The sequence below is a fragment of the Xiphophorus hellerii genome, chromosome 18 (genome assembly GCF_003331165.1).
Source record: "Xiphophorus hellerii strain 12219 chromosome 18, Xiphophorus_hellerii-4.1, whole genome shotgun sequence".
Taxonomy (NCBI): domain Eukaryota; kingdom Metazoa; phylum Chordata; class Actinopteri; order Cyprinodontiformes; family Poeciliidae; genus Xiphophorus; species Xiphophorus hellerii.
The window spans coordinates 24,885,451-25,010,133 of NC_045689.1; the positions used below are offsets into that span (position 1 = coordinate 24,885,451).

At 41.4% G+C, this 124,683-nt stretch overlaps 10 protein-coding genes across 16 annotated transcripts; 4 read left to right on the plus strand and 6 right to left on the minus strand.

Annotated features, from left to right (window-relative positions):
* Positions 1–2,006: 2,006 nt before the first annotated feature.
* snrpa (small nuclear ribonucleoprotein polypeptide A) lies at positions 2,007–5,353 on the minus strand. The gene is made up of 7 exons (XM_032546195.1): positions 5,225–5,353; positions 4,921–5,015; positions 4,652–4,824; positions 3,599–3,760; positions 3,355–3,519; positions 3,184–3,272; positions 2,007–2,513 (listed from the first exon to the last, which is right to left on the minus strand). The coding sequence occupies exons 2-7, from the start codon at positions 4,991–4,993 to the stop codon at positions 2,354–2,356; spliced, it is 822 nt and encodes a 273-aa protein (XP_032402086.1). The 5' UTR covers positions 4,994–5,015; positions 5,225–5,353; the 3' UTR covers positions 2,007–2,353.
* Positions 5,354–6,829: 1,476 nt separating this feature from the next.
* On the plus strand, positions 6,830–12,148 carry actmap (actin maturation protease). Of its 2 annotated transcripts, XM_032590764.1 has the most exons (7): positions 6,830–7,052; positions 7,128–7,303; positions 8,911–8,979; positions 9,154–9,278; positions 9,992–10,121; positions 10,190–10,260; positions 11,210–12,148. In XM_032590764.1, the coding sequence occupies exons 2-7, from the start codon at positions 7,143–7,145 to the stop codon at positions 11,551–11,553; spliced, it is 900 nt and encodes a 299-aa protein (XP_032446655.1). In that variant the 5' UTR covers positions 6,830–7,052; positions 7,128–7,142; the 3' UTR covers positions 11,554–12,148. The 2 variants fall into 2 exon arrangements, with proteins under 2 accessions (XP_032446655.1, XP_032446656.1); XM_032590765.1 differs by lacking the exon at positions 8,911–8,979.
* A 61-nt stretch (positions 12,149–12,209) lies between these two features.
* Positions 12,210–34,980, minus strand: itpkcb (inositol-trisphosphate 3-kinase Cb). Of its 2 annotated transcripts, XM_032590763.1 has the most exons (9): positions 34,834–34,980; positions 34,200–34,280; positions 29,036–30,280; positions 17,663–17,762; positions 17,080–17,293; positions 16,743–16,947; positions 14,789–14,890; positions 14,117–14,188; positions 12,210–14,006 (listed from the first exon to the last, which is right to left on the minus strand). In XM_032590763.1, the coding sequence occupies exons 3-9, from the start codon at positions 30,113–30,115 to the stop codon at positions 13,767–13,769; spliced, it is 2,013 nt and encodes a 670-aa protein (XP_032446654.1). In that variant the 5' UTR covers positions 30,116–30,280; positions 34,200–34,280; positions 34,834–34,980; the 3' UTR covers positions 12,210–13,766. The 2 variants fall into 2 exon arrangements, with proteins under 2 accessions (XP_032446654.1, XP_032446653.1); XM_032590762.1 differs by lacking the exon at positions 34,200–34,280.
* A 1,108-nt stretch (positions 34,981–36,088) lies between these two features.
* gfm1 (G elongation factor, mitochondrial 1) lies at positions 36,089–50,723 on the plus strand. Its single transcript, XM_032590618.1, has 18 exons — positions 36,089–36,272; positions 36,349–36,501; positions 36,584–36,716; positions 38,036–38,240; positions 39,331–39,447; positions 39,590–39,740; positions 40,338–40,492; positions 41,106–41,190; positions 41,306–41,443; positions 41,740–41,841; positions 41,927–41,983; positions 42,070–42,207; positions 43,068–43,150; positions 48,215–48,377; positions 48,804–48,948; positions 49,106–49,266; positions 49,364–49,417; positions 50,278–50,723. The coding sequence occupies exons 1-18, from the start codon at positions 36,198–36,200 to the stop codon at positions 50,407–50,409; spliced, it is 2,247 nt and encodes a 748-aa protein (XP_032446509.1). The 5' UTR covers positions 36,089–36,197; the 3' UTR covers positions 50,410–50,723.
* lxn (latexin) lies at positions 43,197–51,057 on the minus strand. Of its 2 annotated transcripts, none has more exons than XM_032590623.1 (7): positions 50,725–51,057; positions 46,889–47,056; positions 46,743–46,805; positions 45,398–45,575; positions 45,163–45,299; positions 43,684–43,746; positions 43,197–43,490 (listed from the first exon to the last, which is right to left on the minus strand). In XM_032590623.1, exons 1-7 carry the CDS (start codon positions 50,860–50,862, stop codon positions 43,374–43,376), a joined length of 864 nt encoding a protein of 287 aa, XP_032446514.1. In that variant the 5' UTR covers positions 50,863–51,057; the 3' UTR covers positions 43,197–43,373. The 2 variants fall into 2 exon arrangements, with proteins under 2 accessions (XP_032446514.1, XP_032446515.1); XM_032590624.1 differs by lacking the exon at positions 50,725–51,057 and adding an exon at positions 47,219–47,327.
* A 2,533-nt stretch (positions 51,058–53,590) lies between these two features.
* On the minus strand, positions 53,591–56,904 carry neu4 (sialidase 4). Its single transcript, XM_032590619.1, has 2 exons — positions 55,825–56,904; positions 53,591–54,573 (listed from the first exon to the last, which is right to left on the minus strand). Exons 1-2 carry the CDS (start codon positions 56,069–56,071, stop codon positions 53,606–53,608), a joined length of 1,215 nt encoding a protein of 404 aa, XP_032446510.1. The 5' UTR covers positions 56,072–56,904; the 3' UTR covers positions 53,591–53,605.
* Positions 56,905–59,026: 2,122 nt separating this feature from the next.
* On the plus strand, positions 59,027–62,753 carry wdr53 (WD repeat domain 53). Of its 2 annotated transcripts, none has more exons than XM_032590620.1 (3): positions 59,027–59,104; positions 60,499–60,988; positions 61,875–62,753. In XM_032590620.1, exons 2-3 carry the CDS (start codon positions 60,500–60,502, stop codon positions 62,526–62,528), a joined length of 1,143 nt encoding a protein of 380 aa, XP_032446511.1. In that variant the 5' UTR covers positions 59,027–59,104; position 60,499; the 3' UTR covers positions 62,529–62,753. The 2 variants fall into 2 exon arrangements, with proteins under 2 accessions (XP_032446511.1, XP_032446512.1); XM_032590621.1 differs by having other exon boundaries at positions 59,049–59,154.
* A 1,123-nt stretch (positions 62,754–63,876) lies between these two features.
* On the minus strand, positions 63,877–67,166 carry srprb (SRP receptor subunit beta). The gene is made up of 7 exons (XM_032590625.1): positions 66,952–67,166; positions 66,590–66,684; positions 66,415–66,492; positions 65,986–66,068; positions 65,651–65,787; positions 65,468–65,522; positions 63,877–64,654 (listed from the first exon to the last, which is right to left on the minus strand). Exons 1-7 carry the CDS (start codon positions 67,067–67,069, stop codon positions 64,444–64,446), a joined length of 777 nt encoding a protein of 258 aa, XP_032446516.1. The 5' UTR covers positions 67,070–67,166; the 3' UTR covers positions 63,877–64,443.
* A 1,752-nt stretch (positions 67,167–68,918) lies between these two features.
* col26a1 (collagen, type XXVI, alpha 1) lies at positions 68,919–101,990 on the plus strand. Of its 3 annotated transcripts, XM_032545485.1 has the most exons (14): positions 68,923–69,452; positions 69,572–69,694; positions 71,305–71,408; positions 88,318–88,379; positions 88,455–88,566; positions 90,133–90,231; positions 90,314–90,442; positions 97,145–97,228; positions 98,182–98,234; positions 98,315–98,377; positions 98,717–98,752; positions 98,835–98,879; positions 98,962–99,046; positions 100,376–101,990. In XM_032545485.1, the coding sequence occupies exons 1-14, from the start codon at positions 69,286–69,288 to the stop codon at positions 100,513–100,515; spliced, it is 1,302 nt and encodes a 433-aa protein (XP_032401376.1). In that variant the 5' UTR covers positions 68,923–69,285; the 3' UTR covers positions 100,516–101,990. The 3 variants fall into 3 exon arrangements, with proteins under 3 accessions (XP_032401378.1, XP_032401376.1, XP_032401379.1); XM_032545487.1 differs by lacking the exon at positions 97,145–97,228 and having other exon boundaries at positions 68,919–69,452; XM_032545488.1 differs by lacking the exons at positions 68,923–69,452; positions 69,572–69,694; positions 71,305–71,408 and adding an exon at positions 84,399–84,802.
* Positions 101,991–108,346: 6,356 nt separating this feature from the next.
* LOC116707839 (alpha-(1,3)-fucosyltransferase 4-like) lies at positions 108,347–110,384 on the minus strand. Its single transcript, XM_032545489.1, has one exon. It carries the CDS (start codon positions 109,902–109,904, stop codon positions 108,768–108,770), a length of 1,137 nt encoding a protein of 378 aa, XP_032401380.1. The 5' UTR covers positions 109,905–110,384; the 3' UTR covers positions 108,347–108,767.
* Between the last annotated feature and the right edge of the window lie 14,299 nt (positions 110,385–124,683).

Consider the following 124,683-nt stretch of genomic DNA (forward strand, 5'->3'; position numbering starts at 1 on the left):
TGTTTGCGTCCTGTTGGATTCAAGACCTCCACACAATGTTCCTTCTTCATCGGAGGGCCATCTAATGAGATTCTGGCTCCCTCGTCCCCCCTCCTCCTCCTCCTCCATCTTAAGGTCTATCACGGGGCTGTTGCCTCGAGAAGCTTCCCTGACAACCGCTGGCGTTTCCGCAGCTTGGCGCTCTGCGGTGACCCCGGGAGCACAACAGAGGCCTCTTGAGCAGAGCCTTGATTTGCATACGAGAAGCAGTGACATGCAGGCATGAGCTGAATAAGTAAAACACATTCCTGATTTTAGTTGTTGTTTTTTACAGGTTCTAGTTAATGTGCGTGTCTCACCTGAGCGAAAATGATCACCAAAATATGTAGACTTTGTGATATAAATTTGAACGTTTTAAGTATGCAACTGGCGCCATCTTGTGGCCACTGGAAGATTTCAAGGGATGAACGGTTTGGACTTCTTGATGGCAAGAAGGATGACTGGTCTGTTTTCAGTAAATACTCACAGTTCTCAATTATCTACATTGTTTATGTTTAGTTTAAGGAATTCAAAAACTAATTCCAGTTCACCACAGGTGAACTGGTTACATAAATTAACTCCCTTAAGAAAATAACTAAGACAATTTCTGATACGTTTTCTTGAAGTGAAGTTTGACCTTTGACATCTACACACTTCAGTCTTATCAATAGAGCACGTAACTCTAACATCTCCTTGCCCAACATGCATTTCTCTCTGTATGAGAAAATCCAGAGGGAAAATATCCGCATATCAGAATGTCTGAGAGGCACAAATTGAAGTTTTTGGGGTGGTCTAGTTAAAGTCCTGCCCAGTTAAGACGTTGTGGTGTCACCTCGAACAGGATGTTGATTCTCTTAAAGTCCTCCTATGTGGTTGAAAGAGCTGATGTAAATGACTCGTTACTTGATTTTTGCAAACTGCTACCAAATGTGGCACAACCAAGTTTAGGGGGGGCAATTACTGTTGCCCCCGAAACTGCCTCCCTTCACAGAGGCCCAGTTTAGTTTTGATTGAGTTATGTCCTTGATAATTGAAATAATCTTTTAATAGCACTTTCTGGATCAAAACTCATCTGACGATCCAGAAAGTGTGACCAGAAAACGCGAAATCAGAAGAAACCAATAAAGAGGCGGAGTTTGTTTCGCTCTTTACTGAACAAAACTCACCGTTCCACAGTGACCAGTGGGAACCTCTAATGTTCTGACTTTTGCTAAGCTAACCTGAAAACCGACTGCGTTTCAGCGTCACGCAACAAGCAGCTTTAACTCCCTCAGAAAGATTTTTCTTCTGCTGAGTGGGCAGCCATGTTTCCAGGACCAAACCACACACACACACACAGCTCCCTGGTGGCTAAGGTCAGCGGTTTCTCAAGGCAAAATAAGAGAGTGTGGAAAGACTTGGGGAAACAGCAGAAGAATGTGAATTTTTGTGTGTGCTTTGTCGGTCTGACCTGCAGACAATTACCCAGGGCACAGCTTCCACAACAGGGAGGCCCTGTGTGTGTGCAGAGCAAAGAGCGAATTTATGCTTTTCAGGCCCAATTCACACGTCACTCCTGCCTGAAGCTCATGAATCCGGCTTTTGAGAGGAAGAGAAGGTCTTTACTGGTTTGTAATTACACTGCAAGGCTGAGAGGATGGCCTCTAAATCAGGGAAATGAACTAAAGGCGTTCTGTAATCATTATCTTTTTACGCGATCATCGATGTTTCCCTCAATGTAATAACTTTTTTAAAAATGCACTCTGAAGCTGAAGGTAGGTCTTTCATGAGTTTTCCTCAAGAAATACCATAAATGACTTTCGTTTTTACTGAGATTTCACAGCTCATTTTCCTAAAAAGTTGAATATGAATTAGATCTTAGGAAAGCGACTCGATAAAGGTCACAGCGAATCAGAAATACATAAACATCAATGAATGAGGGGCGAGCGCTGAAGCAGAAATCAGTCAAAAACAAACTTGTTCTGAAAGATTCACACAGACAATAAGCGTTACATAAAGTCACCTCTTTTAATAAAAAAAGAAAAAGCTCCAGGTACAATGTCTGGTCGCCCAGACTCTGGGTGCAATGCTTTAACAGTTTATAAAAACAAATGTCAAGTTGTGGATTTAACAGCAGAGTAAATCTGTAATCAAAATTCACAGCTTTGATTGTGTCGTCTATCAACGAGTGTTTTCTGCCTAGGAAGTGTTAAAACCCAGCAGCTTGACATTTTAATGTATACTTACATGGCAATCCTCGAAGAGGGGAAAGTACCACTGCCCGCAAATCAGCAACATTCTTATAAAAAGATAAAAAGAGCTGAGAGCATTTGAACCCAGGGCCTGCAGGGAGGGGTCACTTCTTAGCAAAGGAGATCTTCATGGCGTTCGTCTGTGTGATCTTGAAGCCCTGCAGGGCATCTCGCGCCGCGCCGGCCTGGACTTCGTTTTCAAACTCCACGAAGGCGATGTCGTGGCGACCGGGAACCAATCGCACCTCTTTGAAGCCGGGGAACCTGAAGAAACACAAGCAGTCAGGTTCTGCTTTCGTGGAGACAAACTTTTAAACATGAATAAATACCAGAGAGGCAGCAATGTAAAAAAAAAAAAAAAAAAAAAGTGTAGATGGGTTATCAGTGACAATGTGTCTGCTAGATAAGTGCAGATCTATTCAGTCTAATTCTACGCTGAATGCTGAGCGACTTCATTCTTTATTATTTACTTGACATTAAACACAGAATTCCTAATTGCTCTTTCTGAACCATTTGAAAGGTTTGTTGCAGTTTATTTTCACATGTTTGACCAAGTTAGTAAACCTTTTGTATTTATCAGTTTATTATTTATTGTACATTGGCTGTTATACTCCTAACTACACTGGCTGAACAAAATTAAAGTTGTTTTTACACACTGGACCAAGCTTCTGAAGCTATTGGTGTAATTCTGTACTGGTGCAGATTTATCAAATAAATGTGTAATTCAGGGCATTTATGACTTTGTCTCATAAAAGAAACTATTTAAGTCAATTCTGCTGTTTTTCTGTATGAGAATAAGCTGAAAGTAGTGAAGCCGATTCTCATACAGCTCTGATTTATTTTGGGAAAATACCAAATCCATTTAGAAATTGCACAACACAAAAAACAAAATACAAACTAAATAACTAAATAAATAAACAGAGCTGGTACTCACTGGTTGAACAGCATGGAGAGCATGAGCTCGTTCGTCTCCTCTGGCAGGTTTGTGAGGAAGAGGATGTGATTGGGGGGATTTTCTGAAACCTGCGAGAAAAGATCATCATTTCAACTCTACCCGTCAATGAGAGTAAGACGGCTTTAACTGAGGAACACTCGGAAACACTACCTGCTGGGGCATCTGTCCAGGCATCATCTGACCAGGAGCAAGGGCCCCTGGGGGCATCTGGCCGGGGGCCATTCCAGGTGGGGGCATCATGCCGGGAGGGGGCATGTACGGCGGCTGACCTGGAATGTGCATCATCCGTGGAGCCTGGCTCATAGGAGGCATTCCCTACAGACGGCAATCAGTTTAAAATGCATCCTCTCTGTTTCTGCATCGGCAGATGCGTATAAATCAGAGCTCCACTCACCGGCATGGCTGCAGGGACTCCAGCCACCATGGCTGCTGCTGCTTTCTTACTTACGCCCGGTTCAGGCTTGGGCTTCTTCTTCTCCTTTTTACGGTCTCGTTCCACATAGGTCCCCTTCATCTTCGCTATGATGTCGGAGTCTGTCTTGGAGTACTGGATGCGCTGCAAAAGATATGAACATTAGTTGCTTAAAACAGACGACAGACACAGCACAAAGTTTTTTTAGTTCGACTAATTCGGGGTTTCAGGCTCTTCGGTTGAAGTTATGGTGCTCACACAATTGGGGCCGGAGAAGTCTCATGTCACGCTCCTCCCAACAAACAAAAACTGAAGAAGTGAACAAAGTCTTTACATCTGAATAAACTTTTAATCATCAGATCAGGCCTAAAGTAGTCTGATCAATGAAAAAACTGATAGGAAGCAAAGTGTGTTTTTTTTTTTTGTGTCAATTATTTGAAAACATGAACCAACAGGCTTTTGTTCGGTGTTATAGAAATTCAGTAGTCTTATCTCTGATTCGCATTCTCAAGCAACATTTAGTCCAAAAGGTTCTTTAGACTAATATCGGTTTAATATCAGGAACATTTAGCTTTTATTTTTACTTGTACTTATCCAGCAATCCAAAACAGGGATTAGAACAAACTTAGAATCCAGAAAAAAAACTACCTTAGCAACTACTTACTAAGGTATCCTACTACTAGAGGATATTTACTTATACTTATCCAGCCTGAACAGGAGTATCTAGTTCATATACTCTGGATCAACTGTGTTAGATTCTTTTTCTTCTTCTTTTGCTCTTTCCTTTGGTTTGTTATTTTGTGTGAATTTCCTTTAAATTCATGTAAAGCGCTTTGAATTGCCTTGTTGCTGAAAATGTGCTACATAAATAAAATGACCTTACCTACCTAACCTCACCTTCTCTTTACATCCCATCAGCTCACAACTAACCTGAGCAGTATTTGGTGAAAGCAATACTAAGAACTAATCTGGGTTTAAAACTCAAATAAATTAAAACAAAGATTGTTGCAGTTGTTCAGTGTCTAGTTAACCTACCATGGGTTTGTCGTAGAAGGGAAAGCCCTGCATGGACCTCAGGGCGTTGGAGGCGCTGTTGATCTCTTTAAATATAACAAAGGCCTGGCCCTTCATCTTCAAGTTCCGTGCTACCAAAATGTCCAGAATTTGGCCAAACTGCGAGAAGATGGCATAAAGCGACTTTTTCAGCTCTGCGTAGACGGGAGAAAACGAAATAGGATGTGAGTTTACATCGAATGAAATCGAGTTGTGGTATACGAGATGCATAGGTTGTATAGAAAACTCACCATCTTTCTTGATTTTCTCATTCAGGTTGTTGATGTAGATGGTGTGATTGGGACGAACCTCCGGAGTGGTCATCTTAAAGTCTATTTAAGATCACCTGGAACAAAACACAACAGCTTTAAGCAATCTGAAGCGCGACAAAGAACTGAGGCTAACGACGGTTAGCAAACAGCCATTCAGCGCGTACAGCCTGTTAGCTGTACATGCTAGGTCAACAGTTTCAGCAGAATAAATCAAACTAAATGAAGCAGTTACTTTCTGAGGTTTTTTTAAACGCATACCGAAGAAACATAAGTCTATAAATACCTTGGATGGAGACTTAACAATCCCCTAAATGTGGTGAAGCCGTTAATCTAAATGTAGCCGAACTACTCCCCTCGATATGATGAATGAAAGCCCCGGTTTTCTCAAATCACGTTTGTCTTCTCGCGGGAACAATGAAAAATAATTCTTCTTCTGTGTCATTTTTCAGAGGTTGGAAAACAAAAATGTGGGGCGCTACCGCCATCAACTGGCTTGGAGTGTGAACCAGAATGTCGCTCATACCAAATAAGCGAAATAAAATAAAATAAAATAAAATAAAATAAAATAAAATAAAATAAAATAAAATAAAATAAAATAAAATAAAATAAAATAAAATAAAATAAAATAAAATAAAATACTCATGTCCTAATATAAATGTGTTAGTTTTTAAAACCGAAATAAAATAATAGAACTTACACATCTGGAATTTCTTTGCAATAAACTCTTTATGTGAAGCTCCATGTTGTTTAATTTTTTTCCCAGGTTTTGAATCAGTTATCTTCCCTATTTCTGATCATTTAGACAATGCAACGGAACATCTTCCATGGTTCCCCCTGCGTACACTGAAAGTCCATTATTGAGCCCTATCTCCTTCATGTGAAATTCTGGAAGAATTAAAGCCACACCAAATTGATTGCCTGTATTTCTTATGCATCTGTATACATTTTTACATAACCATAAAACTGATTAATACTGTACAATATGATCATTTAAATTAAATTCCTTACCTTCTCCTGTGTAAGAAAGTGAAAGCTTGTTTTACATTTGGAATAATCTACTACAGGTAATGGTACTGTCGGTCTAATATTAACTATTTGGATTTCTGTTGCTGTTTAACAAGATTTAATAATGTCATGTTTGGGAAGAAAAAAAATGTGACATTATTTTCTGACAAAGGTATCAATGGCATTTTTGAAGAGTATTCTTAGTTGATATATTTTTTAAAGGCTTGATTTTTGTATTAGGATTGGACTACAAAGCATGGACACGCCTGCATTTCCACCTGAAACTGTTTCATTGTTGTACTCCACAGACTGAAACCAGCCACCTCAGCGGTAGTTTCTTTCCCCAGGCAGTTTCTCCGAGGAACACAATGAACACATGAAGTCATCAGCAACTCTAACGTGAAGTAAATTAATACTGCACTGTCACGCAACAATCATTTCTTTCTGTTTGCAAGCACATATCAATTTTGTATAGATTCTTATTTGATTTCCACATTAAGCTTAATATTTATACTTTATATCTTGGCCAATAAATCTGATTCTGAAATGCTTAATGTTTTTGTTGTTCAAGCTCACAATGAATCTAAAATTGTAGGCGCAATCTGACATTCAAACAACAAAAAAGCATAATTCAATCTAACTTTGTAACTCATATTCTTCTCTGATTTTTTTTCTCTATTTTTAGTTGACCTTTTTCATAGACTGTTGTGATATGTCCGTAATAAACGCGACAATGTAAATACAGTCCTTAAAAATATTTTCTGGACCACAAAATGCAGATAGACATGATACACCTTTTGGAGAACATTTTCGGTCCAGTTGGTGGCGGTAATGCACCAAAACGTTGCTTGTTTACCGCATTTAAGCAAGTAGAAGAAGAAAAAAGAGCAATTTCTGCTAAATATGGGCATGAAACCGGTGAGCGTCAGCTCAAGTTGACAGTCTGTGAAGTTAGTGTCAAACCAGCTTATATATCGTTGTAGAATAACATTTCCGGTGTTATTTTTGCGCACATTAATTTTAGAGTCGATATTAAAATTTCTGTGCTGCCATGAACGCAGCAAAACAGCGAGTCAGACACCAGTGAGCAGGAGCAGAGGCGGCAGGTTTGTGTTATCATTGCTCTCTCTGAAATTATGCAAAATATGCTAACAGAGCCTTTTTTCTCTCTCTCTGTTAAGGCGGAGGAGCTGAAGATGTCTCCCCCTCCAGCTCCGGGTCCTCCACCTCCTGCTCCGTGTCCTCCACCTCCTGCAGCGGAGAAGAAGAAGCTGTACCAGACCATAGCCAGCAGCAGGCGTCCTGTGGAGGGGGATCACACTGAGGCTTGCCTGCTCCTCAGACAGAGGGAGAGCTGGTGAGATTTGGCATAAGAATAAATAAATCCCTTCTGATGTCCTAATCTGAAAAAGTGAAAAACGATCATAATAAATGGACTTGTGTCATGAAATCAAGATAGCTGGTTTCATGTCGCCAAACATCTTGTGATAATTTCACTCACTGACAAAAATAGTGACGAACACAAAGTCTTGAGTTTTACTTGGGTCACATATTGTGTATGTGTGTGTGAGAACAGGCCACCACATTGCCTGGCCAGGGCAATCAGATTTGCAATCAGGGCAAATCTGATTGCCCTGTAAATCTGCGTCCAACATGTGACAGATTATTAAACTCTGTCGAGTGATAACAAGGACATCTGCTTCGCCTGGTGTCCTTTAATCTCTGTTTCTGCCTGACTGTTGGATGCTCCTGCAACACTAAAATCTCACCTGAAATACACTTTGTCAAAGTATTCATACCCTTTCCCTCTTTCTGTCAAATGGCAACTACAGTGTTTCAGTATTTTGTCTGGAGTTTGTGGTAATTTAGTACAAACTGAATTTGTTTGGCAATAGCACAGAGGAGAACAGCATTAATATAGTCAGGATAAAAACAAAAGTCTTTTTCACAATATTCTAATTTTTTGAGTTACAGAATTTTGGGTTTCCATTATCTGTTAGCCATAAAGATAAACATTACAAGAAACAAAGTCTTGGGATATGTCACTCTGTGTTTTCTATTCTATATAAGTTTAACTTTCTGAAATGACTGGCAGGAAATATTTGAATTTTATGCAATATTTCTTTTATTGTTTTTATTTTTGTAATATACCTGTAAATTTCAATCTAACAAGAGACATGGCAACAAAACAAAAATAAATGAGAACAAGTACAAGGTACAACAAATAAGAAAGAAGAAATGCAATAGACAGAAAAAAGAATTGCATAAATGTGAAGTGGAAGGAAAACATTTTATGGTTTGCAACATTTTTATAAATGAAAATCTGAAATGTGTGACATGCATTTATGTTTAGCCCTCTTTAGTCTGATACTTCTGCATGAAATCCAACCAAGTTGTAGCCCTCCAGCCAAGCTAACACGGCTAACACTGACCGTGTTTATCAGAGAAGCAGTCAGTAGGACAGTACCAACTTTGCAGGAGCTCCAGAGATCCAAAGCTCAGGAAGGGAGAACCTGGTGACGTGAAAACAAGTAGTTGTGTACTGTACTAATCTGGCTTTTCAAAGATGATGATTGTTATTTTTACTGAAGAACATGCAGTCTCTGGCGTTTACAGAATCCATTGGAGCTTTCTACTTTGATCCAGTCACTGAGCTTGAAAATCAGTACCTGATCTGCTTAATTAAAGGGGAAAGAAATGTTGCGTCACTGACTATAATATGATCACGAAGCAACACTAATCTAATCTGTAGCTGTTAAAGGAGTTTATTTACGGCGCGTTTGCACAAAGCCAAGTTTTAGACTGTTTATGCACAAAAATGCAAGTTTAGCTCTTGTACATTTGAACTGACCTTTAAATATTTTGGAACAAAAAGTCATTTTGAACTAGACTGTAAAAAAATAACGTCAAAGTTGTTCTCAGGAAGTCATTTTCTTTTATTTGATGCAATGTTTCATTGGTTAGTTTCAGGCAGGACCTGCAGTGGTTACTAGTAAACAAGTACGTGCCTTCCCTCATCCAAGACGGCCCACAGTAAGTCCCTGAACCGAACGCTCTGAAACCTTCGTCTTAACGAGAAACCAGTGATGGAGCGTGTGTAGATCTGTCACTAAACACAAACGGAGTATTTTTTGTTTCCCTACAATGAGTGGTTTTAGATGCGAGTCCTAAAACGTGACCCGTTCACAGCAAATATTGATACTTCAGGTGTGGCTTGGTGGCCCTGTGGATGGCTGCCCACCTGCGACAGCCGCAGCTGAGCGTCGCCATGGAGACGGTGGTTCAGACAGCAGTGAGGAGGGGCTGCACCGCCCAGGGGGAAATGTTTTCAGGTAACCTCAGTGTGTAAGACCACTTGTTGCTGGAGCATTTTAAAGTTATTTTATTTGATAAAGTTTTGTATTCATTCATATTTAGCTGTGCCTTTATAACCACTGCTGCTTTGATCAAATTCACATTGATGCTGTTGTATGTAGTTATTCCCATTTCAAATAATATCCCTGCTGCACTCTGTTGCTGCTTTCTATGCACTAAAATACATACAGTATATTGTACCTTTTCTTTGTTTTGTTTTTTTCAAAATACCCCTGCCCCTTTCTTTGGATCCGAGTAAGCTATTTTGAATACAGCATTATGTCGTCTTTGTTGGAAATTTGCACTTCTTGTATAGTTTCTTATTTTCTTATTTTTTCTGTTTATCTGTAACTGGCATCTGGTTTAACTGAGTTCCCCCACGGTGGGACAGTAAAGGATATTTCTATTCTATTCCAGCTGTAGAAGCAGCAAAAATATCAACAAATAAATGTAATAAGCTCCAGATTAGTAGAAAATAAACCTTAGATTGTGTTCCACTTAACTTGGAAATAAGATGCAACAAGGAGATTGAATACTTTTTCATTGCCCGGAATAGAGAGAATATACTTTGCTCCAAGAAATCAGTTATAATGTAAAATGTTGCCGTTTTGTTTCCGTTTTACAAGATTCTGAACCCGGTGTTGTGATGTGTTGTTGCCGTTTGTTCTTGCTGAGCTTTCTGTATTTCCAGCGTGTAACATGGCCCTGCTGGCAGAGGAGCTCTGTGTCTGTAAGGCTGAACTGCTGTCGGGAGGTCTGAGTGGCAGAAACTCGGCAGCCATCGTCGAACACCTGTGGAGCGGACAACCTGTTCTCATCCCGTATCCTGCTGCCAAATGACGGCAAATATTTTTACCTGCAACGTGCAGCTCCTTGACGGTATGCGCAGGTATGATGAGGACTTCAACCATGAGCCATGCCAGCGTCAGGGTTACAGGGCGCACTGGGCCGTTGCTTCAGGTAAGACCTTGTTGTTGGGCAGATGATTTAAAAAAAAAAAAAAAAAAAGCAAATGTCACTGAAAAGTTTGTCTCCATTTTTCATTAAGTGGATTTGGTTTAATTCCTGACTCACATCAGATCTTAACTTTAGGAGCGTTTATTGCAGGGCGTGAAGATATGTGGCCCATTTTAGCTTTTGTACAGTTTAATAAACACATAATTCAAAATAAAAATGACTTTCTGCATTAAATATTGTATTTGTTGACATCTTATAGAAAAAAACAAACAACTAAACTAGATACAAGCAATTTCACACAGTTTTATGACAAGATGCTTTTACATCCCTGGAGGTTCGTCATATTAAAACTGAAAACTTCAGTATTTTTTTTATTTCTTTACTGGGATTTTCTTTGTTAGGCTGTTTCTATTCTAAATCAGACTAAAGTTAAATGCATATGTGACAAAAAACAACAAAAAACTAATTTGACAATAAAAAGAAATTCCTACAGTAAAATGTGACAGTGACAGCATCATACTGAGAAGTTGCTTTTCTTCGGTAGCATAGGCAAGCTGGTCGGTGCTGATAGGAAGATGGATGGAGCTAATGCTGCATTCCAGTTGCACTCCAAACTGGGAAATTTTGACTTCCCAGTCGGAAAAATCAACTTGGAACACCACCTAAAGTCGGATTTGACACTGGGAGCAACTCAGCAAGATGTGGTGGAAACATGTTTGAGTGCGTCTAAAATCAGTGTTACAATCAGTATTGCACGTGCATCAATAAACTGAACAAATAAAAAGTGTTTTTCAAACTTACGGAAGTTTGAAATGATTGTAAGAGATGCTGTGAACAATGTGTGAGCGTCGCCATGTTGGAATTAAGTTTCATTTCGGTCTTTAAACTACCCTTTACCTTAATGAATCTTTGCTCTCCTGAACCATAAACGTAAATTACCCATTGATCGCAGGTGTGCTCCTCGGTTTGAACCAGGGGAGCGTAAACAACGAGTACGCTCAACCAGATCCCTCTCTGCCCTGGCTCTACGTCGCCAAAGGCGGCCATCTTCCTTGTCCCATCACCAGCACGAGCGCCACTGAGGTTTACATCCTCGCCAAGCAGGGCAAGAGCCTGCGCTACCAGCTGTGGAGTCTGGACAGCGTTGCCCAGAGCAACGGGCAGCTGAGGATGATGGACCCTCTTCGAGCCAACGATGGGAGCCAGTATGTGGTTCCGGAAGGAGGAGTGGAGGCCGGGCTCGCGGGACAGGCAGTTTTACTCCACACGAGGACTCGGCAGCAGGAACCACAGTGACGTTGCTCAAAAACTACGGTTTCATCTGTTGCCACATCCTCCTGACGGTCGCTACGCAACGTTAGTATGTCTACCAGAAGATTTTGTCTAATCGAGAGCGAAAAGTGTCACAATCATTTTATAAATGTTTAGACAAGTGATAATGAAAATTGTAGACATGATATATCTAAAAATATTTTGATGGTCTGAATAGCTTAATATTTCAGTTTGTACGACTGCAGTCCATTGTGAAACATTTTGAACTGACTTTCCCATCAAACAAACCTTAAAGTGATTGGTTAACCTTCACAGCAGCTTTAGCGTCGACCAATCACCTTGTCTGTAACAGTGTTAGACCCACCCACTGAATAATCAATTAAGCATATACAACTTTAATCAATACTTCTACATTTAAAATATGTTTGTTATTGACTTGCATATTGCATTCACAATTTTATTTAAATCATTTTATTTTGCTAATGAACTGTGGCACTTTTGGTCCTTGATTTTGTCTTTCATTTTTCTAACCTGGTTCAGTTTCTCCACTAACTGAACAAAACGATGAGATTTTACAGTATTTATATTTGAGCAATTTAAAATAAAATGCCTTCTCGTATTTTTCCACCTTGTTTTGATCTTCAGCTGCCCTGATGAAGAAAAAAAAAGTTTCTTGTAGATCTTATTTTCAGTTTATTGCAATCCGTAATGTGGACAAAGCAGGGATTAACAATTTCATTAGTCTTTGTTTAAGACCTTTAAGAAAACAAAACAAAAAAAAACATGGTTTATATCCAGTTTTCTTTCTTGGAAAGTAGCACCCAGTTTGAGAACCTGATTATTTCCCCACATCACAGAGAATTTGTGGGCTGGTAATACTTTGTAAACATTAATACTACATTTCCACCTGGTGTGATTACTATTTAGAGATGAAAGTGTTTATTTTATTTTCATTACGTCAGATTTATGCAGTGCCAAAGTAAATTTTTGTACCAAGTTAAAGAATTGCACGCAGACCCTCTAGAAGAGCGGCCGGACACCGATCGATTTCCAAAACATTATTATTATTATTATTATTAGCACTGCTATGGTATATTACAGCATTGTTTCTACGTAAACATGCTGAGTACTAGCATCAGACGCTACACCATCCAGTTTAGTGTACCAAAACATCCTCGTCAAAGGTCATGTCATCTCAATAATTCTTTAAACTTAGACAAAGATTTTCCAGTCGGTTGTTCTAACGAAGCCTCTTAAAAGCTCTAACACATTAATCTTACCTCTAGTTAAATTTCACCCTTTATACCACCAGTTTGTTGTAAAATCCCCAAAGCAAAGCTGATTAGAGGAAATCTAATTCATGTTCAGCTGTAAACCAAGCACCCACACACACACACACCCACACACACACACACACACACACACACAGAGGCACTGCTTGTTTTGTTCGATGGCTTTTTGAGGATCCACAGTGCAACAATTTCCAAAGAGGAGCAGCTTGGCCAAGCTGCTTACCGTACATTAAGAATAAAAGAAAAAAAAATAATAAGTCACTGCATTGTGTCATACAAAAACTACTGGATAAAACCGTTTCTAAAAAAGGCAAAACTTTTAAGATTAGATACAAGTCAGTTTATACTTGGGTAAACTCTGTGGAGGGAGTCCTTTGCACTGGAATGATCAATTATATAAAAAAAAAGGTGTTAGGTACAGGAACTTTACAAATATTAAGAAGGTTATCCCAAGGCCCAAAAACAAAAAGATTAAATTAAGCTATTTACATACTGAGTTAGTTAACACTTGGTCTCACCAGTGTTTTAGTGTTGCTGTGTGCTTAAACATAAAAAGTGGTCCATCAATAAAAAAAAACAAAGATCTTGCCAACAGAGATTCTGCAGAGTCAAGTTCATGGATGCAAGACAATTTGCTGTGTGCAACAACATCCAGCAGAGGGGGCTGCTGAGGAGGGGATGAGCACTAGTGTGTCTTGGGGAGTGGGTTGGGTGAAAGTTTTAATTAGTTTGTAGCATTGAATTCTCAGATAATAAGTCAACGTGAGAATATTTAGATATTTAGTCTTGTACGTTTCACAACCTTCTGCTCAGAAGCTCTTAATAATGCATATCAACAGTCTTTTAGGCATGTATCACTTTGTCCTCCTGACGTTTCCTCTTATCCCGAGTGGATTAAGACACTTTGATGACGGCGTACAAAGATTTCAACGGCGCCCAGTCGCGTCACGCCTCCTCCGAGTTTTGATCTCGATCGCAATGCGTCCGAGGCAGCATGCTGCCGAAGATGTCGATGAGGTTGTCCATCCCCCACAGGTAGCCGTCCTCCCTGTTGCCCTCCACCCAGGGCGTCCTGTGGTCCAACGTCATGGGGGGCGGCAGGGGAACCGTCTTGCCGAAGTCGATCATCCAGACGCTCGCCTTTCCGGATGCGTCGTGCACGAACAGAAGAGAGCTGCCCACGACCTGCGACAGAGAGAGAGAGGGGGGGGTTGAGGCGTTGCGGAAGGTGATGAGAAGACGCAGCGGGCAGACAGGAAGGGGAAACGGGCTCAGGGAGGCAAGCGTATCCTCACCTCATGGGTCCTGAAGAACTCCGACTTCTCAAGAACGGAGCGCAGCTCTTCCAGACGCTTCAGGTAACTTTTCTACAAAAACAGTGGAGGGATGTGAGAATGTGAGAACAAAAACAGGAAATGACACCTTTTTCTTTTTCCTGTTAGACGACGTCTGGGGCGTCATTTACTTCTAATAAACGCGTGTGAGTTGGGTTGTTGTTTGGACAGTAAACATACAAACAGCAGTGTGTTTAAACTTCGCATAAACACTGGAGCTATGGGCAACTCGTTTGATTGGCCAACACCTGCAGCGACTCACCTTCAGACCAAACAGATTTTCTAGAGTAGCTGTAGCTACAGACTGGGGGTAAGATTTACTGATTTAATTCATCACATGTTGCCCTACCAGTAATAAATAAAGTTATTTTAGTTTATTTAGAATATGAATTAAAAGTATTATCTCTTAATAGATCTTTTTTTTTTGTAATTGTAATTAAGAGGTGACATACTGAAGTAATCACTGATCAATTTATTATTAAGTCATTCTTGGTAGAAACTCATTCACCTTTTTTTGTGTGAAAAAAGTCACTTTCTATTAAAAACTATTTTGAAATGGGGTTTTTTCTCTTTTTTGTGGTCATTCAGTTTGTTTTCATTTCTCCTGAATAATCAATTTATGGGGTTTCATACCAGGATCTGAACGTCGCCGTCAACAAAGTCCTCGAAGGCCTTCACCACCTGCTCTTTGTGCTTCGTCTTCTTGAAGCTGGTGTTGCACGAGCCGTCACCTTTCTGTCGGAAGAGAGGGGAAAAAAAAAACAAACTTACTTTTTGTTCCTGAGATTTGTTTTACAAAGCCACAAAGCCACCGTGATTATTTAAAATGTAAAACCTAGACTGTTACCAATAAAGCTAGATTAAAATATTTTTTTACCTTTCACTCATGAAATAATTGTGACGTTGGGTTTTATTCTAGGTGGATCAAGTGAATATATTATTGATCAAGTTCATTAAAACAGCTGTTTAAATTTCCAAAGTAATATTTAAACACGACAGAAAGAGGAATATGTCTGAAGACCAAATTACTTTATGGGTAATAGTTAGCCCTTTTTTCATGCCCAATATCATGAAATATATAGTTTATATTGAGCTAGCAGTAGATACAACAAGTAGGCTTTAGAATAAGAAATAAAACTTGTTTAGAGCAGCAAATTTTGCATAACCTTTTGGAAAAACTTCTTAATATTTTTGATATGTACTGGAAGAACTAGGTTTTCAAAATAAAAAACAAAAAAGGGTGCACATAATTACTCTATTGGATGTTAATATTTGTGGAAAAAAAGAATTAACAAACATTCATAGAAAAATTAAGTAAAAATTACTGGTACTTCTATTGAAATTCTGTTGTAGGAAATAAGTACAATTATTCAACTTAAGAACTAATAAACTGCATTATATTTATATCTAAAAACATCAGTTGGTTCAAAATTAAATCAAGCAAAAGTTACGAAAAGAGCCACTTTGCAGACCCCTGTCTTAAGAAAATGATCATTGTATGAAATATGTAAAGTATATTTGTATTCAGATTATACATCAGACTTCTCCAGGTGTACAAGTGTGCTGTATACCATCTCAAGCATTTCAAAAAGTTATAATAGATTTTTATGACTAGGGTGCATTTGGCGTCGCAAAAGAATACGCAGGCATTTTGTTTAGTGGTATTAATAACCATTTGCATAACACAAAAGAGTACATTCAAAGTCATCCAGGTTTACGTAATGCAAATTATTCAGCCACATTCTTCTTAAAGGAGTGACCCATTTCTCTGTGGAATATGTTAAGCTCCTCCTGAATACAGACGGAGGGAGTGGAGGGGATGCTAGCTTGGGATAACCATAAGAAATGGGCGATAAAGACGGGAAAGCCCAGTTTGGTTGGTTTGAAGTGTTTCACATGAAAAGAAAAAAACGCTGAAGGATGGCCTGAGGCCCAGGATGCTGTCCTGGCAAGTTTCGTCCAGCATAGTTCCTGTTATCAGCTATCAGTACAGACTTCATGTTGCCTCGTTTGACACTACTCTATCAATCTAGATTCTGCTGAATTCACCAGAAAAAAATCAATGCAGAAAGGTTGCAAAATAAAAAGTCACTAAAGTCATTAAAGAGTGTCATTTTATCCTTTGTTTCTCTATTTTCCACTCTGACTCCACAGTCCGGCCTGTCCGGGCGTTTGGTTTATTACCAGATGATTTGCTGAAGCAGCAGCTGAATGCGATTAAACGCTACAACTTTGACCTTTATGTTGGCTGTAAATACCTGTCTGACAAGAAAAAAGAAAAATAGCTCCACTGCCAGCGTTTTCATTTGTCTTTGAGGTATGCAAATAAAGCATTTTTGCCTTTGATGAGCAGGATCGGATTTATTTTTTTATTCAAGAGAACAAACAGTCCTCTGTACAGCTGCGTGTCTAAACACCATTTGCCATTCCCACTGCAGTTCGTCTTGTCAAGAAGAGATCCACTCCCACTCTTTGTTTACTTCTTGTAAAAACATGCCGCACTATTTATTGCTCAGCACCCCCGAGTAGCTCTGACGCCAGCAGTCAGACACGTTAATGCCGACGGACGTTCGGAGACGAAGCTGACCTTAATGCCCTCGATGCGGAAGCCGAGCGTGGCGGTGGAGCTCAGCGTCTCCCTCCACCTCATGTAGCGAGGCTTCAGGACGCCCTGCTGAGCGCGCTCCTCCTCGGTGGGGGCCGCCGGGTCCACGGAGATCATCTTCTCGTACATGTCTCTTCGCAGACGTTGGCACTCCTTCGCTTTTATCAGCTCCTCCTCCAAGCAGGTCCTGAAATCGGAAGGTTTACTTGGTTAAATTGGCTCACTGTGTTGGTTTCTTTCATATTGCCCTTATTCTTCTAAATCTGGCCCCGTCTGTGGTCAATGTAGAAATATTTCACTGCCGGCTCTAAATGCTCACCTGCTGCCCATCTTACAGTCCATGATGGAAGGCATGTCGAAGTCAGTCAGCAGGTCGTCCATGATGTTGAAGTCCTGCTCGTCCTTGTGCAGCACACCGTAATACCCGGGGACGTAGGGACGCAGAACGTCCTTCATGAGCTTCTCCAGACACCGCTGCTCACACTCGCAGTAGCGCTTCAGCAGACGGCCGCCGTCTCCGGCCGTGAAGCTGCCTTCAGAAGATAAAAATGCTGATTAAAAGGAGCAGTTTGACATTTTGTGTTATGAACATGTATGTTTTGTTTTTTAAAGAAAAAAAGCAGATTGAGACCGCTTAGTTTTACTTCTTAATAGTGTTAACTATTGTTAAAAGAAAGTTTGTGTGTCGATTAAACAGAGAAATCAGCTGCAGAGAGGTTGCTTGGTTGGTTTTTGCCACCTTTGGACACAGACACACGAGCTGCTTGCCCTGTTTCAAGTTTTTCCTGTTTTTCCATGTTGGGCTGAACTGACCGGCTGTAGATTTATTTACCAAACAGATACAATGGAGGTTTCAATCTTATCTTCCAGTTCTAGGCAATAAGCGTGATAAAAGTGCATACCTGTGTGGCCAGCTAGCTGCACCCACGAGTGACGGGGCTTTAGCGTAAAGGCTAAAGGGGAAAAGTGAACCATGCTCTTCAACTTGCTCCAGGATTTACTCTGCAGACAGAAAAAGAAACATTTCCATCCTCGTTAAAAAAAAGAAGCAGAAAAAGAGGAAGAAAAACAACAAATCTGAGACCCTGATTGATCCGCGGATCCGTTTTAGTGGTCTCACAAAGCACCGAGGGAAGTCCAGGCCACAACAGTGATTACTGATTAAAGGAAAACACACCCTGTTCTCCACACACACATATCAGCAGACATTGGACAAGCTCTCCCCTTTAAACCAAGGCCGGGTGCACAACATACTTGACAAAGCCCATTCATAAAACATTTACCAAAGCCACTGTGTCGTAAAACAGAACCTCGCTGTCTGAAAGCGTGTGACAGTGTGTGTGTGTGTGTGTGCGTGTGTGTGTGTGTGTGTGTGGGTGTGTGTGTGTGTGTGTGAATGCAGCGGTTATCTATGTTGGGAAAGCTGAAATCGAGGACAGTGTGCAACAGGAGCGTTGACGCAAGTCGTTTGAGGAGAACCAGACGTGCATTGATTAGAGCAAGAGCGTGTGTATGTGTGGGAAAGCACAACAAGTAAGACGGTTTCTGACAGGAACATGCTAGTCGGTGTTTTACACAACTGCACACAAACACAAACTGAGCAAATATTTCACCGGCTAACGACGAGCGCAAGAGTGTGAATAAGCATAAACTGAATCGCTGTCCTGATTTTGGAGGACATAAAACTACTGAGTCAGCTCAGGTGAGCAGTAAACTGCAGGTACAGTGAGCTGTAATCATAAAATAGATTTTATTATTATTATTACAGGTTGGTTGGTGTGAATAGTTGTTCCTGTCTGGGTCTGCATTCTTCCACCAGCTGCTTCACTGAAACTGTCACAATTGAGTTATTTGAGTTTATGCAATGGTATTTTGTGTATAATAGTTTGACAGCTCCAATAAACATTCATTTCAAACCAGTTGGTATCAATCAGGGGGGGGAAAGATTAATCACAGCACTACTAAACGCTAAACTCCTTCCTTCTAATTTTTTGTGATGTGCCTGATTCAGTTTTGTCTGCAGTATTAAAAAAAAGAAATAAATACATTTGGAGGAGCTTTAAGGATTTTAATCTCTATTTTATTTTGGGGACAAAAATATATTGCTATTTTTAATTTTCTTTTTAAAACATAAAAGGGCAAAACAAAAGGTTTTGTGTCAGATGAAAACATGAGGTGAACAAAGGCTAAGAGTGGGAAAAAATACATTTTTAAGATCTACAAAAAAAGATTTCAGTAAAAAAAGAATTTAAAAAAATTGAAAACAACAAAACAAAAATCTACTATTAATTAAAACAAGCAAAAATGTTTGTTAATCAGGAAGTAAATACATATAACTATAAAACTACACATACTGTATAATTAACTAGCCAACACATAAAAGTCCATATTTTTCAAGGCTTTCCTCCGATTTTTAAAACGTTCTGGATATTTTTGAATGACCAACGTGTTAAAAATAAACAGGTTGAATAATAATTGGGGCTCATCACCTGTAGGTTTAACAAACAAAAAAAGAAAATAAGAAGTGCATGAAACATTGTTAAATTAGCTTCATGAGTGAGGTACAGAGACGCTTCAATGCTTTTTGGCACCTGGACTTAAATACTTCGGCACTTAGACTTGTAAAATAAGGGGTTAAGGATCCTACAGTAAATGCAAATTCTTCAAAGCAATGTTTGTGTATGTTAGTAGTTTTATTTAGAAGGAGGGAAACACAGGTTTATTACATTGCTTTGCCTAGAGTTAAAGTTGTAAAATGTGATTTCTTAATTAGCATTCATTCAGCCATACACAAATAAAAATTTTAAAAAATCGGGTAAAATGTTAAAATTACAATGTTATTAGGTAAATTAAAGATGAGGCCAGAAATTTCTATTTAAAAAAAAACACTTTACTCAAATTTACCAGATTTTTGTCACTTAGAAATATGGAAGAAGGAACAACGTCTGGAAAAGTGAAACACTCGGGTCAGACGGTTCGTCTGGTGTTAAGCGCCATCAAGATTTTCATCAGGACTGCGGATTAAGGTGAGAATGACTCAAATGGCAGCACAGTTGCAGCACACCATTACTGCAACCTGCGTCAACTTTAGAGTCAAAAACAGTGATGAAACTATCCATGTCCTGAATTTAACATGACCAAAATTCCTGTATCTTGTGAAAACCCGTTTCACTAATCCAACCACAAACTGTACGTCTGGCCGGCACATGAGCACAGAGAGAGAAACAACTAAGAAGGAGACGATGTCTTGTACTGTAAAAGGGGCTGAGTAGTTTCTGTAAATATACTTTACAATACCCGACCTGAAAATACCCGATTATTGCTCAATATTTGCTTCCTTCTGATCTACACTCTGCTTTGTTTTTAGCTGCTGGCATCTCAAAAATATAATAATTTTACTTTTCAGGAAATGGAAAACAACTCCTGCTTCTGAATGTAAAATTAATTTGGTGAAAGTTACATGCTCGTTTTAAAACTTTGTACAGGAAATGTATCAATGAACAGAGGTTTGACTTTCACAAGAAAACCAAAATGACCGATGGAGGGAGAAGAAGAAGTTTGTAAGCAAAGGTTTGTTTTAGTCGCAAACAACATTTTATTCAAACTTATTAGAAATCTTAACGTAACTTCCCCACATCTGAGCATGCAAAGATGAGGCATAACATTATGACCTCCCAGGTCTGCAGCTAAGTCGCTCTCTGCACATCAATAAACCCGGCCATGACCCTGAGACCGGTTCTGCTCCTACCTTGAACTATCTGATAAATACAGAAAACCGCAGACAGGGAACACAACAGGAGCTGCACTTCTCGACACGGTTTCACACAGTCGTAAAACAGGATTCAGAACTTTTATCAACGTCAAGGTTTTTTATTTTAAGGCTTCAGTCATAAGATACAAAAACAAAACAGTAAGTAAACAAACTCCAGAGAAACCGAGTCTCCTTAGATAGTCACCTTTAATTAGACACGTCCAACTTGTCAGGTGAGATTTCCTGAATACCAAACGTCTTAAAGAACAGTAAGATGGATAGGCAGATATCATGCCGTTCTGCTGAAGTTTTGTTTGTCCTTTCCATTTAGTTTCAATCTTCTTTGCTATTTACATATATAAATGTATTATGACATTTTGCAGTGTGTGTGTACATTTAAAACTGGGATAGGTTTTAAAGCTGCAGTGTGAAACCTTTACGTAAATATGCATCAGTTCAACCTGTCACCATGTCGTGTCAGTGTAAGATAAGACAGACAATCTGCGGAAAGATCGAGTTCCTCCATTTCCTCCCTGAGCTGCGATTGCTGTCTAAAAAGAAACAAAAAACACAAATGCACTGCTCCCGTTTAAAAATTGAAAAAGAACCAGAGCCAAACGAGGAGAAGCAGCATTTAGCATCCATGCACCACAAATTTGGAACAAACTTCCAGAAAACTGCAAAACAGCTGAAACACTGACTTCGTTTAAATCTCGACTAAAAACCCACCTGTTTAGGATTGTATTTGAAACGTAATCAATTACAAATTTAATGATGGAACCTGACTTAATGTCATGTTTTGATTGTTGATTCTATGTTGAAATTGCACAAAAATCCATGAGGGACGACGGAGTCCCAGAGCGAAATTCCGTGAGAGGTGTACGGAGCCCAGTGCCGGAAGAAAAACGGCGAGTGACTGAGGGTCACTGCGCGTAACACAAACCCTGTAAATTCTAGACACTAACAGGTACCATAGAATTGCACAAAAATCCGTGAGGGACGGCAGAGACCCTGCTCGAAATTCTGTGAAAGACGTGATCAGAGCCTTGTGCCAGAAGCCCATTAAAATGCCATCTACATTGTTTTAAACTGTGTGATTGTGAGCGTGAGTGGGAATAAAAATAGCAATAGGTATTTTGTTCCATATAACACAGTAGGAGTGTAACAGGTAAACCTTCTATGGATGCAAACTCGACTAAAAACCCACCTGTTTAGGATTGTATTTGAAACGTAATCAATTACAAATTTATTGATGGAGCCTGACTTAATGTCGTGTTTTGATTGTTGATTCTATGTTGCATTGTGTTTCTGTGTTTGATATGATGTAAAGCACTTTGAAATGCCTTGCTGCTGAAATGTGCTATACAAATACAATTTGATTTGATTTGAACATAGTGATAGTTTTAAGAAATATGTGAAAAACAAACTTTTTATTTTTGCAAAGGTTACAAAAAAGAACTGTTATTCTACACAAATATTTGTCTCAGTAAACAAGCTAAATTTAACCTGCGGAGGTGGCATCTATAAATACAAACTGTGTTTACACATCAGATCTGCACCCTCAGTCCAGTTTTGTTGCCTTTGGCTTCTATTATCAGAACATGGATTGACCTGAGAAAGGCCTCCGAGGCGGATGAAAGCCGGGGTGACAGGAAGGTGAAGCTGCGGCCTCTCCTCTTACATTTCAGAGTCTCTAATTGCTTCACAGTAGAGCTCGATGTGCTCTGCTGTAAGGTCGGATGTACTTTGGTAAATCAACCAGTGCTGACGAAAACGCTGCTCTGACGGACGACAGGCAACAGCGTCTAAAGGAGGTCGCAATAAATGTTTGCAGTCATGCTCTCTCGGAGGTACTAAGCTCAGCTGCATCTCCATCCCACACGCACTTTAAACGCTGAGTTCACATTTCGCTCCACTCAGTCAGCCCTCCGCTGTCTCGGCTTTCCCTTTTATGTAACTTGTGACGCCTAACGCACAGCTCCGTTTCCTGATTCTTTGTCCTCAGCACCTCCAGCTGACTTCCAAGAGCTCTGACGTCGACAAAATGTTCGCTTCCCGCAAACTTCCCCTTTCTTTCTAAAGGTTATTTTTATTTAACATTAATCTAACTCAAATAAAGTCCCCACTTGCCTACTTTTTTTCTATGTTTTGATTCATTTATCTCAACTGATGTTGAAAGGTTCATTTGCTTCAGCAATTTAACTGACTTGCTGAAATAAGCTTTAATTTACTGAGAATTCTGTGGGCAAAGAGTCCCATGGACAACAACAGCCTTCTTAAACATTTCTTAATAAAAAAAAATATAGGCACCTTAACGTCACATTTAATGTACCTTAGCAAACAGCTATAATATCGCCTGACTTTGGCAATTTGCCCAGGGAAATTCTCAAAGTCAATCACTTCTTTTGCATAATTACTGATTGTATCTCTAACCAAAAGTATGATGAGTATGCTCTTCCTGTTGGCTAGCTGCAGGCTTGTGACACCTACAATTTACAAATAGCTAAACAATCTGTTCAATGACACACAGATATTTATCTACAGGATAGTTATCTACCAATCAAACTCGTCACCTGTGATGTAATTTACTCTCACAAACATGGCAACATGATCCCAGAAGCAACGCTGGATCTTATCTGCGTTTTTTTTTTTTTTGTCTTCTAGATCCATTTCCTACCTGGTGGACGGAGCACAGGTTCAGGACGAGGCAGACGCTGGCGAAGATGCAAGCCACTCCGGAGGCGAAGCGAGAACGCAGCAGACACGCCCAGCTCTGCGCCATCGCTACACCATCAAGCGGCACCATTAACTTCCCTGTCTTCCTGACGCTCTGAGAGCCCCGCCGGTCATTGAAAACCCACTTTCACCAAATGGGCTCTCGGTTTCACGCTAATGTGCTGCCTCAGTCGGGATGTTAAATGTTGCATGGCGATCAGACTTGGCTCACTCTGATGACTCCTCGTTTCCTGCAGCCACTTTAGGACATCCCAATTCACAATCTGTCCGGTTTCAACACTTTTATCTTTTTTAAGACACCCTTCCTTTGCTTTCTTAACACTTGAATCTCTATTGCGTCTGACCTGCAGCTAAAACCTCACACTCTCTCAGCCACCGGTTTTCTTGAACTGATCATTTTTGTTTTGCCTTCTTCAAATCTTTCATCCTGTCCAACTGAAGGCACAGCGCTCCACACAATGTGCCGTCTTCTTCTGTCCTCTTATCCTCTAATCCCCCATGGCTGAGCCAATCTCCTGACAGATACATGACAGACATGACAGCGTGGGGGCAGGGCTGGCAGGGCCCTCTCCAGGCGATCCCTGAGCTTCTCTTTTGTCTACATGACGAGTTCTTCACCAAAGCATGGAGGTGCGTGTGTGTACAGAGACAAAGAAGAACCTGTCAGGCAACTATCATGAGCTGCAGGAGGGACAGGTACTGTTAGCGCTCCCTTCTTGAAGCGTTTCAAAACCACATCCCCCTTCCCTCGACTTCAAATCTTCAGACTTAGAGCAGCACGGCCGGGTTTTAGTTGCTGCACAAACATGATCGCAGTTTGACATTAAATGAGATATTAAGAAGTGTTCAAATTTGCTTAATTTTGGAAATACAACACCACCAGCTGGCCAATGTGCTGCTCTCAGGAACAAAGGAAAACTAGAGATGACCAGTCCGAAGTAAAGGAAGAGAAAAGGCAAAGAAAACCACCTAAGGTTAAGATGAAGGCGTTTTCAGTTCAAGCCTCTGAAAACAACCCTAATAATAACCTATGTTGCATTTTGAACAGTAACGTAGCTAATTAATGTAGTTTGGCTTTCATGCGTAATGTTTCAGATACATTTTTGATGATTGTAGTATGTAATCAGCAGCGTCGTGTCATCCCTTCACCACCACGGTTTAAAAACGATCCAGAGGAAACCCTGTAAATGAAGCAGCAGCAACATAGAGTCGTCTTTACCGTTGTCCCTTTACTTTGATCCATGTGATATTCCCTGAACTTGTTGCTACAAAATCCTCTAAAAATGTATCATCATCGATGCTTATGATTCAGTTTTAAAGGCCGCTGATTCATCAGCTTTCCCACCAAATGTCTGTGCGTTTTAGATGTGACACAATCTTTCTTGGAACCTGGAAACTTTGTGATTGGGGGCGAGAAGTCCCACAGAAAGTGACAAACTAATCATAGTTTTCTCTGGATGTCTGGAACATATAGTGATGCACTGATCATATAGTGAGAATTTTAGACCGATCCCTTGAGGTGTGGGATTAAGGAGCAGATTATTAACCGTGTGCAATATCAGTACTAACGCTTTGAGCAACATACTAGAAATAATATACAAGCACAAAGTCGCCGAAATGAGAGACTTGTACAGCAACTGAAGGACAAACCTTAAGACTATGTGCAATAGCTAATTAATTATAATTTTTTCACCCTGGTTATGGCTTTTTTACATCAAGGAATAAGCAGATTTTGTTTGTTTTTAACCACTTTACAGACTAGCCACAATATCTCTTTGAATTGTGCCACCATTATACTCCAGTAAGATATCGCATTTAAATAGTCAAACCAGTTTAGATAAGAAGTCCTAAAGACGAGCAATGACTGATCCAAAACTGAAACAACCTGCTGCCAAACATCAGATCTGTCCAGGTCATTGAGACTTTAACTTATACATATTTAAATATGTTAAATATTCCTTTGAAATTAGATTCAGGATGGACTCCTGCGATGTTCATTTAATGCATTTTGAAGTTTTTTTCTGGAAGATGTCACAACCTGTCATTTTATAGAGCGTCTCCATTGTTTTCTGAACAACCATTGAACTGGTTCTGTACAGACATTTAACTTTTCCACCATCTCAAACCCAGTCTGCCCATTCTTCTCTGATTAGAATAATGTCCATATTTAATTGGTTGCCAAAGGAGTGTGCATCGAGTTGCTTTTTATGACTTCGCAACATGGATTTTGTGTATAACAGCTGTGGGAGTGCTGCGTGGGACAGACAAAGTCTGCAGCGTGGCTCATGACTTGAGCAGCATAAATACAGTAGGAACAATCAGCGTGTGTAGGCTACACGTTCCAGGCTTCACCGCGTCATTTTTTTTGTCCTATGTGAACGTTGATTTTCCTCTTATTTTTTCTACGGCTCGATGCGCCTCATGTTGAACCAGTGGAAAATACTAAAACTTTTGTTAAGAGCCACTTTAAAGGGAGAGCAAACTACTGTACCATACCGGAGTAATCTGAAAACAATATACAATGGCACACTTATTGTTGGGATGATTATACATAAGAATTTGCATCTCATTGCATTCAAATGTCATGGACAGAGTAGATACTGTCATGGACAGATACTGTCTGTGAAGGAAAAAAAAAACACAACAAGTCAAGGAGGGGGAAAAAAAGAGAAAAGAGCCATATATGGTAAAGACGTTGCCTAGCAACCGGCTCAGCCTTCAGCCCAATTTTCCATGACACACACGCAACTCTGAACGCAAGACGGCATAGCTGCAAGTGAGAGTGAGCCGTTATCCCTGTACGTCACAGGGAGAGCGACATGCAAGACGTAAGGTTTGGCTGGGAGTCTGAAGGCCGGCCATTAAAGCAGCACACACACACACGCACACACACACACACACCCTGTGTGGAGTCACTCCAGAGAACAACGGTGCTTTAACGTAGCTGTAGCAGAAAAAAAAAAAAAAAAAAAAAACGGGGCCCGTCTGCAGCCGCACTTATCACAAACCACAAGCCAGAATCATCCTGTTTGTTTCGACAGCGAGACTGCAGCTCCTTCGGTCGCTCTCTTCCTGGTTTTAAACTATTTAAACCTCTGGAAATTACGCTGTTGTTTGACCCGTAGCTAAAATGACAGAAACATGTAGAAATTTGAATTCCACATGATGTTCCTGTTACTTTACTCCAAGTAGCTGACTCAAAGAGACTCATTGCAACAGGTGATTTCAGACTAATCACTGTGTACTTTCAGAGTTCAGTAAATGCTGAAGGTTTTACAATACAGAAATAACAAGTTTAGTCATTTTAATAATGTTTATGTGTAAAAACTATTATTAGAACTAGTCAGAATGGTCTCCAGATCTTCAGTAAAAACTCCACACTTTATTGGTTTTGACGTAGAACTAGTAAAGCACATAAAAATAATGCTAATTTATTACTTCAGCTCTCTGTTTTTGTTTGAAACACAGAGAAATAAAAAAATACATGTGTAAAAAATCATCAGCTAAAAGATGTAGTAGGAGAATTAGTTTTTTCTTTTAAGCGAGAAAAAAAAATGCCACCAGCTGACAGACGGTGTGCAGCAACAGGTGGGGGAAGGGCCAGAGAAAACTCTGGAGCTTTTTCTCATTGTATGTCAATAAATAGACTTCAGATTTCACGTCCATTTTAAACACATCATGGTAAGCGAGCTAAGCACTTCTTGTTGCAAATATGTGAGACATTTTAGTTTGCAACTTTGTCGTCTCTTTTGTTGAAATTTTCTAAGAAAATAAACAAGTAAAAATAACTATTACAGACAAAACCCCTGACTTAATTTAGATTTTTTTTATGTAGACCTGGTGTTTCCCATCAAGTCTTGTTTTTAATTGTGAATCTGTTTTACAGTGTAGCAGCAACCAGAAACTTAAGACTCACAAAGTATTTTGAGTTATCCTCATTCATCTCTTCTCAAGGAAAAGAATACCCGGATGACTGTCAGCCACTCATTGTGTGACAATGATTGCAGGTTATAGAAATGAAGCAAGTCTACCACAACGCAACACGAACAGCACCTTTCAACCACATGAAAATGCCTGGATAGTCAAGATTCCTGTGGCTATAGGAAAAGGAGCGAAGAGATGCCATTGCTAACAGAGACATCCTGTCTTCATAGCATTCCGAACATGTCTAATCAGCGGAGCATCAAAGCTTCCAGGCATCAGGGGACAAAACAAAACAAAACAAAAAACTCTTCCTCAATGGAAACTTTAATCTTTGAAGGAGAGCCAACAATAAGTCACTGTTCTTTTATTCTGTCCTTGACAGATTGAGCAAAGTCATTTTAAAATGTGCCGCCTGTGAGAATGAACGGCCTCAGAGCTGAGCTTATCGAAGCCAAGTGACCCTGAGGCGTGTCGCTGTTGAAGAATACAAGAGGTGGGGGGTTGGAAACGGGAGCCGACTTCCTCCCAGTTGAGTCAAATGTTTTACAGTCATCTGCTGTCGTCTCAGCATCATGAGTCAAGCAGTTTAACTACTGAAAAACAGAGACGAACGACGTTAACCCACCTTTGTTTATTGCGCCGTTTAATCTTTAACCGAATGCCAACACAGAGGCGACGCAAAGGCAAGCTGCTGAGTAACGAGTGCATTGCTTTTATCAGCACTTAAAAAAATTTAACCCTACACTATATAAAAAAAATCTCTTTGTAAGGTAGTAAAATTATTCATATTCCAAAGTGGTGTGTTAGTTTGTAAATATAAAGTTTAACAGGAGGTCAAATTAAGACCTAGCCTACACATCTTGAAGTAGAAATTAACGTTTATGTAGCTAATCGTTATCATTTGTTAAAAGTACAGTCTGGGTAAGAACAGTAAAGTAGGTATACTTTAATGTTTTGTGTTATCAATAAATACTTCAGCTAATTAAAAGTTAAGACCTGTCAAGTCTTGTTGGGGAAGTTTGAGTCAATCAAAGCAAGAGTTTCTCATTGCTAACGCTAACAGCAAACCAGCTATGAAGTTGAACTTATTAAACCTCAAGCTGTTTTTGTGCACGAGCGACACCATTTCTACATCTCACTTTAACAAAAACAAAAGTCTTATTCATATTTTCTTATTCATTAACTAACATTAATATGTTAATGTGTAAAGCATTAACATATTAATCAGGAATACATCCTTTTTGCTTTGTTATTTTTCCAGCAGAGGTTAAAACAGGTGAGCAAAATCATCTTCATGATTAGTTAGCATCAAACTAATTTAGTCAAATATGTACATTATAAAAACTTAAACCAACATCTACTTAAATGGAGCTTAAGCAGGATAATTGTACTGGTTGGACTCCACCAGTGTCCTTTATCCTTCATCAGGGCAGGATCTAGACCTTGACATGAACTGTTTGTACATCCCTGACTAAGAAAGGTGTGTCCTATGGTGAGTTGTTTCTTTACGCATTGAGTAAATACTAGGAAAGTTTGGAAATCTGGGGTATCGGATGTTTTACACCAGTGCACACACGCATCCTGTTGCACCATGTACAGGATTTCTATTTGGTTTCTTTAATGGGAGAGTTGCATGGTGTAAATAAAAACTGTCATGCTTAGATGGAAAGTTGTGCAATATTTGCCTTGGTGTTTTTGACAGTGGGAACCGTAAGACCTGTTTCTAACTTGTTTCATGCGATTAAAAGGGGAGAAAGTAATAAAAGGCCAACAGTAATTCGCTCCAACAACCTGATTGCCAACCAGTGGTTTGCAGAGTGTGGTAAAAAACAAAAAACAAAAAAAAAAACAAAAGGACACTTACCCCTGAGCCGTCCCCTGCGCTGCACAGAGACCGGGTCGGGGACAGGCTGGACTCGATGTCGCTGCCGGTGTAGTCGTCCTCGGACTCCTCAAAGGAGGAGGCTGAGGACAGGCCTATGGAGGAGGAGGTGGACAGCTTCCTGGGGGTCCGCATCAGGGCAGGAGAGCCGCCGCAGCCGCTGTCCGAGCAGGGGGACTCGTCTTCCGCCTGGAGATCAAAACAGGAGGGCTGGTCGGTCTGCAGGGCCGTGGTGCCCTGGCAGCGGATGGGGCTGGTGTCTCTGGTTATGATCAGTTTCGGTATCGTTCCAGGAAAACTTTGCCTCGGGGGGCTTCGGTTCGTCTGCTCCGGGTGTTTTACGCTCTCGGGTCCGTCCAGGCAGCCATTGTTCTGATCCCCGGCGCAGGATTCGGTTTGAGTCATGTCTCCTTTCATGCCATCGTCCAGTATCGAGAGCCCCCCGCACAAATGCTGATCCGGGGGCGAGCAGGTCGAAGTCCGTTCAGCGTCCGGGTCAGAGGTGAGGAGGGGGTTCAAACTCAGATCAGTCCCGAACCCAGACACAAAGCGGTTCTTGTAGCTTCCCCCCACTGGCTGATGCTCCATGTCCCCGGCTGGGGGATCCGAGGCATGGTCTTCTCGCACGCCGCTCCGCGTTTCCAAGCCTGGCGCATCAGCTGAAGTAGCCTCTCGGTTCACGGCGAGCTGGACCGCTTCGACATGGCCACCGAGGCCGGACGATGCCTCGAAACAACCCGTGGCTGCTCGATACTCCCCACTCGCCGATGCAGCCTCGTCTCGGGGCAACTTCCCTGCTTTGTGTCCGCGGCGCGCCGCTGGATCGGCGGCCTCCGTTCCGGGGCCCGAATCCTCCTCGGTCTGACTGGGGTATCGCTTCCTCCTTCCCAGACAGGACAACACTTTGTTTCTCATTGGATTCCTGCTCAGCTGCTCGCTCCGCGGCTTCCTTTTGCTCCTGAATCTGGAGATACTGAGTCGATGAGGCGTGTCGCTTGATTTCCACTTCGCCCCGCCTGTGGTGGCGGTGCAGTGCGAGAGATCAGAGCGCGTTTGGCCCATCCCGCATGCCGTAGTGATACACACGCACACCCTCAATGTGTAATCAAAAACATGCAACTCTGCCCACAGTACTTTAGTAAGCCCTTAATCACCAATTCCATATAATAAGATTGGAAAATCCCGAATTAGTCCACGCCTTCTCATCCACTCGGGGTCTGGTCAAATCTGTAAAGAGAAAATACATAAATATCGTTGAATAGACAAAAATCTGGTATTTTCATCACTACAATCAAATAATTTCACCTGAAAGGGCAAAACATAACAATGAAATCATAGGTAAGCGATAAGAAGTCCTATTGCTCCAGAGGTTGACTTCTCATAGACTGCTGTATCCTAGCATATCAGGAAAATGTGAAAACCAACTATGTTAATCACAGCCTTGACAGGATTGCTAAGAACAGCAGATTCTAGAGATAAGTGGAGTCTTAAAGGCATAAACTGTGACTGTAGTCGGTGCTTAAAGAGCCAAGGCAGACGGACATTTCCGGGACATGGGCTACAAATGTCACACTCCTTACATTAAGCCATTTCTGAACCGGTGCCAGTATCAAAGCCATTTAAGATGAGGTGAGGAGAAGAATGACTGGATTGTTGCTTAGTGGTCTAAAGTTTACGTTAATAATGATAGTACATTTTGTATTCTATTTGGAAATCAAGGTCCACAGGCTCAGTAGAGACGCGCTTTCATCGCCGTGCCACACTGCATTGATGCAGTAATTCAAGCAAAAAGACCCATAACAAGTATTGAGTGCATGTACAGCACAGAATATGGATATAATCTTCATCAGGGTAACATTTATGTTCTGGAAATCCTTAAAATTGGTATTGTGCAATGTTCTAATTTTCTAAGAAACTGAACCACAATCATCTAAACGGATCAAAAATAAACTATTGAAATATATCCCTTTATATGTAATAAACACATACAAACTGCACCTTCTGAACTGAATTTATTTTTTTTATTTGATTATACTGAACTTGACTCAATAATACAGTTTATATTCTTCTTCACTGCAAACCTAGAGGTCTGCAACAACTGCTAGGATAGCAGATAAATACAGCATGTTCACAGCAACATATCATGTTTGATCAAAAAAAAAGAACATGAAACATCTTCCACCTTCTGAGCTAAATCTGTTTACTACTGCCCTCCTGTGTCTGGATACAATTCACAGCCTTTTATTGACATCTACAGTGTTTTGTTTTTTTTTAATCCGTCAAAGAGTGCTTCGTGTGAAACAAAAAAAAAATTTGAGGCAATCCTTTATTTAGATAGCAAGAGTTCAATCATCACTATTTTAGTTTTTCTCCATTTTACAAGATATACAACTGTAATGAAAACCCTTTCAAAGTACAGGCACACCAATTAGATTGTCAAGCTAATGAATCCGTCTGGCGTTAAAGACCATTTGCCTTTTTGCTCCGTCTGTGACTCACCGCAGAGGAATCGCCAGGCCAATAAAGTCAGCCAATATTTGCCGGTAATTAAATCAATATTTGTCATTCATTAAGCATCCGCCTGAATCAAGCCTAGCCAATACGGAAACTTCCTGAGCAGCACTGTGTTGGGCTTTGTAGATGGTAAGAAGTGTCAAGCAGCAGACTCTACACACCTGGGTTAATCAAACAGCTGCAGGCAGACCCCAGTGGACAGTCAGACTGTCTCTCTGCACAAGACTGCATCCGTTCATGAGCAATGAGTTACGACCAGCATGATTCTGAGCAACCAGCTCTAACTTCACCGTCTGTACCGACAGACCCTAGCAAACCCATGCTTCACAGCAAATGAAGGTGTGAAGGTACTTATCCCAGGTGCAAATGAACAAAACAAGACAAATGGCTCCTCAGACATTTAAATATGAGCAGAAAATCATTCCGCTCTTGGCTGGAATGATTTTCACAGATCCTTCCTTGTTCGTGGGAACAGGAAGGACCAGCCAACAGTTCTGACTGAGTCACACTTGCCAGATTAAATAAAGTTTTAAATGTCTGAATTTTGGACAATTTGATCTGAGAATAAATGGCACACTGTTGCATCATGGGAATCTGTGTGTTAACTGGAACTTCCACCTGATACAGATTTACCTTGGTTTAGGCATTTTGATGCGAGCCAGCATTTCTGATTTGATTATTGGATCTTTAGTAATCCTAAATCATTTTTTCTCCGGTGTTTTAGTCAAGCCTTTCTGTGTCAATGGTTGTGTCGTTTGTAGCCACCTTTCTCCATTGTTTTCCTTGTACTGCATTGTTGAGAAAAGTCAAGATGCACATTAGTCTTTGAATTTTGTTTTGGCGTTTCAATGTTAAGATGTAAAACAAAAGTCAACTGATCTGACTTTCGTTAATTAATGTAAAATACCTAAGGTTTAATTGTCCTCACTTAAAATTAAGAACATTTCTACTTAAAAGGTCAGTTGCTTTGGTTAGTGAACATAATGGGATGTTATTTTGCGGAACTACCACCAAACTTATAAATGCCTTCACATAGCACCTCTTGTAATACTCAATTTTTAAAATCTTTGCAGACTCACATCTAAAGACAACTTAGAGAGCAATTAACCTAACAGTCATGTTTTTGAAGTGTGAGAGGAAGCCGGAGTACCTGGAGTGAACCCACGCACGCACAGGGAGAACATGCAAACTCCATGCAGAAAGACCCCCCTTTTTGCTTTGATACGGGCAAACAGAATTCAGTACAACAGATTGCTTCCAGAGGTAATCTAATTTGTAGTTTACTTGTGTGTAATTTATTCTCATCATGAAGACAAATGTAGTGTGGAGGCCTCAGATGTTTTCTAGAGAACATCGGTCAACAAACTTCCTCAAGACGACCAAGTTTGACCAGGGACAAAGTGTGGAGAAGTTTAAATCAGGGCTAAGTTTTTAAACACAATCCCAAACTTTGGATTTCATTCAACAGTGGCAAGAAGAAAGTCATTGTTAAAAATAAATCCTGAAAAATGAAAACGTTGGTATTACTGCTATCACTATTGTTCTTATTATTAGCGCTGTGAGCCACAGCAAAGGGAAAAATAACACTGAAAAACCGTCAGAGACTAACTCAAAACCACTCAGATTCTTCTTGTTCTTGCTCTCCGTTAGCTGTGCTACACGAAGACGGGTTGCCATAGCAACTGATAGCAACGCCACTAATGTGTCAGGATTCAACACCAACAAAACAAAAACACACATACAAAGAGCAGTTTTTTTGCCACCGAGCAGGGAGCTGGGGGCGTGATCTTAGACGAGTGATGTCACCCTGCAACATGTCTATAGAAAGTATTAAAATAAATTGCATGCCACACTTTTCAGATGTTTATTTGTGAAATCTTTGGAACCCATCTATTGTTTTCCTGTTCTTCCAAGATGTACCAGTTTTTGTAGGTCAGCCACATGAAATATCTTAACGTTTATGTTTGTAATGTGTCAAAAAAGTAAACAAGTACACCAGGTATGAATACTTTTGCTAGCGCCAACATATATGTACAGTTTATTGTACATTACTCTAAGTCTACTTATTTTCTCATATTAGCAAGAAATAATGTGACTTACACCTGCATAAAAACAGTAAATGTATAAACTGTTTGAGGTTCACTCTGAATTGCCATTTAAAACATGGAATATATTAATATTCTACACAAAATTAATTTGATTAGTTTTTTTTTTACAAGACGAGAAGCGTGAATTTACAAAACAGCTGCTCCAATAAAAAGACAAATATCCCACGAAAAGGAACCATCCTGTGAATTAGACTGACTGAAGTTAGCAGCATGTGAATGTCATTCTACTGTCATTTACTGTGACAGCAGTTCTGTCACCGTGCTGTCAGCAGGAAAGCTCACAGAAAGGAAATGGAACAGGAAGCGTAACAATGGAAATACCGACTCACTGTGAAGCATGCACAACTACACTTAACTGCGATATTGTGTAATATTATTTAATTATTAATAAGCTTACAAAATGACTCGCACGTCTAAAGGAAATGTCTTTGTTTAGGTGGGGAAGGAGAACTAAGACAATTAAACACATGAGTTTCTCTTGTCTAAATCTACAATAAAATAGAATAAAATAAAAATACTATTACCTTCCCCACTCTTCTTACAGCCGATGGTTTTTCAGGTACAGTGAGCACTCCTTGGAAAAGAACATCAGTCATCTTGTCGATCTGGTTTCATTAATGCAAGATGATTAATGCCTGGGAGTCTTTTGTCTTACTGACATGGACTGAATGTACTCATGGAACCATCAACACCCACTACAACAGCGACATACCCTTAATGGGAAGTTGGTTATTTTAACACAAACATAAAACACACAAAAAAATAATCGCAGAACTATAGGGAAGTTCACCAGCCATCACCTTATACTGACACTCTTCTATTTGCTTGTGATACATTTACTCAGTCAGCCACTCCTCTTAAGTAAAGGCCTACAGAGTGAATTGTTTGTTCAAACAGTGTTTGCAATGACTGATGAATTTATTATCGTGCGCTTAAGCAAAACGTCAGTGTCGTTTCACAAAGCGTTCATTAGGACTTTCAGATCTACATTTTTAAATGCCACTTTTGTTGTTTTACCTATAAAAATAACTGGTTATTGACTGTAGATATTCACTTATCAGATAATAGACATTACGAACCTAAAACACAAAGTAAAAGGGAATAGATACACATATATATATACACACACAGATATATATATATATATATAAAACTTACCCCACAGACGCCGTGAAGCAGCTGTTAAAAAGCTGGCACTGGAAATGGAGGTTTAACTCATGTAGGCAATGGTGTCAAGATGAGTTTGCGGCTTCTCTGTTCTGCGAATCACAGAGAAATACCGATGAGTGCACGGCAGCAGCATCAGCATGTGGTTATAACGCGGAGAAAAGGCGCAGAGGAAGTGCTTAAGTAAACGGGGGAGGTCTTGCTGACACTCTGGCTCTTTAAACTCGTGTCGGGAACTAACGTGCTGTTAACTTCACGCACAGCTCCTTTTAAAATACAAATGTTGGTAATAATTTAAAAAAAGTAATACCTACGAAACTACCGGAACAGAAGTTAACCAAGAAAATATATTAAAACCTAAATGACAGAACTACAGTCTCAACTCCTCAAGAGAAATAATATTGGAGCCTTAGTTAGTCACTAAGTATTGAACGGTGCTGCCTTTAGGTGTTAACCGTTATTGGGGTTTTCTTTTTAAAGCTAAGATGTAAACGTAAACAATGGTTCTTAAAATATTTTCTTAAACTCACAGTTGGTGGCGAAATAGCAAAAAAAATTCCAAATACATATTTCTGCACAATAAAACATTCAAAGCTAACAGGAATGTTTGCTTCGTTGGCACGTAGTACTTTACAACAGAGCTTCCTCCATCCTGAGTGGCAACTTCAATTTTCTAGTTTTCAGAATAAAAGAACAACTCAAATTTACTTGCAACTAAGTTTAATGGCATAGTTTTTCTACACTTATATTGATCCATGCGTGTCTTTTAAAAATTAATCATATTTTGTGTAGCATCATAACTGGTCATAGAGAAAAAATATTTGCAATTAAACAAAACATAGAGAATAAAAATTTAAAGAGTAGCCTAATGAAAGCAGCATCATTATATGGTCTATTGTTGAAAAGTTAATTAAACCAATTCAATAGATAATGTTTAGAATGAGATTGGTCTAAACATTTCTTTGCGAAATGAAAGCAAAATGTATTATGCAAAATAGCACACAAATAAACTCGTCTGCTAGCCCTTGAACGCATCAGATTGTGTTTATAATCTGATGCGTTCAGGTTATAACTGTGCTGATAATTCAGATGTTTGTGCTTCAATATTGTTTCAGCCTTTAAAAAGGAACACATGTAGGCTTAAAATCTATCTCAAATTAAAAAAAATTGCTAGTGTAATTAATTTTTAATGCTAAAACCAAAAAGGCGCATGTTGAGCTTCTGGGCTTCCGTAGATGCGGAAGTTGTGTTTCACAACCCAGCAGTAGGATCCCGGCGTGACATTCACCGGGCGGCTAGCAGGTTTGGGGCCGAGCACAACCACCCGGCCTGAACTCCACCGAGCTCTCTTCAAGATGAAGCTCCTGAAAGCGGGTCTGTGTTTGACCCGGAATCATCTGTTAGCACCGGGGAGCGTCACGCTGAAAAAGGTAACCTGACTCTGACCGCCGGTTCAGCTCCAGTTCTCTTAAAAACAGTTCCTAACTTTGAGCCCCTGTCCTGCAGGTGCTTATGAACAGCTGTCGGACCTGCTCCTCCGGGGTCGTCCCCAACGAGAGAATCCGCAATATCGGCATCTCGGCTCACATCGACTCGGGGAAGACCACCCTGACCGAGAGGGTCCTCTACTACACGGGCAGGATAGCAGAGATTCATGAGGTGAGGGCCAGGAAGGGCGAAGTTTCTGGAGGTAGGAGATGAGGCAGCGTTAATGAGCTGTGCTTTCCTCTGTGATGTGAAGGTGAAAGGGAAGGATGGTGTTGGAGCCACTATGGACTCCATGGAGCTGGAGAGGCAGAGAGGCATCACCATCCAGTCAGCAGCTACATACACCATGTGGAAGAACCACAACATCAACATCATTGACACACCCGGTACCCGCCATGGTTTTTAACACTTGTATATCTGAAAAGTGTGGATCTTTCACTCCATGTACAGCTGCAAGAATTTTGAGGTCAGTCTTTACCATCATTGGTCATATCAAGAGATTAAACTCTTGATCATCTTTCTTTGCTTAACAACTCAATCATTGGGAGCATCTACGAACATTAATTCATAGATTCTAAGTCTTGCAACTGCAGAGACAAAAAAAACCTGGAAGCCTTTTAGTGACAAGTCTGCCTTAATAGGGGAAAACAAAATAGATGCACCTAATGGAGGTGAAACATTATCAAAGCACTAGAGCACTCATTTCACAGATGTCAAACAGAAGGTCACAGGATAGATTGAAGACAATAGTCTTACAACACTCTGATGTCATGCTAATGAAATTTGATTCAAAAGAGTTGGATATTAAATCTCAGAAAATGTTTTGTCCAAGGCAGAATATGAGGATAAATACATTTCAACTTCCATTCCCACCACAGATACTCAATTGGATTTAGGTCTGGACTTGGACTAGGTCATTCTAACACATGAACATGCTTTGTTCTAATCCAGGGGTGTCAAACTCCAGTCCTCCAGGGTCGCAGTCCTGCAACTTTTAGATGTGCCTCTGCTGCACCACACCTGAACAGAATAATTAGGTCATTAAGGCTCTGGAAAACTGATCTACACAAGGAGGAGGTCATTAAGCCATTTCATTCCAGTGTTTTGTGCCTGTGGCACATCTAAAAACTGCAGGACTGCGGCCCTCGAGGCCTGGAGTTTGAGGCCCCTGTTCTAATCCGTTCCACTGCGGGCCTACCTGTATGTTTAGGGTCATTGTCCTGAAGGAAAGTCAATCACAGTTTCTAAAAGGTTTTCTTCCAGGACTGCCATGTGTGTGTTTCCTGCATAGTTTGTAGATAACTGCAAATGAGACTCTCTCAATTTAAACATTTGAAAACCACCTGTGTTTTTAAATATATATATATTTAACAATATAGCTATACTTTGTGTTGATCCAAGCAGAATAAATACTTTTGCAAGGATGTCTAAATCCATATATCATGTTTTCCACAGAAAATAAATTTTATAAGGCCTTTGCTAATCAAAACAAAGGGTTTAATAAAGCTCCAAAGTTTTAGTTTAGTTGTCACGTATTAAAATCTCTTTTTTTAACTTTACCAAAGTAATTTCAGTATTATTTTTTTTTCACTTTTTGGCAAAAGAAAATGCCTGTCCTTCCTCAGAAAGCTCCTGAACCAATATTTACTTTGACATCACAGTGTTCCTAAGCCGACCTGTGTGTGTGCGTGGGTGTGTGTTTCAGGTCACGTGGATTTCACCATCGAGGTGGAGCGAGCTTTGCGGGTGCTGGACGGAGCGGTGCTGGTTCTGTGTGCAGTGGGAGGCGTCCAGTGTCAGACCATGACCGTCAACAGACAGATGAAGCGCTACAACGTCCCCTTCCTCACCTTCATCAACAAGCTGGACCGAATGGGAGCCAACCCGAGCCGGGCGCTGCAGCAGATGAGGTACGGGTCCAGCTAAAGTCCTCACACTGAGCCGAGTGATGAAAGTAAGGCAACTCTCTGATTTTCTGAGTGCCATTGTCAACTTGGGGAGATAACTAGAAATCTGGGAATCAAATGAATAAATATTGACTGACTTGTCAGACTAGGTTTATTGGCAAAAATAAGAATTATTCACCTTTTAGAGAAACTGTTGCAGTAAAAAAAATGCATAAAAACAATTGTGATTGTTAAATAAAGATGTTAAAACTACTGTGGGAAACTTTTGTAAAAACGTTTTTTACATATTTGTTAAAACTCTCTCTATGTTATGCCAGTACAACATGAGAGAAATCATGTGAAAAGATTGAGCCTTGTGGTTGTACTGCCATCTGCAGAAATGCACCATTCTTGGTCTGAAACAACCAATCAGAGCAAGGAGGAGTGTCAGCGCTGTCAATCAGTGTCGTGTACATGCTGCTGAGTGTGCTAATGGCGGAGAAACAACTTCCTGTTACAAGAAAACTGTTTATCTGCCATCATCGGTGGCTGTGCTAACTAGCCTGTGTGTTTACCGGCAAGATCCGCTGTGGGGAAGGAGCTGTAGGATAGCAGAGAGCAGGGGGGAGGATGTGAGCAGCACATGAACAAGGATGATTGACAGCGCCAAAACCCTCCTTCAGGATTTGATTGTTGTTTTTTGGTGTATTTCTGCAGATGGCAGTCGGGCCACAGGGAGGATGCAGAGGAGCTCAGTCTTTCACTAATTATCTAATATATACTTTACTAGAAGTATGTACTTATTACACTTCTAATAACTATATAAAAAGCATATTTTTTTAAGAAAAATTACCAACTGCAGCTTGAATAAAAATCTCAGACTTTTTAACTCTTGTCATTTAATCAGCGCCATCATCTGGGGTGTTACTGTTCTACAGACTTTCCCTATAAATCAAAATCAACTCAATTTGCAAAATTCAATGTTTTTTTAATGGCATTGTGATTAGCGATGAAAAAACTCTGACCTGTGGACACCAACTTCTCTCTAAGAGCAGCGTTTACGTTGTTATGGCGGTGCCTCTCAACTCTGACATGAGCTTTGTTTTTCTTTTAGATCTAAACTGAGCCACAACGCAGCCTTCGTGAACATCCCCATGGGCCTGGAGGGGAACATGCGCGGCATCATCGACCTGATAGAAGAGCGGAGCATGTACTTTGAAGGACCGTTTGGGTAACAATAGTTTGTTTTACTTATTTCATGAAACTTTCCTGTATGTTACATTGTTCAAAAGACATTCCGATCCATGTTCGTCTCACTGTCGCTTCCAGATACGAAACGCGAGAATTTCTCAAGTGTTTCTTCTTCCCTGCAGTCAAAGCATTCGCTACGACGAGATCCCAGCAGATTTCCGGGCAGAAGCTGCAGACCGCAGGCAGGAGCTGGTGGAGTGTGTCGCCAACGCTGACGAAACGTTGGGAGAAATGTTCCTGGAGGAGAAAGTTCCTACCAAAGAGGACCTCAAGGTTAGCATCTTAAGAGAGTTTTGACATTTAGAGTTTGGGTCTTGTGACCAGCTTGTCACCACATTTATGGATTAAGGTTTTATTTATTTATTTTTTGCTTGACAGACGCAACATAGGAAGTTGAAAAGTGTTAATATTTAGATCTGTTAATTAAACAGATTGACTTACAGTTTCAAAAGTATTCATACCCCTTGAAGTTGTTTACAATTTGCCTTGTTAAAATTACAAACTATAGTGTATTTTAATTATGTGAAATAACAATAGACAATAGAGCATAGTTGTAAAAAAAAAAAAAAAGAGGAAAAATGATACATGTTTTTGTTTTTCAATATTTTAGAGAAGCACTTTATGCTGTAATTTCAGCTGCAAGTCCTGTGCGGTATGTCTCTTCAGGAGTTGCACAACTGCTGACTGAAATGCTTTTCCATTACGTGTTGGATTCAGGCCTGAACTTTGACCCGGCCATTCTGACGCACAAATATTCTTCCATCTGAACCAGGGATGGTCCTCAAGAGCATCCTGCAACGTTTAGATGCATCTTGCATGTATTAATGAAAGCCAGTCGCTTCATAACCGTTTCACCTTCTCGTTTGCCAGGCTGCGGTCCGCAGAGCCACAGTGCAGCGCCTGTTCAGCCCCGTGTTGGTCGGCACGGCGCTGAAGAACAAAGGCGTCCAGCCTCTCCTGGACGCCGTCCTGGATTACCTGCCGAACCCCAGCGAAGTCAAGAACTACGCCATCCTCAATGAAGAGTGAGCGCTTCAAAGCTTGTCTCGTCAAACATTTGGCCAAAAATGTTTTAAGCTAATTTCAAGAGACCTGCTTCATTTTTGATGCTGACAATATTTTGATTTACACAAACAGTAATTTCTCTAAAAACAAAAGCTGCCAGAGTGAAACTTACCAGCCCCCTTAAAGCTAAATGTCATCTGATAACAGTCTGCTGAAGTTAAGTGACTATTTATTTTAATTGCATTTTTATGTATTTCTAATATTATGTAAAATAAGCGTAAGTTGTTAAATAAAACATCTGCAGAATGTTTTAATCTTTTTTTATCCAATTAATCAATGAATCGTCAGAATAATCGGCGACTGAAATAGTATTTAGCAGCTTTAGTTTTAACTTAATATTGCAGGTTTTGGTGAAATCGGTGCCCAACAGAGATGAACAAAAAGCTTGGTTTTTAAGAGGACTAATAATGCTGAAGATGGTCATTTCTGTGCAGTGATTGTGTGTAGATAAATATGAATCATGCTTTCTAAAAAAAAAAGCATGTTTTGCTAAAAAAAAAAAAAATCCTCTTAAGAGGGTGTTTGGGCAATTTAAAAAAAACCTTCGTATTGACTTTCTTCTCTTCGTTTTAGGGATTCAACAGAGAAGTCAAAGATTGAAATGGACCCAACCAGAGATTCCTCAAACCCTTACGTTGGCCTTGCCTTTAAACTGGAGGTATGTACTTGTCTCTTTTTTTGGTTTTATTTTCTTTTTTTCAAAGTGATTATTTCCGCCTCTGTTTGTCTCAGAAGGGCGAGGTCCGTCACGCTTTGCTATCTCTTGTCGACAGGCCGGGAGGTTCGGTCAGCTGACCTACGTCCGCGTTTACCAGGGCTGCCTGAAGAAAGGAGAGTACATCTACAACACGCGCACGGGCAAGAAAGTCAGAGTTCAGAGGCTGGTGCGCCTCCACGCCGATCAGATGGAGGTGAGGGCGAGTCGCCGGCGGGCCGTCACGGGTCACCGTTTATCTCCATCTGCGGTGTGCAGATTAAAAACTAGAGAAGTGCATGACTGGCCAGAGGAGTGAAGTTCCTCTTCTGGCTTTAGTCAAGTGTGCAGATAAGAACCACATCCTCCTTGACAACAGAGCAACATGTTTCCATCCGCCTCACACACGAAGCAAAACACAAAAAGCTACGAAAGGGTATTTATTAATAAGTAATAAATGTAGTGGAGGGAATTTAACCAGATTGCTTCCTCTGTCTGGTTGTGGTGTTTGAGGACGTGGATGAGGTTTACGCAGGAGATATCTGCGCTCTGTTTGGGATCGACTGTGCCAGCGGAGACACTTTCACATCCAAGACCAGCTCCAACCTCTCCATGGTGAGCCGCATGAACGCCCTGGGCCATCAAACTGCAGGGAACTGATGGGGTTTTTTTCTAATTTGTTGTCCTGATGCTCACACAGGAGTCCATTCACATCCCAGAGCCCGTCATTTCCATGGCAATTAGGCCATCAAATAAGGTAAAAGGGTTTCTTTTTTTTAAACCTGAAATAAGTGCTAATGAAGGATTGTCTCTAAATGTCTTCTTTTTTTTTCTCTTTACCAGAACGACTTGGACAAATTCTCTAAAGGCATCAACCGTTTCACCAGAGAGGACCCCACTTTCAGAGTAACTTTTGACACCGAGAGCAAAGAAACCATCATCTCAGGCATGGGCGAGCTGCATCTGGAGATCTACTCCCAGGTACACCATCATCCTCATTCAGGTTTACAGCTGTTTTTACTCTCGTTTTGTTCTCCAGTTGTTGCTAATTGGATGTAAATTCAACAGCCAAGAATTCAGGACTAATGTCACTAAGGCTACGTTCACACACCAGGCAAATGTGACCCAAATCTACTTGTTTTTTTTGCCCATAAGCGACTTATATCTGACTTTTTCACCGTAGACAGCTTTTCCCAGTTCCAATCATTTTACTCATAAAAAAAAAAAAATCCAATCTGTCCCACTTCAATATGTGGTACTAATTCAGATTCACATCAGAGTCTGCAGATGTTGCATTCTGTCCAGCTTTTATGTCGTTGATGTGAGACTTGCATTGTAATTCTGCACCAGAAAAAGCTGGACGCTGTAAATCAGGATGCAAATGATGGCTGGAAATTATGATTCTGAACTTATGAAGAAGTCGGTGTCAGTGAAACGCATCACATCACAATCAGACCAGGCACGGTTCTGACTACTCATCCAAACAGACTTCTTTACAGATGTTGGTGTCAGTTCTCCATAATCCAAAAATCAGTCTTCTGATATGGTCTTGAATTTTGTTTTAGTTTCACTCAAATTATTATTATTTTTTTTTAAACTAAAGTATGAAATTATTCAGCTGCAATAAAATAACTTTATTTTTGATCTTTAGCAGGCCAGCAAAAAAAAAAAAAAAAATGTCTCCACCTTCTTTCCTTGGAATCATTCACTGGTTTAATTTACCTTGTTAATCCTGCATTAGGCACAGGATTAACAAGGCACAGCAATTGTTAAATGCACTTTAAAGTTGTTTTCAACCCTAGCGTGCTGATTCTTTTTCCCCTCCAACGCTTTCCTTCCAGAGGATGGAGCGAGAATACAGCTGTCCCTGTGTGATGGGGAAACCAAAAGTGGCTTTCAGAGAGACGATCACCAGTCCTGTACCGTAAGTCTGCCTCCTAATCCACGCGAGCAGTTCAAAGCACGAGACAAACCGTTAAACGCTTTATTGAGTATAAACTCCAGCTTCTTGTGTGTTTTAAACGGCTTAAGATGCAAAGGGGGGAAAAAAGAGAAACAGCTAATCTTGCTTCAGATATTGCAGCACGTCTACAAAGAAATAACTGATTACAAAGTGTTGCAACCTCAGTTTAGAGAACAGCAGCAGATCAGTTTGGTTTTGCTCGTTTTTCAAATTCGTGAACGTGGGGCAGCTGCTCCGTGTGCAGCACCTTCACGCCCTCTGCTGGAGACCAGGTGAACAGCAGCTTCCACTGAGGAATTTCCTGCAACAAATACACACACTGATAAAAACATCTTTATTATAAAACACACAGCTTAGCACAATATTGGGAGATCATTGACCTAATACTTATTTTGAATGTAAATTTATCAGTTTTTATGTAATGGCTTAATGAATTCTGTTTGGGTTTAACATGAAAAAAGATCTAGTTTTCAGCTTTTACTGCATGTGTTTACCTGAGACACCATTTCATGCAGCAGGACGTGGCAGTCAAACTTCAGCTGGTCATTCTCTGTTGCCTGTAGCAGAGAAAGTAACAGCAAACATGTTTGGTTCAAAGGTTGAAGACTTAATCTGGTGCCGACTTTCAGTTTTTGTGAACATTGGGCGTGAAGAATCATTTATTGGACAGCAAGGGATGGAAGCTGCATTTCTTTGACAGTTCAGACTCAGACGTTGCATTTTCACTCCAGGAATCCTTTTAAAGAATCGTGTTGTTCTCCTGGAGATTAACACGTTTTCGTGTCACAACTTAGCCAGATTTGAGCACACAAATAAGAAATTTGACTTTGGTTCCACTTTTCTCACTTTTCTTTTTAGTTATTAATAAATAAAAATGGAGATTAGACACATTGTAAAATGCATATGTGCAGTGTTTTTACACAAGAGAAAAGCAGGGATAAATTAGTACAAATATGCATGATATGTGGTTCGAGAAAAGAACCACATATGGACAAGTTGTAGCACTACCTAAAGACCTCCGTCAGGAAGCTGAAGTTTGGACAAAAACTGGTCTTTTAAATGGAAAATGAGACCACCAATTTAGTTCGAAAGTGACTCAAGGGCAACAAACACAAAGCTCTGATCTCAGTCCCGTAGACAATTTATTGGCAGAGTTGATATGGTGTGTTGGAGCAGAAGAATTTTGTACTAATCATAAAGAGAAAGCTTTCGAAAGAATCAGAAATTATAGCTTTACTTCCAACAAAAATAGCCAATTTAATCTTGGTTTTCACCCCAAGTGTTTTATAAGCCTGGCGGGCCACCAGGCTTTGCTTGCTCCCCCACCAGACTAAGAGTCATTTGTTATTTTAAATAGGGTTTTTAATGTACCACTAACAGTGACAGTAGAGACAGATTAAGCTAGGTTTATAGTCGACGTGGGCGTGCCGTGGTGGCGTAGGGGTTAGCGTGACCCATATTTGGAGGCCTTGAGTCCTCGACGCGGCCGTCGCGGGTTCGACTCCTGGACCTGGTGACATTTGCCGCATGTCTCCCCCCTCTTCTTTCCCCTTCCTGTCAGCCTACTGTACTTTCGTATAAGGGACACTAGAGCCCACAAAAGACCCCCTGGAGAGGTAAAAAAAAAAAACGTGTAGTCGACGTGTTGAACTGCCCTAATTGCGTCATTTTGCACCTGCCTGTTGACCTCACACGTTATTATTTCCAAATTATGATGACCGCTTCTGCACCTCCAAATTTTTGTAACTTAACCTTTTTTAAACCCAATGGGCCGCTGGTGGACTGCCCTAGCATCCCTACCACCGGACTTAGCATATTTTCAGGAGGAAACCCTGAAGACCCAATCGGTTTCAGCAGATGTCTATACGTAACTTTCCCAGTAAAGTCCTTGTTTGCAGCACGCAGCTTAAACTGCACATTTGGGCTAGAGCTCCTGCTATTTTCTACCGTCAAAATGAAATCTAGCAGCTTACCAGTTGAGTGATGTTGGCCACCTGTGCCACGTTGTACAGAGTGTTTTCTGTTGATTCCTTCAGCATAATGAAGCTAGAGGCCACGATGCTCAGGTGCCAGAAAGGAGTCATCTCTGGGTCGATGTGACCGTAGCTGTCTGAAAGACATTTGAGGAGGAGAATCTCATTGAGTGAACCAAACCCTTTTTGGTAATCATCAGCAGTAATCTGCAGCGTCTCTGCTATTGAACATTACCCGGTAGGCGCTCTTCAGTGCGAACGGTTTTGTTGGTCTTGTACTGCTGGTACAAGGCCTCTTCTTCAGATTTGGCATCAAGCTTCAAGATCTCCTCACATCCGGAGACCTGGACTTGAGGTGAGAGCTGCTTTGCTCCGCTCGGAAAGAAAACCTCGGCGGAGCATTTCTCTTTAGTCTGGTTGTAATAGAAATGAATGGGAGTAGACAGAAAAAAGGCGTCACCTTAGTGTAAACAGTGAGTCAGGTTAAACCACGCAGTTATTCATCCAAGTCTTCCTTTATCAGGCAGTCGGTTCTGATCAGGCCCGGTTAGACCTGCTGACTGTAACACCAGAGATTACCCGACTGTTCAAACTTCAGTCTTTCCTAAGACTTGCCTAATATTTCTTTCAATAAACACATTGGGAAGAGAAAACTGCCAAATTTCAAAAAAGGGGAAGATGGGCAAAACGAGGAAGATGGCGACAATAATCCAATTCAAAAGGGCAAAAGTCTATTTAAAGGTTTTATTTCAGTATCTATGAGAGAAACAAGTACTGAAGAGGAAAAGCTGTTTCTAAAAATATCCACACATTCAAAACAGACGGTAAATTTAGAATGAGACACAGATCTAGAGATGCACAGAGAAATCGATTGATGACAGGAATTGTCCAGTCGATTCTTACTCTTAACTTGCTGGTGAGAAACTCCAAAAAAATCCTACTATTTTCCAATAATTGAATGTACCATATAAGTGCCTCCAAGTAGCAGTAACAACGCTACTCTTTGATCTGGAGGATTTTCCTCAGGACAGACTCCAGGTTTGACTGTTTAGGTATCAGTAAAATAAAGTTAGAGGTGCACAGAAATGTTAAAGTAATGCAAGCTGTATTTTTTTAATGACATGCCTTTTTTTAATTCATTCAGGCTGCAGGAGAGCGAGAGAAAGCAAGACTTAGAATATAACAGGCAGACTAAACATAGAACAAAGTCGCACTGTTTTATTCTTTTAAATTGTTATTAAACATGTCTGCTTTGGAAATACTGGCAGCCTTTAGGAAATCTCTGAACAAAAAATAGTTTTTTAAATAAAACAGAACAATGCTTCCAGTAATGCTAGCTACACTATCAATGTAAGACTTCTGTTGATTTTTTCGTCCTTAATGTAAAATATCACTAAAGCAGCTTAATCAACTATCACTCTTTGCTAGAAAACATTTGAAATGTGTTTGTATCTTATATTACTATCATTAAAGATAAAGCAGCGTCAGCCATAAACCACAAAACTGTTGATTCGTGCAACTCTAGTTAAAACCCTTTGATGCAAACAGCAGCTTTAACAACAAAGTGAAGTTTCTCCTACGTTGCTGATGATCTCGTGCACCGATATCTCCAGCTGATACTTTCTCCCGGAGTCTGCCACTTCCTGTTGGGAACATCCAGAGTTGAGCTGATCAAAACATGCAGATTGTGAAACGTTTGCTGCTCGGCAGCAAAGATGAACCTGACCTCCGCGTTCCCACTGTGGACCTCCTTCAGTCCAAACAGTTTGTAAGGGGAGCCGTAGCGCGCGTTGAGGTAGTGCTGGACCAACTTGGCGGCCCTCTGGGCGGGGTAGTGGTTGGGGTTCAGCTCACCTGTCGCCATCACATCCTCCTCCTCTGCCGCCGCTTCTTTCTGTGCACAGAGAGAGAGGAAATGTAAACTCCTTATGGACTTTGACCCCCTGGGTGCTCGCTGGGTGGGGCTGCTGTCTTCAGCTTGGACACGTTTACAGAGGAGAGTAGGAAGTAGAACGAACATGCGAGAGCAAAAAGGGTGAATCAAAGAGCTTCTTGCCTGGGCTGCAGTGCTGAAGGTTTGACTGGGTGAATGTTTTCTCCGTTCAGTCCTCCAAATCAGCTGCTCCTCCCGCAAATGAAAGCATTACTTCCTCCTTTGACAGCCGAGCTCCTCTAGCTCTACCCCTTTTTAAAGAGACAGGATGCTTCTCCTGCTCAGCAGTTTTACAGCATTTGCAGTTAAAGCAATGGACATTAAAGCCCAGAATTATTCACACGTCCGTTTCTCTGTTTTGTTTGCAATTAGAAATTTGGAAAGCATTTCTAAAAAGACTATTATTATGACTGGAGAGCATGTTATGAATGAAAAATAAATTAATAAAAATCGGAAGGGCTCATTTCCATCACCCTAATCTTTAACTTCCTCCGCATATTCTCTATTGGGTTACTTTCAGGACTCTGGTAAAGGTTCGTATTATTTCCATCTGAAGAAACATGTCAGTAAAACTAAGGTTATTTTTCAATTTTCAATCTGCCAGGGATTAATTTTGTGCTCAAGTGTAAACATTGTCACCTGCATAGAAGCACAACATGGCATAAAATGTTTTACTCCAGAAACTTTCAACAAGTAATTCGTTTTAATGAAGTTTCTGTGCAAAATCAATGAAACCTTGCAAATTACAATCCAGTGCAACCAAAAACAAACACAATTCATTTGATTAAAAATCCCAAAATAACAAATTAAATTAAAATCCATTCAAAATAGACCTTTGTATGATGACGAGTCTCCCGCTTCGTTTTCACTTTTTGTTGTCATCATGCTGGCAGGTTCTTAAAATATTTTGTGCTCAAAGAGATCCAGCCAAACGTTGTTCCTTCCCAAATGTATTCACTCCAATATATATCAAAACTATCATAATCATCTGGCTCACTTTAATTTATCGTACCATTAATCGAACAGTCGTTTACTGCGACAAGATTAGCCACGACAAACTTTGGGTTCAGTCCATCATGCTGGTTCAAACCGCGACTCCTTCGTCTCTTGTGTTTTCAGATTTGACTTCACCCATAAGAAGCAGAGCGGCGGCTCCGGGCAGTACGGTAAAGTCACCGGGGTCCTGGAGCCACTGGAGCCCGAACACTACACCAAGCTGGAGTTCGAAGATCAGACCATCGGAACCAACGTCCCCAAGCAGTTTGTGCCGGCTGTGGAGAAGGTGTGCGCTTTTATTGCTCGGCAGCGGCACATACTGTATGCCTAAAGTTGAGAAATATTTTTAAAAAGTGTGAAAGAAATAAAAAATAAGCAATAACTTGAAGACCAAAAAGATCGGCAACACATCCAGGGATTTATAAGTGCTCTGTGGCAACCCCATTCTGCTTATGATTCATCACTGTGGGGATTTACCACTTGTGACAAAAATTTTATATAAAGAAAGAAAAGAATAATTCAACTTGAAATAGTCAATTTTGTTTGAAATCCAGCAGCGGTGAGTAGAAGTAGCTGAAAGTGCAATTTTACTCTTATTTTTATTGTTGAAGGTTTAAGTGCTCTACAGTACCGTAACTGTCAAAATAACGTCAAGCTCTCCAGTTTTTTTTGTTTTTTTTTAACAATTTCTTCCATGTTTCTCGTGCTGCAGGGCTTCAGGGAGGCCTGTGAGAAGGGACCCCTCAGCGGACACAAGATCTCAGGAGTCAGATTCCTTCTGGAGGACGGAGCCAATCACATGGTCGACTCCAATGAAATCTCCTTCATTCGTGCAGGAGAGGGCGCTCTGAAACAAGGTCTGCCTTAACGTTGTGTTTCGCTCAGGGCAAACAAATGAAAGTGGTGTGTGCAACCAAAACAAAAATCGAGCAGAAGCATTCATTTCCACCGCTGTTTCTTTACGTTGTCATCGTTGTGTGTTTGTTAAATTTGGTGGCGCTCTCTCCTCCACAGCAATGGAAAAGGCCAACGCTGTGATTCTGGAGCCAATCATGTCGGTGGAGATCGTTGCGCCGCAGGAGTTTCAAGGAGTTGTCATTGCCGGGGTGAACCGTCGCCACGGTGTGATCACAGGCCAGGACGCCGCCGAGGGATACTTCACTCTGTACGCTGATGTGAGTCTGGCTTCAAATTACAGCATTTATATGTGATCTACAGTACATATTCATGTTCCTCCATTCCTTTCTAAATTCGCCTGGATTCCTCCAACAGATTCCTCTGAACGACATGTTTGGCTACTCCACAGAGCTGCGCTCCTTCACCGAGGTACGTCTAGAGTTCAGAATCTAGATTGTTGTTGGTAGATGTTCTATCCAAGATTTGAGAAATGCTTTTAATATTCAGGTTGAATGCATGTGAAAAGCAGTTGTTGCCTCTTTTAAAATGAGCCACTAGGGGCTTGTCAAGATGGCGGCGTAGCAAGCGGTCGACTTCACTGAGCTGCACACCAGATAATCTACATTTGAGCAGAATATTACCCTCTTATTGACACTTTGACTAAATGTGGTAACATGAACATTAGTGAACGTTCTTCTGAACTCGCAAGGTGTCACTTAGTACGTGCTGTAAAGTGTTAAAATGTCATTATAAATATAAATCACCAATTCTGACCCAGACCTGGAGAGGAGAGCTGAACATCGAGATCACTGAAGAAATGTGGAGCAGCATTTGGAACTCTGCTTCCAAATCAAGATTGTGATTTGCATTCGTTCCTGGGCTTTGCAACTTAAATTACTACATAGAGATCACTTCGCTCTAAACCAGGTGTTAATGTTAAATCAGTATTTGGCCAACACAGACCGAAAAGCTTCATTCACTTTCTCCGTTATAATTCCTAAAACTACCAGCAGACTACAAGCCTAAAATGGTGCAGAAAATCGATGTCGTCATTCAAAATGTCTTCTTCTGCTCGCTGATTGACCTGGACAAAAGTCGACCAGGAGACAATCCGAGTTGAGGGGAGTGATTTTTTTTTTTCCAAGCCGAGTTGCACAGGAAAGCAGTGGCCAGACTTCTAGTAAAAGCAGGGACACCTCAATTTGTTTTGATTCAAATTAGCAGTCAAACAGAAGCTAATTTTCAGATTTTACTCAGGAAAAAAAAAAGTTCTCCCAATGTTTCTGCAGGGAAAAGGAGAGTACACCATGGACTACAGCAGATATCAGCCCTGCCTGCCAGGAACACAAGAAGACCTTGTCAACAAATACTTGGAGGCCACAGGACAGCTGCCTGCAAAAAAGAACAAATGGAAGAACTGAGCTGCTCCCTCGCTTGTTTATTGTTGGACTCCACAATCGCCCAGGACAGTGTTGGAGTTCATGAGCCAAAAGAAAAAAAAGTTCATATTTTGATGTTCTTTATCATTTTAACCCCCCTCTCATCCTCCACTCTGTCTAAATCTCATGTGAAACATATTTATGTTGTTTTGAGCACCATCTGATCTCAACAGGCTGCATCTGGTACTCAAACCTGAGTAGTTACTGAAACCTGTTTTCACTCACGCTGGTTTTTGTACTGTGTACAGAATGATATTGATTTGATAATGACTGCAATATAGTTTTGATCTTCCTCACCTGCTCTGTGTTCTCCTCGGCCGGCTCCGGATGAGCTGAGGCGTCCGTGGAAACGGTTTCAGGTCCGATTGTCGTCACGTTGAGGCTCCATGTCACCTCCATCAACGCAACCAGAACAATCGCTCTCCTCAGTCCCATTCCTGTCGGCTGTGAAGCTCAGACGTGTGTGTGTGTGTGTGTATGTGAGCAAGGTCAAAGCGACTAGTACGGAGGAGTGCAGCAGGAGGAATGACGCTCCTGTCGGGGCCGAGTTGTGCAACCAGAAGAAAGAAGAGGAGGGGAAGCAAGAGATGAGATTTTCCAGATTCTGCCTGCTTCCAAAGAAAAATCTGTTTTCTTGTTCTCCTAAGCTAAACAAAGCCGCTGCACTTTAGCTGCTGGCGTTTCTCATTTTGTCTCTGTTGAGGCTCTCGGCTCATGAGCCTCCAAACGTCTGAGGAGGAAAGCAGCTGTCTGGCGGGATTCATCTGAGAGTTGATTGGTTGCAGCCGCGCCTCCTTCTCAGTGTTTGACTAAAGGAATAACAAAACTTGAACTAAGTAAGCTTCTTTTAGGAAGGTGCCATTTTTTAAGGATAAAGTTAAAAATGGTACGGGGGAGGGAAAGACAGACGGAGAGTCAGGAGGTCACTTCTTTTGTTTTTTAACCGGTCAAACTTGAGGGTTTTGTTCTGCTACAATCCAATTCTTGACCGTCTTTCTTTATCAATTACCGAAAACAGGCTAAACAAGAGCCTCTGCCTGGAGGCTGCAGTCTATAATCTATCAGTTAAAGCTGTGTGTGTGTCTATGTGTGTAAACTTTACGACCCAAAGAGCCGTTTTCCCCCTCGGACCAGCTGAATAAAACTCATTTAGAACCACTAATGTTACCTGACCTTTTGACTCCTGTTGGCCCACCGGAGTGAGCAAACAAGCACATATCAGGACCTGCTGCAGCTTTCTTATCGCCGTGGAGATGGAGGTGAAGACTCCGTCATACACCTGCTTCAACAAACCCACTGTTATCCGGACAAGTCGGGCAGGACCCAACCAAGTTTTGAGTGAAGAGAACCTAAAGTGATATCTATTTCCATAGGGATACATTTTTCAGGAATATAAATGGAAATGGAGACTTTATATACAGCTCTGAAAAAAATTAAGAGAGCACTTCAAATGATCAGTTTATCTGATTTTACTCTTTATAGGTCTATGTTTGAGTAAAATGAACATTGTTCTTTTATTCTATGAACTAGTGACAACATGTCTCTGAAGTTAAAGCAAAAATTTCGTATTTATTTGCAGAACATGAGAAACGGTCAAAATAATGAAAAACATGCAGCGCTCTCAGATCTCAAATAATGCAAAGAAAACAAATTCATATTCATTTAGAAACAACAATACCAATATTTTAACTCAGGAAAAGTTCAGAAATCAACATTTGGTGGAATAACCAGGACGTTTTCAGTGGGATTCAGTGCAGTGGGTTCTTTGTTTTTTCCAGCGCTGTTTATCACTTTATGTCTAATATATATCTTATAATTTTCACTTTTTTATTGTATAATTAAAATAAACTAATTTAAATTATATTTTTTGTTATGGTGCAGATGTTAAGGGTGAACAGAAAATGGATGGATGGATGGATGGAAGTCAGTTTTCTCCATAGAAGAGCGTGTTGGACATCATTTTCTGGCCTGCGTGTCAGAAGGTCACTTGTACTGAAATGATCGAAAACCGGGGTTTTGTTTCTGCATTAATGTAGACGTTTTGAAAGCTTAGTAGCTAAAATTTCTCTTTTCTCAATCTAAGTACCTTTGTCAGCTATCAACCTCTCTGAAAATCTTCAGACAAAAGGGTATTAATAGGAGAAACGAGGAGATTTTATTTATTACAGAAGAGTCAGCCGTAATTTATTTGTTCTTTTTTTATCAAAGATTATGATGTTTACTGGAACTCAATCTTTATAATTGTTTTTGCTTTTGCTGCATCACATTTGACACTGTTAGAACTGGAGTATATGGTTTTTTTTATAAATCATTAAAGGAACATTTAACTTGTCTAATTTTCAAGAATTTGAAGCATTAACACGGGAATAAAAAAAAAAAACATTTTTTAAAGCTCACTGCCTAAAGCAACATTTTTGACAAAACTGGACAAACAGCTCTGGAACAAACACATAAAGTTTAGTTTTTAAAAAAAACCTAAACTTTAGGAAAGTTTATCTTAGAGAGTTTATTTGCAACTTTAAGTTCAGTACTCTGTTAAGAAGCATCACATTTTAACTGATTAATTTATCAGTTAAAATAAATTAACTGATAAATTAATAGATTTCATTATTAAATTAACGAAATAATGAATACTTATTTCATTGAATAAACATTTAAAAAGTGAACAAAATTCACACTTTTTAAAAGTTTTATTTAAAAGAGCTTCTTCTGTCATTAAAATAGCATCTTTCCTAAACTCCTCCTTGAGAAATGTGACTTCATCGTCCTAGAAATTACGCAGGTAGGGGGCGTGGCCAAATGACCTCTGCACCTAAGCAGGTGCTTTGTGGAAAACATTTGCTTGGTTTGGTAAAGATTGTAAGATACGTATCCCTATCTTCAGTATTTTTAAATACTCTTGAGTTTATTCCCATGAATTCCTAATAATTCCTTATAAAGTGTCATTAGTTCTAATGCAAAATTTCTAACTTTTCAAATTCCTGTAATTTTTCAACCCTATAAAGTTTCCACCCCACCCCCTGTGTTTGTCCCACGAAAACAACACGCTGCTGAAATCCAATTTAATAATAACGATAGAACTAAATTATTCGATTTTTTTTCTTTGGATTCATGATTTTTTTTTTTTTAAATCACAAACAGAAAGCAAATAAAATGTAGTTTTTCTGTTTTTAAATATTTAAGAAACAAAGCACATCTTCATCAGCTTCCTCCTCTTCTTCTTCTTCTTCACATGAGCCATCTGATGGACGACCGGAGCATTTCGTGGCTCGTGTTCTCCACCCATCTCACAGTCGGCCTGCTGAGTTTCGTTTTCCCTGCGGTTAGTTCGCGGCTCTGCCGCGGCTCCGGGCAGATTGTTGATCAGCTCGTAGAGGCTGAAGACGCTGAAGCAGATTTCATCGTAGGCCGTCTTGGTGCCGCACTCAAACAAGCAGGCGAAGGCCACAGCTGGAGGCTCTCCCGGTGACGGCGACAGCTCCAGGTAGGCCAGATCCGAGTAGGCGCTGGGGCCCTCGTAGATCACCCAGGGGCCACGCCAGCTGTCCGGATCGCGTGGGAACAGGCTGAGGAACACACCCAGATCTCTGCGCGCGGTGCTCCACGTTGGGTGGGAGTACACCACCCAGGTGGGGGTCAGGAAGTCTGGTCGGGGAGCAGAGTGGGAGCGATCAGTGGGGCCCGTTAAGGACGTCCAGTGTCTGCAGGGGGACCTGCGTCCACCATGAGCTTCACAGGGACGTAACGGAGCGGGAAACCCAACAACGCTTCCATGGCAACCGTTTCTAGGCTCCACCAGGCTCTGCACCAGCTGCCCCTCCTGAAACACGGCTCCGTCATCCAGGCTGAGGGCCTGCACCCTGTAGCCCAGAGGGCTGCGGGCGTTACAGTACAGCACGTTGGAGCCGTCTTCTTCGTCCACGGACACCATCTGACACTCCACGCTCTCCGGCGCCGGGATGGGCTCGCCGAAGCGCCAGCTCCTCCCGTGGGTGTCGCTGTGGAAGCAGAAGGCGCGCGGGGTGGTCAGGCAGAGCTGGCCGAAGCACTCTCTGCAGTCGATGTGGTAGGCGTAGGCGGGGATCAGCAGGCGGCCCGACTTCAGCTGGATGCCGTGACCCGGGCCCAGAGCGAAGGTGGCCCAGTCTGTCGGGTTATCAAGTTCAATCAGTCAGTCGATCAAGTTTATTTCAGCAACAACAAGTTGCTGTTCAAAGTTCAAAGTGCTTTACGCCATGAAAACATTAAAACATAAACACATCGTACAGTCACCGATCGTGACACCAACACTGCATTGTGTCGAGTGGCATCATCAAAATCACAGATACAGATGTTTGTTCCAGATTCGTGGTGCATCTCCAAGTTTCTGCTTTTGGGGTTGCAGAACAGACCAGAAAACCTGAGAGGTCTGGAAGGTCGATACAACAACAGCAGATTTTTTTTGGCTCGTATTTCAGTAGGCAGACAGGAAAGAGGGCGAGGAGGGGGGGGGACATGCAGCAAAAATTGCCGGGACCGGGAGTCGCGAGTTCGACTCCCGGTCCCGAGCTAACCCCCTGCGCCACCACAGCACGCCCCTACAGCAGATCTTTAATGCATTGTGGTGCTGAGCCGTTCAGTGATTTATAAACTAACAACAGTATTTTAAAATCTATTCTTTGAGCTCCAGGGAGCCAGTGGAAGGATTTTAGAACTGCTCTATCTTCCTGGTTTTAGTGAGAACTCGAGCAGCAGCGTTCTGAACCTGACTGATTTTTTTTGGCACAACTATAAAGAAGCTGTTGCAATAATCAATGCGACTAAAGATAAACGGATGGATGCGTTTCTCTAGATCTTGCTGAGACATTGATCCTTCAATCCTTGAGACGTTCTTCAGGTGATAGAAGGCCGACTTTATAAGTGTCTTTATGTGGCTCTGAAGGTTCAGGTCAGAGTCCACCACCACACCCACATTTCAGACCTGATCTCTGGTTTCTAGCTGTAATATCTGAAGCTGTGTGCTGATTTTAGGTCATGCCTCTTTAGGTCCAAAGATATAATATAAAACATGATACAATCACTATTAGAATTTCAGAGGCACTTTTTTTATCCAGAGGAAAAAGGGAAGGTGCTCTAGCACCACCTGGTGTCTACCTGTGCATGTCCCTGCATATGAATGAAGTCTGATCAGTGAGCAAAGCATAACCCAACAAGCAGAGTTGTGTTTTTGTGACAGAGGTCTCAGCCACTGCAGAAGCTGCTGCAACAATAATAGACAGGATAGAAGAAGAAGCAATCTCCCACAAACCCAGGGAGAAACCCTAACCCTCTTCTAGTGCCACCCTGGGCTATCGCCCTTATCAACAACCACCACTGGTAATGAGGTTAAAGTCTGTTTTTAGGTGGCTGTCCCATTACCTTTGATAGTGCCTCCTATGACGGCCTCGGTGAGGTCTGTGGCTGGGCTCCAGGTGTCTCCTCCATCAGTGCTGGATATGTAGCAGAGTCTGGTCACGTTGTCCCCGGTGACCAGCTGGTAGGACTCCGAGGTGTGGCCAAGGACGGCGATGAAGAACAGGAAGAGGATGCCGGTGAACTCGTCGTACACCGGACAGGGGTTCATGGACCTGTGACCGGGCAGTAAGGCCGTGCCCAGAACACGCATGTCCTTCCACTGCAGCAAAATGACGGAAAGTCAGAGAAAATTAGCATAATTTGAGGAAATATATATACATCTACACAGTATATTTGCTTCAAAATGTCGTGTGGATCCACCAACTTTTGTTTTCAATTTGGAGTACTTTAAGAAAGTAATTCAAAATCATAATTCTGACTCGTTCCTCTTAGAGGGATCTTGTGAAGCATTGTATCAACTAGCACTGCACCACAGATCACTGACCTCCACATAGTTCCTGTAGAAGGTGCCTTTCCTCATCACGAGCAGGTGAGCCTGAGAGTCCGACGGGGTCAGCCTCTCCTCACAGAAAGCCAGAAATGACCTGAAGCGGCTGAGGTACAGCAGAGCCGGGACTCTGTACGTCACTCCGCTGGGCTCCTTGTGGAAGAGCACCGACCTCGCCGGGAAGTACGGTGATCTCATGCTCACTTTCAGGTGAATTTCTCCGACTGATCAGAAATCTGCAGAGTAAAAGGCCAATTTCAGTGAAGATTGCTGAATTACATATTTATGGATAAAAACTAAGCAAAAGACACACAGATTTATGCATACGGAGTGTAAAGTCACAGTACTTTGATCATTTTAAAGACTGGTCACAATTTGTTCCAACTGCTGCCATCTGGCTACAGATACAGGAGCATTAAAGCAAGGACAAACTGACTGAGAACAGTTTATATCCAATAGCCATGAGGTCATTAAATGAAACGTACTTCTACATTTCACCCAATGTCGTTTTTTCTATGTATTTTACTGCATGTTTTCTCTAATAACAATAAAGATTGTTATTATTTTTAAAGTGTCTTCCAAAAACATTAATATTCTAACGTTTTTTTCACATTGCGACCATAGATTTTTAATGCATTTTACTGTGTAGTGCAGGGGTGTCAAACTCCAGTCCTCAAGGGCCGCTGTCCTGCAGTTTTTAGATGTGCCACAGGTACAAAAACGCTGGAATGAAATGGCTTAATTACCTCCTCCTTGTGTAGATCAGTTCTCCAGAACCTTGCTAACGACCTAATTATTCTATTCAGGTGTGGTGCAGCAGAGGCACATCTAAAAGTTGCAGGACACCGGCCCTCGAGGACTGGAGTTTGACACCTGTGGTGTAGTGGGAGAAAAAAGGGTGAATGATTAAAAGCACATTTGTACTCATTCCCCTATAGTCAACATTTAAAAAAATAAAATAAAATTCCTACAATAACAGCTTCAAATCTCTTTGGGTTATGTCTACACCGGCTTTCCCACTCATTTCTTCTTCTCTCTTGTAAAATAGCTGGACCCCAAACAGATTAAATTTAGCTCAGGAAAAATCTGAACTGGATTTATTTATGGACTTTGACTGGTCCAATCCAACATCTTAACATCTAACCTATTTCACAGCGGATTCACATACTCTGTCTTGGGCTATGTCTGTGCAATAAATATTTTTATTTTAAGGCCTGTGAGAGAGAACAAAAGTCACAGCTTAGTGAACCAAAACAGACACAAATGCATATTAACAGCCCTAAGATTAATTCATTTGAACTTAGCATCTGCTAAGGCTACATTTTGTGCACTAGTGCAAAAATGTTGGGGAATATTAATGTGGATATCTAAAAAAAACACATTAAAAAATCAAAAGATATGTCTGATTCAAAGCTCTGTACAATTAAAACATTTAGGTGGAAACCATGTCGTCATCATCCAGGACACAGGAACTCACCTGTTATTACTTTACCCCTCTCTAAATCTTAAGGATAGACTTCTTTCTGCATGTTTACTATTTTAGGCTTCAAACATCATAGTTTTTTGTTTTTTTTAAGTCCAAGGGTTTAAAGAAAGGCCAGACTTGCAAAACTGGTTTGTGTTCGATGTTAGACAATGAAAAAATACTGATAAAGCCCACCAGAACTTAATTCACAGATCCATCATTGCATGTTACTCTATCTCTAAGCAGAACCCCGCTCTGCTAAGGCTAAACTAGGCTCTGTACGTCTTAAAACAGAGATACTCACAATCCCAACGCTGTGCGAGAACTGCTGCAGCTCTGCGAGGGTACCCAGACCGTCTGAGAGACCCGAGGGCTCCACAGCCTCATAAGGGAATGGTTGTTGGGTTTGTGTGTAGTTAGTTTGTGTCTGAAAGCAATGTTTGCTCCTCTCTGTTCACTGTTCAGAGAGGCAGCATTGCATGCTGCTCACTGACCCAGAAATGAACACTCATCAGATCTGCAGCTTTGGATGAATCAGCGAGAGAGCAGCCATTGTGGAGAAGAAGGCCAGGTTGGGGTGGACGGGTGTCGCCGAACAATAATGAGATAGTTTGCCTCCATTGCATCCTTTTTTAGTTCTGTTTTTATTCAATGCAGTAATTATGGAAATTAACAAGCTTTTTTCTTTCTGTGTTAATCTCTTTTATAGCAGTGTGTGTTGTTTAGCTGAACCATGCAAATATTTTAAAATACTTCCAAACCTTTGCACAGTGATGTACATTTTCCAAGCTCACCTCACTTTGTCTCTTAACATTTTAGGCAAAGCTTAAAAGTTTATTCATGTATTCTCTTAGATTTATTGCTATTTAGGATGGGATTACTTCTGAGTGATGCTTTTTAAGTAAACGTAATTTATTTGTGTTCTTTTTCATACAGATACAGATCAATCTATCTGTATTGAGTAAAGCATAAACTCTTGCAACCCTAACCCTTAATCACTAGAATGCATTCATTCTCTCGCCTCACAAAAAAAAAATCTTGCAATATTTGGAAAGGCACAACATCGGCTAAACGTCAATAAAGCTGAAGAAAAACATAATAGCCTTGTTGAGTTACATATTGCCAAGTATTTTCTTCTTGGATATTTTTATTGACGGTTGTTGAGTATTTAGTGTCTAAAATGCTATTATTTAGTAAATTCGCGTTTCCGCTTTAACGCCTGGCAGTCCAAACTCAGGGATTCAAGTTTGACGCTATCTGTGACGTCACCAACGAGCGACTATACCCTTTCACATGGTAGCATGCTAAAGTTGTGACTTCTCCTCGCCAAGGTAGTAAAATTCTTACATACTGAAGCTCAAACTAATGCCACGTCGCTTGCGTGAGCTACTGCTAACTTTAAACTTTACGTGCGTACGTTTTTAACGGCTGTCATGACGTCAACTGGGGCAAAAAGCAGCATATTAGCGTCGAGGCTAACCAGTTAGCCACATAGCTAAGGCAGTTTGTTTTGACTGAAGGCATGGCCGTCTGTGGTGCGATATGGAGCATTGGTGGGCAGTCAAACATGTCGGCACTACTATTGTAACAATTCAACAAATATCAAGCCAAGTTTGTTTGCATAGTGCATTTAAGCAACCAGACAGTTCAAAGTGCTCCACTTTATAAAACATAACACCAAGACCAACCAAAAAAGAAAAACATAACAATACAGTGAAAAAATAAACACACTTATAATAAGTTATAGGGATAATAATAAAGCAAATTCAGTTCCATTAAAAAAAATACTCGTATCCGAGTACCTCTGTCGGGATCTCTGGTAGCAGTCAGCTTTGCAACGAATCTGAAGAGGCCTCTGACTGAAGACTGCCAGTGTCTATGCAGCAGAGACAGTACTCCACAGTAGCACGTCCTGGACGGCAGCATCAGTTGTTGACAAGCACTTATAATCCATTTACTTTTGCTGCTTCTCTTTAAATCTGTCTGGCAGTACGGATAGAAAGCCTGGCAGAGAGACGTTGGGTTTGGGGATTTGATCCTTATCTGTTATGATTCTTGCTCTTGTGAACAAATTGTCAACGGGAAGGCTGGTCTGTTCTATAGTTGGGTTAATAAATCCATTAAGGTGTAACATAATGGTATGATGTTCCATTTAATTAAGTAACAACCTAAAAATGGCAAATAAATAGCTTCTGTTTGCTCTTTATAGTGAAAAAACCTCTTCATGGTGTTTCCCCATTGATTTATGTTGCGTTTTATTTCATCAGAATGCATCCCTATACATTTTTCTGTGTGTGAAAATATATTTATGCAAATTATTACTACAAACAGGAATATTTAATGAGCATTCAAATTTTTAGAGCTGTATTGCAGACGCTACATGAGAGCGACATTCCCATTTTCAGTTATTTTACATGTTGAAGTATTAAAATAATAATTACAAAAGAAAAGGAAAGAAAATTTAATTAATCACCCAGGTTAGGTTTTACTCTCACATTTAATTTGAAAAGCAGAATTCAGAGCTGAACTGTCTTGAAACTAATATTTATTTTGTCTGCACTGAGCTTTCAATTTTAATGACATCATACGCCTATTTTATTACTGCCTGATATATTTAAAATGTTTACTATGTAGTTACCAGTCTAACTACTTAGTCTAAATGTAGCATGCGATGTTAAAACAAATGACTACGATTTCGTGTTTTTACCTTCCCGAATGTGGTCAGTATGGGCAGCCTGTGGTCTGAGGGCCACTCCTCCTCCATCCTCTGTGTCGGTGCGTCTCCGGGCCCAGAGGGCCTGATCGCTTCTGGTGCCGAGGGCGGAGAGGTGACGGTGTGGACTCAAGAGGGCGCCGTGGTCGGGCGTCTGGCTCTCCCCGGACAGGAGGACGTTACCAGCGCAGCGTTCTCACCCGCAGCCTCCGCCCACCTGTACGTGTCGCACGGAGATGGGGTGAGCGTGTTCGACCCCCGGAACCTGAAGGGCCCTGTGGAGGATTTCCGCGGTGCAGGGGAGGAGGAGATTAATGCCGTAGCTCTGAATGAGACTGGCTCAAACGTGGCCGTGGCCGACGACTCTGGGGCGGTGAGGATACTTGAGATTCCAGGTGGGAAAGTGTGCCGGAGTCTCCGCAGACACACAAACATCTGCTCCTCCGTGGCTTTCCGACCTCACAGACCCAATAACCTCGTCTCTGTGGGACTGGACATGCAGGTGAGCGAACGAGATTTAAGAGTGTGAATGTCACCTAGTTTATACCGTTTGACTTTTTCACATTTTATTGCGCTACAACCACCTGCTTTAATGTGTTTTATCGAGCACGTGATTGCAAGGTGGAAGGAAAACAGTATGTGGTGTTCAAGACTTTTTTGGAAAACAACTTTTTCAAAACTGTGACTTTCTCTGACAAACCTCAGGGCTTCAGAGAACAGCTGGATTTATATTGAGATTTAATTACACACAGGTGACTACTAGGGAAATTAGATTCACTGGGTTTTACTTAAGGGCATCAAAGTAAAAGGGAGTTTGATGCAAATACATGTATAGATTTCAGATTTGTCTCTCCAAACCTTGTGTACATAAAATGATGATCATTTTATATCATCATTACTTCATTAATAAAGCTCTACTTTCTGTTGGTTAGTGCTGGGCAATATTGCTTAAAAATGAAATTTCAGATTTGTTTATACCAAATTTGATTTTTGATTTAAACTTTTTTTTCCTCACTTTTTTCCCTTAAAAAAATAAAAAAATGTTAGAAAATATATTTTTTAAAAACTGGCTTTTATTTTGATAATTCCTTCTGTGACTTGATCTGAATTCAAAGTTGAAATAAATAGAAGCTGTAAAAGACGCTCGTTAAAACCCACACTCTGGATTTTCCAAAAGTTAAATCTTCAAAAGCAGAGAATGTGATTAATCTGTAAAAATCGATTTAGCGCCCAGACCTAGTGTTGGTTTACAGTGTGAGATAATTTACAATATATGGAAGTTTGTTATAATGTGGCATAATAAAAAAATGTTTAGGAGTAATAGACACTTTGATAACGCTCTGCTGATCAGCCTTTCATTGCGATATCTGTCTACTTTGCTGTTCCAGGTGATTCTGTGGGGTCTGCAGAAGACCCGCCCACTGTGGACTCTCAACCTGCAGGACGCAGCAGAAGAAGCGGGCGACCAGCAGCGGCCGGGCCAGCTCTTCAACCCCCCTCTGGCTCACTGCGTTTCAGTGTCGGGCTGCGGCAACGTTTTGGGCTGCGCCGCCGAGGACGGCCGGGTCCACTTGATGCGGATCGGCGGCGGCTCCAAACTGGAGCAGCACGGAGCCGTCAAGGCTCACACTCAGGGAGCCTCCCAGGCCCATTTCATCAGCTTCCTCTCCCACCCTCACTGGATGGTCACCGGGGGAAACGACGGCCTCGTGGCCCTCTGGGACCTCAGCAAGCACCCGGTGGTAAATCCAGAGGGAAAAACACAAACGACGGCTCCTCAGCGCCGCAAAGGTAAGAGCAGCAGCAGGAGAAGAGAGCAGGCTCAGGAGAAGTCGAAGCAGAAGGCGGACGAGGAGGACGAAGCAGCTGCGAAGGACCAGGAGTCGCCGATGGAGGAGGAGACGACGTCTGGACCCAAACTGAGCATCAGTCACGGGGACAAGGTGAACTGGCTGTGCCCCGCTGTGCTGAAAGGAGAACCAAGCGTGATAGTTGCAGATCAGAGCACCAATCTGACCGTCTACCCTCTGTCTCAGCTTTAGGTTCAAGCACGCTACTTTTTCTTCTGTTGATAAAAGAAATTAACATTTTATTTAGTGAATTTTTTTTTTTTTCCTCTCCAAATTTTATTTGACTTTCGGGTTGCTCTTCATTTATTTGTTTCTGTGTCTTTAAAACTAGATGCAAACATTTATATATGGCTTCAATATGCGTTATGCTTTTTTGCATGTGTGTGGGCTCCTTTGAAATAAACTCATTGAAATAAATGTCTTAAAAATGGTTTTATTGACTGTAAAACGACCACATCTGACTTGAGAAATTTGCATTAAACGTTGTCTGCAGCTCCTTTTTACAGAGTGAAATAAAAAATAACACCAGATGTTAAAATGAAGGCAGGAAAAAAACAATGTTCCAGATAATATTTGATTCAAAGCAGCACGTTTTTATGTTAATATATGTATATATACTGTACGTACATATATTCCTCTTCACATATTGCACTCCCTGGTGAGAAGGCTGTAAAAATAAATTTAGCTTTGCTTACTTTTAACCCTTCTGCGGTCTCAGAAGATGTCACGGACAGACAGCGGAGAAGCGGGGGGCTTGTCCCGTGAGACCGTCAGTTCCCGAAACCACACACAGAAGAAAAACCTCAAAGGTGCGGACCGCGTACAGGGTAAAAAAAAACTTGTAGAGTCCAGATGACGTTTCTTAAGACTGCAGGCAGGTTTCAGAGTAAGAGAAATTTAACCCTTAATTTATTTTGAAAGGAGGAGGAAACCTCAAAATGAGGTTTTAGAGCTGCTGATGACTTTTTTCTCTTTGTTTTCAGGCCACTTGACTTCATGGCTTTTAACAATGAGAAACGGTCACACCATCACAGGCCCTCCGCCATGTTTAACAGTGAATATGAGGTCCTTTGTTTTAGGCCTGACCCAACTCTACCTCCGCCACCCTCCTTCCTGCTCTGTGTGCTGGCAAGAGAAAGGTGGGTTCTTTTCCTTTTGTCAATTACTGCTCTAACTGTAGATGTAAAAAAAAAAAGGTATTTTAATATTTAATTGCTCTTATTGTCAATAATAGGTAGATATTTTGTGTTGCTATTTCCAAACAAAACTATTTGAATAACATGCTCTCTTTCCTTTCCCATCTTGAAAAGAGTAGTTAAGACATGTCACTAATTGATAGTTTGAGACGCTCTGAACTTTCAGAAGTATAAAGTATATAAAGTGTGAGACAGTATCAGTGATTCCAGGCTGGATTTTTCTCAATTTTCAGTGTGAGATTATGATGCTTCAGTTTTAACACTTCCAACATTTGAATCTTGTATAGACTATCACTCCATTCAATACTTACCCTTTCTTTACCAATTTACAAAACCACACAGAATGGTTTTCACACGTTTAATTCAAACAAAGGTTTTTTTTACTAAGGCAAAACGACAGTAAACGCATACATTCATTTTAAACGTTCAAACAACCGAGCCATTTCTTCTGCAAAACATGTCAGATTGAAAATAAGGACGAGGAGGAAAGGAAAAGGGCAAACAGTCCAAGTTAAAGAAGAAACGCAATGCACACCCGTCTATTTTTCACAAGGCAGTTTACAGCTTTTCTCTTTAATAACGCCAGCCACACAACAGCAAAGTCTGTTCTTACAGATTTCACAAAGAAGCAAAGCAAAACTTTGCGCTGAACAAGCCGGATCAGAGGAACCATAATGTCCGCAATTATCCAATTGTCTGTTAAACTCATAAGTCTGGATGATTTCCCACGTTTAAAAATCTTTCTTGTGGTGCGCGGATGTTTAAATGGAGTTAAGAGGTTGAGGTTGCACAGAGCCAGAGAAGCGTCTCGTCTCCCCTCCTCTGATTATTGAGGAGGACGGCAGACGCTCCCCGTCTGAGGTTTGTGCCTGTTGAGGCAGAAGTGCGTCCAGTGAGTTGAGCTGCGGCGTTTACAGTTTAGCCAGGCTCTTCTCCAGGCTCTCGATGTCAGCGTCGCCGTCTTTACCCTTGCTGCCGCGGGCGCTGCACTCCAGGAACTCCACCTTCATGGGCAGCTGGCTGAACTCGAAATCCTTGCCTTTTTTCCCCAGATAAACGCTGCCGCCTACGGAGCCATCCTGGGCGCTCAGAGCTGCCGAGCGGGTCACTCTCAACGTGTTCCTGCGGGGGAAAACGGCAGTATTTATTAATAAAATGCCTCTTTGGTTTTTTGCTTAAAGTGGAACATTTGCGCTTCATTCACAGGTTGTCAAATTCAAGCAGTTCTTTGGTCTCTAATAGACCTGAACATTGACCCATTTCATGTTGCAAAACGTATCTTCCTTCATCTGCCTTCATCCCATTCCTAATCCATAGGGTTTAATATAAAGCTGCCCCACCCTTTGCAGCTGTGACAACATCTGGGAAGGCTTTCCACGAGGGTTAGGTGCGTTTGTGTGAATATTTTGCCGTTCTTTCATTCTTGAGGTCAGACACTGACGTTGGACGAGAAGTTCTGATTAGACGCCTCTGCTGTAATTCATGAGGCCAGGACTCTGTGTTTAGTTCCTCATTGTCAAACTTGATCATCCGTGTCTTTATGGACTTTGATCTGAGCAACTGGTGCAAAGTCAGGTTGGATCAAGGAGAAAGTATCAACAAAATGGTACCGCAGAGTAGGAAACAGGGAATTGTCCAAAAGGTCTTGGTAAATGGAAGCATAAGGAGTTCCTTTCACTGAGCCTCGACTCCTCAAGTTTTTTTTTTGCAAAAGCCTGTTTCAGTGATTGAGATATTTGAACTAATACTTGTGGCTTTACCTTACTTAGGTCTTATTTATATACAGAAATTAGGATGAAGCGAGGTGAATACTAGCTGGCGTCAATGCAGACATTGTGAATTTGTAAAAGCAGGTTAATACGTCATCAGCAAGACCTAGTAGATTCAAAATTAACATTAAAGGTGGAAGTTTTTAATTTTAAAATAGACACTTACAGTTCCTTCTCCAGCTGCTGCTGAATCAGTTTGGCAGATTTTGCCATCGCAACATCTACGCAGAAGACGAGATAATTAAATGAGGTCACTGTGTTACAGGTAGATAGTGTAGGATAAAAGATCACACAAAGAGTAGGTAAGTGGTTGAGTTTAATGGTAAAAAAAAAAAAAGTGTTGAGTCACCTTGTTTGTTGCATATCACCAGCAGAGTTGGAGCGATTCTGCAGACCACCGGGTCCGTCAACAACATGTAGAGGAACTCGGCCACATCTCTGACCTCCTTCTGGAAGATGGCGCTGTCCACCACAAACACAATAGCTCTGGAAAGACGACAGGCAAGTTAATCCAGTGATGATCACAACAGGATTTTAAATTAAAAATTCTATTTAAAAAATTTTTATATTTTAGAAATTACAATGTTTTAAAAGGTAAGCTTTGGACAGGTTTAACTTATTTTTCATGATCCGAACAACATAAGGAGAAAAGTGAAAAGACGTAGCCACACAGGAGGCTCTCACCTGGCTGCAGACTTGAACTTCTCCAGGTACTGAGACCGCAGACTGTCATGTCCCGGGAGGTCTATCAGAGTCCAGGTGCAGCTCTGAAAGGAAGGAGGAAAACTGTGGATCACTGTCAACATACAACGACAACAAAGCAGTGAATTAAGAAAAAAACAAATCACACCACTTTAATGTTTTCACAACTGGTGATGTTATAACCACCAACTCCCAAGTTGGCCAACACAGAGTACTACGCAACTATAAATTAAGGGCAGAGGGCATATGTGGTTTTCTAAATGTTTGAAGAGACGAAAATCTCAAAAGTGTGGTGTGCATTGTTGCCCCTTTTCCTCTCATACCCTGAATAACATCCAGTAAAAAAGGCTTTCAGTACTTTAATGATATTAACGTTTATGGAAGGCATTGTTGCAGCAGTCTGTGACTCACTCTGTCGTTTTTAGCTTTGTATGGAGCGCTGCTGTCTGTGATGGAGGTCTGTGTGCGCTTGAACTTCCCTGACAGCAGCTGGAGAGACATAAAGACAACACAGTTTAAAAATAAAGGAACCCCCCCCCCCCAGCACTCTTGTAGTCCTGCTGAGAGCAACGTGGCCAGGGCTCACCCGGATAAACAGGAGGGTTTTCCCAGAGTCACACAGTCCCACCAGCAGCACGGCGCTCCGGACGGTTTTACTGGTTAAAAAGTACTTCAAGAAGACTGAAATAAATGTGAAAATTAATTCAGTTTGGCAGGCAGGCAGTGAGCAAAAGCAGCCGCTTGAATGACTTCCTTGTTCGTGTTTGTTTAAACAATAAACTTGCGGTTTTAAACAGTGTTTAAAATGCTGAAGATATAGTATAAGTTGTTGCTGAGAGCACAGCTTTTTATTTGCTTTTTATTTGCCTGACAGTTTTTCACTCGCTAAGCTACATGCTAAAGCTAGCCTGCTAAGCTAACAAGCTAACGTGGGCTGCAAGTTCCTACCGCAGGTGATGACAACCACCGCCAGAGCCACGATCACTCCGACCAGAACCACGGGGTCCTGCTCCTCCAGCTGCCGCCGAAGGGACTCGATGTAAGGCTCCAACGGGTTCTCTGTCATCTCCGCGTCCGTTTTCTCCAGGTCCGTTACAATGTATCGGCGAGCCCGTTCAAGCTAATCCGAGATGGGACACGTCTGCTTTTGGAGGCTGTAGGGAGAGCAAAGGGTCACCAGGGGGCGCCGCGGAGCTGCTGGTGAGCTGCTGGTCAGAAGTGGGTAGAGTAAAATTAGTCACATTAAAACATGTTGTGATTAGCGAAACGAAACGAAAACAACAAATAAATGACATAATTACAAAATAAGAGATTTAGGTAGAAGAAAACTTTCCAAATCAAAATTTTTTCAACTAAAAACTTATGGAGCTAATAGCCTACCTATAGACTTAGACTTAGACTGACTTTATTGTCGTTTTGCATGCACAGGGTGCATACAGAACGAAATTTCGTTGCATACAGCTCAGGACAATGTTGTGAGGTTACTCCAGAATAAAATAAAATACAGTATAAAATATGAATATAAATATAAATATAAAATATAAAGTGCAGGACTGACAGTAAAATAGAAGTTATTTAGCTCTGTACATGTGCAAGGTATGAAGTGGAGGCCAGATTTTGAGTGCAGTCCAGTTAAGAGTTCAGCAGTCTGATGGCAAGTGGGAAAAAGCTGTTTCGGAACCTGGTGGACCTGCACCGGATGCTGCGGAACCTCTTTCCAGAGGGCAGCAGGGAGAACAGTCCATGGTGGGGGTGTGAGGGGTCACTGACGATGTTTCGGCCTCGGGACACGCAGCGCTGGGATGAAATGTCCTGAATGGAGGGAAGGGGGGCCCCGAGGTACATCATATGTTAAAACAGGATAAAGTACTTGTACTGAACTCACACCAGGTGACTTCATGTGTTAGCCAGGAAACAACAAGTAAAAGGCACTTTATTTGAACAAAATATATTTTATAAAGGAATTTTTGTAATTGAAATACAATAGAAGGGAAAATAACTAATACGCTCATCTTAATGCTACACTCAAAACGATTTTGTAACAGAGAAAACATACATTCCTAGCTAATAGACATATATAATAATGCTGCGCTCAAAGATTACATTGCTTTACATTTTATTATGTTAGAAAAAAAAACCCCATCATATGTCTAAGCGTCTTCCAAATGCCATAAACACCTGCAAAGACGAACGTTTTTTCCCAAGTACAAAGCATATAAAGTGCATTACGATCGTTCAAGAGTCGTTTACTTTCTCCTAAATGACTAAATTCTTGTTGACAAGGTTACCGAAGAAACACACGATAAAGATAGTGTGCTGCTGCTAAGAGCGCTCACTCGGTCATGTTTTTGCAAATATAATGTGACATAGACCGTTTATAACACATATGTAACACTCTGATCTAATTTCAAACTCCAAAAACATTAAACCGTTTTTAGCGTGTATTTAGTCATACAATTACTATGAACTTATTTACTAACTTATTAATGTAGCTTATTTCAATCATAAACTGGCCTGCAGTATTTGATAGAATGACATGAAATAGTCCTAAAAGCATTTTTTTTCTTTCCAAAAATTAATTGCACAGATATGGGGGTCACTTTTTTTAAAATCAGTTTTTTTTTCGAAATTTTGAGTTTTTTTCTGAATTAATGTTTTTTTTCCTCAAAATTCTCTATTTTTTGTTTAAAGATATTTTTTCCTCTACTTGCAATATCTCCCCCTCTCTGTTACATCCTATCAGGGCATATTCAGATCAACAAGATAGGCAGTTAGTTCGTTTGCAATATCTGTATTCATGCCGATCAGTACAACAATGAAGGTAAAAGTATTGCTAAATGTCATGCCAAATGTGATACTCTGCTTAAATTATTCCGCATCAGCCTCGGGAGGTTTTGGTTTTCAATAGAGACCAGATGCGCTTTGACGCACGTCTCCAGCTTCGGCGCGCTTTTTTTATTCGCTCTCTGGATATTTGACTCCTCGGTTCTCCGCACCATGTCAAACGTCAGAGAGCCCAGTTATTCTATAGGAAGAGGTTGTGTGTCATTCATGCCGTACTCTTGAAGGGGGGCACGCTTGTTTTTGTTTTTTTTTTTCTTCTTCTTCTTCTTCTTCTTTTTTTTTAAATCGGGAGCAGGAGATGGCAAACTCCTTCTGATGGTTTCATCGGGAGCTCTGTAGGGTTTCCTGTTTCCATTTCTATACTGTAACGGGATTTACTTGAAAAACCCATCTGCTTCTGTGGGATATCGCCGTCAGGGATCATTTCAAAGAAAGAAGATGGCTCTGGGTTACCTCTACGCGCTGTGCGTGTGGATAGGTTTGTTGCATCCCTCACTTGGAACCGGGTTTGTTTATCGCTTTCCAGGGATCGCCCTGCAGCGGCAGCGCATCCACTCCGAACGGGGCAGCAGTGCGGGTCCGCCGGGAGCCGGGTCCTCACTTAGGTGCGCCCACTCCGGAGGGTTGGATGCAATTTATCGCAGCATCTTTTCCCTTTGCCTTACGTGTTTTGTCTTTCAGCTTTTATCAGTAAGAATTGCAACTCTCTTACTTTGCGTTTTAGGAACTGGTGTCAGTACACTGCTTCCAGGTCAGTGCCCTGCAAAGTGCACAATGGGACTGAGACCTCAGTGCAGAGGGTGATGCAGGGCTGCCGGTGGCCCGGACCGTGCAGCAAAGTCATCAGGTAGAGTCCTCCAACATACATACTTTTAAAAGCTGAAGCTCTATTTGTGATTTGCTTACAAATGTGTCCACAAAAGTTATTAAGTAGCTTCTCAACAACACCCGATGAACAAAATGACAACATCTAGATAACAAGAAAACCTTCAGAGAACATTCAAGCTCAAGGTTGGTGGAACATTGAGAAATTACCTTCCAGTGTTTGTTGTAGGACTAAAGAACCATTCAGGAACCATTTCATTGACCTTTAGATGGGGTTACAGGTACATTTGCTAAAGGATGCAACTAAATTTACTGTGACAAGTTCAGTGGAGCTAATTTGAAGCCTTAAAAATATTTTTAAAAAAATAAATGTTAAAAGGAACCTTTAAAGTATATTTCTTGGTTGTTTAGAAAAGGCTGTACTGCCAGTTTTTAAATATACACCAAGAGAACCTTTAAGGAAAGTTCCCTGAACGTTCCCTAGCTGTTACATTTAGGGTACATCTGCTGAATGTTCAGGTTACATTGTGGAAGATGTTGATGGGACATTTAAGTGTTCCTCGCTAAAGTTGTAGGGAACGACCCCTTATCGAATCAGCACATTGTAATTGTTGCACCTATCATTTAAAGAGCTCTCAGGTAATGTTCACAAAAGACTCTCTAAATGTTGCATTGTTAAAAGATTACCTGACAGTCCTCAGGTAATCGTTCATGAACAACACTTCAGGTTTTCTAAAGCTTTCATGGCAAAAGTTGTAGATAACCTTTAGAGAACTGGATATTCTCCAAAGTTTGCATTGTGAAAGATCTGTTCTCCAGCTGCATGTCCAATAGAGAACTTTATTAGGATGTTCCTGGAAGTGAAAGATGTATTTAACATTCAGGGAACCTCTAAAAGAACATTGCTTGTTAGTTCCCAAAAAACGTTCAATCCCAATGTTGAAATTAACCTTCTGAAAACTTTTAGGAAGCATCTCCAGAAGGTTCTCTAAAAATCTGAACCCTTCAGGGAAAGTTTCCTAAATGTGATCACTGTGTAGCCTTAAGAGAACCTTCAGTGTTCATTCCTAGAAGGTTGCCTGAAGGTTAAAACACAAGGGAACCTCAGTGAGTGTTCCCTGAAGGTTTTCTAAAAGTTACACTGTGAAAGTTGTACCATTCAGGGAACCTTTAGGAAAGTTTCCCCTTTCCTAAAGGTTAGAAAACGGGTCACCCTCAGAGAACCGCTTTCTGAAGGTTACACTGTGAAAGTTGTGGATAATCTCCAGGGAACATTTAGAGCACATTCCCTTCCCTAATAGTTCCCAGAAATCAACCTTCAGAGATTTTTAGGAAACATTCCCTGATGGTTCTCTAAAAGTTACAGTTTTAATCTCCAGAAAGTTTCCAGGAGGTCAATGTAGAACCTTTAGAGAACCTTTAGGAAATGTTCTCCGCGGATTCTTCTGGTTAAAGTTTGCTGGATCTCTACTCAAAGTGTCCACCTCAGTTAGTCTGAATCTTTGCTTGTTGTTTTCCTTTTATCCAGTCCTGATTGTTGTCCCTCTAATCATTTGTGCCAAAAACAAATCAGATTGGCACATTTACTGCTTCGATAACGTTTCTGTTTCCGTTTCGTTTCGTTCTGTGCAGCTACAGAACCGTTATCAAGCCGTCGTTTAAGATCACTTACAAGCAAATCACGGCTCTGGAGTGGAGGTGCTGCCCTGGGTTTGTGGGGGCGCAGTGTCGAGAAGGTGAGTTTTGTTTTTTTGTTTTTGTTCTCTCTTTAAAAGTCAGTCTTTGGGAACAGAGTTGTCAGAGACAAGCTTTCTCAAGGACCGCATGTTTAGTCTGGACACATCTGTGTGCCTTTAGCAGCACCAGGCGTCTCTACCCACATCAGTGCCCTTTTTATGTGAGGTGGTGTGTATCTGGTTAGATCGCTAATCACCCCACTGTACTCTGAACCAGTCGGCCTCTTAAAAGTGGGCTCGATTTAAGACAGAAAGTCTGCGTTTGATTACTTTCAGGAAGAGGCACCGCAAAAAAACAACCCCAAAAAAACCTTGCAGTTTAAAGGACTCCTGTCCTCTGTAAGTTAGAACCACAATGTTTCTCTTTTTGGTGCCTCGCTCTCGTTATGTGTGCACATAAACACATTTTAGCCCTTTTACAGCGGTGAGTCAGTTTCTGCCTGCTTCCTAAATATCACCATGGTCCCTACAGCTACAGGGATGAATGAGAAGAGCCCAAGCCGGGCGGCTGGTAAAGCGGAGAGTTTCTTGCAGTGGAGCACTCTGGTCATGGACGCCACAGACCGCAGACGTTGGGCTCGAGAAAAAGACCCAGAGCCGGTCGAGCCGCAGTGGTCAGTACGGGGGGAAAAAGAGCCAGAGCTGTGGCAGGAGATTCATATAATATGTTTTAAATATCACAGATGCTTGTAAAAAAAAAAAAAGAAGGAAAAAACATCTACGTCGGTTGGAGTAATTTAAAGTGCACGCTTATATGAACAATTTCTCTTAAAATTGCTAGGTAAAGACATCAGCTTGGCGGGGCTGTGCCGTAAATTCAATTTTCATTGAAAACCACGAACCTCTTCGCATTCGGCCAACATTAACAGTTAGCTCAAAAAGCAGCTTTCGCCTCTATTGCTCATAATTACCACACCTTGTTCTGTTTCAGTGGGATTATTCACTGCTGCCTTTGGATGTGAACATTCGACCGCAAAAACACACGTTGAAACGTATGAGATGAACAGAGATTATTACAAACCATTATTTCTCACCCCTGGATGATATTCTGAATGTAGGTGTGTGTAATACCCACAGACTATGGCTCCCCTGAGACCAAAGTAGTGCAAGAGTGTGAAGAGGTAATCAGCTGTTTATTTAACTTTAGCTGAAATGTGTTTGCAGTCTCCGACGGCTGCGACGCAGCGCGGTAATTGTCTCCATATGGAGAGACGTGTTTGGAGGAGTTAAAGATTGCAGCTGATGTCACACTGAGGGGCGGAGGCAGAGCTGGCAGAGGTCAAAATGTCAGGGTGAGACCACAGGAAAGGAGGACGCGGCGGAGGGAAAAGTTAGTGCAGACATAACACTGGGCTGAAGAGAAGAGTCAAGTGTTTCTGTTCCACAGCAAGCAGCTGCTGTAAGCCGCACAGTTGCCCGAATGACGTTACCGAACCAAACGCAACTCCTCGACAACTCTTTGTGGCATATGCGAACATAGCAAGACTTGTTTGGTGCTCAGATGTTTGAGCTCTGGCTCTGAAAGCTCGTTTATGGACACAAGTGTTGGCGTCCTTACAGCATGTTTGTGCCGTAAGAAGAACAGAAATGAAAGGAGCAGCAAAAGTGGATAAAATGCTGTGAATATCGAGACTCTGAATTTCCTCATCAGCAAAGTTTTTGCACTACATCCAGAAGTAGACGAGTGCTGGTGAGAAACAATTCAGTTGGGGGTCTTAATTACTTTCTTCTGAGCATCTTAACATTCTCCAAACATTTTCCGATGCATTAAACATGTAATATAGTAGATTTGATAAATTTGTGTGCGATACACACACATACTCTGTGTGTATCGCACACAGAGTATGCGAAAAAGGGAGAATACCTTTTTCGTATAAAAAAGGTATACACACACATACTCTGTGTGTGTATCGCACAGAATATTCTCCCTTTTTATGACCGTGTTTCTTATAGTGTAACACAAATACAACAAGTTGATATTAATGAATTGGTCAGTTAGATGCAGATGCGCTCTTTGTTGCCAGTGGCAGCTGTAAATCAGCCTTACCTCCAATAGTTTCCAGTCTATGGCTTTTCTAGTTTTTTGCAGTGTACTTCCTAAAAGGTCAATTTATCTTGTTATGCTGCCAAGAGAAAGATGTAGCCGCATTAATCCAGCGACACAGCAACAAGTGAGGGAGGGGCAGCACCGTATTACTCTACGTTGCACAGAGCCGCAGGACGTTCTGGTCACTCTGGCTCTTTCTCTGGCATGTCATTAAAAGACCTTTAAATCATCGGAACAACGCGGTGTACAACATTTTCTCCTTTTAAACTTTAGTTTTATCTTTTTAAAATCTTCTCTAAACACAACAGTCAAAAGAAAAAAACTTTTTTACCGTTTCCGTTGGCTGTGAGTTTTGTGAAACAGTTTTCTTCACTGGTGAACAGTGAAGTGGTTTTCTGCTCGCAGAATGTCTGGTCTGTAGTTTTGTCCTGATTGACTTGTACGCTTCAGCTGATTTGAGGTTCTTTTAACTTCAGGTAAAAATATGACGACTTTGTAGTTTTGATATCAAAGTTGAATATTGGTAATTGCTTTTATTTAAAACAAATTGCCAAAACAATTCTTTCATGGCGATTGCGGTTAAAAGCTGCAAAAGTGCAGCAGCCGTCTTTCACTCAGTTGATAAGGAAAGAAAAGGATTACCTATAAATATATTTATAAGTGATGAGTGGTTTAGTTTGGTTTTGAAGCCTTTATCCTTTAACGGGCTAATTAGTAATGTTTGCACACTTTAAGCAGTGACAGGCTGGGGTCACAAGTCTCTGACGGGGTAATTTTGTGGGTCGAAGGTCAAAAACTTTGGCAACCACCCTTCTAAGTTACATCAGGTTGCTCTGGGATTTCATGTTATATTACATGTCTTTGTTGGGAAACTGTTCCTTGGGGCGCTGACATTGCTCTCACATTTCATCTAGTTTTACACAATCTGTCCCACCGATCGTAAAATTTTAAAGCCTGATGAGCATGAAAAACATATTTTTCCCGAGCCCCTTAAAGGTCTCATTTGTTCTTGCCACAGTAACCTTCCACAACCATGCATTAACGCTTGGACATGTCTCCTATCTTGAAACTAAGCAGGATGCTGGCTCACGGCAGATTGAGACTTCACTGACTGAAAACACGCGAACCCGATTTTGCCTTCAAATTAACTGCTAATCCCAGCGATTCACATATTTTTGACTAATGCAGAAAGACATTTTTGGATCAGCTTCCCCAGCATAAAAACAACAAAGGGTAATGTGTTTCTGAGATGTAGCGATATAGTTGGGTTTCGTGTACTTTTCGTGATGGACTGGATCAAATTTCTGGAAAGAAATTTGATTTAGCTTGTGTGCTAAGCTAAGCTATCAATCTTCTTGTTCTCGCGCTCCGCTTAACAGGCAGATATGAAACATTGTTATCCATCTTCTCATGTAACGCTTGGCAAAAAAACAACACATGAGCGTATTTCCCAGACTGCCAGACGATTCCTCTGACTAATACCAGAGCTGTGTAAATGTGCTTTTGCGTTCATGTTTGGGTCTCTCAAGCAACACTGACCACGCAGCTCTGAGCAGCTGAAGTCTGCTGTAATGGGGCCTGGGAGCCAGCGGTTTTATCAGGACAGCCTTAACCGTGACATCCTCTCTGGTTTTAGTTTGATGGGGGCTCTGGCCGCACTTCAGACGCACCAACGACCCAAAGGGAGAAGAAGACAAAGTTTTAGTCTGTTTTAGTTGAGATTGTTTCTCTCACCTCTGCACACGCTAGCCATGTCCAGAGAGCCGTGTGCTTTTTGTACATTTTTATGAAAGGGGTTCATAAAAGTCGACAGTTTTTTGAAAATTTGATTCTAAAACGTGTTTTATGTAAACAAAAGAGTTTACATAAAACACGACATATCCCATATTGTCATATTTTCTACATAGAAAATATGAAGCTGAATTTTAAAAAGCTGTGGACGTCGTTGTTGCTCTTGGAGGCTTATTTAAAATTCATTCAGTTATCTGACAGCAGCTGCGTTTTCATTGACCGAACAATTGCTCAATTTGACATTTCGAAAATAAATTTGCTTAACGGAAACACAGCAGTTGAAAAAAAATATTTGTTTTTGTTATAAAGTTTTGGCCACAGAAAAATTTATTTATTTCGCAAAACTGGAATTAAATCACGTGTCACGTGATTAACAACTGGATGCTGCCACTGCGGAAGCCACGAAGAAGAAGACGACAGGAAGTAGTTGGATGAAAATTTTTTAATGTCTTGTTGTTGTGAACAAACTTAGTCACATGTGATTTGAGGCCACCACAAAACATGGCTAAAAGTGGAATAACAAGAGAAGAATGACGCCAAACAAAGTAGCAAAACCAAACAGAATGATTTAAAGGAAAAGAGTCAAGATGCCTAAGTGTCCTAGTTAAAGTCCTGACCTCTAATGCTGTGGCAGAACCATAAAAGAGCTCTACAAAAATCAATGCACGTATAATAAAACGTAGCATGTTAAGTAAAATATCCGATAAAACAACACTGAGAGTGATTGGTACTAAATGTAGTTAATTCTGTTTAGTGATAAATCTTCAAATTAAATCTATTGTTTGCTTTCCTACTATTGAGTTCACATGGAAATCATTTTCGAACCTGTCAAAGAAAAGACCATCATGCACTGGTGCATCGGCTCTTGGACGTAAATCAGGGCGTACTTTCTATTCACTGAGACGGTTTTTATCCCTCATTTCTAAACGACACTAAGGTCACAGTCAAGGTCAGTGCAGTCAGATTATCAGTCACTCATGGTTATTATTAAGAAGACCGGCAAGACTCCATCATTTTATTACTTGTGGTTCACTCTGAGCCAATAAATTGTTGTTTTTTAAAAAAAATCTTTTTTGATGCATTGATGTTTCTTGTATCCATCCATCAAGATCTTGAGCCGTGTGCCTACATATATAATAATAACATAAGTACTGAGATATTTTTATTTTGTGCTCAGTTACAAGAAAGTAAAATAAAAAAAAACACTCAGACCTTTTAAAAAGCTCAAAGAATCTGTTTTTATTTGCTGATTTTACCATTTGTGTTGCTTAAACAAGTAATTTATTAAATGAATGTTTCTGCGAGCATTTGCGGATATTTGCTGACATTTACAAACCTCGAACACTGCTTCAGAGAATAAATGTTGTTTTTAAAAAATAAAAAAAAATCATAGATGATCTTAAAATGTCTGACATTTAGCACCACAAACTGCAGGAGTCTGATAGACGCTGTAATGATGTGGTGAATCCAGCTGGTGCATGACTCAAGCACTAAATGCTTTTCATGATGCTTTACAAGCCCTCTTGCGTTGGAAAAAAAAATAATAATTAAAAAATAAAATCAAAATCACGGCGCTTCTCGTCGGACCCAGAGGTAAAGCGGGTCTCAGGCTGATTTCTTGTAGCTTTGCTCATGGAAACTGGGTGTTTTCTGAACGCCGCGGCCCGTCTCCGCTCCTGACGGCTGGGCATCTCTCCTCCTTCACGCGTCGCGCAGTGTGCGCTAACACATGACGGCATGGAACACGTCGAGGGGGAAATGTGTTTGTAATTTGCTCGCCCTCCTCCGCCTCCCTGCCCCAGTCACTGCTGCACATATCTGCACATGCGATCATATTAACTCGCTGGGTATTTGCGCGCGCTCCCTGGGGTGCGGGGGGGGGGTGATGTTAAAGGAGTCGGAGCCAGGACCTCCCCGGTGAGAGAGCAGCGATCTTTGGTTTTATGAATATGCTCAGGGAAAGTATTAGGAGGTTTAATGCTGCGTGCGCGAGCTGGTTCCCAGCTAAAAATGTGGCTGAAACGTTTTGACGTTCCAGCTGCTTTAATTTGGCGGGTCAGCAGCTGGGAAGCATCTCATTCAGGAGGAAATCTGCTGGATGGATTATCTCCGACGCCAGCTTTATTATTATGTTCGATTCAAAAATACCTTTGAGGGGTTTTTTTGTTTTTGGATGGGGGCACGGGGTGTAGTTGTTCTCATTTCGCTCTCTTGGCCTTGGTTTTCCTCGCCACTGCCGTCCTCCTTTATCTTCCGCGCTCCGTGCTGCTTTCCACTTATCCGACTTCCTGCGTCCCTTAGATCTCCCTCTCCTCGGAGCAAAGCGATAAAACAGAACCAAATCCCACATGTGCTGCTCCGGGCCTCAACCTGCAGCGCGAGGATGTGACTGACGTCTCTGTTACATCCCCGCTTGTACTCCAGTACGGGCCAGAGGGTGACCTTTGACCCGCCGGGCGCTCCCTCTCCCGGTCTGATCTGCCTGATGGATGGCACTCTGTCCGTTCTCGTTCTGGGACTTTTCACTTCTTTCTTCATTTGTCAGTAAGTCTTCCTTCCTCCTGCTGATAGATTTCCTTCCAGCTGACAGTCTGTCTGTCTGCAGATGCACACATCTGTTTGTCAGGTAATTATTATGTGTCCAAAATAGTGCTGTCAATCCATTGATCCCTGCGGGAGCGCTGTGATTAATAACGGTTAACTTTTAAAGAAATGTTTCACCGTCTCAATCCAAACGTGTTGGTTTTCCAGGTTTCCATATTCAGGAAGGTTTAAAAGAAGTGGTTTTGTTTCAAGCGTTAATTCAGAAATGTTAACTATAAACTGGTTGTTATTTCTGGTGGAAGGATAATTCATCGTTAAATACAAACATGCTACCTTGGTTTCATCCAAACATCCATCACAGCGTCTTTTTAAAGGGGCAGTACTCGGTAAGAGCAGCTCCTCCTCAGAGCTGCAGCTTACCTGAGAGAAGGTCAAAACATCAACCAGCCCCCCAACTTTTACTAAACCAAAATTACCTTTAGACTTTCATTAATATCTTCAAAACCAAAGCGGCACAAACAAAATGTTTTGCTGCACAAACCGGCACAAACGTAGTCGAGTCGATTCATACCAGTTTTGTCTGAATTGAAGAAGGTGGGGGGGCTGGTTGACCTTTCTTGACCTCTGGAAACATTTCTTAATATCTTTAAAACGATAGCGGCACAAATGAAAATCTTTGCTGTACAAACGTAGCACAAATGTTTGACACCAATTTTGTCTGACTGGAAGAAGGCGGGGGCCCATCTCCGCTCAGGTATTCAGCTTCCAAGCTGCTGAGCTTCTGCCTCACGATTCCCCACTCGGCTCCTGCAGACTAGCCAGCAACAATTAGCAAACAGCTGGTGGAACTGTGCATCTGCTGAGCTCGTCTTACGAGCCACTTCCCAGGTAAAAACGTTGGTAAAGGGTTAATAGAGGAGCCATGGCGTGATGACTTCCTGAAGGTGGAGTTTCTGCAAGAGCAGGAGTTTTTAAAGAGACAGAGGAACAATTTCACGGCATTAAATTACAAAGTCAAATTTTTTTCTAGTCGTATTTGATATATATGGTATTTTTATAACTGAAGCACTATAAAATAGCTCCTTATTGTGCTATAAAATAGCACTGTGTGCATGGAAATCACATAACACTGCCCCTTTAAAGTGAAATTTGCCATTGAGCACAAAACATCGACTCTCCCGCTCATCTTTTTACTTGTTTTTGCGACTCTGCATAATTGGCCGGAGTACAAGACCATATAACACGTTGCTGTGAACTAGGTAATCTTCCCCACAGGAGAGAAGCCGTTAGATTAAAGTAAGTAATGTGATTAATCTGCATTAATCACATTACTTATTAAACATTTTAGATTATTCGCATACGTTAACATTGACAGCCTAAGTCCAAAAACAATTGTTTTTGTGTGAATTAGCTGATCGCCGGTGAAATAACATCCATCCTGAGCACCGACTCTGGAGCGTGAAGAAAAACAAAGGGAACGTCCATAAACGATGGCAGCAAAAACCCTGTTGTCTACGTCTTTTCACAAAAGCAGAACAAGTGGACGCAGATACACTTGTGTATTTTTTATGGCAAGAAACAGAAACCACACGTAGTTAGTGCTTGCAGTAACACCATCGATAGATTCCTAAAAGAAAGAGATAAAGATCGTTGCAGCAGCACTGAGTAAGGCCTTCTTTGTGTAGGAAGAACAAAAACAAGAGAACAAAGTTTATAGCTTCAAAAAGAGCTTTCTGCTGGTTCTGTTAAATAATGTCTACCATAACGATGGGAGAGCTGAGGTGTGTGCCTGTGTCCTGTGAATCTTTTGGTGAAGACAAGCTTGTTCTGCATTCAGTGAAGTTACTCTCATTTGTAGAGTATCCAGGAATTTGACTCAGGTAAGAGTAAAAACGATACAGCGTTGTAAAAATACTCCTGAAAGTACATTTATTTCCAAAACGTTAGTCAAGTAAATGTAAGCTTGAGTTTGACGCGTTTATGAACGTGCTGCTTGACATGTCATGGAGTGATGGTTGATTTTTGTCATCGTGACTTCCTCAGAGAAGGATGTAAACTCAATGACAGCAACGCCCACAGACAATCATAACAACAGAAACAGAGAAAAAAAGAGGAAAGTGGTCACTGGCGTTTTAAGAATCTGTATTTTTATTCACTCTGTGAAATTGATATCGCTCACAAAATGCCTTTTGTTTTGTCGTGTGTTGTTCTGGCTTTTAAAACGCTCAGATTATAGAAAGATCTGTGGCCTGGCAGCTTTCATGATGGTGAAAGACGCTAAATAACCTCGCTGTGCACGACCAGACATCTTGGTTTTCAAAAATAAAACCCCCGTTCCTCCCTCCTCTCCTCTCCTCATTCGGCCACCCGCCACAGTCAAAGTGGGTGTGGGTACTTACAGAGTGAGAGTTTGCGGCTCTGTGTTCATCTGTGTGCAGATATATATGTAGGCGTGCGTGTGTGTGTGTGCCAGCTGTTCTGCATGCCAGCAATAGCTGACCACTTGTCAGCCGGGCCAGACACACAGCGGGCTTTCTGGGTCTCGGCCAGCTCTGCAAGGCTTGTGCGCACACCCCCCACCCCCACACACACACACCCCTCCCCACACACACACTTGGAGCTCATTTGTGTTTTTATCCTGGTGATGTGACAGCAGCTGTCGGGATGCTACGGGAAGATGTTTCACTACATCATCTTTTATACGACAGTCGGGAATGTCTTGGTGGGTTTTGATGCGAAGCGTGGTTCGCCCGGTGGTTGAGGATGTCTGTGGATTCGTCTGTGGGTGCGCTGAAGTGCAAAACAGAAAAAATGGAGAGTGGGGAGACTTTTGATCTCCTTCCAGGGCCCATGTAGCAAACATATCTGTCTCAGCAGACTGCATCCTGCTCCAGATGCACTGTCTCGTCCTGTAAATCACACGCTAATGGTGGAGATGGCTCCTAGATCTGCAGTTCTCAGATGCAGGATGTGTCCTGATTCTGATCTATGATTAAATAAAGCTTATCTCACGAGTGTTTTGCAAAGAGAGATTTTCATCCAGGCACTCAGCCTGCTCCTCGTCTCCCTCCAAATTCATTCCCACACTCTCCGGTTAAGCTAATTGTTAGCTGCCATTATTTTAATGGGTGTGATCCACTTAATCTGATGTATTATACACTCTTTTGACTTTTTGTTATTTTTAATTGCATTTTATGTCATCTCACTATGCTTTATTATTTCAACCAGCAAAGTTATGTTTATACTTAATTTTTTTTAAAAAGTGTCTCTGCATCATTTCAAGGAATCTACAGTTCTGGAGATCAGACAAGATGTAACATGTGAATATTTGGAAAAACTGCAAAGACACCCACATTCCTGAATCCCATCAGAGCAGAAAAGGCTTCTCTGTTTTCTTCTGTTTGTTTGGTTCCCCTCTAAAAACAACATAATTGTGATTCGTTCCCATGAGCTCTGCACATCCAAGAAAAATAATCCCGTCTGATGCTCCAATGGTGTAATTATGGATCCAAGCAGACTCTATAGTTGCGTTGTTGTTCTAAACAGCTCAAGCACAGAGGAAGTTTGGTTTTCTAACCAAGCGTGATTGAATGCCGACTTTTGAAACTCCTGCCCAACATCTCTACAGAACGTACGCTGTAGTTCTGCTCCACTTCGCACCACTGGCGAAGTACTTTTGGTGTTTTCCCATCGTGTGTCTTTGCGGCTTGAAAAGAAATGGATGGTTTGACAAAAGGTGCAGACTGGTGACGCTGGGTCCTTAGAGGTGAAGAACAGTTGCTGCTTTCTTCCGTGCTTCAGAAAAATTCACATTGAGTCAGAGATCCGGCAAGTCCTGAATCAGATAAAGCTGCAGTATGTAACTTTTGTAGAGAATAATATTCTTTGTTTCTTATATATTTGTTGAAACTGTCACCGTGTTGTAACAGTTTGTTATGAGGCAGATAATCTGTGAAATGATCAATCTCCTCCACCTCCTCCCGGAGGATGCTATCGCCATCTGAAGAAATATACCACTCCCGACCAAAAACAACCAATCAGAGTCAGGGGGATCATCTTTGCACCGTCAATCAACCTCATGTATATGCTGCTCAGTGTGCTAAAGGCAGAGAAACAGCTTACTGTTACAGGAAGGCTGTTTTTCAGACGTCACCGGTGGTTCATGACAGGCTGCAGAGTAGCAGAGAGCAAGGCGGGGAGGGATGTAGGAGGCTGAGCAGCGCCACACAAGACTGTGATTGACAGCGCTAAGACTTCCCTCCTGACTCTGATTGTTTGTTTCTAGTTCACAGTAGGAGGAGGCGGAGCAACTCAATATTTGTTGACAGTTTCAACAAATATGTAAAAAAATATATATATAAAAGTTACATACTGGAGAATTAAAGGGTTTTTTAGAGTTTAACAAAAAGTTACATCATTTAGATCTCATGGAAATTAAAAGAGAACATAAATATATATAAGAAAAAACAAATAAAGATAATAGGCCTGTAGCCAGATATCATTGGTGCTTTTGATTTGTTCTTGGAAATTCATAGTTTTATATCTGACTGTGTCCAATCATCGGGCCAGTTGCCCGTCCACCACAGATACCTACAGTACAGGACAAACATCCATGTACACACTAATACCTGAGGACAGTTTCAACTAGTTTCAACTCACAGAATAAGTAAGACCCTTAAATTACAATCCCAACTTGGAAATCCACCGGATAATGTCTGAAAACCTGCTTAGGTGTGATGGCCTCTGTCAGCTTCCGTATTTCTCTGCTGGACATCGGCATCCTTCCTGTCTCGATCCTCCCTGTACGCTCTCCGTCTCATACTCCACAGCCGATATTTGGCGTTTAATAAACCGAACTTGCTATTTCATAATCTCCACCGCTGATCAAAATCTCAAAATTGGGGAAAATAATGAAGTATTTGCATTTCCTGCAGATGGATCTTATTCAGGCCAATCAAGACGGCTGGCTGATGCTACAGAGCCTTCTCTTCCACCGCGTTACTCAGAAAACATCTGCAGTGGGATCTTATCCTGCCAGTAGCAGTGGAAGCCATCAAGTCCGTCCAGATATTTGTGTTTTGTTTTGTTTTTTGGGGGGGCAGAGAAACCGTTCTTCTTTTCAGCGTCCTATGTTTGGTACGCCAGTGTAAAGTCCAAACAGCCATGTTTCTTTAGCAGATGTCATCCTACGGTTACTGAGCTGGAGGACAGCATGCGTCTTCATATGCGCCGTTGAAATGTCCCTGGGCTCCACCACTGGACTTTTAGTTCCAACAAACCCCAGAACCTCTGGGAAATTTTAAAATAACTCCTTAAAAGTGTCCGATCTTGGCAGCCCTGAGGGAATTGCGAGAGGCCTTGTTTGTGCAGCTCAGCAATCCTGCAACTCTCAAAGACTTTTTGCCAGACACAAGATTAGTTTGATTTAATATCAAAGAGGGGAAAACGAGTCTTTTTGGACAGAGAATGTAAATATAAAATGCGTGTAAGAAATTATCAATGTTGCCTTAAGCGTGTGCTTAATGCAACAAGTACTTATGAACTTCAGTGCTTGATGGAGGCTGGTTCAGCAAAAAAAGGATTTTCTCTTTATTCGCACCATCGAAAATGTATGACAGAGAATTGCAGCCATAGTAAGAAAAAACAAAACAAAAAAATAAAATTACGGGATTAAAGTTGAAATAATATAAGAATAACATCATAAAATTAGGAAAGTACAGTCATAATATTACAAGAATAAACGTGTACAAGAATAAAGTTGTAGTATTATGAAAATAAAGTTGAAATAATATAAGAATAAAGTCATAAAATTAAGAAAGTAGTAATTACTTTGAGAATACCTTTGTACAAGAATAACGTCAAAGTATTACAAGAATAAAGTGATATTATAAGAATAACGTTGCAGTGCTACGAGAATAAAGTCATAATAATACCAGAATAAAGTCGCACCATTACGACTCTTGATTTTTATGACTTTGTTCTCTTACTATTTCAAATTCATTCTTGTAATATTTTGACTTTAATGTAATTTAATTTCTTTTATTTTCTTAGCGTGGCCGTGGTCCTCGTTGTAGAAATGAGAGTTGATGTGATCTCAACCTTTTCAGATTTCCTTGCTGCCCTCCTTCCTTCTCCCTAAACCAAGGGAAAGCGTCATGGCTGTTCCTCAGAGCCGTTCCAGCGGACGTCTGCACACATTTGTGTTTTAAACACACGTTTCCAACTCGAAACCACAGATGTCAGCCTCGTGATTTTTAGAGCAAAAGCCAACAACCAAAGTCTTTAGCCTGCACAATCTGGAAAGCAGAAATATGGAACATGAAATAAAAGTCTACGTCCAACCATTTATCATAGGATTTGTAGCCAGAACCGCTTGTAGTTTGGCTCCAGACGAAATGTCAGCACATCATCACCGACGAGGTTTTACAGTGAGTCACAGACTGATGCCGTATTACAGCGAAGCACGTCGGAGGGTGGAGGCTTCTTCTGGGCTCGTGATGAATTGCGGTGGAGGAGATGCGTGTATATCATCTTGTCAAGTCCTCAAATTATGTGTGCATGTTTAGCGTCCTGCTAGGCACAGCAGAAACCTCAGCTCTCTCAGGCGCAGCCATCAGATCCTGTGGGGGTCATCTTATCGTCGGATGTTGCTCGGTGTTTGGTTTGAGAAATCTGGAGAGAGAGAGAGAGAAAAAAAGCGTTTTAGACCAAACTGATTGATTGTGGCTTCGCTCCGGGATGAGATTAAACAAGCTGACACAAAGCGTCGAGACGCCACATCCTCTCCGGGCTAAATATACGGGTCGCTCATGCCGCTTCGAGTTTCTCATATTTTGCCAAACGCAGCCACAAAACTCGGATGTGTTTTATGCGACGCTCAAACACAAAGTCGCGTTTGGTTGTAAAGTGGAACTCAATGGGGCTGTTTACGATGGAAATCCAAACGTGTGGCGTGAGTTTGTGTTCGGCCTCCTGCAGTCAGTGGGTCGTGTGAACCTCCTTTTCGCTGCAGGTACAGAGGCAGGTCTGACTGCCAAAACACAAAATATTACCAAGTATTTTTATTTGTTTTGATCTAGTTGTAAATGTCTTGGCACACTTGAAATAAGACAAAACTGACTTACGAGTCAGCAAGATATAAGAGCTTGTTTTAAGTAAATAACTTCTTAATATTGTTAAAAATTTTCATATTCCATTGGCAAATTATTTTTCTTACAACATGGGAAAAATGTCTTATTATATCTGCCAGTGGAACCAGTACTTTTTCCAGTACATCTCACCCTAAAAGTCTATTCAGTTCTGCAGCCTGATTCAATGAATGAGATCACGCTTTGCCAGAGTAAAAGCACCTTTTGAAAAAAAATAAATACTTTCAAGCAGCTGTTATGCTTTTCATTAAACGTTCATTTCTATATATAAAAAAAAAACGTTTATTGGTTAGAAGTATTTATTTTAATTTTAAAAGGTATGTTTCCTTTTGATGTAAGCTAAAAATTATCTTTAATTTAAAGGATCGGCGTTGGATAAAATTGACCTTTTTGAGTTTTTAGTCATGTTTCAATGTTATTCCCTGATCGAACACACACCCGGAGTGTTCCTTTGATTCTTTCACGCATGTTTGAGAAATCCCTTAGTCTCCCATGGCAACCATTGGGGGCTGCCTAAACGCTTGCATATGAGCTACGTCTCATTCCAACACTTCTAATGAGCGCTGCTGTGATGCTTGGAAAGAGTTTCTTAAAGAAACAGAGGCCCAATTTCAAGGCGTCAGATTATGACGTCAGATTTCTTTAAGAGCACAAGAGAAGGGAACAAAGACAGAAAAACCAAGAGTCGTAATAGTATGACTTTATTCTTGTAGTTTTTCTTCGTATTATTTCAGTTTTATTCTTGTAATGTCATGACTCTATCCTACAACTTTATTCTGATAATATTGTAACTTTATTCTCTAAATATTATGACTTTACTTTCTTAATTTTACAACTGAAGGTGATATAGTTACTTCACTGTGCTATAAAATGACAGTATGTTCCTGGAAAACGCATAATACCGCCCCTTTAACAGAAATAAGGACCTTTAAAACATCAGTATGTGTAATTATTATCCAAAATGTGTTTCACTTAGTGAATTGAGTTACTGAAAGGTTACCTCCATCCATCTTCCTTAGTGCCTGCTGATGAAAACATCATCCCGCAGTGTGATACGATGCTTCATAATGTGTAATGTTGATTTACCAGGTATGGTAGCATTGTTGCATAACCCAACCGTTACACTTCTCTCTTCTTCTTTGTTTGTATTTTTTAAAAATGATCTGACGGCAAATATTCCCATTTTATTTATGGGTATCAAAGTCAGCAGGGCTGACTAGAAATGCTGATTTGAAACATTAAATCCCAACAAAACACATTTAAGTTTGTGGTTGTATCATATCAAAACCGTTTCAGGGGGAAATGAGACTTTTGCAAGTATGCAGGTGGTCGTAGACACAAACGCTGACCGTGTCTCATCATAGCGGCGCAGGACGCTCGGCGACCGGCCGACCCGACCTGCCTGCAGCGGTCCGAGGCCGAGCTGTTTGGGTCGTTTTTGTTGTTGCTTCAGTTATTTATGAGCGCCAGTTGTTCTGCCTTCTGCTTGCTCCTGCAGTGACCACAGTGTGGGTGGGTCCCATCTGTGGAACTGGCAGCTGACATTCCACACTTCTTATGAGCCACGGACTGGGGGAGATTTTTAAGAAACGTTTGGCTCGTTTCAAGGAAATTGGGCTATTTTGTGTTTTTAGATTGCAGCTAACGGCTCCACGGCCAGAAATGTGTGTGTGTGTGTGTGTGGGTGTGTGTGCGGTTGAGCGGCGGTTGACCTGGATTCAGTGACTGAAGTGACCACAGCCAGAAAACACTCAGAAGAAAACAAAAAGGAAATGTTTGCGGCAGGCTTCCACGACACCATAAATAAAAATGTTTTGCAGATTTTAAAGGATGAAACCTATTATAGAAGCTGAACAAGCCCTTGTCAACACAGCCTCTCAAAGATTGATGTAGTATCGAATAAATAAATCCTAACTATACAAAATCTAACAATTTCCTCTGAGCGTTTTAATTATACCTCTGAGTCTTAATACAAATTTTGCACACAAAAAAAACCCCAACAAAACATTTCAAACTATTTTCAATTTGTCAGCTGGTTTTGTGCAAACATAATCTTGCTTTTCACACATTTTTAGCATTTTTCTTTTTTTAAAAATCAAACCCAAAATGCTGGCATGTTTGTTGCTTCATGCCACATATCTGATGGTATTACTGTTTGGCTGCGCTGGCGTCTGTTCCATCCATCCATCCATCCATCCATCCATCTTCTTCCGCTTATCCGAGGTCGGGTCGCGGGGGTAGCAGCTTCAGAAGGGAGGCCCAGACTTCCCTCTCCCCGGCCACTTCTTCTAGCTCTTCCGGGGGAATCCCGAGGCGTTCCCAGGCCAGCCGAGAGACATAGTCCCTCCAGCGTGTCCTGGGTCTTCCCCGGGGCCTCCTCCCGGTGGGACGTGCCCGGAACACCTCACCAGGGAGGCGTCCAGGAGGCATCCTGACCAGATGCCCGAGCCACCTCAACTGGCTCCTCTCGATGTGAAGGAGCAGCGGCTCTACTCTGAGTCCCTCCCGGATGACTGAGCTTCTCACCCTATCTCTAAGGGAGAGCCCAGCCACCCTACGGAGAAAACCCATTTCGGCCGCTTGTATCCGCGATCTCGTTCTTTCGGTCATGACCCAAAGCTCATGACCATAGATGAGGGTGGGAACGTAGATCGACCGGCGTCTGTTGCCCGTAAATATCTGAAAACTACACCTTTTATTGCCCAGAATACCAGACAGTCTGTTGATAAGTTAGGTGTTGCATTTCAAAGCTAACATTTTCCAACCTTTATCCAGAGAGCGATAGAGAAGGAAACTGAATAAGTGACCTAAAGAAAACAGCCTGGCACAAAATGAACAAAATGAAAATAATATACCCTTTACACCTTAAATTGAACTTTTTATAACAAGATGTGCTGTTAGATTATTGTTGGATGGTTGTCCAAAGAAAAAAAAAAAAAGTTCTCATGTGTCATATTGGATGTGTAATATTTTTCTCTAAAACTAAAAGGAGACATTTTCCGTGATGCCAGATGAAACATTTTTATTCTCACGTCTGCATCACCAGCTGTCAGTTTTGCTGCAGTTTTTTCCAAAAGGATAAAGTCGTGTTGAGGTCCCGCCATAACGGCTGTCACTGCAGAAGGGACAGACAGCAGATAAACAAACTCGAAGCTCTCTAGCACATCTGTCCATGAGAGCGGATACTATAACGACATGACTTAAAGGTTTCTGAGGTTTGGCTGCACGACTATTGTTCTTGTGTAACTTGACTTTGTTTGCACCGTGACATAATGACATGCAGCTGATGCTGCCAGGGATGAAAGAGACAAGACGCAGCTGGAGGAGATTTAAACTCGTCTGTGTGCCCTTTTTTTTTTTTTTCTCCATCTTCTTGCAGAATGCATGAACTGCACCAGCTTCAACGACATGAACAGCAGAATAAACGCAGTCGAATCAAAGGTAAGGATCAAAATCTTGGGTGTGGAAAAAAAGAAAAAGATTTTGCAATCAGGCCAACTTCTGCTCTCGCTCCAGATCAAACTGTTGGAGAGCGGTCGGCCACTTCCTGAGGTCAGACTACCAGACGGCTCAACAGGAAATGAGGTGGACACGCGTCGGGCCACTCCACCGCCGTACCTGCCACCAGGTGTCAGCACATCTCAGAAAAACCTGCTTATAAGTGGAGATGTTTAAGAACTGGCTGGAAATGTCTAGCTTCAGCATTCATCCATTGAACGTCACCGTTTCTAATTAAAATCTTTTCCAGATTTTTTCAAAGAAAGAAATGTCTTCGGAGCTTACACTCCTAACGGACTGATCTGCTAGTAACATCTAAGATATTTTTTATATATTAAAACATTGCAAAACATGAAATGTTACCAAGCATTTTTGGTCTAGTTTCTAGTGTAAATATCTTAGTAATACACTTGAAACTAACTTACAAGAGCCTTTTCAGCAAGATATAGGAGCTTCTCTTAAGTAAATAATTATCAATATTGACAAAAACGTACTTGTACTATTCACTGATTAGTTCACTTATTACAAGATATTTTCCCTGTGTTATAAGTGAAATAATCTGCCAATAGAATTAGTGCTTTTTTATTTGTATTAAGGAATCTTTCACTTAAAAACAAGCTCCTTTAAGCAAGAGTTTCTTGCTTAAAAGTTACTTCTAGGTTAAGTAACTTGTCTCATTTGAGGTGTACAAAATTTATATTTAGTACATTTGAGGTGTACTAAATTCATATATATAATATTTACACTAGAAACTAGATCAAAAATATTTGGTAAGATTTTGCGCTTTTGCAATGAAGAAAAGCCTGCAGGTCTGTAGGACTTTAGTGTTTTGTTTTTGTTTGTTTTTTTTGTTATAATCTTTATTGGACGAGACAGTCAGGTCAGAGTTTCCACTTTGCACTTCAGGAAATCACTTTCTGTGTCGAAATTATTTCCTTACTAAAAAAGAAACAACTTAATCAATAAACAGGGGGAAAAAATATTTTTAACAACCAACTGGCAATATCTACTACATTAAAGGAGTGAATTAAAAATGTTGTTATTGATATAAACAATTCATTGAAAGACGGTGTAAACTAAACACATTTATGTTGGTGATCACTCTATGCTGTAGTTATTTAAATGTGAGCCTTTTAGATTAATTTTACTTCCTCTACCGTTCTCTTCATCATGTGTGGTGAACTACTGTGTCACATTATATTTACACCCCAGGGAAACAAATTAATTAGTTTGAATTTCCCTAAGAATCTGATCTATTAAACAATAAGATTCACTTACATGTAATTTAAATTAAATATTTAGCTCACAGGTAATTGCGTCGCCAGTGATTTTTTACTAAAAATGTACTTATGCAAGATATAGAAAATGTTTTTCAGTTTGCATTTTGTTCTACTGCAATAAAATATTATTTTTGTTCAAGGCTTTGTTAAAGGGCTTCAGTGGTAAAATACATATTAATAGAAAGAGTTTCATTTCAGATTTCTTATTATGATCAGATTGCAACAATGAAATAAAACATTTCACAGTGATAAACTGTTAGTTTCTAAATTTCAGCTTTGTAGAATAAACACATTTGTTCTCTTCTCCCTATTCAAAGACACCCAGCAGAAAGAAAGTCTGTGAGGTTTCTGAATTTATTTCACTCCAAATGTAACTTTTTAAAAAAAAAAAAAATGTCTACATTCCTCAATGCCAGGAGCCAAAGGGCCCCCAGGACCGGCTGGACCTCCTGGGCCGGCTGGACTACCGGGGATTGCAGGTCCTCCCGGAAGAACCGGGGATCGAGGAGCTCCCGGTAAAATAAATCCTCTTATCTGCTCAGTGTTTGGGGAGAGTTTCTTCCTTTTTGTTTCTCTGGACTATTTTTTTATGCTCAGGGGAAAAGGGGGACAGAGGTTATCCAGGAGAGAGCGGCCGCCCCGGGCCTCCAGGTCTTCCTGGACCTCCGGGTCCTTCTGGGTCAGGTTCTTTTCCTCTGCCCATTCGGGGAGACGTTTTCCATCTAGGTAAGATGACTACGTTTTAAAAATGTAACCCAAAGAGATCGAGAGCCTTGCTCAAATGTAACATGTGCCCCGGTTGATTCAGACACAAGCAGACAGCTAATTCAATCCGACCGTTTGGACCTGACGTTAAAAACCGTCCTGGGTGATAAGATCACAGCAGCCTGCTGCCGTTCATAGAACCTTACAGAGTGGACTGTCACAGCGCTGTGGGAGCACCATTTGTAATGGAAAGCCCCTGCTGAGTTTAAATATGTGGCAGATATGAGAACAGCAAAACTCACAACTCGGTGTCAGCGCACAGACACTGAACACTTTAACCCAAACACACGGCCAAGAATTATGTTCAAGCCGTAGAAAGGGATACATCTTATAAAAGCATATATTTAAAAGCAAACAAATACAAAATAAATAAACAAAATTATTTAAAAATGTTTTAGCTGTGGCTAAGCCATTTTCTGGCAGCGCCACTGAACATGGTGGCAAGAAAGCGTCAGCTGATCTACACACTTTTATTATGGCGAGCGTACAGTGTTTGAGAAATCCTTTAATCTCCCATGGCAACCATTCAGCTGTGGAGCATCACATGGTCTAACTTAGTGCTGCCTTTTCCACATGGCTCCTCCCTCTGCTCTCCCCCACTCATCTCCTCCAGACTAGCGGCAGCAGCAGTTACCACGTCTGCTGAGCTCACCATAGGAACCACCTCTCAGTGAGACACTGGTAAGAATGTCGTTAAGGGCTTTACGGAGAAAGGTCGTGATGAAAGGAGCAGGAGCTTCTTAAAGAGACGGAGGCCCAATTTCAAAAAAGATAAATCAGATTTCTTTTAAGTCATATTTGGTATATACAGCATTTTTAGAACAACTGAAGGCAACATAGTTACTTGATTGTGCTGTAAATGTGCCTGGAATATACACAGCACAGCCCCTTTAACTACAGCTTTAAATGACCAGATTGCAGAGTGTGATCTCTTCAGAGAAATCACGATCCTTTCAACAAGAGATGTCCAAGTAAAAACTCGACATGGTACTCCAGGATTGCTTCCACACTGCTAAGCCGGGGCAGGTACGGGACTCCCAGGACGCCTCTGAAGGTGGCCTGACGAAAGCCGTCCTCACTGCGTTCTCCTGGAGTTAGCACCTGCTGTTGGCGCCGTCTGCGCTGAGCTCGGATTACTCGGATGGGCGCGAGGAGCGCCAGGGTCTGATGGCTTTACGCCGACCCCAGAGCCGCTGCGAAAACCGTCAGCTGGTTGGGTGGCCACAAAGAACCGATGCCAAAACTACAAGCAGGACCTCTTCACGGTCAGCCATGTGCCTCACGCTGGCATTTAGCAGAAATCGCTTTCTCACACAGGATGTGAATTCTGGTCCGAATGGACTCGTGCTGGAGGTGGTACAGGAAACATAAGTGTTTATCAAAGGACGTTTCTTTTGTATTGAAGAGAGACTTGTTTTCTCTAAGCAAAAGGATTCAAGCCCTTGGCGGCCTTTTTCGACGGTCTAATTTATTAGGATTACAGTGGTAATCCAATAAACACAAAGTAGTGGATAACTGAAATTTTTTGGGAATCACACATGGTGTTCAAAGATTTTTACAAATAAAACTCTGAGAAATACTTTGTAAAACATTTTGCTGCAAGGACGGCTGTATGTTGTTTGGACACAGAATGTTTCCACCAACTTGAAACGTCTACAATAGTTTCCCATCCGTCTTTGCAAAATACCTGAAACTCAGTCAGAGAGGATGAGGCTCATCGGTGAGCATCTACGTCTAGGTCTTGCCTCAAATTCTCAATTTCATTTATTTGTTGTTTGGACTTTGACTTGGCCATTTCAACACAATCGGATTTGACTTTCTGTAGCTCTGGCTGCAAGTTCAGGGTGGTCGGGTTTTCTGTGTGATTTCAGTGACATGTTCAAAGTTTAGGACTTTGTTTTTAATAGTCAGACACGCTTTAACCTTCTCCACAACTTTCACCCTGACCTGTCTGCTGTCTGCCTCCTCGATCTTCAGGAAGCCATTTGTCCGCTGATGCTCTCCGACAAACCTCCGAGGCCTTTAATCTAAATTACACTGAGATTAGATTACACTGGCTTGAACTCTGTTTACCTCCGTTTAAGTCTAGAATCTGCAGTAAAGTCTGTCTGTCTATCTAAAGGCAATTTTATTGAGTGTTAGTGGAGTAAAGGGGATTTAATACAAGGCATCACCGAATCAGACTTTGAAGAAAACTGCGGTCACACACACGCATAAAAAAAAAAAAAATAGATTGAAGTTTATAGCGTGACAGAATGTGAGAATCTGAAAGGAGCCTCCATCAGTTTGCGAGTTGCTGTAGTTTTATTGTTTCTGTGTGTCGTTGCTGTTGTTGTCTGCTCAGCCTCTACACACTGGGGCTTTAATGAGCACAGCCACCAGCAGTGAAGCCCAAGCATAAATCACAAGATTAGCTGTGGCTGCTTTGAAAAGATGAAGACTGAACGTGTCGCCGCATTGTGTTTCATAGAAACCGGTCTTGTTTGCTTGTTTTCTCCGCTGACATGGCGTCTCGGCTTTGTCTCCGTCTGTCATGTCGAAGTAATTATTCCTTTTGATCTAAAAAGAAAACCAAAAAAACCCCCTGAACGCATCATTTTTCTAAACATCCAGTACTAGAGTGTTGCCACGGGGAGGCAGCAGGAGTCTGTGTAATGATCATTACCTCACGAGGCCTGCTGGCTCTGATTAGGCTTTTTTGGTTGCGCCTGCCTCTCTGAGCCCGGGACCGTGTCTGCGGGTCTGCAGCTATGAAGATTTGGGTCTGTGGGACCGTGTAAGTGAAGGCAGAGGAGTGGAGGGTTGGGGGTGGGGGGAGCAATTGGCTGTAAATCAGGTCTAATTTGTTAGCTGTCAGCACAACAATCTGCGTTTGGGGTGGGTGGGAGTCGGGGGTGGGGAGGGTTGGAGGACTGACCACGGCTCCGAGCCAAGAGCAGGCCTGGCTTTGAACATGGGAGGAGATGTTCTGCCACTCATGTGGAGTTTCTCTGGGAGGCTGCCAGACTGGAGGAGACTGTAGCATTAGAAAATTAGTTCCAGAGGGAAATCTGCTCCTTCTAGACCCTTTTTCTTTTCTTTTTTTTCCTGTGGACTGCAGCCATAAAGCAACAGGGCTGTCTCAACATGGGGGAGAGAGACTGACACTGAGCATATGCTGAAGTGGTGAGGAAGTGTGAGGTGGTTTCAGACTGAATTTATTCCCACAAATGGGCTTCGAAAGATCCGACTTGCTGTAACCGAGACTGGACTTCAAGGTCCGGTGTGTTCTGTCAAACGTTTCATCACATTTCCTGCACCGTGAAACGAGACGTCGTTCGGATCGCCCAGCTGTTCCCCGACGTAACCGCCAGGCTGGACTTCATCCAGGTCCATCCAAGCTTCGGACCTCTCCAGCCAAACTTAAATCTACAGCAACATTCATCTTAGAGGAAAACTTTAAATGCAAGCTAAGAATATTATCCTTTACGTATTTATATATGTGCAGGATTTCCCTCAGCGTATTATGAGCCTGGCGGTTACCCCCCAACCACCAGGTTGGGTAGAACTAGCTGATGACACACCAGTTGCGCCGTCCCTGTCTCAAATTATGATGCTCGCTCGTGCCCCTCTGAATTTTTGTCATTTTTAACATTTTTCAGCACAAAAATGCGGTGAGCCGCTGGTGGACCGAGCTTAGCAGGTTTTCTGGAGGAAACGCTGATGCATACTGAAGCACACTGAAGCACTTTGAACTGCCTTGTTGCTGAAAATGTGTTATATAAATAAAATTACCTTTACCTTAATGTTAACAGGCATTCAATGCTGCCTGACTATTTTTTACGTATCTTACATCTGACGCATGTCAATATTTTGCTTACCTTTATCTGCCACATCTATTATTTTCTTGCTGTCTATTATGATAAAAAAAAAAGATTTCAGGGCTGAAACAGACTTTACTGAAATTGTTTTAAAAAAAAGAATCTAAATACTGGTTTTGGTTGAAGGTTCAGTTCTCACTGCACACTAAAAGTTTTACAGAAATTTGTGTCTGTTCTCAAGTTTGTTTTAATTTCCAGACTTGTAGCTGAACAGCAGGCTGGTTCCGTTGGTAGCATCGCTCCTTTGCAGCAACAAGATCCCGGCCCGGGGTGTTTTCTGCATGAAGTTTGCATGTTTTCCTCATTTATGTGTGGATTCTTTCCAGGTATTCCAGCTTCCTGCAGTGGGTAAACATGACTATTAGGTCTCTGCGTGCTGCCCTGCAAGCAATTATCCCCCTCTTGAGCGTTCCCACATTCTGTCATGATAAAAACCACTGACTTAAATGTGATTGGCCAGCTCAAAATAGTACACAATCAGGAAGTGGAAGGAAAGTCGAACATAGTTTTTAGCATGTTTTACGTGAAAACATTTGAAAAGTGTGGCGTGAATTTATAGTCGGCCCTTTTTACTATGATCCCTCTAAATATAAACCAGTCCATGTTACTGGTTTATAAGTTACCAAGTTCCTAAATAACATTTTTTTTAAAATTTCACCTTCCTAAAATATATATTTTTTAACCAAAAGTAATTAAAAAACCAAAAAGAAAAAAGAAAATCACTACCTTTAATTTCCAAAAGATGTTTCAGAAAGAAAAAAAACATTTTGGCAAAAAATGACTTGGGCCATTACGTGATGATTAGTAAAATAACCTCGTGATGAATCCAGAGAGTCACTGTTGTTACAAGAAAGCCAGAAGAAGTCGTGTTTGTTTCCTGCATGTTGATGCAAATCATGAAGCAGACACAGCAACAGGATGAATGAGTTAGGACCATCATATTGACCTGTATGCAAAACACCACGTGCAGCAGAAACACTAGACATGATCCTGAACACACCAGGGCATCATGGCGGTGGCAGCACCATCCCGTGGGAAAACGTTTCTACAGCAGACTCAAGCAAGCTGCTCAGAGTTAGTGGAGATAAATACAATCTAGTCCTGGAAGAAACGCTGTGAGAGACTGAACAAGGCTTAAGACTGGACTTGGAGTCTTTACACACAGCTGGAGTAAGAGGGGATGGTTTAAATTAGAAACATTAATGTGTGTGACAGGTCCAGTCAAAGGCCAAGTCTACATCCATTTAAGAATCTGTGATAAGACTTGAATATGATTGTGCAGTTAATTCACTCTGACTGGGCTTGTTTTCCAAAAGAACAATAAAATTAAATTTCAGTCTGTATTTACAAAAGTCATGAAGATATTTGCCAAAGACCGACAGCTGAAACTGCAGCTGAAGCATGTGAATCGCAGACTTCGAGGGCCAATTATTTGCAAAACAAAGTGTGGTGGAACTGATCGTTACCATGCTGCTTTGCGGATTGCTGCTCTAAATTTACTCTTTATTATGTCCTTTTTCACTTAAACACTATAACTGGGTGTTGGTTCGGTACAGAAATTACAGTGATTCGTTTTGTGGTCTTTGCAGTCAGATAGCCACACCTTTTCTGGCATTGTGAGGGGAATTCACCATGAAAGAAAGAGTCACATGTTTCACTTTCATCACCGCTCTGTTCTGCCTGAGGGTACGAGTTGGATGTAGTCGTGCTAGTTTGGCTGAGTTCAGTCAGTAAAGTAGCACTTGGGATTCAAAGACTACTTCTCCACTCATCATTCGCTGGTCCTGAATCCAAGTTTGCAACATTAAAAATAAAAAAAAAGCTTAAAAGTGTGTGTCTAGTTTCTGCCATGTTGGTGTGTCCAATAAATACCCAAATAAAGACATAGTTGGGGTGAAATGTGGTTGCAAAGTGACTCAATGTGCAAAGATTCATATGAGTGGAGAAGGATTCTTTAGCCAGATTCTGCATTAAAATTGACAAATTACCAGTTTATCATACAAACCAAACTAAGACTAAGGCAGGGTCTGCTCTTTATGGGTCACTTCTCTCTGTGTGATGAGATTAAAAGCAAGTCTGCGATGCGTCTGAACTGCTATTAAGGAGACATTGCGGCACAGCTGTGTCAAAATGTTTCTCATGAATTAACTTTATCTCTGCATTGCAACGCAGGAAATAAGTAAAACTCAATCTTGAATCACTCTTCCACATGCATTAGCCTTTTAAGAACAGACACATGTTTACTTTATCACATAATGCACTTTAGTGACCGGACTGTATTAATAATCATGCTGAATAAGTTATAACTACTCATATTCTACATTATAGTGTTTGGAATAAATCTTATCCGCTCTGTCGTTGCCATTTGCACTCATTAAAGCTGCAGGGTGAGTATGAAAAAGTGTAAAAAAAAAACAAAAAACTTTATAATTATCAATATTGAACAATTGTAATTAGATGACAGCATTTTGCCGTTTGTTTTTGTTTTGTTTGTCCAGCCTTTCGGTTTGTGATCTTCTGTAACCCAGAGACAGAGGCATTATGGGTATTTTTGCCTGCCACGTCGTGGGCGGACTCCTGTTAGTAAAGAACCCGACGCTGATTCATGGCACTATTATTTAAGAAGCTGCTTATCTCTGTGTAATTTCCTCTGGAGATTTATGATCATTTCAGTTCAGTTCAAATCATTTGACTCACGAGGGACATAATTAAACCTTCCGCATCGCGCGGTGGTGAAAACATTTGGGTTGGTACCCAACAGCAGGGTTAAAATGTTGTGACTGACTCTGACGTTTCCCCTCAGAGGAGGACCCGGACCGTCCGGTTCTCGCTGCGCCTCCGGTCAGAGTGGGCCCTCCCGGTCCCGCTGGTCCCGTCGGCCCCTCGGGTAGGAACACGAGCCGCTTCCTGTGTACATATTGGAGGAAAAACTGCACATTGTGGCCTCGGTACATTATGCATGTGTATCGTATCGTGTCCTGTAGCTGGCTGAGTTTTGTCATTACAAACACGTAGCGTCAAAACTGCCGGTGTTGAAGTTGTGACACTGTATCGTAGCAGAATATGTTTATTGTTTTTCTGTGAATGTTTATGAATTATGCACCGCAGGCTGTATAAAACTTTAAATAAGGACATGTTGCAAGAGGTTTGTTCCGTTTATTTTAGTTCGCGCCAAATACTCCAGTTTGAGCTGAATTAATTTTGCTTGGATAAAAAAAAAAACAACAAAAAAAACAGTAACAATATATATTACGATGGACACATGATTAATTTTAATAGATAATATGTCGAAAAGATCCGATCCAGAACCGCAAGGCATTCTGGGAGACGTAGGCAGATGAAAAAACGTTAGCTGCTCAATTTTCAGCTAAGCAAGGTGGGTGACATCAACTAACTCGCTCACTCTTTGCTTACCTAGCAACTCTCTCAGTCATTGGTCACCTAGCAACAACCTGTTGAGTAAATTGCGCAGGAGGAAAGGTCACGTCGCCAGTTTGGCAGCATTTCAGATGTCCAAAACAAACAAAAAAAAACAATCAATGATTCTCAATATTGTCCGATGTCAAAGGTTTATATCGATCCATCTGATTTATTCTAATCCAGATTCAGATTAACTAACATATAGAACATCTGGAAGCAGCTGATCGTTTAACATCAACTGTTTTAAAATGTATCAGTCTAAGCCTGTGGAGACAGTGGAGAGAAACAGTCGAACAGGGAAGACTGAACCATACCCTCTATGGGAATATAAAAACCAAGAGTTTGACAAGACTCATGCATATTTTCTAAATGGTGTCAGCATTTAGTAATGATTAATGGTGTTTGTCTGTGGGACTGCAGGTTCCCCTGGAGAACGAGGACCCGCAGGGACACCTGGTCTCCCAGGACGGGACGTAAGTCTTTCTCACTTAGTCATAATTGGTCGTCTCACACAGCACTGCTGATGCCCTTGCCTTTGTTTGTGTGAATCCAGGGTAGGGAGGGTGTTCCAGGCAGACACGGCAGTCCCGGCCCGAAAGGAGATCCAGGGGAAAGGGTAAAAATGACCCCCATTATTGGATTAACAGGCTGTCTGAACGTATTTGGTGCTTATTAATAACGTGAGCGCTCTTCAGTTTTGTAAATGACCCCGTCATGCACCGGTGGACACATTAAAGGAGAACAAGCTTTTCTTCAAAGACTCTCTCCAACCCGTGACTAATCCTGCTCTCTCCTCCACGTCCAGGCCGCACTAATCAGGGCCGCCATGTTTGATCTGTTGTCAGGTCTCCAGTGGGTCCTCCATCTCTAAACCTGATCTCTCTCCAATGCATGTGTGTGATCTGAGATTGGTGAAGTGGTGAAATATTGGTAACTGATGTTATTCCTCCTCTAGGGGGCGCCAGGTGCCAAAGGAGAGCAGGGCCTACCTGTAAGTTCAGTCAATGTGATGCGTAAACCTCACACATCCGAACATCCTGAAGGTGACGACCTTCATTTCTTTCCTTCCTCAGGGAGCACCAGGGCCAAAAGGAGAACCAGGAGTGAGCTTGAATGAGGTAAGAGGCTTTGCAGGTCAGATTTTTTATTTTGTCATTTCTTTTGTAAACGGATCCTATTAAAGAGGATGGTGTTGTTCAGGGTGAAGCCGTGCAGCAGCTCCGAGAGGCCCTGAAGATCCTGGCCGAGCGGGTTCTGATCCTGGAGCACATGATTGGGATTCACGGTGAGGAGAAGCCACACTTCACCAGAACCTCAAGGGTACTTCAGTAAGGTTTAGAGGTTACTTTCCTGTAAAATGGATGCAACTTTCCAAGGAACAAGAAATTACTTAGAGTCTACTTTCAGGAACTTACTGGGACGATTCATAAATCTTAATGGATCTTACTGGCTTTACTAAGATCCAACCTAAGATCATCTTCCTACTGCTGAGAGATGGCTTTCTGAAAATTACCTGGTTCTTTGTGGAGCATAAAAATTACTATACAGACTTCAGCAAGATACTTCTGGAGCTTAACAGGAACTTAAAAAAAACAAAAAAAAAACTCAGAGGAACTTACTGGTTATTTTCCCTAAACTTACCAGGAAGATTTTCAAACTCATCAAATACTTTTCTCGGACTTAGAGGGCACTAGCCAGAACTTCATTTGGTAGTTACTTCTCTATTTATTTCTGGTTACTCTCCTTGTACTTATTAGGTACTTTCTCTAACTTTGAGGTTGCTATCCAGAACCTACCAGGTACATTCATTAAACCTTTAATTACTTTAATGGTTACTTTCTCAATACTTGCCGGTGTCGTTGCTTGACACTGAGCTTTCTGGGTTCTTTCTATGAAACTTCTCTGCTACTTTCCTGTAGCTATGGTGGTTCCCATAGAAATGAGAAGTTACTTTTAGAGATACACCAAGTAATTTTATTCAACTTTGATGCAACTTACAGGTTGCTGTCCAAGATTTCCAGTTAGGGTAAAGTACCTGGCAAGTGTCAGGAAAATTACATCTAAGTTCTTAGGAAGAATTGCCTATATTATATAGTTCTACCTAACAAAAGGTAATTACTGTAAACACCTTCTTTCTGTTTATTGGACTTGTCTGCTATAAAAACTGGAGGTTCGTTTTTACTACACCTTTTGGTTGTTTTAGGAAATGAACCACTAGATAAGACATATAGTGGTCATCGGCGAGGTTGTAGACTGAATCCTGGTTGAAAACTTTAGATGACCGCTCATGTAAAAACTTACACGCTAGATTTGCAGGGGACTCCGTCGCAGTTCGCTGCGAGTGAGTTCGTGTGTGGCTGTTTGCGTCTGACTCGCTGTGCGGTGTAGGCATGCGGCGTCTCAACCATCGACCGTTTGAGACAGACATCAGCTACGACCCTGCAAAGATCGAGTGGCTGCAGGAAATAGATGGAAGCAAATTCTCGAACGCGAACTTTCGCACCACGTCCACCTGCTGCGAAAAACGCAGAATCCCAAACTGTTCCTCTGAAGCGGAGGAGGGACGCGTCCTTGCTGACTGGTTTTTCTGTCTGCTGTTTGTTGCTTTGCGCAGAGAACTCTGAAGGATCTGGATTCAGCAGCGTTTTAGACCCGCTGGGTTTCTCCAGCCTGAAGACGAAGCGCCGCCAGGCCAGTCGAGTCCTCCGTCAGCCCGCAGGCGTCAACGGGCGGCAGAAACGGGTCCCTCTTTAACGTTATTGCATCATTTTGCATTTGTGTGAATAATTGTACGGGAATATTGGCTTTTTTTGTTGTTGTTGTTATAACTGGACATGCGTAGCTGTTCTTTGTATCTGTACTTGCCAGATTTATTGTTGTTTTTCTTCGACATGAATAAGTCCTGCTATTAAAAGTTCTTTGTAGAAGAGAGATGTTGAACATTTCCTCTGCACCAAATGATTTATTGTCCTTTATCACCCTGCTGCTGCTGCCTTACACAGAAGTATGCCATAAATTACAATGGAGGTTCTGGCATCCTTCCTTCATCAGATAAAAGATAGATAAGTGAATTTATCTCTTTTCCTGAGGCTTAGGTTGCAGGCCTTTGCATTCTTCAACAAAGTACAAAAAAACAAAACAACAACTTTGTACCAATCTAAAAATCTTTGTTTTCCATTGTCTCTTTTGTGTTTTAGTTTGTGTTAATGCTGTTAGGGGGAAAGACTTCCAAGAACATCAGCGTGACATAAACCGGAGCAAACATCTGGAAGACAGAGGAAAGAGATCCCGAATCTCGAGCCAAACCCCCTCACTCGCCCCACGATGCACCTGGAAGCTGATAGAGCTGCAAACTTGACAGGGTTACATCGACTTGTTTAATAAGCTGCCTCTGAGACCTCCGTTTAAACCGGCGTGATTTATTGCGCGACATGTCTCCCCAGTGATCGAGACGGAGGTTTCTGAGTGAAACCCCCCCACCGCGTCTGGAGCGATCCTTGCTTCCTCCATTACAGACTTCACACGGGGGGGGAATCCTTCTGGGAGGGAAACGTGCTTTCCTCCGCCGGGAGTCGAGGAGAGGATCGATTCGGCTCTCGCCCGCCTGCTAAGTACGAAACATTTCGCCGGCGTCGAGTGGGAGCCGCGGATCTGTTGATGACGACAACGTTGAAAGCAGACCAAAACATGCAAACTATAAACAGATGAGTGTGAGAATTGTTTCCGTCAGAGTCCACTTCAGAGTTTGGTATTTTAGTTATTTGTAACTCTTAAGTTTTTACTGCTCCATAAAAAAGAGAACTACATAACAATAAAATAAGTCAAAGCCCCTCTAACAACAGACATGTTTTTTATTGGCCACTATCAGCTGTTTATAGACCTCAAAGTGTTCAAATGAAACTCAGAAGGGCAGAAATAACTGCTTTGGGTTATTCTACCCTCACATTACAGAGATGCAAGTCAAGCTGCTTCCTGGAATGGGTAGACGGATGATTCAGAAATTACTCATTTACCTGTTCTGGAAAGAAAATCAATTTGCAGTGAGTTTATCAAACAGTGAAGAATGCCTTGCCCTTGGGCAAAGGCATTAGCTTGTTATTATTATTATTATTAGGATCTGACATGAGTCAAGAATTTGTAGTATTGATTTTGATCCATGTATTCCTACTTGTGAATAAGGCTGCCTTCCAGAAATTGCTGTAAGACTTATAATAAATTAATATTCTTCATGTTTGCTTAGCGTGACTGTTTTTAATTTATTTATTTTCTAAAATAACCTAATGCAATTTTCTGAAAATCACTGCAGGATGCATTTTCTTATTCCTATTCCTCTTGTTAACTATTAGTCTTATTACTGTCAGGCCTTGAGATAGTAAGGCCTGATAGGTCAAAGACTGACAGCATTAATGTTGATGCATCATAATTTTTCTTTGTTTGTTTTTAATTTCTTCCATTATTCAATTAAAGGGGCAGTGTTATGGATTTTCCGAGCACATAGTGCCATTTTATAGCACAAACAAGTAACTATGTTGCCTTCAGTTGTTATGAAAATGCTGCATATGTCAAATATAACTGAAAAGAAATTTTACTTTGTAATTTAATGCCTTGAAATTGGGCCTCTGTCCCTTTAAGAAGATCCTGCTCTTTCTGAAGTCATCACAACATGGCTCCTCTATTAACCTGTAACAACTTTTTTACCGGCCTTGCGATGACAAGCAGCTGATGGTCACTTTCACCAGGTGTCTGCTAACTGCAGCTGGCTAGTCTGAAGGAGCTGAGTGGGGGGGTGGAGCTTCATCCTTGAAGGCGGGGCTCTGTCCCACCAGACCTTTTGCGCCTCTGAATATTTGCAACGAGAGATTAAATGATTTCTCAAACATTCATAAAAGAATCAAGGCAACACTCCATGTGTGTTTTTGATGAGGGAATGACATTATAGCATGATGTAAAGCCCAAAAAAGTAATACAGCCCCTTTAAAAAAAAAAAAACCTCAACAACCTGACACTAAATGTTCTCTGACTGGAGATAATTCAGCACTTCTACAAAAAAACATCGAATCCATCAATGCAGACGATAACAACCTCACTTTACAGCACAGGTTTCACAATCAAGCAACACTGCTGACAAGCAGGAACATGCCTCCTTCCTCCTCTTGGCCTCACTTTTTTTCGAGAGCCTATAGAAGAGCATGTAAACAACTGGTTGACCTGTAAACATTTCCTTGGCTTCTTTTCTGGTCTGGTCTCTGCAGAAAGGATCACAGGTTGTACAAGAATCAGAGTTGACTTTTGCTGCTCAATTAGCTCCCGAGAACAGAGAGCGGCGAGCGTGGTTCCGAGGCGTCTTCACGCTCCTCTCTGGCCTCTTCATGAATTCTTTCATCTGTGTTTCTGTCTCCCCCTACCCCTCCTCTTCCTCCTCTTTCTCCTCCTCCTCCTCCGCACTCTTGTTTTTCCTGTCTACTGAACAGAGACGTGTTGATGTGAGGGGGCCCCCGCTTGCGTGGCCACAAGGGAACAAGTCTCTGGTGCTTTTGATGGGCTGCGAGATCAGACGTGTCCACCGTTCCCCGGCGCACACTCTAGCGACTGATCATGCAACACGACGAGGGGCAGAAACAACCAACAGAAAGAAAAAAAAAAGATGCACACCCACTCGTGTTCCCTCTGTTAATCACACGAGGCTGTTTTGGTCCGCGCGTCTGCTCTGCTCTGCTCTCGGTGGGGTGCCGTGTTTGCCCGGACACAAGGGAGAGAAAGTGAGATGGTGTGTGTGATCCCCCCCGCCACCGCCCTTCCTCAACACACACACTTTCTTGCCCCCTTTTTTTTTTTTTTTTTTTTTGCTTTTGACAGTAAGATGGATGATTGCAATCACAGGAACCATCAGTGAGACAGAGCGGAGGTCTACAGGGCAGGGAGACACAGCCATGGGAAACCAGCCGTCAGATTAATGCGCCACGCTGCCATGGGAACAATGCACTGTTTATTTGTCTGGTGTGTGTGTGTGTGTGTGAGTGTGTTGGGTGGGGGGGGGGGGATTTGTTGTGTCATATGCATTTTCTTCTCCTCTCTCTCTCTCTCTCTCTTTCTTTCTGTGGCCTTTTTCATGTACACAACATGAAAGCCTGCTCGTAAAACACGGCTTGGCGGCTCTGCTTTAAAGGGAGGCGCAGGAAAAAAACGACGAAGCTTGTTTACGTTTTAAAGAACAGTAAGCCTGTGCTGAAAGTCAATATGTGTCCCTGCAAACCAAATATGTCCGATTTCATAGTGATTAAGCTGCTCTCTTTCATCTCCTGGGAGAATAAGAAGCAGACTTCTTCTTCTTCTTCTTCTCTGCTGCGGAGTGAACGGATGTTTTTAAGAGAAACATCTGTTGCTGTACAAACGGGATTACTGCGTCTGTAGCCGGGGGGGGGGGGAAGGGGGGACCGCCGAGGTTATGAATGGCAGTGTGTGGCTGACAAGGAGGTCTGGGAAGAGGCTCTGGGATGAGTCGTAGCTTTCTGTTAAAGACGCCAAATGAACCAAAATGAAATTCGGTTTCCGGTATTCTTCGGTGCTCACTTTTAAATCTGCTTTGCTTTTGCTAAATCTAAAGTTTTCCACAGTGTGTCACTATGCAACCACAAACTACAAAGTGATTTATTGGGCTTTTATGTGACATACTGGCACAAATAGGGCAAAATTGTGAATTAAGATGTAAATTATACTTGGCTTTTTAGCGTTTTTTGTTTGTTTTTTTTTTACATTAAAATAAAGTGTGGTGCGCATTCTTAAGTACCCACTTCAATAAGGTGGTAAGGTTATTTTATTTATATAGCACATTTTCAGCAACAAGGCAATTCAAAGTGCTTTATGTGAGTTTTAGGAAATACAAACAAAATAAAAGAAAAGGTAAAGTAATAGGAGTTTCTCTGGATAAACTAATAGAAAAGAAAAATATGAATTCTAAGTTTGTTCTAATTCCTGCTGAGTGAAGTATAAAACTAAATGTCCCCGTTCTGGGCTGAGAACAGGAGCTTACGTCTCCAACAAATGATATGGAGGCACATCTTGGTGCATTAGAGACCCTCTAAACTGACAGGCTTAATTTGACACACAGCCTGTGGAAGCTTTGAAGGAGCTGCAGATGTCAACAGCTCAGGTGGGAGAATCTGTTTGACAGCTGAGCACTTTCCGAAATTGAGATTTATGGGGGGAAAAAAACACTCATGAAGTCTTATTTGAATTTTGTTACCCAACAACATGGTGAAAAATGTGCTCTGAATCTCAATTTTACACATATATGTAAATTTTTTTACTTGTAACAAGGCATTTTCTTCCATGCTATAAGTGAAATAATCAGTGGAACTAGTACTTTTTTTATTACTATTACAGAATTATTGACTTAAAGCAGGCTCCTATGTTGCTGAAAAGTTACTTGTGAGTCAGTTTTGTCTTATTTCAAGTGTACTAAGATATTTGTGCTAGAACCCAAAACAAAAACACTTGGTAAGATTTTCTGTTTTTACAGCAATATCAATTTTGTAATTTGAACAAAACTGAAACACTTCAGGGCATGGCTACTTTTAGATGGCAGGTAGTTTCTACCCTTGAATCACGATCTGGTATTTCACCTCACGCCCTGTTGACCTGTCAGTCTGTGACACCAGGTGAAGTTTTGTGCTTCCGGCGAGCAACGAGGAGGAAGAAATGCTGTGTTTTAATCCATATTCTCTCTACTTTGACTTTTTTTTTCTTTTTTTTTTTTCTTTTTTTTTAGCCTCATCTCCATCTCTAAACCTGCAGATTCATGCGTCTGCAGAGCTTTAACTCAAACAGACAAATTCCTGCGAAAGCGCTCCCTCCTGCTGGGAGCTGCGTGCTCGGGGGTCAGCTCCTGATAAAGCACGGATGGAGTCGCAGCTCGGAGGCATTCGGTTGCACAAAAACAGCTGAGCGCCGCATTGACCTAGATTCAGGTGATATTCAGTTTGTCATTAATGTAACCAGGCAGCATCTGAAATTTCTCTAAGATGACCTGGGGAGCGTGTTTTATATTAATCTGAGGCCGTTTGTGGAGTGATTACACCTCAACAACCTCAATTATTTATTTTTTTAAAGGACTTTACACACAGATTCAAATTCATACATTTTATATATTTCTGTTCTTTGCTTAAATGTCCTTTTGCTACGATTTACTGAGTGACAATTATCCAACTATCAACGCTGGTGTTTGTTTGAGTCTCTATGTTTGTTTGTTTTTTGACCTGTCAGGTTTAGAATACTATATTTGAAACTTATCTACCTGATCTTGTTCATAAAAATGAATTAAATGACCTAAAGTATTACATTCAGGGACATGATGATGCTCTGGCTGTTTTCAGAAAAGAAGAGTATTCACAGACCAAAGATATTTGTAGTTTTCAAACATTCAGCATGTTTAAAACTAAGTACAGGGTGGCTTTTATTATTCTTACCTATTGAACATAAACTAAACATGCAATGTCTTAACAAAACAGACAAAGTGGTAGATTTTTTTTTGTCGTAAATTCCTCAGTCCTGCGCGTTCGCCTTACCAAAGGAAAGGTGGAACATTTCCAGAATGTGGAGGGATTCATTGCTTTCTATTTTCTTGGTCTGGAAGTTTTGTTTAGTCTGTTGCCAGCAACAACAAAAGGATTAACCGGATTTAATGAATGGATGCTCTCATGTCTGTTTTTGTAGAGCACAAGTCGCTGTTACCATGAAATCAACCTCCAAGAAAAAACACGGGTAACGAAAGATGACTTGTGTGTTAGCCTACGTAGCATGTAGCATCTTAAAAAAAAGAAAAATCTTTCGAGATTTTGAATTTCGTTGATGACATTTTTCTTTTTATTGTTCATCTGCTCCAACCTCCAGACTTCAACAACTTCTTTGTTCTCGTTGTGAAATGGCGATATTGAGATAAGCTGACTGGAGGGCCGCTAAAATCATTCAGAAGGGCTCAAAACAGCCCACAAACCGCAACTTTGAACAGTGCTGTTGTACATTAACTATCAAGCATCACCAAGAAACTACCTGAACAATAGCTTTTCATTTTGAACTTGTTCCATACCAGAGAATATCCTTTGGTACTTTCTTTTTTTTTTTTACTGTTAAATATGTTCCAAAAAACTTGGCATGACCTTAAAAATATAAGTACATCAAATTTATTCATGTTTATACTTATTTACTACATATATTTGTGTGTATAAATTCTCCCTTTCTTACCCTAACAGAAATTTCTAGTTAGTTTTAAGCTGCTATGAGTCGTTGAGGTCCTTCTTGCTGGTGGACTGCAGTGATCTCAAGTGGCCAGAGGGGGCAGTACAGCAACGCAGTTTCTGTCTCCAAATCTTGTTTGAGCTGTAAAATCGGGCTCTGCGCGCTGGGAGCGTGTTTCTGTTTGAAAACCAGACACACGTCAGAGAAGACGAGAGGAGATCCGGTGTCTGATCAGCAGAACCAGCTTAACAGTCACATTAAAGCCGAACGGCTGCAAAACACCCCCGGTTCGAGCCTCAAGAGGCGAGGGTCTGGATGTTCGCTCTCTGAGCGGGCTTTCCGCAGGTTCACCGTGTTCCTCCATCCAGAAACATTCACTTCAGTCTGTCTGCTCAAAGCAAACGCAGCTCCAGCCCTCCTTCAGCCCCTGAACATGATGGAAAATTACTGCGTGATCTTCTGCGTCCTGGACAGGACTCATCATATGTGACTCAGCTGCAAAACAAAACAAAACAAAAAACATTCGTGTTCAACCTGTTCAGCCTGTCTGCCTTCCTGTCCTACAGTCTCCTCGTTGATGACACGATCAGCCACGGATACAACCCGGAACAAGCAAATAACGTTTGCTTGGGCCTGACGCAGCAACAGGATCGTGCGATTGGTTGTTTCTGAGTCGTTTGCAGTCCAACGAGCTGTAAGAATGAGTGAGTGGATCCGTGATTAAAACGCAGCGAGAGCGAATGTGACTTTGAGGCCCTCGCTGTAACTCGGAGCGACTTCAGGAATGGGATTTAGATGGGATCCGGGGGGGCCTGGCTGTTCTGACCTTCTGAGATCATTACTGCAGCTAACCATCGGCGCCTCCAGCAGCTGCTGGAGCATTAGATCATTTACTGGGAGCAAAAGTTATCCCCTGCCCTCACAGCAACAACATGCGTCCAGTTCGACAAGGCAATTGATTCTGAAACAACAACGAGGTGTAAAATTTAAATAATCCATAAAATAAACAAACAAAAGCATGATGTATACTCCTGTCAACAGACCTGCTGAGTTACAGCCTTAAAAGATGGTGCAGAGGAAATACTTAATGTTTGATTAAAAGCTAAAGGGATGCATGTCGATATAACAAACTCAAGTGAGAATTACCCGATTCAGTATCAGGAAGTTAAATCAACAGTGGTGCGTTTGGCACAAAGCAGCATCATCATGTTTGAGCGCCACACTCAAACATCATGATGCTCATGATGCTGATGGTGGTGGCAGCATCGTCATCTGTTGCAGCTATTTTATTTTTATTTTTTATATTTTTTAGATAAGTACCTCGGCTTGGTCAAAAGTGAATCTGATACCAGTCAGTTCTGTCACTTTATTATGTATTTTTTAACGCCCGGATGACGTATAGATCGGACTTGAGTCGCAACCAAAGCAGCATTTAGTTTCTATGCACCACAAACCCAGAAACAAACCTCCAGAGAACTGCAAAGATGTCGAAACACAGAGTTCCTACCAGTCTAAGTTGCTTTTGATGAGTAGTGAGTAGAGCATTGAGCAACATATTTGATGTGTATTTGGTGATTTGATCAAATGCAATGTTTACAGCTTGTGTTATAATTGGTGACTGCTCACTTTATGGAATTAAACAGTCAAATAAGCGTGAGTCCACTTAAAAACAATCAACACTGATGTGAAAATGAGTGAAAAATCCTCAGCAGCAAAATCCAGGTGAACTCCCAGAACGTTCTCATCTATAAATTAAAAGTGAATCGTTGTTCTCATGAGTGAAACCACCTCCTCAGGTCTGTCACCGTCTGAGTCCGTCCTCTGGCCTTCCTCACCGCCCTGCAGGCCGTGCAGTAGTGCTCCATCCAGAACCTCGGCTGCCTCAGGCTGTAGCTCCTCCTCCAGTCCAGGTGCCGCCGCCTCAGCCGGGCCGGATCGCCCCTCAGAGCCAGCAGGTACCGGGCCAGCTGCTTCACCGTGGGGAAGTCCTCCACGTGGATGAACGCCTCCGCCGGCAGGAAGCGCTCGTAGTTCTGCCTGGACGGTCCCAGAACCACCGGCACCGCCCCGGCCAGCACCGCGTTCCACAGCTTCTCCGTGATGTAGTCGGTGTGCTGCGAGTTCTCCAGGGCCAGGTAGAACATGTAGCGCCGCAGCATCCGCACCACGCTGTCGCCGCCCCCCTGCAGCGGCCGCCCGGCGCGCCCGAACACGTCCACTCGGATGAACTCGCGGAGCTGCCGGTAGAAGCTCACTCGGGCTTGGGTCGCCGACCAGTTGCTGATCACCCAGGCCACGAAGCGCTTACGCGGGCGTCTTGAGAGTGAGAGCTGGCCGCCGTCAGGAGCCCCGTCCGCTGCGCGCGCCCGGGGAACCAGAAAGCCGTAAGGCAGGAAAATATCCGAGTCCGTCCGGTAGGTCAGGGTGAGGTTGAAGACGCCCTCCAGGAGCCACAGCTCGGACGTGTGCGTGGGGGACTCGTAGTTCATCCATATCCATTTCTGCGCGTCGGGCCGCGGCTCCGGTGGGAGATACGCGTCACCGCTGGCGATCTCCCGATGGTGGATGATCACGGCGTCGGCCTGCAGGTACGCCCATGGGTCGTCCGTGAGCTTGCACCCGCGGATCTGATAAAGCTGCAGGCAGTCCGGAAGTTCGCGGTATTCCCCGAAGGGATGCGTCCAGATCAGGAGGGTCACCTCGGGCGGCGGCGGCTGCTGCGGGGCGGCCTGGTCCGGCAGGTACAGCGCACAGGCCGCCAGGAGGAGCAGGAAGCCCGCGGCGGCCGCGCACACACACCGCCGCCGGTGCCTTTTCAGGACAACTTCCAAAGATAATGTCCGGACACCTGTCCGCCGGGATGCTCTGGGAGATGGACCCGCATGTCTCCAAGCAGCCCGAACTCCCATGGAAACCCCTCACCCCGCAGATCCCCGCTCCCCCCTCATACGGGATAATATGCCTATGGGGAAGTTACGTTTTACTGTGCGCCGGCTGGCACACCCTGAACTGAACACCTTTGGCCTGTCGTTCAGGTGTGCGAGCTGAGATAAGGTAACAGCACTGTAGAATGAAACCGGCGGCGGTCATGTCGCTCCAGTTACTTCCTGTCTGACGTCTCCCGCTTGTGGATCATTTGAAATGAAATGAGAAGCGTTAACCCCGGGGCCGGCTGTACACACCGACGCTTAGACGTGGCAGGTCGGTCGGGTTGCCAGTTGCTGCTGAATGGGCCTCTTGTGAGGCCTGTTTACTGTTGGAGGGACTGAGGGCGGGTTGGATAAACACCTTGACCCAGAAGGCTGCAAGCAAATCATCACTCGTTAAAAAAAAAAAAAATCTAATTCAATACAGTTTCTTTATTCATATAGCGCCGATTCACAGCAAATAATTGTCTCTAGGTACTTTACCAAAAAAAAAGAAGAAATCAGTTCAGTTCAATCTTACATACATTCCTGTTGATTGTAGTTATCAAACAGTACAGTATGCTCAATTGATTATTCAAAGCAGTTTACAAAGTTTCTATCTAAGGACACCCAGCAGGTTGCATCTCATATCTTAAGTAAAGATATTAAGTTAAGACCTTTGGCGAAAACGAAACATTAAATAATAGTAAAACATTCAGGTAAAATCAGGCTAAAACCCTCAGCCTGCTTTAAAAGTTGCCTTAGCAGGTTGATATTTTTAAACCAAACATCAATAAATTAGAACATTATTGGAAAGGCAATAGTCTTCCTCTAACAGAAGTACATTATGTAGATTAAATACACTCCAGCTGGAATTTTCAAGCCCAAATTATATTAATCGTGGTGATTTCATGTTAACAGCTAACACATTTAGTACATGAATAGTACGTCATAGAAATGTTTTTACTACAAAGGTGTGGACCTTATTACCTGCCTAGGGGTTGTTATTTTTTAAAGGTGGTTTCGCCTGACAAACGAGCCTCGTCAGAACGCGATGTACCTGTAAAACCTGCTCAAATCTTCACAGCAACTGAACATTTACCCTTCATGGCACATTACAATCAGACTGCTTAAATGTGATAAAGCAACACAAAGGTGTATACGGCCAATTCTGCAGAGTTAAATCAACACTATGATTTGGTCCTTATCAAAATTGGTGTTAATTTAACTCCTTCAGAGTTATTTCAACAAGAAATTGAGTAATTTTGACACTTAAAGTAGTTATAACTACTCAAATTATTGTGGAAATAACTCTGTAAGAGTTAAATTAACGCCAATTCTGAAATGGACCAAGTAGACTAGGCATAGTGTTGATTTTACTCTGCAGAATTTGTTGCAAATTCTGCTGTCGACAGACAGCTGTCTATAAATGAATGTTGAAGTGTTAATAGTAATAATAATAAAAAGGGAAAACTTGGAGAATATGAAACGACGATGACAGGACATAAAATGCAGCTCTGAAAAATAGAAAAAAACCCAGGAGCTCAAACACTGAGCTCCTGGTTCAGTGGAGCCGAACCACAGCTGGACACAAGACACAAAAGTCTTGTGTCTTAGTGACACAAGAGTCAGATTAAATGTGGCAAAAGAGAATCACCCAGGTCAGCTGGGAAGCAAAGCACAAAAACCGACAATAATCTAAATGAAATAACTACAAATAGTTGAGAAATTAAACACAAGAATAAACCATCTAAACATGGAGGAAATAACTAACTCGGCAACACCTTAGAAACAATAATAAACCGAGAAATGAACAGAATAGTGTGAAGGGAAGATGACAAGAGAAACCAAAACACAGAGGAATGTGAGCTAGGTGGAAAGTCAAGAATCCAAAGAGGCAGGGGGAACATTTTTCAGTATCCGGATGTGTGAAGCTGCTAGAGACGCCCATCAGACAACTTTATGTTCTGGAAATAGATTCAGCAGATACCTTTTGCATGTCACTTTTATGCACCTTTTCTCTCTTTAGCTTCATTAATGGAGCTAATAAACTATGTCAACGTTGGGGAAAAAAAAAAAAGATTTCCAAACTCAAAAGTAGCTCAAGCTTAAAATTCACAAAGAGAGGAAGAATTTGACCACTTTCAAATTAAATATAAGAAAATAGTTCATATGAGAACTTTGTTAAAGTGCTGTTTGTTTAACAAACACAAGGCCACAATACGCACTCTATCAAACGGTTTAATTCCTCGTTGGACAGCACTATAAAAGTGAAATCAAATGATGTACTTATCTGGACATGGAGCCCTAAATGATCTCCTGCAGCTCTGAGGGGCTGTGAAAAACTTTAAATTTTGTCTATTATGGCAGCCGCCACTAGGTGTCTCCCTACGCAAGCATAAATCGTTTTCAGAGGGGTTTTTTTCTTCTTCTTCTTCTCTCTCTTTCTCTGTGTGGTGGTATTTAGATTTTTCTGCAAGCGTGCATGTTTAATTTAGCAAATGAATAAACATCTCAGCTGGAAACGAGGCATCCAGCAGCGGAGCTTCGAAAAGGTTTGTCTTCAATGTTTTATGTATTAGTTATGACCCAGCGTCGCAGCACACCCTCCAACCACAAATGTTAATAAATGAGTCACAGAATTAATGTGATGATCTAATATAAACAAATACAAGGGATTTTTAAAAAATAATAAAATAAAAATAAAAATGGTTTTATTTTTCTTTTTAAAAATAATCATAATCATTTTATTTTTTTTTTTAAAGATTGAAGCAGCGACCACGCTCTCCGTGGTGCGTTCAGGGTTTGCTGCATTCGTTTGAAGGTATTCTGATCAGAAGTCATGAAAAAATGATGAGGCAGCAGCAAGCAGCAGCAGGGTTTGTCTTGTTGTGTCTGGTGGGCAGGAAAAACACGCCATTGCTGGGACAACATTATTCCTCCCCACAGACACGGAGGATGTCATGAAGTCTGACTGAGAGCGGTGGAAAAAAAAAAAAAAATCAGGCAGACAAGGAGGAGAGGGAGGAGATGAAGTAAGAAGCATGTGTGTGTGTGTGTGTGTGTGTGTCTCCACTGGGTCCTCCTCCTTCCTGTTACATCCATTCACTTTTCCTCACCGTGCAGCTCTCTCTCTCTCTCTTTTTTTTTTTTTTTTTTTTTTTTGCTGTGCGTGTGGCTAGTTATCCCCATAAGAGGCCGTGTATTCTTTCTGCATTATTTATCCTCCCTTTTCATCTGAACGATTCTATTTTCGGACGATCATTTAATGTCATGCCTCGGGTTGCGTTGCGCTGAGGAGCGACATGAATCAGCTTCAGGACGAGGCCTTAATATTGTAAACACATGTGCGCTTCTCATCAGATAAAGCAAACAGTTCTGAAGAAAAGACCTTTTATCAGTTCGGTACGCATTGCTGCGAATGCACACAGAAGACGTGGCTGAAAGTTGATTTGGTGCCACAGAGAGAGAGAGAAGGAAGAGAGATCAAATTACTGTCCTGTGCAAAAGTTTTAAGCCAACTCAAATCCCTTACAGTCTCCCTCCAGTCATCCAGATTTTCCTGCGGCCCTTTAAAACATTGATCAACAGATCTCAAGGCCTTCTGCACGACTCTCATCGGTTTTGTTTCACACTTTTCTGACCTGACCGTGACAGCATGCTGCTAAAAATACCAGGAAAGTAACAAATCTCCTCAAAGTTGAATGTGAAATAATATATTCTTTGTACAGAGCCTACCATGTGCTGTGCAACAATGATGGGTTGTCCTTTGTAGTTTGGATGAATGAATGATTTATAGGTAAAGCTGAGGGATTTAACAAATAAACGAGAAAGAAAATTCCTCGGAGAATGATCTGGTACTGGAGCTTTTGCTTTTTTTTGTCGCTTTTTTAAAACTGCTCTGCATAATTTACACTGAATTTTTTTCAAAGTGATATTGTAACAACATAACTTCTCATTTTCTGTTCATGTGAGAAACGCAGTGCCTTTTAGCATTCTGTTTGACTATACAGCTACTTCCATTCAGGTATATTAACCGCATAATGACTTGTATTTGATACAAAAAGTTGGAGTTGATGTATTTATAAAAACAAGATTTGTCTATCCAGCATTCACCCATCTGTATTTCCGTTCCAGGCAGGCTGGTGGAAAAAATGAAAGTAGAAATAACTGATGCAAAACAATACACCAGCACCAAAAAAAAAAAAAACACAAAAAAACCCGACAACAAAAGCAAAGCAAACGATTTAAGAAAAGAAAGGAAAGAAACAGCCAAAGTCTAAGATGGAAACACAAACATAACATGAACTTGTCCTTCACTTTCCCCAGTTTCTTCAGAACTGACAGGAAGTAGCCGTCAAAGTCCAATGACAGTAAAACAGTTTAAGGCCCTATTGATCAAACCTCCTTTTGAAATATCACAATAGACTGTTTCTCATTGGGAGAGCGCGGTGCTATGTCGTTTAACATTGTACAGTTTCTCATTGAATCTTCTTTTATTGTTGTAATCGGCTTCCTGTTCCTTCACAACTTGCTTAGGCAGGTCAATCTCTTCAGACAAGCTTCGACTACCTGCATGCGGGCAGCATCGGCAGATTTTGCTTTTACTCCAGAAGCTCCAGTTTGTAGTTGACAGACATTTAGTTGGGTTTTCAACTGTTGCTCATGACTTCGTCCCTTTGCCGCTTCCCTACGTTTGGTCCACTGCCACCATGTGTCGGGTTCCTGCTTTCACCACTGCTGATTTACTGTAATTTAATACATATATAGAGTATATACAGTATATATGTAACTCATTGTCTTCTGTCAGGAAAAGGCATTTTTGTGACTCATGTGAATCATAACATGCCTTATTTGATCAGAGGTGGCTGCCCCACATAGGAATCAGAACCAAAGCCAATATAAATAAAGTTAAAATATGAAATATGAAGCACACTGTACATTGAAATTAAATTTTAACAGAGTTTTGATATTTTTTTTTAATGACGGATAGTCTCTCTATAATTAAACAAAACTAGTTAAACATGAGTGGTTAAGTACACTTATGCAGCAATGTGTGTTTAAAGTGAAGAGTTTGGGGTAAATTGGTAACTCGGGGTCACAGCTAAGTGCACAAATCTGTAAGGAGGTGAAGCGACAGTTCACCACACCTGTGTTTACTGCTGTCTTCCTACATTTTAAGAGCAAGAACACTCTGTGTCGGCGTGTATTTTTGTGGCTGTGAGAACAGCGGCGCAGAAAGAAGCATTTGGCATTTGATGGGACCTCCAGGTCTTCGCTCATCTTCCTTATTGATTTTCTCTTGCTTTCTGTTTTGCGCTCCCAGGGGAGAGGATGTCTCAATTGGTCCCGGCTGACGAAAGGAGGAGCTGAGAAATGGAGAAACAGATTGAGGATGAAGGGAAGGAGAGGGAGAGAGAGCAAAAAAAAAAAAAAAAGAGAGAGATGAAGGAGGAAGCCGAGGCCGATCGCCGAGGCTCCGGCTGACCCCTGACCTTGATCGTGACCCGGGAGTTTGCCCCCGGAGGTCAGAGGTTGTGTGAAAGTGCCACGGCGGCGATTCACTCCACTGCTGGGTGATGATGATCTTATGCAGCCTCCCCAGCCTGTCTGACATGATCAGTGTTGCGCTCCTGCTTGCGTCTCCCGAGGGCCTTGCATCCGTCTCTAACCGGGCCACGCGAGGCCCGCTAAGAGCACCTTACAGGCAGAGTCGCCGAGCAGCAGGAACGGGGACACGAGCAGAGAGAACAGGCGAGGCCACGAGACAGAAAGGCTGCTTCATTTCGCCCCCTATAGCTCCAGCTGGGCTGCTGATCCTGCTGTATAATGGCACTGACCCGATGAACGTGTTTATTTTCTCCGTTTTTAGACTTTACTCAAATGTGCAAGAGCTGATGAGGCTTTTTTTTCTTCTTTTTTTTTTTAATGTGTGGGGTGCCGACATGTTCGCTTCGAAAACTCTAAATCTTACCGAGTATTTTTGGTGGAGTTTGTCGTGCTAACATCTTGGCGCGCTTGAGATGAGACAAAACTAACTTGAGAGAAACCTTTCAGTAAGAGTTGAGAGCTTGTTTTAAGTAAATAAATCCTCATTTTTGATTTAATGCAGATCATTGTACTTATAACAAGACATTTCGCACATAATTGAAATGATCTGGCAGCAGAACTAGCACCTTGTCATCAATATCAAAGTATTATCGACTTAAAACAAGATCATATATTTGGCTGAATAGTCACTTGTAAGTTAGTTTTGTCTCGTTTCACGTGGACTAAGATTTTTTTTAAAGCTCTTGCACTAGAAAATAGACCAAAAATGCTTAAACTTTTGTGTTCCTGCTGCTGTTTTCCTCATGCGTAGAACTGCACACGTGAAAATAAGAAGAGACCAAGCTATTTACAACAACATGTGAGAGAGACGATATAGGACACCTTCTGTCAAAATTTAATCGGAGTTTGATTGATGAGTGATTAATGACCCTAATTAAATGATTTTAATTTCCGGTCACATGTCTCATGACCTCAGCATGCTTAACACGTGTTACACTATATTCCCGCTAATTTCAATTCAACCAATAGAAACAGAGACAGGCTCCGAGTTTTATGAGTAATACAATTAAAGTATAAAAAAAACAATAAGTGTTAAATAATCTAGAATAATATACAATATAATATATTTAAATAGAATGTTATAATTAACTCCGGTTTTGCTCACCAAGCCGTTCGTGTTTGTGCGTGTGTCCGGGCAGAATACTGGACACACATGTCCCTCAGGATGTCTCAATGCCATACAGTGTTTAAGGGGAACTCCTTCAGACCTCTATGAGTTTGAATTAGCCAATAGAAGCAGAGACAAGGGGTTCGGTGTTAGAAAATCAATAGTAACATACAATATAGTATATTCAAATAGATTTGGGTGTTGTAATTACCTCCGGGTTTTTAAACAGAAGGTCTTTCTGATATACTGCCTGAAGCGGGACAGGCCCCAGCCATCAGGATGACCCTCATGACCTCCGGTCATCATGCGTGACACGTGTGGCTCTGTATATTTCCGATCATCTCAATTGGGTCTCTATCCGGGGTTGATTGATATAATGTAAACGCCAGCACAGGATTCATTCTCGTGACTTTAGGGAGGAGGCCCCATGACAGTGCTGCTCACCAAGCCATTCATGTGTGTGTGTGTGTGTGTGTGTGTATGTATAAAGACATATAGAAACAAAAGTCCCTAAAGAAAACCTACAGTTTAACTATTTTACTGCATTATTTATGGTAGCACAATTAGCCAGTGTTGACTATGAGTTTGTGATTTCCTTCATCACTTCAATTTTAAACTCTAATAGATTTTCTTTTTCTGTAACACTTGCTAGTGTGATACATTTCAGCAAATGTTTCTCATTTGTACACATACTTCTTAAGAATATGTGACAGACAGTAAACAGGCCTACTCAAATTTAACTTTTATCTTTCCGCAGTTAAAGAATTTGTCCAGACTTTTCCAGAATTTGGCCCGGCATCACTGTGAATGATTTTGTTCAGTTTTTTTTCTTGCTGTTGAATCAACGCTGATCTTCCCACTGCTTCATGCTTTCTCCAAAATAGTAAATCTTGGTTTAAATACATTTAAACTCATAGATTTTTTTTCTGTAACACTTGCTAGTGTGAAACATGTTAGTAAAAGTTCCTCATTTGTACACGTACTTCTGAACAATATCTGACAGGGACTAAACAGGCCTCGGTGAGGTTGCTCATATGTATCTTTCAGCTTTCCCTCCACCCATTATCTTACACACTTTAGTGTGTTCACTAACAAAATATAGTACACCTCTAATTTTTTTAATTTTTCATTATTAAAACTTTTAAATGATCAATGTGAACCATCAGTCTGTATTAAAATAGTTAATATAATTCATATTATTTATTTAGATTTGATGTTTTAATGTGTGCCCTTGGATTTATATTGATTTATTCAATGTGTAAATATTTATCAAACTGAATAGCCATTCCGTTTTTTTTTATATAGTATTTTTTTCTTTTGGTGTTTGTTACACAAATTCAAATATATGCTGGCTATCAACCAACAATTAAATCAGTGAATTTGTGTTTTTTCTTAAATACTCCCTCTCTCCGAGACTTACTTACATCTTCTGACAGCTAGTTAAATTCTTTAACTGCGGAAAGATAAAAGTTAAATTTGAGTAGGCCTGTTTACTGTCTGTCACATATTCTTAAGAAGTACGTGTACAAATGAGAAACATTTGCTGAAATGTATCACACTAGCAAGTGTTACAGAAAAAGAAAATCTATTAGAGTTTAAAATTGAAGTGATGAAGGAAATCACAAACTCATAGTCAACACTGGCTAATTGTGCTACCATAAATAATGCAGTAAAATAGTTAAACTGTAGGTTTTCTTTAGGGACTTTTGTTTCTATATGTCTTTATACATACACACACACACACACACACACACATGAATGGCTTGGTGAGCAGCACTGTCATGGGGCCTCCTCCCTAAAGTCACGAGAATGAATCCTGTGCTGGCGTTTACATTATATCAATCAACCCCGGATAGAGACCCAATTGAGATGATCGGAAATATACAGAGCCACACGTGTCACGCATGATGACCGGAGGTCATGAGGGTCATCCTGATGGCTGGGGCCTGTCCCGCTTCAGGCAGTATATCAGAAAGACCTTCTGTTTAAAAACCCGGAGGTAATTACAACACCCAAATCTATTTGAATATACTATATTGTATGTTACTATTGATTTTCTAACACCGAACCCCTTGTCTCTGCTTCTATTGGCTAATTCAAACTCATAGAGGTCTGAAGGAGTTCCCCTTAAACACTGTATGGCATTGAGACATCCTGAGGGACATGTGTGTCCAGTATTCTGCCCGGACACACGCACAAACACGAACGGCTTGGTGAGCAAAACCGGAGTTAATTATAACATTCTATTTAAATATATTATATTGTATATTATTCTAGATTATTTAACACTTATTGTTTTTTTTATACTTTAATTGTATTACTCATAAAACTCGGAGCCTGTCTCTGTTTCTATTGGTTGAATTGAAATTAGCGGGAATATAGTGTAACACGTGTTAAGCATGCTGAGGTCATGAGACATGTGACCGGAAATTAAAATCATTTAATTAGGGTCATTAATCACTCATCAATCAAACTCCGATTAAATTTTGACAGAAGGTGTCCTATATCGTCTCTCTCATGTGCATACATGACCTCCGTCGGCCGGCGGATTATTCACCGTGTTACTTGCACCAAGCGGCCCTCCTGCTGCTTCAAAGTTGTTCAGACACCGCTGACGTTCGGCGGAGCCCCCACACAGGCCGTGTGTTCAATGCAGAGCTGAGATGCTGCAGATTTGCCCCGTAGACTCGTATCGCTAGATAAGTCTCTCCAAGGTTAACTGAAATAATTCAACATACTCAAAAGATGAAGGGCTTTTTAGCGAAGCAGAAACAACATGATAAATCATGGATCGTTTTATATCTTCAAAGCAGAGGTTACACTTTTTTTTTTCCCCCCAACTTTCGGTCGACAAAAACAGCAGCCGGAGTCGACGGTGTTTTTCCCAAATTCCTATCTGTCTGCATTGGCTTGCTTTAAAACGCAGAAGTGCGTTTTGAGTTTTGATCCAGACCAGTTTAAGGCTTTCGTTTCCCGTCTTCCTATGCGGCGTTGTGCAAACATTTTTAGTGGATTTCTGCACAGAGTTCTGCAATTCTTGCTTATTTGTTACCGTTTCCTATTATCAAACTACACTAAGTAGTTTTGAAATTGTGTTTTTTATTTATTTTGGGGGGGAAAAAAACGTTGAAAAAAAAAAGTCACACGCAACCACATCTGCTACAGCTGTTTGGAAAGTTTGCTAGGCGTAGCCAGACCTGAGTATTGCCTGACATGTAAAATCAAGAAAACACTTAACTTGAACCTACATGACAACATGTGGTAGGCTAGAAGATCTCAGAAACATCACATCGTGTCCCGATTCAAACGGTTTAAAACACAGGTGGAAGAAAACAATGTCACTGACATTTATCCTTAGTTTGAATATGCATGCTTCTGTTAACGTTTTCCTTTCTGCTGGTAAACCTCACTTTTCCCACTGTGGGACATAAAAGGATTTTTTTATTCCCATCTATGAGTCTGGAAGGAGTTACCAAGTCATTTCTGAGTTTTTGGGACCAGAGAGAACCACAGTGAGAACTATTATCCGTAAATAGATCAAATATGGAGACGTAATGAATCTTCTTCTCTAGAATGGCATCCATCCATCCATCCATCCATCCGTCCATCCGTCCATCCATCCAGGAGGTCACAAAAAAACCCCAGAACAACAACATCTAAAGCTCTGCGGCGCTCACTTTCCTGAGCTAAGGTTGCTGTTTATGATTCAACAATAAGTGAGAGTTTGGGGGAAAATACTTCCGTGCAAAGTAGAAAACCACTGATGACTAAAAAGAACACGAAGGTCTGACCCACATTTGCTAAAACAAAACGTTCAGAAAAATATCCAGAGGATTCCAGAAATAAAAGCAGAACTTTTTGTGGTGTAAAACCAAGATACTCGTACCAACACTCAAACATGGTGGCGGTAGTGTGATGGTACGGGCCCCGCCGTACAACTGAAACTGAAACTGACTGAAGCGCAAATCCTGAAGAAGAATGTGCGTCCATATGTTTGTGACCCAAAGATGAAGAACTTTGAACGCTTTTGCACTGGAGTCTAGTCAAAGCCTCAACCTGAAACCGATGGAGAAGCAGAGAAGTGAACTTTGACAGAAAATCGCTCCATATTGAAGTCAAAACATTTGGTTTCAGTCTAATATTAAAATGAAGTTCTGAGCACTGATTGTGTTCTAAGCCAATCAGTGTGAGCTTTAGTGACCATTTCACAACTCCTCACTTGGTGTTTTCTAATCTATTGTGGGATCTTGAACCCAAATAGAGGAAATGCTGCTTTAAATTAAACTGAACTGCACGGGCCGTGCACAGCATCGACATAAAAGTTGTTCTTTTTTCAGAGCTTTCGAAGGAAAGTCTGAATTTTCTTATTTGGTGGCATGTAAACGGGGGATTTTGTGTTACTAAAATAAGGCAAAAACACACTAAACACAGACACAGACTAAACCTTTAGCATGTAAAACCTTTAGTCTGCATCATGTTCCTGCAAAGGGGGCATTTTGTACAACCAATATATATACTGTATATATATATATATATATAAAACACACACTAAAATTTTACTTTTAGTCTGCATCATGCCCAAAACACGATCATGCGCCTGTGTTGACTCAAACTTTTGAATTCATCCTGTGCTTAATTCCCTGTTTTATTCGAAGCCACGTCTAAGCCATGAAATGTATCACGTTTCTTTCTGTGTGCCTCCTTGTGTAATGGTTGCAGATAACTATACAAATACAGCATAATGGACACATTGCAGAGCTACTAAGCTTGTAGGGATTATCTCAGACTCGTATTTCTGGTTTGGCTTAATGATAGGTAGCGTCACCAGTCAGGGGCCAAGCCAGGGAAGCGCTGATTAACAAAGAGAAAGAAATGACAGGATTAAACAGTGGAATCATCAGCTCATATGCAACTAAAGGATCAGCAGTCTTTGTGCAGATGAATTATAGAAAGTATATACGAAGAGGAATTGGGCGCACGTTGTAAATCACGCCGCTGCCATTACGTCTTAATGATTAAATCAACACGTATGCATCTGTTTTTCATGCAGCCCGCTGTAATCCAATGTGTTTTATAAAACGCATGTGACCGGCTGCCGTTGATGATGAGAAAACTCGCAGTGGGCCTTTTAAATCACTGCATTATACCCATAAATGAAGTATGAAATGAGGCACAGCTATTTAGGCTGCATATCAGAATGAACGGAGCCTTATTCATGCTCCAGGGAGGAGACACAAACAGCTTCAAATCAAATCAAGTAATGGCCTGAAAGGCGAGGTAGTTCCAGGCACAAGAATGCCCACCTTTGTGTCCGCACACATGCGGCAAAAGAGGTGTTATTATCTATGGCAAATTTTCCTGTTATTTTTGGGTGAATACAATTAAAGTGCAGCGGCTGTGAAGAAATTGGAGAAAAATGAAGCTACGAAATCATTTTGGTGATTGCTCTCGGCCTTATTTATACATATATATGTGTATATATATATATATATACATATGTATTTTAAAAAAATAGCGTGAACACGGGCGTGGATTTTCCACACTGCAGGCCCTGACACACTCGCAGACACACATGCGCCATGGAAGTTTAAATTTGGGAAGCCACAGAGTGCTAAAAATGAAAACAATGTGTGCAGCAGATGTGTCACCTTGATAAACCTGGAGCGGCTCAGCTCGGGCTCGGTGGAGGCTGCTGCTGCTGCTGCTGCTCCTGCTGCTGGTGGTGCTGTGTTTTTTGTTTTGTTTTTGTTTTAAAGGTGAATTAGGCGGAACAGTTTGAGGAATCCGGGGCAAACTATGCATACAGTGTAATTAGATTCTTTACATATTTCTCTTGGGCACGTCGACACGCTGAGAGGGTCAGAGGACGTGGCCTGCAGGAGTGACGCCCCCCGGTGGGGGGCCGAGGGGGATGTGGGGCAGTGGATGGGGGCAGCCGGGGTTCAGTGCACTGCTCAAGGTCACTTCAGCAGCGGAGCTGGATTCACACTGACAGTCTGACCACTGCCTGGCCTGCTGCAACAAGACTATTGGACAAACTGATGCGTGTAGTCCAATCCCTGGCTTTTAAATGGCTTAGCTGAATTACTGTTCTCACAGAAAATCACATGTTTAAGACGACATTTCTCAAGTTGCCTTCAAGTCCGTCCCGGTGGCTACAGCTGTGAATTAGCCGGCCTTCTTGTCCCTCATGCGCACTATTTCTTATTGAAGGGAACACGCTTTAATGAGTTGCAGCATTTAATCTTTAGTTGGATGTTTTGAAAATGCTACTAAAGACATCTGTTCAGTTTGTCTTGAGTGAGGTTGATAATAATTCATTGTTATGTTTCATCTTATTTGAGAAGCTAACCATATTAGCAAAATAATCAGTAATGTATTTTTCTCGTTTATTTAATTAAAAATACTATCCTCACCATCCTCTTTATGATTGTTTATTTTCTACGAGCTATTAAATTATATGTGAGCACTACATGATTCTAATCATAGGCTACATATGTTTATTCACTATTTTTAAAATTTTAGAATCTAATGAGAAATATATATGTATAACACAAAACGTTTTCATGATTCTTCACTTTTTCCACATTTTGTGGAACTTTATAATAAAATGCAGCAAACTAATTCTTTTCCCTCAACATTCTACTCACAAATATCTCATAATGAAATGAGACAAAACTGTTTGAGTGTTTTTGCAAATTTATTTGGAATAGAAAACCAAAAATTCACATTCACATAAGTATGCACAGACCGTTTTCAATGTTGTGTTGATCCACCTCTGGCAGAAACCGTCTCTGAGGTCTTGGCCGGGCGCTTTGGGTCGTCGTTCTGCTGAAGAATGAACCATCGCTCCAGTGTGAGGTCAAGACGCTCTACAGGCTGTTTTCATCTAGAGCGCCTCTGGATATTGCTGTATTTATCTTTCCCTCTCTCCTGACTGGTCTACCAGCTTCTGCGGCTGCAAAACATCCCCACAGCATGATGCTAACACCACCATGCTTCACTGAAGAGATAGTGGAGTTTCCTCCCGACATGACGCCTGGCATTCCCACCAAAGAGCTCAATCTTTGTCTCATCAGAACGGAGGATTTTGTTTCTCATGGCCTGAGAGTCCTTCACGTCCCTTTTGGTAAACTCCAACCCAGACGGGTTGCCATGTTCCTTTTATTAAGCAACCGCTCCACCATACATGGCTGACTGCTGCAGAGACAGTTGTCCTTCTGGAAGGTTCTCCTCTCTTCACAGAGGAACCCTGGTGTTCTGACAGCATGACCGTTGGGTTCTTGTTCTCCTCCCTGACTATAAGGCCGTTTTCCCGATTGCTCAGTTTAAATGGCCGACCAGCTCTAGGGAGATTCATTCACCAGTGATGGAGCTCATTGGGACCCTCAACGCAGCAGAACTTTTCCTGGATCCTTCCCCAGATTTCTGCCTCAGGACAACTTTATGTGTGAGGTCTACAAACAAATACATACATTTTATGCTTGGTGTTTGACCTCTTGACCTGCTGTTAACTGTGGGACTTTATATAGACAGGTGTGTTTGAGTCAAATCCAAACCACTGAATTTACCACAGGTGAACTCCATTTAAGCTGTAGCAACATTTCAAATATGATAAATGGAAACGGCTCAGTTTGGGCTTCAACAACAAAGTATTCAGCAAAGGCTGTGAATACTTGTGTTAATGTGATTCTTTTTAAAATGTTTTTTGTTTTCAATAATTTGCAACACTTAAAAAAAAAAGTTTTCTATTTGAGGATTGCATCTCGAGGAAGGCGATTCATTAAGTACAATTTGGAATAAGGCTGTAACATGACAAAACGTGGAGAAAGCAAAGTGCTGTGAATACTTTCCAGCTCTGTACATACATTTATTTTTGGTGTTTCCTGACTAAACTACAGTTGCTGTCTCAGTTCTCCCTCCTGTCGGATTGCTTGATTAATGTATCTGTTTTATGTGTGGGTGTCTTTCTGGTCCATTCCCTTACAGTGAGGATGTACTATGTTGAATTTGTGCTAAATGCACGTATATGAGATGAAGGGCAGTGACTTACTGCTGTTTCCA

What these genes read in the sequence shown, in the direction of transcription:
- snrpa (XM_032546195.1), bottom strand. Translation starts at nt 4,993, where the DNA reads ATGACCACTCCGGAGGTTCGTCCCAATCACACCATCTACATCAACAAC. An exon ending in CCTTCTACGACAAACCCATG is followed by an intron (nt 3,761 to 4,651) that starts GTAGGTTAACTA and finishes TATCTTTTGCAG; the next exon opens with CGCATCCAGTACTCCAAGAC. An exon ending in GAGTCCCTGCAGCCATGCCG is followed by an intron (nt 3,520 to 3,598) that starts GTGAGTGGAGCT and finishes TGCCGTCTGTAG; the next exon opens with GGAATGCCTCCTATGAGCCA.
- actmap (XM_032590764.1), top strand. Translation starts at nt 7,143, where the DNA reads ATGTCTCCCCCTCCAGCTCCGGGTCCTCCACCTCCTGCTCCGTGTCCT. An exon ending in CTCATCCAAGACGGCCCACA is followed by an intron (nt 8,980 to 9,153) that starts GTAAGTCCCTGA and finishes TTGATACTTCAG; the next exon opens with GTGTGGCTTGGTGGCCCTGT. An exon ending in GCACTGGGCCGTTGCTTCAG is followed by an intron (nt 10,261 to 11,209) that starts GTAAGACCTTGT and finishes CATTGATCGCAG; the next exon opens with GTGTGCTCCTCGGTTTGAAC.
- itpkcb (XM_032590762.1), bottom strand. Translation starts at nt 30,115, where the DNA reads ATGGGCCAAACGCGCTCTGATCTCTCGCACTGCACCGCCACCACAGGC. An exon ending in GCAGCTAGCTGGCCACACAG is followed by an intron (nt 17,294 to 17,662) that starts GTATGCACTTTT and finishes TATCTTCTGAAG; the next exon opens with GCAGCTTCACGGCCGGAGAC. An exon ending in GACTGTAAGATGGGCAGCAG is followed by an intron (nt 16,948 to 17,079) that starts GTGAGCATTTAG and finishes TTCCGATTTCAG; the next exon opens with GACCTGCTTGGAGGAGGAGC.
- gfm1 (XM_032590618.1), top strand. Translation starts at nt 36,198, where the DNA reads ATGAAGCTCCTGAAAGCGGGTCTGTGTTTGACCCGGAATCATCTGTTA. An exon ending in GGATAGCAGAGATTCATGAG is followed by an intron (nt 36,502 to 36,583) that starts GTGAGGGCCAGG and finishes TGTGATGTGAAG; the next exon opens with GTGAAAGGGAAGGATGGTGT. An exon ending in TTGTGCCGGCTGTGGAGAAG is followed by an intron (nt 48,378 to 48,803) that starts GTGTGCGCTTTT and finishes CTCGTGCTGCAG; the next exon opens with GGCTTCAGGGAGGCCTGTGA.
- lxn (XM_032590623.1), bottom strand. Translation starts at nt 50,862, where the DNA reads ATGGGACTGAGGAGAGCGATTGTTCTGGTTGCGTTGATGGAGGTGACA. An exon ending in TGCACGAGATCATCAGCAAC is followed by an intron (nt 45,576 to 46,742) that starts GTAGGAGAAACT and finishes TATTACAACCAG; the next exon opens with ACTAAAGAGAAATGCTCCGC. An exon ending in TGGCCAACATCACTCAACTG is followed by an intron (nt 43,747 to 45,162) that starts GTAAGCTGCTAG and finishes TCTCTGCTACAG; the next exon opens with GCAACAGAGAATGACCAGCT.
- neu4 (XM_032590619.1), bottom strand. Translation starts at nt 56,071, where the DNA reads ATGCGTGTTCTGGGCACGGCCTTACTGCCCGGTCACAGGTCCATGAAC. An exon ending in CATAGGAGGCACTATCAAAG is followed by an intron (nt 54,574 to 55,824) that starts GTAATGGGACAG and finishes ATAACCCGACAG; the next exon opens with ACTGGGCCACCTTCGCTCTG.
- wdr53 (XM_032590620.1), top strand. Translation starts at nt 60,500, where the DNA reads ATGGGCAGCCTGTGGTCTGAGGGCCACTCCTCCTCCATCCTCTGTGTC. An exon ending in CTGTGGGACTGGACATGCAG is followed by an intron (nt 60,989 to 61,874) that starts GTGAGCGAACGA and finishes TTGCTGTTCCAG; the next exon opens with GTGATTCTGTGGGGTCTGCA.
- srprb (XM_032590625.1), bottom strand. Translation starts at nt 67,069, where the DNA reads ATGACAGAGAACCCGTTGGAGCCTTACATCGAGTCCCTTCGGCGGCAG. An exon ending in ACAAAGCTAAAAACGACAGA is followed by an intron (nt 66,069 to 66,414) that starts GTGAGTCACAGA and finishes CCTTCCTTTCAG; the next exon opens with AGCTGCACCTGGACTCTGAT. An exon ending in CAGCAGCTGGAGAAGGAACT is followed by an intron (nt 64,655 to 65,467) that starts GTAAGTGTCTAT and finishes TTTCCCCCGCAG; the next exon opens with GAACACGTTGAGAGTGACCC.
- col26a1 (XM_032545485.1), top strand. Translation starts at nt 69,286, where the DNA reads ATGGCTCTGGGTTACCTCTACGCGCTGTGCGTGTGGATAGGTTTGTTG. An exon ending in ACCGCCGTACCTGCCACCAG is followed by an intron (nt 88,567 to 90,132) that starts GTGTCAGCACAT and finishes CCTCAATGCCAG; the next exon opens with GAGCCAAAGGGCCCCCAGGA. An exon ending in AAGGAGATCCAGGGGAAAGG is followed by an intron (nt 98,378 to 98,716) that starts GTAAAAATGACC and finishes TTCCTCCTCTAG; the next exon opens with GGGGCGCCAGGTGCCAAAGG.
- LOC116707839 (XM_032545489.1), bottom strand. Translation starts at nt 109,904, where the DNA reads ATGGGAGTTCGGGCTGCTTGGAGACATGCGGGTCCATCTCCCAGAGCA.